Source organism: Dasypus novemcinctus, chromosome 25, assembly GCF_030445035.2.
Source record: "Dasypus novemcinctus isolate mDasNov1 chromosome 25, mDasNov1.1.hap2, whole genome shotgun sequence".
NCBI classification, from domain to species: domain Eukaryota; kingdom Metazoa; phylum Chordata; class Mammalia; order Cingulata; family Dasypodidae; genus Dasypus; species Dasypus novemcinctus.
The window spans coordinates 19,682,335-19,826,513 of record NC_080697.1 but is presented as its reverse complement, the minus strand read 5'-3'; the positions used below and the strand labels follow the sequence as shown (position 1 = coordinate 19,826,513).

At 43.7% G+C, this 144,179-nt stretch overlaps 1 protein-coding gene and 4 non-coding genes across 5 annotated transcripts; all 5 read right to left on the bottom strand.

Moving 5' to 3' along the window:
- Positions 1 to 87,120: 87,120 nt before the first annotated feature.
- Positions 87,121 to 143,203, bottom strand: WDR43 (WD repeat domain 43). Its single transcript, XM_004452348.5, has 18 exons — positions 142,924 to 143,203; positions 134,193 to 134,330; positions 130,328 to 130,449; positions 114,209 to 114,329; positions 113,306 to 113,445; positions 110,006 to 110,108; positions 107,531 to 107,595; positions 105,498 to 105,669; positions 104,151 to 104,237; positions 102,712 to 102,843; positions 101,016 to 101,147; positions 98,286 to 98,372; positions 96,882 to 96,913; positions 96,165 to 96,228; positions 93,879 to 93,992; positions 93,395 to 93,464; positions 88,826 to 88,875; positions 87,121 to 88,721 (listed from the first exon to the last, which is right to left on the bottom strand). Exons 1-18 carry the CDS (start codon positions 143,146 to 143,148, stop codon positions 88,542 to 88,544), a joined length of 2,034 nt encoding a protein of 677 aa, XP_004452405.2. The 5' UTR covers positions 143,149 to 143,203; the 3' UTR covers positions 87,121 to 88,541.
- LOC111762718 (small nucleolar RNA SNORA42/SNORA80 family) lies at positions 92,153 to 92,287 on the bottom strand. Its single transcript, XR_002795761.2, has one exon. It is a non-coding gene; the product is annotated as a small nucleolar RNA SNORA42/SNORA80 family (small nucleolar RNA).
- LOC111762722 (small nucleolar RNA SNORD53/SNORD92) lies at positions 102,343 to 102,420 on the bottom strand. Its single transcript, XR_002795765.1, has one exon. It is a non-coding gene; the product is annotated as a small nucleolar RNA SNORD53/SNORD92 (small nucleolar RNA).
- Positions 103,173 to 103,250, bottom strand: LOC111762721 (small nucleolar RNA SNORD53/SNORD92). The gene has a single exon (XR_002795764.1). It is a non-coding gene; the product is annotated as a small nucleolar RNA SNORD53/SNORD92 (small nucleolar RNA).
- On the bottom strand, positions 113,740 to 113,824 carry LOC111762717 (small nucleolar RNA SNORD53/SNORD92). The gene has a single exon (XR_002795760.1). It is a non-coding gene; the product is annotated as a small nucleolar RNA SNORD53/SNORD92 (small nucleolar RNA).
- Positions 143,204 to 144,179: the final 976 nt, after the last annotated feature.

The window sequence follows — 144,179 nt, the reverse complement described above, 5'->3', positions numbered from 1 at the left end:
GGCACGTCCGCTGGCCCGGGGACCGCACCACGGAGACGGGCAGGGGCCCCCAGTCCAGGCGCGCGCGCGGGCGGTCCCCCTTTCACGGCACCAAGCCCCTCTTCATTTCCTCGCCTCTCAGGGCGGCAGAGGCAGAGTTCACCCCTAGATTGTCGGCATGGGGGCCCCGCCTTTGAGAAACACATATTTCAGCGATCCTAGTTGGCCCGCAGGCTCCAGACCCTGTCACCTGGCCTCGTGTCGCTCTGTCCCAGGTCCGCCCGGTTCTGGCGCCGCAGGGAACTGCGGCCTCCTCCTAGGAGGCAGCGCCCCCTAGCGGCAGCGCCGCGCACTGCAACGAGCGCGCGCGTCCTCCAGGGCCGAGCTACAAAACGAGTGGGATTTTAGAGCCCCCGGAAACGATGAGGGCTCTCGTGGGAGCACCTCGTTTAGGGACCGGGAAGCAGAAGCCCAGAGCTGTGTGTCGGCCAGATCCTCAGTGCGTCAGCAGTCTCTCTGAGATGAGACCCGGGCCCAGGTCTCCTAAGACTCGGAAGAACATAATTTCGTTCATATAGTCTATTTTCTAGGAGGTAAAATCATTCTTTGTCCCACAGTGTGGACTAATCCTCTCCCATCACTCTCTTTTTCCTTTTCATGTTATTATTAGCCATCCTACTAACAGCAGGTTTGAGGGCACAAATCAGTGTATAAACTGGCCCCAGTTTATTTGGGGAGCTCAATGCTTCTCACAGCCTTCTCTAGTGAAGAAATCAAGGTAAGCCAATATTTACCTTCTGCCCGTTAGAAAATGCAGGCGAGGCGGGGGGGGCCCACGCACCGTGGCCGACCTGTCCTTTGTCTGCCTTTGACTGGCAGCTCCGTGGCCCCTCTGGCAACTTCCAGGACTTGGGACCCCTTTCTGTTCCAGTTCAGCCTGATATCACCCAGTGTCCCTCTTGCCTCAAGGTCTGACCAGGGCCAGTACAGGGCCAGCAGCCCAGGAAGGTTCTAACTCCTGCATAAGAGCGTGCCAGCCTCTCTGGGGGATGGCAGTGTCTGAGATCCTGCCATTAAAAGTCAGTCCCTTTGAACAAACTACTGATACATGCGACCGTATGGTTGAGCCTCAAAAACACCATGCTGAGGAAAAGAAGTCAACCGAAGGAGTATCGTACTCTATGACTCCATTCATACGAAATTCTAGAAAAGTGAAAACTAAACTACAGTGACCAAAAGCAGATTAGTGTGGCCTGTGGGTGGGGGGAGGATTGACTGGGAAGAAGCATAAGGAACCTTCTGGGGTGGTGAAATGTTCTGTTTCTTGATTGTGGTGAGGGTCCCCTGGTATCTGTTTGTCCAAGACTCATCAAACTGAGCATTTAAAATGGATAAGTTTTATTTAAATTATTCCATGATAAAGTAGATTTAAAAGTAGTCCTTTTGGTGCCTGTATTAGTTTCCTAGGGCTGCCATGGCAAAGGACCACAAACTCGGTGCCTTAAAATAGCAGAAATTTCTTCTTTCCCAGTTCTGGAGCCTGGAAGCCTGAAGGGAAATCGTCTCAGGGGGGACCAATTCTTTGCCTCCTCCTGCTTTGGTGGCTGCAGCATCCGTTGGCTCATGGCCCCAGCACCCTAATTTCTGGCTTGTGGTCACATCACCTCCTCTTCTGTCTGTCTGATCTCCCCTGTGTAATGCTCAAGACACTCGTCATTGGATTTAGGGCCCATCTGATTAGTGAGGATGATTCCCTCAGCTTCATTCATTAGACCTGCAACGTCCTCTTCCCAGATAAGGTCATGCTCACAGCTCCCAGGGGTTTGACAGGCTATGACTGGTGGGGGGTGGGAGCATTTTTGACCTACCAAAGTTCCCCCCTCCCCATACCTGCTTTTAAAGTGAGAACAACCTGGGGAAGGCAAAACAGTATAACCTGCCATCAAGGGCCCAACAGGCAGAGCCGCCGTGCTGCGGCTGGCGTCCTACCTCCACCACGTACCAGCCCTGAGGACACGTCAAGACCTCTTTGGGCCTCTGTCTCCTCATCTGTAAAATGGGCAGATACCTCCTAGGCTTCTTGTGAGGCTGAAATGAAGTAGCACATGTGAAATGCTTAGAGCAGCCGCCAGCACGCAGCGGACGCCCGCTAGTTTTAAGTCCATGTACACAGGGGTGACATGTCAGATCCAGGCACACTTCAAGTTGAGCATTTCTCACCAAGCCCCTGGCGTGTCAGCATACCTCCCGGGGGGTGTGAGCATGCATGTAAAGTGCATATGACAATGTGTGAGAGTGTGCATGGGTGTGTGTGTGAAGAGTCTGTGTGGGGGAAGCGGATGTGGCTCAACTGATAGTGCATCCACCTACCACATAGGAGGTCCAGGATTCAAACCCTGGGCCTCCTTGACCCGTGTGGAGCTGGCCCATGTGCAGTGCTGATGTGCGCAAGGAGTGCCGTGCCACACAGGGGTGTCCCCCGCATAGGGGAGCCCCATGCGCAAGGAGTGAGCCCCGTAAGGAGAGCCGCCCAGAGTGAAAGAAAGTGCAGCCTGCCCAGGAATGGCACCTCACACATGGAGAGCTGACACAGCAAGAGGACGCAACAAAAAGAAACACAGATTCCCGGTGCCACTGATAAGGATAGAAGCGGTCACAGAAGAACACACAGCGAATGGACACAGAGAGCAGACAACTGGGGCGGGGGGGGGGGGGAGATAGAGAGCAGGGAAGGGGAGAGAAATAAATAAAAAATAATAAAAATCTAAAAAAAAAAAAGAGTGAACCAGGGTATTCAGGGTCCCTGAGGTTTAAAAAAAAGGGTCTGTGTATGTTTGGGGTGGGAAGAATTTGGAAGAGGGGTACTGGAGTGAATAAAACTTGATGCAGTCCTTCATTCTGATTTAGATCATTTAGACATTAAATCACACAGTGGCACGAGCCTCAGCGCAAAGCACCCAACAGCCTGGAGTGAGCGGAGATGAGGGGGGAGGGAGCCCTGGGGGCTGCGAGGAATCTGTGAGGGGGGGTGCGCAAGAGAGTGTGCATGTGGGGGGAGCTGAGAAGGGAGGCCCTGGCCAGGGAGGTAGGGGCATGGTTCCAGCCTGCGCAGGTGGCAATGGCAGGAGAAAGGCTCAGAGCCGGGAAATCTGGGGGCAGGGAGTGGGGAGAGAGTGACCTGGAAATTCAGAAAGGGCACAGAATGTGGCGTGAGGGATCCTGAGGAAGAGCTGTGCCAACGTTACGCTTTTGAGGCTCCCCCACCTTCCCACTTGCCTGGGCGAAGGGGGACACCCTGGGGTAGCACAGCCATGTAGAGAGGAAAAAAGGAAAAACCAAAACCGACCAACACACACACAAATGGCTCACATTTCATTCCCAGACACCGGCTTCTGCCCGCTCTGACCACCTCGCTGAAAGGTGCCGCCAGCAGGGCGAGGGGCGCCAGGCGCGCAGGGTCCTTTCTGCGGAGGGAGCGCGGGCACCGCGCGGGCTCCAGGCCGCAGCCCCGCAGGCCTCGCGGGCCCCAGGAGGAATTCCCGCGTCCCCCCAGGTGACGGGTCGGCTGAGGACACGGCCCGCTCCCGGGCCCCAGGCCCTGGCGTTTAGGAGGCTCCTGTGCGCCCAGGCCCAGCCCAGCACACGGAGAGGCGGGGGCCGTGCCAGTCCTGCCGCGCGCCCCGCTCCTAGGGCAGGAGGACCGGGGCCAGCAGGCAGGGGCACCCGTTTCACTTCCAGCCAGCCGGAAGCTGGAGAGGGCGGGGGTCAGAGGAAGCCACTGCAGAAAGGCCCGTGACCCCGCCAAGGCTGGACGACGGCGGTCACGGTCACGGCCGTCCACGGCTCTGTCCCTTCCCCTCCACGGACACGTTTCTCCCCGCCCCGCGTGGGCTCCTCACCTGCCTTGGGGCCTGCGGACTGACCTCCACTGCCTGACGCCCCGAGATGCCCGACAGGTGGGGTGAGCTTGGAGATGTCTCCCCAGCACGCTTGCCCCTCCCAGCCCCCACGGAGCCCCTAAAATGCTCCAGGTTCCGGGAGCCCTGCGGGCTTCCCAGGCCCTTTAAGGGAGATGCTGTGTCCCTTTCCGGCCTCTCTCTCCAGTGCTGACGCTGGGGACGCCCGAGCTGCTTGTCCAGCCTGCGTGAAGGGCCGTGGGAGTGCCCTGGACTCAGGCGGACACCTCGGGCTCCTGTCCCAGGTTTCCCCCTCACTAAACCAGGGGTTGGTCAGCGGACGCCCCTCGTAGCTGAAAAAATGGCAGGGGTCTATTTTCTCTGAATGTTGTTGTTTTTTTTTATTTTTGTAGATTGAGACATAATTGCATCTTCCCCACCTGGCTTACAGAGCTGTAGAGAAGGCCAAAGAAATGAAATGTGAAAGTGCCCTCAAGAGTGGAAAGTGCCTCAGTTATTAGGTGGTATCTGCTGCCCTTGGGAGCCGTGCGCTGTCTGGTGGCGCCTGGAAACTCACCAGCTTGTCAAGAGCTGTGGGATTTCTTCTTCTTCTTGAAAATCTGCAGGAGGAGTTGTAATAGTACAACTGCACTAGACTCCATATTTTATCTTATTTTTTTTTTAACAACACAGACACACCTTATTTTGTAAAATACATTTTGGACACATAGCAATGGTGTTCCCCTGAAGACAAACTGACTCAGCTCTTGCTTGGAAGGGGGGGAGGCCTAGAGCGAGAAGCCCTGTTCTCGCCTCTTCTCGGGGACCCCCAGCAATGAAAGCATCCTGTGTCAGGGCTTTTCTCTCTGCAAGGTCCATTCTATCCTCGTAATAGGCCTGTGAGGCAGGCAGGACAGTTGTCATTATTCCCATTTTACAGGTTATATGCAATAAGAGGGAGACATTTTTATTCATGAAAATTCCAAGCAGGGGTAGGGGGGTTTGGAAAGGTCAAGTTGCCTGGTGGACTGCCCCACATCTGAGCAGTGGGATATGTGGTTACAGCCCCCGAGGGGCCATCTGAGGCAGGGAGGGTCACACTTCAGAGCACAGGCTTTGGAGGACGTGGAGTGTGAGCGCTAGCATGAAGCTGTCAGCTCTCTCCCTGGGGACAGGTCAACATCTTCAGAAAATGCCAGGGTGATGCCACTGCACACCTACTAGAATGACCAAAGTCCAAACACCAAATGCTGGCCAGGATGTGCAGCCACAGGAACTCTCACGCATTGCTGGTGGGAATGCAAAATGGCACAGCCACTTGGGAAGATGGTTTGGCAGTTTCTTATAAAGCTGAACATAGGATTGCCATATGATCCAGCAATTTCACTCCTAGATCTTCACCCAAAGGGGTTAAAAGGTTATGTCCAGGGAGCAAATGTGGCTCAAGTGGTTGAGCTCATGCCTCCCACATGAGAGATCCTGGGTTCGGTTCCTGATGCCTCCTGAAAAAACAAAAGCAAACAACAAGCAAAACAAATGAAAAAACAAACTCACAGAAGCTGCTGTCACTCAGTGGCTGAGTGCCAGCTACCCACATATGAGGTTCTGGGTTCAATTCCCAGCCCTGGTACCTCAAAAAAAAAAAAAAAAAGCTTATGCCCATGCAAAAATCTACACAGGAATATTTATAGAAGCTTTATTCATAATTGTCCAAAATTGGAAGCAACCAAGATGCCCTGTCGTAGGTAAGTGGATAAACAAACTGAGGCACAACCATACCATGGAACATAATTCATCAATAAAAAGAAATGAGCTTCATGATAAAACATGAAGGAACCTTAAATGCATGTTGCTAAGTGAAAGAAGCCAGTCTGAAAAGGATACATACTGTGTGATTTGAAATATATGCCACTGTGAAAAAGGCAAACCTATAGAGAAAATGAGAAGATCAGAGGCTGTCATGGGTTCAGGGAGGTGGGGGAGGGTGAACTGGTGGAGCACAGGGCATTTGAGGGCAGCGAAACTATTGTTTGATTCTATAATGGTGGATAAATAACATTATGCAATTCTCAAAGTGCATAGTACTGTACACACAATGAGTACCTTAAAGCAATCTTTAGACTTTAGTTACTAATCATGTAGCACTATAGGTTCATCAATTATAACAAATGTACCACCCAAAGCAACATCTTGATAACAGGGAAACTACATCTGTATGTACATGGGGGGATATGGAAACTCTCTGTACTTTCTGTGCAATTTTTTGATCAACCTAAAATTGCTCTAAAAAATAAAGTTTATTATTATTTTTAAATCTAAGGGCATTGGATTTCTTGGCAAAAACTTTGTGAAGGATGGAGCTTTGAAAATGGCTGTGGGTTAAGATTGTGCAGATTTTATACAAAAGAGTATAGGTGAGGCCTCCAGAAAGGCCACGTGTGGGAGATACCCACCTCTGGCATAGAGGAAGCTCTCCTCTGAAACAGAAAAAGGAGAGGCCCAGTGGGTCTGTAGGTTACCACTGTGTTGTTGTTTTTGTACTTTTTATTGTGTGAGCATACAGATTACTCAAAATTTCCCATTTTAACCTTTCATGTGTACAATTCAGTAGTGTTGATTACACTCACAGTGGTGTGCTGTCTTCACCTCCATCTGTTAACAACATTTCTCCATTACCCCAAACAGAAACTTGATACCCATTAAGCCAAAGCTCCCCATTTCCCTTCTCTCCAACCCAGGAATGTGTATATTCTAGTGAAAGCATAAAAATCCTTTTCTTTCTGGCTTATTTCACTGAACATGATGTCTTCAAGATTCATCCTTGTTTGTAGCATATATCAGCACTTCATTCCTTTTAATGGCCAAGTAATATTCTGTTGTGTATATATACTACAATTTATTTATCCAGTCATCTGTTGATGGACATCTGGGTTTCTCCTCCTTTTGGCTGTTGTGACAAACAATGCTGCTATGAACATTGATGTACAAATATTTTTTTGAACTCCTGTTTTCAATTCTTTTGAGTATATACCTACAAGTAAAATTGCTGGGTCATATGGTAATTCTATATTTAATTTTTGAGGAATTGTCAAACTATTTTCCACAGTGGCTGCACCATTTTACACTTCCACCAAAAAGGGACAAGTTTTCCTATTTCTCTGCATCCTTGCCAGGACTTGCGATTTCCTGGTTTATTAATAATATCTATCCTAGTAGGTATGAAGTGGTATCTCACCATGGTTCTGATTTGCATTTCTCTGATGACTAATGATGTTGAGTATTTTTTCATGTGCTTATTGATCAAGTGTTTTATTTTATTAGGAGAAATGTCTATTCAAGTCCTTCGCCCATCCTTAAATTGGGTTGTCTTTCTGTTTTTGAGTTGTAGGAATTCTTTATGTATTTTGGACCTTAAACCCTCACTACATATAGGATTTACATTATTTTCTCCTACTCTGTAGGTTGTCCTTTCATTTTCTTGATAATATCCTTTGATGTATAAAAGTTTTTAATTTTGATGAAGTCCACATCTATTTTTTGTTGTTATTCATGTTTCAACAAGTTTCATATCCAAGTTTATGAAAGTTTACCCCTCTAAGAGTGTAATGTTTTTAGCTCTTTCTATTTTATTTAGATCTTCTTAAATTTCTTTCAGTAGTGGTTTATAGTTTTCAATGTATAATTTTCACCTCCTTGGTTAAATTTATTTCTATATATTTTGTTCTTTTTAGATGCTATTATTAATGGAATTGTTTTCCTAATTTCCATTTCAGGTTGTGTATATTGCTGGTGAATAGAAGCATACCTGATTTTGTTCATTAACCTTGTACCCTGAAACATTGCTGAATTCATATATTAGCTCTTTTATTTTTTGTGTGTGGATTCTTTGGAATTTTCTATATAAAGGATTATGTCATTTGTGAATAAAGACAGTTTTACTTCTACCTTTCCAATTAAGATCTCTTTTTTTTTCCTGCTTTATTGATTTGGCTAGAACTTACAGTTCAAAGTTAGAATAGTGGTGGTTAAAGTGGTCATCATTGTCTTGTTCCTGACCTTAGGGCGAAAGATGTATTCTTTTCACCATGGAATATAATGCTAGCAGTGGGTTTTTCATAAATGCTTTGTCATATTGAGGATGTTCCCTTCTATTCCTAGTTTTCTGAGGGATTTTTTCTTTTGTCATGAAAGAGTGTTGGATTTTGTCACACATCTTTTTTCTGTGTCAATTGAGATGATCATGTGGTTTTATTCCTTCATTTTATTAATGGGGTGTATTATAGTGATTGATTTTCTTTTGTTAAACCACTATTCTTCTATTCCTTAAATAAAACCCACTTGGTCATTTTAATCATTTTGATCTGCTGTTGAATTCAATTTGCTAGAACTTTATTGAGGATTTTGAATGTATATTCACAAGGAAGATCGGTCTGTAATTTTATTTTCTTGTGATGTCTTTATATGACTTTGGTCTCAAAGTAATGCTGTTCTCATGAAATGAGTTAGGAAGAGTCCTCCTCTTCAATTTTTTGGAAGTATCTGAGAAGGTTTGGTTTTAGTTCTTTGAATGTTTTGATTATTGATTCCATGTCTGTACTTGTTATTGGTTTTTTGAGATCCTGTTATTGGTTATTGGCTTTTTGAGATCTTCTTGTGCCAGTTTAGGTAAATAGTGTCTTTCTAGGACTTTGTCCATTTCATCTAGGTTATCTGAGGTATTGGTGTATAATTGTTCATAATATTGTCTTGTACTCTTTTTTTTTTTAAAGATTTATTTATTTATTTCTCTCCCCTTTCCCCACCCTTCACCCCAGTTGTCTGTTCTCTGTGTCTATTGGCTGCGTGTTCTTCTTTGTCTGCTTCTGTTGTTGTCAGTGGCACGGGAATCTGTGTTTCTTTTCTGTTGCATCATCTTGTTGTGTCCAGTTCTCCAAGTGGGCGGCGCCATTCCTGGGCAGGCTGCACTTTCTTTCCCGCTGGGCGGCTGTCCTTATGGGGCTCACTCCTTGTGCGTGGGGCTCCCCTATGCGGGGGACACCCCGGCATGGCACGGCACTCCTTGCACACATCAGCGCTGTGCATGGGCCAGCTCCATACGGGTCAAGGAGGCCCGGGGTTTGAACCACAGACCTCCCATGTGGTAGACGGACGCCCTAACCACTGGGTCGGTCCACTTCCCTCTTGTACTCTTTTAATTTCTATAAGATCAATAGTAATGTCTGCATTTTCATTTCGGATTAAAGTTATTTGCACTTTCTCTTTTTTTTCTTTATCAGTGTATCTAAAGTTTTACAAGGGTTTCTATTTTCACCTTTTCAAAGAGTCAACTTTTGGTTTCATTGACTGTCAAATGGATTTCTATTCTCTATTTCATTTATCTCTGTCTGCTTTTTATATTTCCTTTCTTCTGCTAACAACAGATTTAGTGTGCTCTTGTTTCTCTAGTTCCTAAAGATGTGAAATTATGTTAATTTGAGATCATTCTTCTTTTTAAATGTAGGCATTTAGTGTTATAATTCTCCCCTAAGCACTACCTTTGTGGCATCCCATAAATTTTGGTATATTCTTTCCATTTTTCACTTGTCTCTAAGAGTTTTCTGATTTACCTTGTGATTTCTTTTTTGACCCATTGGTTGTTTGAATATGTTATTTAATTTTCACACATTTGTGGATTTTCCAGTTTTCCTTCTGTTATTAATTTTTAGCTTCATCTCACTGTGACCAAAGAATATACTTTGTATGATTTCAGTCTTTTTAAATGTAATGAGGCTTATTTTGTGACCTAACCTATGGTCTGTCCTGCAGAATGATCCATGTACACTTGAGAAGAAAGTGTGTTTTGCTGCTGTACTCTGCTAGATCCAGTTTGTTTATAATATTGTTCGAGTCCTCTGTTCCTTATTGAGCTTCTGTCTGGATGTGCTTTCCACTGTTGAAAGTGGTATATTTAAGTCTCCAACTATTTTTGTGGAACTGTTTATTTTTCCCTTCAATTTTGTCAGTGTTTGCTTTATGTATTTTGGGGTTCTTTTAAGTGCATAAGGGTTTATAATTGTTATTTCTTCCTGATGGGTTGACCCTTTTATTAATATATAATGCCCTTCTTTGTTTCTTATAACAGTTTTTTACTTTAAGTCCATTTATTCTGATACTAATATAGCCACTCCAGCTCTCTGCTTTACTATTTGCATGGAATAGCTTTTCATCTGTTTATTTTTAACCTTTTGTGTTTTGGGGTCTATAAGGTGAATCTTTCGTAAACATCACATAGAATATAGTGGGATCATTCTTTTTTATCTATTCTACCAATCTCTGTCTTTTGATGACTTTTATGTCCCTCATTTCCTCCATTGTTGCTTTCTTTGTGTGTAGTTTTTTATCTATGAAAGGGAGAGAAACAGTTTGATCTTCAAAGAGATCACCTAATTAAGTTGATTTACCATCAGAAATTGTGGAGGCCAAAAAGCAGTGGGTTGACATCTTTAAAGTGCCTAAAAGAAAAGAATTGCCAACCAAGAATTCCATATCTGGAAAAACTGTCCTTCAGATATGAAGGAGAAATCAAGACATTCCCAGATAAACAAAAGCTGAAGGAGTTCATTTCCACTAGAACTTTCATACTAAATACTAAAGGAAATCCTTCAGGAGGAGAGGTGAGGACACTAGACAGTAACTTGAAGCCATATGAAGATATAAAGATCCATGGTAAAATTATCTACATAGATAAATATAAAAGCAGGTATAATTGTATTATTACTATTATTATTATTAATGGTCTCCCATATGTCCCTAAGGCTCTGCTCACATTTTAAAATTCTTTCTTCCTTATCTTCCTCAGCCTGAATATTTCAGTTGTCCCATCTTCATGTTTACTGATTCTCTCTCTGCCTGTTTTAATCTGCTGTTGAGTCCCTCTAGTGAATTTTTTATTTAGGTTATTGAAGTCTTCATCTCCATTATTTTTGTTTGGTTCCTTCAGAAAATTTCTAATTCCTCCTTTTGTTTGTATATAATTTTCTTTATTTCCTTATTTCTTTGTCCATGTTTTCCTTTCTATCATTGAACCTGTTTAGGGAAGTAGACTTAATGTCTTTGATTAATAATTCTAATGACTGAGTTTCCTCAGAGACAGTTTCTTTCACTTTTGCTGTTCTTGTTGTTGTTGTTCCTTTGCATGGGCCATCTTTTCTTGTTTTTGTGTATGTCTTGTGTGGTAGTTTGAGACTTTTGTGGTCCTCAAAATTACATTCTTAAACTAATCCATTCCTGTGGGTATGAACTTATTGTAAGTGGAATCTTCCTTTTGATTAGATTACTTCCATAGGTTCTGATCCAGGGTGGGCCTTAATTCATTTACTGGAGTCCTTTATAAATGGAATGAATAGAGAGAAAGGAATCCACAGAGACACAAAAAAGGCTACATGAGCAGACAGAAAGCTAGAGGAAGCCAAAAAAGCTGAAAGCAGCGGAGCCCAGAGAAGTCAGAAACCAGCAGACACTGCCCTTGTGCCCTGTCATGTGACAGAAGACCTGGAAAAGTATCACCTGATGATGCCTCGATTTGGGCATTTTCACAGACTCAGAATATAAGCTTTTAGGTAACAAATCCCCATTATAAAAGCCAACCCATTTCTGGTAGATTGCCTTGGCAACCTTTAGCAACTTAAAACACCTTGTGAGTTTTGGAAGTCTGGGCATTTGATTATTTTTATGTGGTAACTTTGGAAGTCAGCTTCTCCCCCTTCCTTAGGGCTTCCTTTCTTCCTTTCTTCCTTAGGGCTTCCTTTCTTCCTTTCTTCCTTAGGGCTTCCTTCCTTCCTTCCTTCCTTCCTTCCTTCCTTCCTTCCTTCCTTCCTTCCTTCCTTCCTTCCTTCCTTCCTTCCTTCCTTCCTTCCTTCCCTCCCTCCCTCCCTTCCTCCCTTCCTCCCTCCCTCCCTTTCATTCTTTCTCCTTCTTCATTTCTGAAGGCTGCCGTGTACACTGGCTCTAGGTTAAGGGTCTCCATCAATGCCTAACCCAGTTTATTCTGAGCTTATAGATCAGGCCATGGTGAAGAGTTATGTTCTTCTCTAGTCTTCCTGTGTATGCGTTTTGCCCTAGGCATGTGCTGTAGCTTTCAAAAATTCCCTGGTATGCACAAATTCTCTTTGACGTCCTAGTTTCCCCTCCAAAAAAGAGTCTCTCCACAACTTCTCTTCCAGGCCCCAGGTACTGTATTTTATTTCTCAGCCTCACTGTTTCGCTCCTGCCAGCTGTGGTTTGCTCTGATCTGTGGGATTTCTCCACACTGGCTCTCTGCCCTGCTTTTCTGCCTCATGTAATTTCCATGTTAGGCCAAACTAAACAATACAAATCTTTAGTCAGTATTTCGGGGATTGGTCTGGGCAGACATATGAACACTAGGGACCTAGATGACTACCCTGGGAACACAGGCCACTGTTGGTGCCACACCACTCTGGGGGAGGCGGGGAAGGGAGGGACCAGGACAAGTGATAGGGTACTGTGGCTTTCCAACTATTTTTTAACTTTCCTTTCTCCTGACTCCCCTTATTAATGTATCATTCAAATATATCAAAACATAAGCGTTATATACTTTTTTACACACAAAAAATATATACCAATTACCCTGCAACTTGTTCATTTTACTTAAAAATACATCAGGGACATCTTTCCAAGGCAACACATTTAAACCTAATGAATTATTTAATAATTGTGTAATATTTTGCAGCATTTCAAATTTATTCAACTATTCCATTGTGAACAACACTCAGAATACTCCCAGTTTTTGTAATTACAAGCAATTCTATGTGGTGCAGTGTGTGAGTGATTGTTCTGGAGCGAGATTGTCTGAGTTTGCACGCCAGCTTTGCCAATTACCAGCAATGCTTGACTTAGGTTTTAGTGCCCTTACCTGAAATATGGGGATAGTAATAATTCTTGCTTCATGGGATTGTTGGGGAGACTAAATGAGATCATACATATCAAAAGGAGTTCAGCGCTATGCATAGCTACATAGCAAAAGTTCATTATGTCGGCCTGCCAGAAACACATTTGTGTTTTCATTTCTACAGGACAGATTTCTAGGAGTGAGATTATCTAACCAAGGGGTATGTGTATTTCTAATTTTAATAAATACTATCAGATCATTGCCCCATAGATTGTAACAATTCATATTCCCATAAATAAGCAGTAAATATGAAAGTATCTGCCTGTTTTGCCATCCTTCACCAGAACTGGATGGTGTTAGTTTTAAATTTTTGTTTATCTGAAGAACAATACCTAAGTAACTAACGATATTTAAATGTTTATCTTAATTTGCCCATCTTGCTAGATGTGTTTGAGTTTGGTGTGTTAACCAGTTGCATTTCAGGTGGATTTACCACCTGTTGTAACAACACTGAACCAGGAGACATCCCACACTGACAACCGGTGGTTATACCTGTAAGAAAATAGAGTAAAAGCAAACCCTGGATAGAATACCAGCACCAAGAGCACACTGTCTTAATTATTATAATGTAATATAATATAATACATGATATCATTACATGATATATAAATAAAATAATATATTTATTATAATAAATAATCTTACCCTGTTTCTTTTCCAAGTGTCTTTGGGCTATTCTTGACCATTTACACATCCATATAAATTTTAGAACCCATGCACATGCAGATGCCATGTCCACATCAGAGGGTCTGGGGAAATACATGTTTTGGTGTTCAATCAAATGCTTTATCAGCCATTATTTCCTCAAATATTCTTTTTGCCTCTTTATACTTCTTCTCTATTTCTGAGACCCCCATACACATATATTGGTACACTTCATGTTGTCTCACAATTTCCTTAGGCTCTGCTCATTTTTTTCATTCTTTTCTCTATCTACTCTTCAGATGGTATGATTCCAACATCCTGTCTTCTAGTTTACTTATTCTTTCTTCTGCCTGTTCACATTTGCTGTTGAACCCTTTTAGTGTATTTTTAATCTCCTTTACTGTGTTTTACATCCTCCAAAGTTCTGTTTGGTTCCTTTGGGAAAACAAATAATTCCTTCTTTTGTTCATGCATCATCTTCTTTGTTTCCTTTAGGTCAAGTTCATGTTTTCCTTTAGTCATTGAACTTATTGAGGAGATATGACTGAATGTCTTTGATTAGTTATTTCAACTTATATACTTCCTCTGCTGTTTTAATTGGTTGCTTTGAAAGAGCCATATTATTTGGGAAAATTTGCATAAGACTAGAATTATCTGTTCTTTGACTATCTTGTAGAACTCTCCTATAAAACTGCCAAGGCCTGGTGAGAAGATTTAAAATTACTAATTCATTCTCTTATGAAGGTAGGGCTATTCAAGCTCTTTATTTCTTCTTTAGTGAGCTTCAGTAAGTTATATTTCATAGGGTCTTGTTCATTTTACCTAAGTTTTCTAACTTTGTGGCTCATAGTTCTCTGTATCTTTTTAATATGTGCTACATCTTTTTATTCCAAAAATTATTTGTCTTCTCTTTTTTTTTTTTTTTTTAAGGTTTACCTGTATATTTCTTTTAAAAGATACTTAGATTACATAAATGTTACATAAAAAACTTAGGGAATTCCCATGTGCCCTACTCCCTACCCCTCCAACAATTTCCCACTTTAACAACATCCTTCATTAGTGTAGTAAATTCATTGCAATTGAGGAACACATTTTGGAGCATTGCCACTAAGCATGGATTAACGTTTACATTGTAGTTCATTCTCTCTCCCACCCAATTCTGTAGGTTAAGAGCAAGATATATAATGGCCTGTATTTGTCATTACAATGTCACTCAGGACAATTCCTAAGTTCTGAAATGGCCCTTTATTACACCTATTTTGCCCTCTCCCTGCCCTCAGAACCTCCAGTGGCTCCTGCCTCCACATTAATTATACAATTTCTTCCATTACTAGACTCACAATAAGTCTCTAGTAGAATACCAGTAAGTCTAGTTTAGTCCATAGTTTACTCCCCAATCCTGAGGCTTCTGGGATGGTGATGTCCACTGCACCTCCAATTGTGAGGGAGCTGCAATCCGTTTGTGCTGATGGATGAGACTCTCTTGCTTGCAGTTGTAGACTCTCTTGGTTCCTTGGTGTGGTTGTTGTCCATCATCACCTCCTTGTTAGTTGTCCTAGGTGAGACTAATGAACTGGAGAGTAGGAATTGCAACTCCACTGAGATTCAGGGCCTAGCTGGCACAAGGACAACCTGAAGATTTAAGTCTCTTAGACATACACCTACCAACTCTAGTACTAATTATAGGTTCAAATAGAAAAATAGAAGAGCCACGTGTAGGGAAACCACAACAGAGTCCAACTCTGTTACCCTGAGGAGCATAAATTCCAAAGTAGGACCCACTGGCAAGGCACCAAACTCCTGAGCTACCTGCCCTGACTATAGTGTTTGGATGTCTCCAGAACCCTCAGGATCTCTGCTATTTGGAGTAGTATCTATTTTGGCAGTCAATGAGATCCTGCTGAGATATGCATAAGTGTAACCTCTGAAATGACCTCCCAACTCACTTTGAAGTCTCTTGGGCATCTAAACACATTTGTTTTTAACTTTTTCTCCTTTTGTTCAAGGTCTTTTTCCAGTTGCAGTGCTAGTTGGTGCTTGGTTGTAATCCCTTGGTGCCATGGAGGCTCATCCCTGGAGGTCATGTCCCACTCTGGGAGGAAGGTAGTATATTTATATACTAAGTTTGGCTTAGAGAGAGGCCATATTTGAGCAACAAGGAGGCCCTCAGGAGGTAATTCAGGCAACCTGTAATACTAGGCTAAGTTTCAATTTCAAAAGAGAAGATTCATAAGGACAATCATCAATATCATGGGCCAGGCACAATGGCCCATACTCCTTAACTAGGCACTGCCCCTGGACTTGGGGGATACTTGCTGTTCCATTAGGGAATGTAGCAGAACTCCCAGGATGGAAATTCTATATTCTTTCAGTTATTGTGTGGATCTTCACGCACCATAACAATGCCCCATGAACACTGGAGCACATTTGTATGCTTGTAGAGAATGCACTAGGTGAACCTCTTTCCATTCATTCCTCCATTACTAACATCCCACACCAATGATCCTCCCCTGCCACAGCCATGACTCTTCTGTGATCCAAAACCTCTCCACAGAAGAAGCCAAGAAAATAACTAAATAAAAGTAATAAGAAAATGAAATAATAATGATAGTTTTAAAAATAACATAGGGAAGCGGACTTGGCCCAGTGGTTAGGGCATCCATCTACCACATGGGAGGAACGCAGTTCAAACCCTGGGCCTCCATGACCCGTATGGAGCTGGTCCATGCGCAGTGCTGATGCGCGCAAGGAGTGTGCCGCCACGCAGGGGTGTCCCCGCGTAGGGGAGCCCCACGCCCAAGGAGTGCGCCCCGTAAGAAGAGCCGCCCAGCGAGAAAGAAAGTGCAGCCTGCCCAAGAATGGCGCCGCATACATGGAGAGCTGACACAGCAAGATGACACAACAAAAAGAAACACAGATTCCCGGTGCCGCTGACAATGACAGAAGCGGACAAATAGAACACACAACAAATGGACACAGAGAACAGACAACTGGGGTGGGGGGGGAGAAATAAATAAAATAAATCTTAAAAAAAAATAACATAAAATACAAAAAAAACACAAAAATTTTAAAATAAAAAAATTTTAGATCTATGTCTTTCATCACTGTAAGATTTGTTGTCTTGAATGTGGAGTGAAATTTTCTTCCATGTATTCCCCCAGTGTCTTATTTTTTCCCTTATTTTATCTTGAAAGAAGTTTTCAGTTACAGAAAAGTCACATAGAGAATATAGGGGGTTCCAATTACCCAATGCCCTTCCCTCTTTCCCTTCTCATCTATTATAACATTTTACATGTGGCTAGTACATTTGTTACACTTGACATACAAATACTGAACATTGCTATTAACCATGGCCAATGCTTTACATTACGATTTACATTTTGGACTGTACACTTTTATAAAAAATTTTTTATCCACCCCCCCTTGCGACTTTTTATTTTTTGCTTGCTGTCTACTCTCTGTGTCCATTCGCTGCGCGCTCTTCTGTGTTTTCGCTTGTTTCCCTTTTTCTGTTGCGTCACCTTGCTGAGCCGTCTCTCCCCGGCGCTTGCGGGCCAACAGCACTCCAGGGCACCCAGGCCCGCAGTTCTCCAGGGCACTTAGGCCGGCAGCTCTCTGCAGTGTGCGGGCAAGCTTACCTTCACAAGGAGGCCGTGGGACACGAACCCATATGGTAGATGGGAGCCCAATTGATGGAGCCACAGTCACTTCCCTCACGTTTATAAATGTTGATGAAATTTAAAATGGGCTGTATCCATTATTGCAAGATCATGCAGAACAATTGCAATGCTGCAAAAAATGCCCTGTGTTCCATCTATTCTTTTCTTCCCTCCACCTCCCCTCAGGACCTATGTAACCACTAAGTGTCACTTTTTGAGGAATAAGATTCATAGTTACTTGCAATAATATTGAGGGCTTGAAATATTGGCCTGTCTTTCATTAGGCACTGTCTGTGTTCTTGAGAAACTCTTGCCCCTCCATCTGAGAACATAACATGACTCTCCAGCATGAGAGTTCAGTATTTTCCTGTTATTGTGTGGGTCTCTGCCCAATGATATAACAGAATATGACAAGCTGAACACTTACATATTCCATAGAAGCCTGCCCCAGGTGCACCCTGTCTTGTATGCCCCCCCACATCCAACACCCTAATCCTCTGCATATTTGCCAAAAGAACATTCCTGAAGCTGTTGTTTTAACCACAGACCTGTGAATCCCCAGATTCACCTGCTGCTTCCCCTGTGTTCAGCTGATGGGATGAGACCCCTCTCATGGGTAAAGGTAATCTCCTCAGTTAATTGTAGATGTAATCAGCCTTAGATGCAATCAATTGATAGCTTAAATCCTCAAAATACTCTAGCAATCAGGCCAGGACTTGCTTGATTGCACAACTGCACAGCGTAAGCTAGTCAAGTCGACACGTAAGCTGAACCACCACAGACACCTATGCACAGAAGGGGAGACTGAGGCCCAGGATGGGAAGGAGGGACTTGTCCAAGATCCACAGTGGCTCCTTTCTTGGGAATGCACTTGTGGCTTCAGAGGGTCTGTCCGGGATTCTGTCTGCTTCCCAGCAGGCTGGTCATGGTTTGACTCTTCCAAGACTTGGGGAATTAGAAAAAAATTCATTTCTGTAAACTGTCAAGAGACCCATGGGGTGGAGCAGGAGTCTAATCCGGATGCTTCTGCTCAACACTGCCCACTTTTCCCTTGGGAGACAAGGTGAGTGCCCATGAGCCTTAGAGCAGCATTCAGTGTCCTCATGGCCTGTTCCTGCACAGCACACATGCCGTCCTCAAGGCATATGTGATTTCCACATTCCTCCTTCCTCCCATTCATCAACAGTCATTCTATTACATCCCCAGCCTGAGCCAGAGAAAACTGGAGATTCAAGTCTGAGACTCACGGAGCATGTGCCCTGGCCCTTTTCCTCTATGTTGTGAGCCTCTGTGTGACCATTTTCTCCCCTAGTCTAGGGATAAATATAGGCTCATGTGTCCTGAACCATCCAAGGATTGCTCCTTCTTGACCTTCATGTTGAGCTCTGTGCTCTCAGCACCTGGCACCACGTCTGGCACAGAGATGGTCTGAGGAATATTTGTTGACTAAACAATTATTGGAAATTCTACTCTCCACCCAGGATGAAGAATAGTTGCCTTTCAACCAACTGACATGCCAATGGCTACAATTCCAAAGGTCCTAAGTATCATAATTTTGAAAATTTACAAGAGAGCAAATCCAGGTTTAAGTGTGTAGTACATTCATCTCCTCAGCCGCTACAGGTTTTATGAGCTGGATAGAAAAGTGTGGCTCACAGCACATGCCCTGAGCATGTAGCCCACATGTGAACATCACCAGAAATGTGTGAGGAGAGAGGAGGGAGGCGTTGTGGCTCTTTATTCACGGCAGCATTTGTAGAGATGGGCATGCAAAAGCAGAGAGTCAGGAGACCTGGGTCTGCTGGTGCCTTGCTGTGCCTCTGGACACATCCCTTCCCCTCTCTGGACTCCCAGGTCTGCACCTGAACCTTGAGGGGTAAGAAAGATGAGGTCTCTTACGGCCCTTCCAGCTCTCCCCTCTGCAATTCTGAGATTGTACCCTGAAAGAGGGCTTGTGAATGACATGTGCACCTGCTTTGGTACAAGCAGGGCCTGTGATCTGGGTGGGATGTACACTGAGGCTGGGAACCAGTCCTCTCAAGAGGGCCAGGGGTGGGGAGGGGAGGTACCTCCCAGCTGGTGGGTTCTCTGCTATTTTCACAGGGGCAGGTACAGGGCTGTGCTCAGAGGGAACCCAGCTGTCCCAAGGCCTGTTTCTTTTCTGCAGGTTTGCTGTCACCATCCTTCATATTGTTGAGTGTCCCTGTGGGCAGGTGTGTCCAGACTTAGCTGTATTTGGGGTGTTCAGGTGCTACCATCATGGCCACCTTGGTATATAACCTTGGAATAGCCTCTGCCCCTCTCTAGGCACCAGCTTCCTCATCTGCTAAAAAAAGGGGGGATGGAGTTGAAGCCGTTCACGATGGCTTAACATTGTTCAATTCCTTTTGTTGATCAAGGTGCTCATTCACAGCAGAGGTTCACTCATTTGATCTTGTCAACAGCCTGCATGGAGAAATGTATTTTACAGGTGAGGAAACAGAGGCCCAAGTATATTAAAGAAATCTTAGGAAGTTCAAGGTTGAGAATCAAGGCCAGGTCTATGTGTCTTCAGAGCACGTTGTTTTCATATTGCCTGAATTTCTCTGTCTATGAACAGGAGACTCCAACTTGACGAATCCCCTGCAGCTTTGTCATGCACTGGCCTTCTCGAGGTAGGGGGAACAAGGCTTACCTCTTTAGTTATTTATCCCAGGAAGATGAATGAGGAGCTTCACACTGCACCTGACATCTTACTAGGTGGGTTGTGGGGCACACAGGGAGACCACCTGGGCGCAGAGCCCACTGGAGACTTTCCAAAGCCTTTCCCAAGCTTTAATACCTGTTGAGAATCAAAGGGCTGTGGTGGAGAGAAGTGTGGTGGAGACTGACGGAAGATAAACTTGGAGCCAGGCCTTCCCTGCACATCCGCACTTGTCTTGGGGGCGTCCTGCAGACCTGGACCCAGGGCAGGTCCCCTTAGCTTGTTCACATGCCTGAGACCCCAGCACTGCCTGTTCATTCTTTGGAGCTTTGGAGCTCTGTCTGCCTTCCAGAGCTCCTTAGAAATTGAAAATATCCGAGCTTAATTGGCGGAGGGTAAAACCTGACTTCTCCATTCAAGTCACCCCATTTACTGAAGGCTGCCACACACCAGGTGTTGTACTGGGCACAGCCCCATCATTAACCTTCAAATCCTCATGACGACTTTTGAAGACGGTGGGTTGGTGCTCTCCCCATTTCACTGATAAGAAACTGAGGCCTGAGGAAAATATGACTTAAGAGCTAAAAATCATGGGGGTGGAATCCAGCCTAGGAAAATTTAAAAGATTTGATCTCGTATGTTCAAAAATTTTTATGTGCTGTTATTATAAAAATGAGACATTGGAAAGAGCTTAAGAGTAAAACCTTAGAGGAAAGATAAAACAAATTTCAGTTCATCCAAACAAAAACAAATTTGCAGCATGATAACTAATGTTTGCAAATAAATTTTAACTTTGTGGGAAAATGTTTATGATACAATGTGAAAAAGACACCGACCTATATATTTGGTACAACCGCTACCGGTATTAGACATAGATGAAGTACACCAAAATATTGATGGAAGCTGTGTTTAAGCCATGAGAATATACTCGGGAGAAATTGGAGGGATGACATAATCCCCTACATTTCACCCCAACATCACAACATTAAACCTGATTTGAATATGCAGAGGCAGTTTGCATCCAGAGCTTCACCAGGTGGCCCTGCCCTGCCTGGAGCCCATGCCCTGTGCTCTGCCTCCTTGCAGTCCCTGGGGAGGTTCTAGGCCATCGTGTTCTACTGGCCCTCCTTGCTGTGCCTTGCCCTCCTGCTGGGCTGCTCCCAGCACATGTTTACAAGTCCCTGAGGGTCCACCTGGCCTGGGAGCTGCAGGCTTTGAGTACTGAGTGCTAAGCACTGTGTGTGCAAGGGCAGGCTCAATCCTCACAACCCCGAGAGCTGGGTACTATTCCTGCTTCCCACCTTCTGGGTTAGGAACCTGGAGCCCAGAGAGGTAAGCTGGGTTGTCCATGGTCACCCTGCTAGAGGGAGGCAGAGGAAATATTGATGCCCAGGCAGTTTGGTTGTGGAGCCTCCCTCTCAACCACTGAGCCACACAGCCTCCCTGGCTTGGGGCAAAGACTCCAGGTTGGAAGGCATGTTGGGGCACGACTGGCCTGTTTCCAGTCCCCACATAACCCTATTGAACCAAAACTTATTGGGGGTAACTGCAGGCCACTGTGCTCAGTTTTCCTGGCCCTTTGGTTTTCTTTCCAGAGAGTGTATGTGATGGTCAGACAGGCTGGGTTATGCTGAAAACTCCGTGCCTTAAAAGCTATTAGGGTTTACTTCTCACTCCTGCTCCATGTCCATCATGGCTGTGCTGTGGGCTCCGTTTCACGTGCTCCTCACCCTGTGAGTCGGGCTCATGGAGGAACGTTGTCAGATGGACGTGGAGGCAGGGAAGACATCATGGGATGTGCACGCTGGCTTAACCCTCCGCCATGATGGCCCTTCCACTCAGATCTCATTGGCCAAAGCAAGTCACTAGGCTGCACCCACCTTGAAGTGGGGGGGAAGTACAATCCCTTATGTGCTCTCTTGTGACTTAATTGCTTAAGATTATGTTTGTGAGAGTCATCCATTCCACTATTTATTAATTGGCATTTGGGTAGTCTTCAGTTTGGGGATATTTCAAATAATGCAACAGTGAAGATTTTTGTATTTATCTATTTTTAGTGAACATTTGACATCCTGTTAATATGCTAATAATAAAAGAAAAGGATAGCACTTCCACTCAGATCTCATTGGCCAAAGCAAGTCCCTTGGCTGCTCCCACCTTGAATTGGGAGGGAAAGTGCAATTCCATTGTCTTAAGGGAAGGAGAACCAGAAGGTGTGTGAATTTCCCAAGGCCCAGAATCTGGAGATTATTTGTCATACAGGTGCTTTAAAAAAATAAGTAACACTTACAAGATATTCAGTTATTACTTGTAACTTCTATTCTTTTCATGTTTGAATGTAGGAATTAGGGCTAAAGAAACTGGTGAGGTATGTGGAATCTGAGCCTCCTCTTGACATAGAGGTGCAATGGACACAACCAATCCAATGTCCACATAGAAGAGGTGGCATTGGATTGGGAAAAGTGGACATGGTGGCTATGGGTATGGGGAAAGGCAGGAAGAGATGAGAGGTGGAGGCATCTTTGGGACATGGAGCTGCCCTGGATGGTGCTTCAGAGGCAATCACTGGACATTGTAAATCCTCACAGGGCCCACTGGATGGAATGGGGGAGAGTATGGGCCATGATGTGGACCATTGACTATGAGGTGCAGAGGTGCCCAAAGATGTACTTACCAAATCCAATGGCTGTGTCATGATGATGGGAGGGAGTGTTGCTGGGGGGGGGGGAGAGGTGGGGTGGGGGGGGGGGGTTGAATGGGACCTCACATATATATTTTTAATGTAATATTATTACAAAGTCAATTAAAAAAAAAAAAAAAGAAACTGGTGAGGAGATTGTCCCAAGATACAAAAGGTTATCTAAATATATATATGTTTGCATTCTTTATGGACAAAAGACCATTTTGATTGCTTTTTCCAGTGATTGAAGATAGCAAAGGGAAATTTATTTCATTTTAATGATATCAGCCCTTACTTATTGAGAGCTTGCCCAGGGCAGACACTGTGTAAAGCCTTTATAGACATGCTTTTATTTAACCCTCACAACAATCTTCAGAAGGTGGTACTCTTGTTTTCTCCATTTACCTATGAGTGTCCTGGAGGAAGACATGTAACTTACCTGAGGCGCATGGTAAGTAGCCAATTAGGAGTCTAATCAGATCTCTTTGCCTCCACCAGAGATCCTTAATATATAAGATATTATTAATAACATGTGAAAGTCACCCATTCAGATCTATGTATCAAGATAGTTGACTTGTGAAGAGATCATTGTACCTGGATAAGACATTTCCAGATGAAGCATACAAGTTTCCTATTTTTTTTTTAATGTTGAAAAAATAAGAAATGAGCAAAGAAACTGCTCTTCATGGGATCGTGGATGCCACCTCAGTTGAAACAATAGCCTGAACCCTAATCCCTAATGGGAAGTCACCGAATCAGAAATGGGAAAAGGAAGACTCCATGAAACAAAGGCGGCACAGCCAGTACATAAGAAGTCAAGGAAGGCCAGACCTCAGACACTCCAGAAAGCAAGTACTTGGTAACCAGGAGGCTGACCCTGCCTCTCACTCTCTCCAAGAAATGGCAGAAGCCTGGAATGGCCAACACCAAGGGCGTCTCTTACCCAAATTCCATTCCTGCCAAGTTTGTGGCTCTAGCCCCTTCCCAGAGAACAAGACCTTCCAGAGATTCCCTGAGTTAAAGCCTTCACCTCTCCCCCTTCCTCACAGGATCCAACACCTTTTCTGGAAGCTGACCAGACCAAGCACATTCAATCAGCTCCTGAGGAAGTGCCCTTTGCTGCAAAGTGCAGCTACCATCACTCACCTCAGTGCTGCAGTGACTGCAGGGATTTGTGGTAGTCGGGAACTTTTATTTGCTCATGGCAGAAACTCAACTCAAATGGCTGAAAGTGAAAAAGGACATGTATGAGCCCAAAAAGGGAAAAGTCTAAAGCTAGTTCTGTTTCAGGCACAGCTGGATCAGGGGCTTGAGTGATGTTGGCAGAACTCTCTTTCTCCCAGTCTCCTCTCAGCTCTGCTTTTTTCTGTGTCACCCTCTATTAGGTATCTTCCTCCACACAGTGGCTTCCAAAATCGCTAATATTATACCCTCCTGGCTTCAGTCACAGGGGAAAGAAAAATTTACCTTCTCAGCTTTTCAAAGAAAAGCCCCAGGAATGCACTCCATTGGGTGGAGTTGGATCACAGGCTAACCTGGAACCAAATACTGCGGCCAGGGCCAGGGCCTGGATTGGCTAAGTCTGGTTCCCTTGTTCACTGCAGGAGCCAGGAAGTGCCGTCGGCCTCAGTGGACCTCGTGGACCAAGGGTGGAGGAATATCTTGGAGGACATGGGTGGTGGCCAGGCCAGAGCCCCAGATCTTCAGAGGCCACACAAGTCACCCCTTCCCCTGACTCTGCCCCTGTGCAGATGGGGCATGCCCCAGAGGAGGGCTCCAGGTGCCCCAAGGTCACAGAGTGGCTCAATGACAAAGCTGGTGTTTTGGTAAGGATTACATTTGACTACAAAATGGCAGAATATCAAAACAAGGACATGGACAAGTAATAAACAGCTCTGGGGTAGGGAGCATGTCCTCACCCCGGACTTCCCGTCATGGCCCTTTGGTGATCATCTGATTTTCTGCACCAGCATCTTAGGTGTTGTTTTCCCATCTAAAAGGCTATCTCATGGTGCAAGGTGGCTGCTGGAGCTTCATCCTGGACCAGCCATCACATTTAAGTGGCACAGAGCAGGCTGGAGGGAAGAAGGAAGGGCAAAAGTGTCCTCACAGCCATGTCACTTTCCAAGCAGCTGACTCCTTTCTCTGTCTATTCCCACTGGTCCTATGTGAGTGTGTGTGCAAACTTTCTTGCATTTGGGTGGTAGTCAGCATATTTCATCCTAACCAATCAGAAAAGACACAAGTCCTAGAGAACACAGGGGGTTGTCAAAATAAACTTGACCCAGGGAAGCAGACTTGGCCCAGTGGTTAGGGCATCCGCCTACCACATGGGAGGTCCACGGTTCAAACCCCGGGCCTACTCGACTCAGTGTGCAGCTGGCCCATACGCAGTGCTGATGCGCACAAGGAGTGCCCTGCCACGCAGGGGTGTCCCCCTCGTAGGGGAGCCCCACGCACAAGGAGTGTGCCCCGTAAGGAGAACCGCCCAGCGTGAAAGCAAGTGCAGCCTGCCCAGGAATGGCGCCACATACATGGAGAGCTGACACAACAAGATGACACAACAAAAAGAAACACAGATTCCCGTGCTGCTGACAACAACAGAAACAGACAAAGAACATGTGGCAAAATGGACACAGAGAACAGACAACCGGGGTGGGGGGGAAAGGGAGAAAAATAAATCTTTTTTAAAAATTAAAAAAAAAATAAACTTGCCACATACAACGTGCAACAGGCAAGGATGACTTTGCTCATTGCCATCCTAGCAGGGGAGAGAGAGAACAAACTCCAGAGAGCACAGGCCAGCCTGTCCTGTGAGGCTGGGGGTGGGTGAGCAGAAATCCCAGGGAGACTGCATGGGGGGTCACACCTGGGGTGAGGGGTTGACTGAGGCTGCTGCCATGAGGACCCCAGTGTGGAGGGATTTCCTCAGCGGTGATGTGGCCTCCTGGGGGTCTGGAGGCTGGAGGAGAGGAAGAGGCAGGGAAGGAACTGCCTGGTCAGGGGCCTCTCAGCCCCAGGGGAGCCTAAAGGCCTGAGTGAGGGGGAGTGGAGAGGGGAAGAACAGGGGCCAGTGTGAGATTTAGAAATGTGAGGGCCTGAGAGCACCTTCTTCCCTTTGTTTTTCTGAATTGTGGGTGGATTTTCTCTGTAATTCCACAGCTACAAATTTATTGAGGTAGTCAGGACAAGGGTGAGAGTGGGCAGAGGCACCTGAGGAGCTAGCCAGGCAGCTTGGTCAAGAGAAAGAAAACCAGTCCTGCTCGGGGTCCTGAGGCCCCTGCCATGAAGCATGAACCCTTTAGGCGCCAGATCACAGAGGGTCCTGGGCTCCCAAAAAAGGGGCAGGGAGTCTAGGCTGGTGCTTGGGGGACTCAAGGCCATGGTAGTTTACCAACCAGTACAGTAGTACCTGACAATTGTCCCCACCTGCTGTTTTACAAGTTCCCTCAAGGACATTTTCTTCCTTGTGGCAGACTCACAGAACCAAACAGCTTGCACAGAAGCTCAGGGTAAGGAGAAGACACTCTCTGAGCTCCACACAAAATACATGAGGGGAGATGCCATTCCCAGGAGGCCAGCTGAGGGGGGGGGGGGGCGGGGTGTGGGGCAGATGTATTTAAAGGGAAAGATGAGAGCCAGGGTTGCAGCCACTCACCAGACTCTGAAAGCCCCTGAGGCTTTCCTAAGACCATCAGTGAATGAGCAGGTGTTTGTCTATTTCACAAACTGTCCAGGCCCAGCTCAAAGCAAACTATATTATGGACTTCCAGTATCAACTTTACCTTTGTTTTACTGAGATATAATTAACATGCCATAACTTTAGCCTTTTTTTAAAAATAGCAAACAAGTATATTTTATTTTTTTATTTCTTTTTTCCTTCTTTATTTTTTTGAAATGTTACGTTAAAAAAATATGAGACCCCCATATACCCTCCACCCCCCTCACCCCACTCCTCCCACATCAACAACCTCTTTTATCATCGTGGCACATTCATTGCATTTGGTGAATGCATTTTGGAGCACTGCTGCACGGCATGGATAGTGGTTTACATAGTAGTTTACACTCTTCCCCAGTCCACACAGTGGGCCATGGCAGAAATACAATATCCAGCATCTGTCCCTGCAGTACCACCCAGGACAACTCCAAGTCCTGAAAATATCCCCACATCATATTTCTTCTTCCCTCTCCCTGCTCTCAGCAGCTACCATGGCCACTTTCTCCTCATCAATGCTACAATTTCTTCCATTACTAATCACAATAGTTCCACAGTAGAATATCAGTAAGTCCACTCTAACCCATGCTCTATTCCTCCAGCCTGTGGACCTTGGGATGGTTATTGTTACTCCCCTTCTATATCAAGAGGGGGCTTAGATTCCACATGGATGATGTGGAATGTGCAATTCTCCTGCTTGCAGTTGCAGGCACTCTTGGCTCCCTGGTGTGGTGGTTGACCTTCTTCACCTCCCTGTTAGCTGGCCAGGGCAAGTCCAATAAACCAGGGGGTAGGAGTTGCAAGTCTGCTGAGGCTCATAGGGAGCAGAAGTGTTTATGAAACGAGGCCCAACTGGAGCCTTAAAAGCTACTTCAGCCCCCCAGTCCCCTCAAAAGGAAAACAATCCTGGTGTCAGGGATAAGGACCACAAGCAGGAAATCTATGGTAAAGATCTGACCGTGGGGTCCTAGAGGGACACTGAGGATGCAAGTCTGCCTGCCCTTGGGCCACGTGCTAATAATCTTCCTGTCCTTTTCCTCTCCACATTGTAATTTTGTTCTAGGTTTTTCCTTACCTAGTGCTGATGTAAATCTAGAGTTTGCCCTTGAAAACCACCTGTTGCTATTTGGTGCTCAAACAAAACCTCAGCTAAGAAGCAGAAAATGTTCCTTCTTCCTCCAAAGCTGTAGGAAGGCAGCCACTGTCTAGTCGGGGTCAGGAAATGGTTCTAGTGAAAGGAAAGAATTTCAACATCTAAATCCTCAGGGGTGGTCCCAGCTCCTTCCAGGTGTACTGATCCCGAAATACACATGTGCTCTCTGAAAGGGGATTTCTGTGTTTACTGCAGTAAACCAGGGAAGGCTGGCTGGTGATTTCCCTTCTCCCTTCTAAAATAAACTGATGTCTCTGCATGATTTCTTATTTGAATGAGCAATGTGAGAGGCTGCTCCACGTTTCAATTAGTGCAGTAAATGAAAGAGCCAAACCTCAACTCCCAGGCTGGAAAAGAACCAGGACTTTAATGATAAAATATTCACATCTAACATTTACTATTTATAGCAGATAAATATTGCCCCTCCCCAACTTATATATATTATTTTTTGCTATTTATTCATAAATTCAATTATGTTCCAAAGTCACCCAAATCCTCCCTCCAACGAACCATGTTTCTGAGAGTCTCATAAAGCCCCAGAGGCAATGGCATGTGGCCCTTTAGAGGCATGAGATTTGCGATAAGTGGGACCCGCTGGGCCTTCCTCTCTCACTGGGGCAGAGTGGGCTCAGTGAAGAGGGGTTCTCTGTCCACTTCTGAGGACTGGGGGGACAGGGGTTGGAGTGAGCAGCGATTATCTGACTCCTGAAATAGCCTAGCATTGGGGAAGGCTGCACTGGGACCCCTAGAATGTCATGATGGCATCTAAGTGCTTGAGGTGAGACCCTCAGTGGTCCCTAAATGAGTGACTGGTCACGGGAACCCAGGGCAGCCTGTTTAAGTGCAGAGTCCTGACAGGCAGGTGGGTAGGTTCAGTGGTTTACGGGGAGTCTGGGGGTGTCCCAGGCTGGCTGGTGGGGATGGAGGTGCCTGCCTGACCTGGCCCACTGAGGTTGGGGTGAGCAAGACTGCTCAGCCAGGCAGACCTGGGAAGGGGGACCCTGAGCTGGCAGGCATCAGGGCCATTTAGAATTTCCCCTTTTGGAACTTGGGTCCCTTCTGCATACTCCCCAGCAGGGCTGAGGCAGCTCTGTTCTTCACCTTGGCATCCACAGGTGTGTTTTGCTTCAGGAGAAGAAAATGGTGATGAGCTGAGGGTCCATAGTGTAGTCAACTTTTGCACTGTGTGGGATCTGCAGCACTGGGGGGTAGGGTAGAAGGGTGGTCAGCTGTGCCCTGGAGGACCCCAGGACACCCCAACCCTTTGTGCCCATATGAGAGAAGGCCTCAGCCAGGGACCTCAATTCCCTATTCCAACTCCAGGACCATAAAGGAGCCCTGGGAGTGACACCTGCCTGAAGGAAAGCCTCTGCAGAGGTGCAGCTAACAATGAAGGACACTTATTGAAAGAGTGGCTCTGACTCCTAACTGCCATCCTCAGAATGGAGCTGCCATGAGGTCATGTACTCTCACCACCATGCCCTGCCGGCTTCACTGCTCAGGATCTAGGGGCTGAAATTGACTTTCTAGAACCCAGTGCACATACACCAAACCCAGCACTACCCAGGACAAGACTACTAAGGCCCAGCAAAGACCACCTGAGCCAGGCCTTCTGAGCAGGATCCTAAAGTATTTACACTTTGACCCTATTTTCCATCTGTCTTCTTGGCCTAGAACAAGCTAGAAAGAAACACAAGGCTGGAGTTCCTGCTCTGGCTTCAGTGACATGGCGAGTCATCTCCTTTCTTAATTGCTCGAGTCGTCAGTCTTCCTGTTCTGTAGGACAGGTCCTTCTGCCCTATTTCCCACCTCACAGCTGCAATTTCTCATTTGAAAGATGGAAGAGGATTTAGAACCCACTTCTAGGAAAGGTGGGAGTCAATTTATTTGCCTGGGTTAATGGCTGGGAGAGGGGGATCAGCTCACTGAGAATACAGTTACCTTTATTGTGCACAGGCATGCTATGTGCAAATTTGATGCTTAATTTTCTCTCCCTTTTGGAGGTGAGAAACAGGCTCAAGAGTTTGACTAACTGATCTAAGGGCTCAGAGCCAACAAGTCTGGCCCTGGGTCTGTGCTGTTCTTCTGGATTCTTTCATGTTCCCACTTTCTACAATACGGATGTGGCTCCCTAGAGCCTCCAGAGGGGATCAAGGAGATTTTATCTAGTTTTCACTACCATAAAGGCATGGCCTGGAGCACTTTGGGTGATTGTGTCCACCAGTCACAGTGCTTTTGGAAGTGCAGTTGTCACAGGAGGCCGTTCAAGTTGAGCCCCTCTTCTTGGCCATCTTGCTCATGGACCAAGGTGAAAAGCCCTTTCTCTGGATACCTCAAGGGTGTTAGCTTTGAACTTGGTTTCCCAATGCCTGGGTCACATCCGGGGAAGGGTACACAAGGGAGAAAGAGCAGGTAGGGAGAAGATGCTGTGAGCCCTGAGGGCTGCCTTGGACAGGGTGCCTTCTCACCCTGCTGTCAGGTACACTGGAAGCAGAGGGCCTTGGATCTTCCTCTCCAACTTGCCTCCTGACTTACATCCATCCTCTGATATGATTTGCACCAGCTTGTAGTCGTAGTCTCCTAGCTTGTCTTTATGCAGGTTGTGTTCTCCAGGGCTTTGCAGGTAACGGCTGGAGCACTTTCTTGGTTGGTCACCTGCAATGGATCAAGGGACAGGCTCTCAGGGCCTGGGTCCTGGAGCCTGCTGCCCCACAGTGCAGCTGCCAGAGACCCTAAGGGCCACCCCTGGTCAGGGTTGGGTCTAAAGGGGCCTCACCTCTTCCCTTGTACCCATGGGGAGACCTCTGTGGAATGAGAGGGTCTTTTCCAATCATTCCTTATCCCATCCCCTACAAGAACCTGCACCTCTGCCTTCATGTCATCTGCCAGTGTGGGTCCACACCCCTGCCCTGGAGGCTAAACCCTGTCCCCTGTGTTCTTGGCTTGAACAACTGTGATGGGTTCCCAGGTCCCTGGGGATAAAGGGTGACCATGCAGTGGATTGTGGGGACTGAGGAGTGAAATCTGGGCCTCTCCCTGTCACTTCCTGCCTCCCAATCATGGGAGATCCCTGCCCTGCCCCTGCCCCTCCAGGACACCTCCAGGTAGCAGTGAACCCCCAGGGCAGAGCACACAATGTCCAGTCCAAGCCCGGATGTCAGAGAGAAGGAGGGATTGGATGATAAACTGCAGGCCAACAGGACTGTCCTGGGCCAACAGGACTGTCCTGGGCCCCAGGATGCAGCTGTGGTCGGAGAGGTCTAGACCATAGTTGCCTTGACCATGAGGGCTAAGATAGAGGCAGGACTCAGGTCAAGGGTCAAACAAGTGACAATGTAGTAAAACCACCCTGATTCCTGGCCACAAGAGAAGTGCAGCCGATGGGGGTGTGTAACATGGCAGCTTGGCCAGCCTCTTTGCTGGGACCTGGTGTGGCCCGTCTGCACGTCCCATGCAGGATCTACCCCTGCTCACACCATCATGGCCACTGTCCTGGGGCAACCTCGTCTTCCCCTCTGGGTTGCAGCAGTGGCCCTTACAGGTCAGTGTCTCTATGATCAGCCCAACTAACGCTTTGAGGCCAAAGGTCACCTGCTGTCCCTTTTCTGCTCTGAACTTCAGTGGCTCCATCTCACCCCATGAGAAAGTTAAGCTCCATCCACCAGCTCACAGGGCCCAATGTGACCCAGATGCCAACACCTATCTGCCCTCACCTGTTCCCCTTGTCCCTGCTTCTTCAGCCCTGGTCTCCTGGGCTCCTCGGGCCAGCCAAGCCCATGTCCTCCTCAGGCCTGGCAGGCTGTCCCCTCCCTCCTCCTTCTTTCTGGGGTCACCTCAGTGAGATCCTCCCAGGCCATGCTCATTCGGTGAGCCTGTCTCAGACCTGACATCCCCTATCCTGAGCCTCGACTGCAATCAAACACATGCTCTTCCTACCTCTGGAGGTGGCTGTCTGTCCTTCCCCACCCACCAGGAAGTCTGTAAAGAATGGCTGGAAGGGAACATGACATTCCTTACATGTCACCTGCCTAAACCACTAGGGGCCCCAGGAGATGGGCACATGCCCAGCTCACCAGGATACTCTTGTTCTTGTCAATGTCCTCATACAGGCTGACACAGATGAGGCAGCAGGGACCTTCATGCCATTTATAGAGCAGCCATGTGTCACTGTGCTTGTGGTTGGTCTGCGTGGCCCTGGGTTTGATGGAGGAGGATGAAGGAGACATTCCTCTGGATGTTGATGCGACAATGGAGGAGTTCTGTGGTGGGGGATACCAAGATAAGTAGAAGGTCTGGAGGCTCAGGGCATACCCAGGCTACTCTAGAAGCTCCAAGTGGTTCTAGAAGTTCTGTAGCAGTCAACAATCCTCAACTCCTTTGTGGACGGGGAGAGGGCCAAGCAGGCACAGGAGAGGGAGGGTGAGGGGAGGGCCACCAGGGGGAAGAGGTGGGCATGCACTTTCATTTCCTGGCCATCTGCAGACCTTGGGACATGGTCCAGGAGGATTTTGACCTTAGAACTTTAGGCACCAGTCACATATATGGGACATGAGTCAGCTGCATCGCTGCTGCTGAAGTCATGGCCAAACTTGAGCTGGACACTGGAGTGGGTGCTGCTGCCACCACTGGACTCAGGGGCCTGGTGGATCAACTTAACTTGGGGGCTTCCCCCGGAATGCAAACAAATCCTGCCCAGTTCGCACTGCACCCTGCTAAGTGCTCGGTTCATCAATAGTAGCCAGTGGGCTCTGACTGCCTTAGAGATCATATAGCATCACCCCATTTCACAGAAGAGGAAACAGGCCCAGAGATGGGGTGACACACCCCAATCACAGGGATGGTCAGGAGTGGATCCGGGATCCCAGGCTAAACAGTCAGGCTCCCCAAGCCCATGCTTAGCCTAAGGGTTCCCTGAGTCCAAAGCCAGCCCACACTTGTCAGCCCTGGAGAGGAATTCAGTTTTCTCTCCAATGCTTCATGCCTTGTAGTAGGTGTTTGACCTTGAATCTCTTACTGGTCAGCTGGGATGGGGGCTCTACTTCCCAAGACAGGTGGTAGCTACAGGACAGAGTGGCAGCTGTGAGGTTCCCAGAGTCACACCTCAGGGATCCCTCTCCATGTCCACACAGGAGTTGGCATTCGGTTGCCCCAGATGTCTTCAGGAAACAGATTCTGTGCTGACCCAGAAGCCACCAGGGCAATCCACCCCTGCCATGGCTAATTCTGTCCTGGCCTCACCTGTCCTTTCACTGAGCTGCTCCATGGCCCCAAACCAGGCCCCAAATTGTTCATTGGACACAAGGGCATCAGAGATTCCTGGGGCCAGAAGGAAAGAAGAGGCACTGTGGGGGCCTGGGTGGGCTTGCTGGGTGGGAAGGGGTCCAGGGACTGGTTTTGCTTCTGTGGATCCCCCCACTCTTCACTGCCTTCCAGGCCCTACCTGCCCCCAGGCTAACTTCACACAGCTCATCTTCCAAGAAATTGTCCTTCATCCCATGTATAACCCCCACCCACTCTTCCCCTCAATTTAAGAGGAAGCCTTGTGCAACCCAGGGGTGTCTTGCCCAGGAAGGTCTCTGTTTTTCATCCCCGACCCCACCCCAGCCCCATCCCACAGTGATGACCGCAGCAGCTCACATTCCTCTTTTTGTCAAAATCGACCTTCCTCACCTGGAAGGCAGAGAGTTTGCTTTCATCATAAAGTGGCCGCATCCATTGCCAAGCCCATTGCCCCCCTGCCCCTGTCATGCTTTGCTACTGCAGGTTCAACATGCACTGGGCAGCCTAGACCATGGATGGACCAGGCAGGCCCCTCGGTTCCTGGAGTGGGGACTAGGAGTGGTGACAGAGAGACCTTCCAGTCCCAGCATGTGATGAACCAATGGAGAGAAAGCCCCTTGGGCCAGCCTCCATCTACTCTTCTGTAAGAAGGCCATGGCACCCCAGCTCCCAGGGTGTCTGGGAGGCTCCCAGGAGATGTGCTGTGCCCACTGCTGAGAGCTCAGGGCTCATGGAGGGGCCATCTGCCCAAGCCTCAGGGTCCCTTCCCCACCCTCCTGGCCCCCAGGCTCACTCGCATCCAGATACTCTGGCATGGCATAGTCCAACAGCAAAAATTGGGTGAGGAAGGTTCTCAGGCATGGGACCACACCCTGGATGTCACCCTGTGGCATTGGATAGGGTGGGGATGAGCACAGGCTCTCAGGTGCCCCCAAGACCCTACTCTGAAAACTCCTGTCTCAGACTCCGGGGACCACCCAGCCTTCCTCTAGGACACTTGGCTGTAACCCTTAAGTTCCCCTTAAAGCCTCCAAAGACCCCAAATTCCTCTGCAGTCACCTCCCAGGACTGACTTTTCTTCAGTAACCATGTGTATCCCTCCCCTCCTCCAGCCACCCTGAGTCAGCTCCTCAAGGTTCTTGCTCTGACTGGCTGCAAGGAGACCCCCAGGATTCCCACAGCTCACCACCCTAAGGTCAGGAGAAGGGACACTGAAGGGAGGCTTTCCAGGCTCCGTGGACTTGAGAGACAGGCTTGAGAAGGGCCCCCATCCTGACTTGGAGGCCACCTCACCCCAACTCCTCTGGCCTCAGGCACACTCACCCTCTCTTGCTGCTGGTGCTGCCTCTGGACTATTTGGGAATTTGGCTCCAGGGTGGAGAACTTAGAGATGGACTTCTGCCAGGGTGGAGAATGAGGTCAGTGAGTCCCCCCCCCCCACCCATGGGCCCGTGGGTCTTGAACACCTGGGCAGAGTGGGCTGTGGGAAATCTGCTGCCACCACATGCCCAATGTCCCCAGCATGACCTTGTGCAAACGGACTGATTTCCTGATGTTGTTTGTTCATCTGTGATGTGAGAACAATGATCTGACCCCCCTCATCAGGAGCCCAGAGGACTCACTTTTGGATGCTAACAGCGTAGATGCTCCAGACTTGGTGCTCTCCAACTCAGAGCTGTGGGAGTGCTCAGCCACGTTCCTTTTCTCCCTTGAACCTCACCACCTCGCTGTGGTGCCTCCATTCCACATGAGAACGTGGAGGCCCCAGAGGGTGTTATATTGTACCTTTTTGTCCAGGGCATTGGAGGACAGGCTGCTCCCTCCCAGATGGAGGTCTGAGCTGATGTCACCCCACCACCCACAACCAGTATATGGTTCTCCCAGCCTTAGAGTGTGTGCGGGGCTTGTGTCATACCAGCCACAGAGCTTGGGGATGGAATTTCTCTGGAGATCTAAGTAAGCAGGTTCTGCCTACTCCAGCCCACTGGAGTGGAGACCCCAAAGTCTGCCTGAAGCCATACTAAAGAGGTCCCACCCCAGGGACCCACTCAGGATATTCTACCTGCAGATGAGTTCCTGCATCCACTCAGGAACAAGTCTCCAAGGTGCCAGGTCTGACTGTCCCGATAGGGTGGGGACTTCCAGGAGAACTGAGCACTGAAGTTTTGCTTCCTCTTTTATGTGGAAGCTTCTAGTTATGGTCAAACCACCATGGTTTCCTGTCTCCCAAATATTTCCCATAGCTCCCTGGCACACATGTCATTTGTAACAAGGCAAAGTCATGAGACCTTTCCATGTGGATGGAGACTTCACGTCCTGCCATTTCATCTCTTCCTGGAACATCCCAGCCACCTCTACTGCATCCAGGAACCACAGCCTACAGCCCTACAACTGCCCCCTCCATCTCCCCAAGAAACAAACATATCCCTCTTCACCTTCTTCCAGAATAGGCCAGGCTGGATGATTTCAAAGAAACTTTCAGTGAAAAACTAACAACTCCCCCTCCTGAGGCCTGACCCCCAGCCTCCTCTTTATCTTGATGAGCAGCTCACTGCCCTGGGAGTAGTTGTGCTCTTTCAAGTAAATCTCAGATGGAGGCAGAAGCTGTCCCTGGGGGAGAGCAAGAAAGAAGGAAAAGGTGGGAGTGGGTGGGAAGGTGTGAGGGCTGATCCACCTTATTTATCCACCTGGGACCTGGACTGGCTGAGTGCGTGGTGCAGGAACTGGTAACTCTGAGCACTGCAGGACAGCATGGACTTGGGAGCTGAGCTCTCATGTGGACACAATGGGGACCCCCACCCCCATTTCATGAGCAGCTGCTTTTTACATGTGTAGATTTCAATTGGATAGTGTGAGATGCTGAGAAGCAAACACTTAACATGCTCCCATTTGCTCAACTCTGTAAGGGACAGAGGAGAGAATCACTGCTGAGGCAGGACAGCTGAGCCCAGATGATATGGAGACCTAGAGCCCCACCCTGCCTGGCCCTGCCCAGGAGCCGCTGCCTCCCATGCTCCCTAAATGGTGATGCTCAGTCCCCCCAGGGCCCCTGGCCCAACCTGGTGTCCCCTAGAGAGAGGCCTGCCCACTGGAAACTTCCTCCCACTTCTTCATCAGACAGAGAATAGAGTAATTTTGGAGACCATAGATGATGAATTGTTCTTGAGGATCTTGAGGATCCTGGGGAGGGAGAAAGATATACCATGAGAGGTGGTCTGAGTGGCCCCCTGCTCCAGCTTCAGCTCCCTTAGCTGATATCCCCCTCTAGGATGAGACAGACACTGAGGGAGACCCTGAGGCTCATCATGGACACAGAGTGACACCCACACCCATCCTGAAGAGGTAGCCTTGTTGGGAAGGGAGGAGAGTGTAGGGCTGTGCTACAGGCCAGGGAGGGCCTGTGGTCCTGAGAGCCAATAAGATCAAAGAGGGGTTTCAGGACTCCAGAGAGAGCCCCCTGAGCATGTCCTGGCCACCTCAATCCAGTGCTCCACCACTCTGGCCCTGTCTGGGGCTTTCATGCTCTGGTTCCCAAGGCAGATGGACATGAAGCAGTTGATCACATGGTTGAACTGGGTGATGGTGGCATGGACGGTGGTTGCCATGTGCTCCTTACACTGTTTGTTGCACTGGGACCAGATGGTTCCCAGACAGTGATAGGACACTATCTTCTTGAACAGATCCTGGGGAGGAGGGGATGTCAGCCAGCCCCGCTGAGCTCAAATCCAAGAGGCCCTCAAGACCCAAGCCAGTGTCCAGTGGTTGCAGCTGTAGCTCATCTTACTGAGGACAGGGTGTACTCTTTGTTCTCTGGTGGGACCTAGCACTCTAGAGACCCCAAGGCTACTGGGTAAGAGATAGCTCCATTTTCAAGTCCATCTCACAGCCCCCAACCCCAGAGGTGCCTCAGGCCTCCACAGGCCCAGACAGCACCATCGCCCCTCCTGTAATGCCTCCTAGGTTTGCGTGTGGTCAGGGGCATGGTCCCTGTGGGGACCCGAGCCTTTGGGTCCCTGCCTAAGGATCCAGTGCACATAAGAGTCTTATTAGTGTGATACAATGTAGACCCCCGGCACTGAGTGGGACACCATGGAGCTGGCTGCACCTCAGTGAGCTCCTCCAAGGTCCCAAGGCCAAGCCCCTTCAGGCTTTCTATTTCTTTGATCTCATGTCATCTTCCCAGTCAGTGCAAGTGGCAGGTACAGTTAGTGTCCTATACCTACTCTCCAGAGGGTGAAGTATGGGCTTGGGGAGTGATAAAATTGCCCAGATTGAAATGCTGGGAGTGGAGCCAGGGCTTGGACCCAGATCCTAAGATTCTGATTCAGGGGATGGTAAGGTGGGCAGCAGATCTTGGGAAGAGCCACCCTGCCCCACCCTGCCATGCCCAGCTACTCACCACATCCATCCGTGTCAACTGCTCTGCTATCAGCTCCAGAGGGAAAGCCAGGAATTTAGCCTTCTCCTCACTCAACCCCTTCACCACGGTCTCAGGCCAGGGGCAGGAAGGCTCTGGTGGTGTGGTCTGCCCTGGTGCTGAGTTGAACCTTGGCAGCGGCTCTGGTGGACTTGCCTCCTCCTTGAGATCCATTACTGCTGAAGGCGAGTTAAGAGGCTGGAGCTCCAGAATGTGCCCTGGTGCAAACTGTGTAGGTGGCACTGGAGGTAGTGGTGGGACTGCCTCCAGCTCAGGAACTGGTGATAGAGGTGGTGATGTGGCTTTTTCCAGCCTGGCAGCAAGTGTGATATCTGGGGATGGAGCTGCCTCTACCATCAGAGTGGGCATTGGTTCTACCTCCATAGGTGTGAGGAGGCAACACCAAAACTTCTTTGAGCTCTATACCCAGTTCTTCTGATGGTGAAGGATCAGGCTCCAGAATGGGCAGCACTGATATGAGTAGAGTTGGCAATGTAGGTGGAGCTGGACTTGCCTTTGGCTCTGGAAATGTTGCATCCGATGGTGACATGGGTGCCTCTGGCTCTGGTGCTATTGATTGTGATGTAGCTGCCTCCAGCTCCTGAGCAGGCCCCAGCTGATGAACTAGGATGTTCTAGCTCCAGAGCAGGCACAGGCCTTAGCTCTGTGGGTGGCAGTTGTGATGGTACTAGAGCCACCTTCAGTTCAGGAGCTGGTGCTACATCAGATAATGTTTCAGGCTCCATTTCCAGTCCAAGCACTGACACAAACTTGGGAGCTGGCAGCAGAGGTGGAGATGGAGCTTCTTCAGGCTCTGGAAGTGCCCCTGTGACTGCCGCAGGTGGTGGAACCAGCAGTGGATGTGGTACTGGAGGCATCTGCAGCTCTGGGGCTGACAAAGGAGCTGCAGAGGCAGATTCCACACCATGAATGGCCCCAAGTGTCTTTAAGTTCCCACTACCTTCTGGGGAAGATCCAGCCCCCAAAACTGTTCCCAGATGCAGTCTCCAGGTGACTTCTCTGGGGCTCCTCTTTGTTCCTGACCTGGTGGCAACCCCTGGTAGTCCCTGCCTATGGGTCCAGTCCTGGTCCTCACCCCACAAGCTTCCATGCTCCCATCCTGAGGCACCCTCACCCTTTGGCTCTGCCCCAAGGGCTCCAGATGGCTCCTCCGTGACAGCAGAGCTGTGGCTCGGCACTCCAGGGCAGAGCCAGGAAGATACACCTGGGTGTAGCCCACCAGCAGCTTGAGGCAGGGCGAGCCTGCAGGTTCTGTGAAATCCTCAGCATACTGGTCCACCCAGGTGCCCAGCAGTGAGGAGACGGTGCTGAGGGCAGGAAGGGGCAGCAGAGTCAAACACGGGCCTTTCCTTCCACGCTGCCCCAGGGACACTCTCACTGGAAAAGCAGGCCCATAAGGACAGGAGAGGTTTTGACTGGTCTCTCCATAGCCGGGCAAGGACACACAGTGGGAGCTTCTTCAATATGTCAGTGATAAGGGGAGAAGATCTGTCCTCCTCCCCCGGGCCCTCGTGGCCCTCCCCCCAAGCAACTTCTGCCCTGCACAGCTGCCTCATCCTCTGCCATGCATCGTGTGTGTCTCTTCTTACCACTGACACTGCCCTCCCAAACGACAGCAGTGCAGCCACCCTGCCATCCATGCAGGCAGACAGGAGTGAGGTCAGGGCAGCTTTGGAGCTGGCTGCTCACCACCTCCTGTTGTGGGTCTGCACAAGGTGGTGTTTGGGCTCCTGGGGTGTGATTGGGCTGTGCTGGGCAAGGGTCCTCTGCAGCAGTGCCCCAGGACCCACCCACAGCTTCCCTGGACACCTCTCCAAGTGGAGGGGGAAGTCCTCTGGACTCAGCTCTCCAGGGAGCTCATAAGATGGGTGGGGCCCTGTGTTCTGCCCAGGCCTTCCCTGCCACCTGTCCCCCAAACTCCAACACCGGTCTCTGGTGAGGGAACCCCTCCCCCTCCCCCCAGGTGCACTCACTTCCTCATTTCCAGGCCTCCTCCTTGCCTGTCTCTGCCACGGAGGCTCCGCCCATATCTAGGGGAGACGTGGGCATGTCACGGCTGACTCTCTGAGAGTACCCCCTGCTTAAGCTGACACCTGTTGCAGCCTGCAGCCCCAACTCCAGTGGAACCCAGAAGGGCAGGGACTTTGGCTGGCTTTGTTCACTGTGTGAAGCTGCCTAAGGAAGTGCCTGTACCTAGTAGACACTTGATGTATACACTTGATGAAGAAGTGCCCTAAGTGGCAGCTTCTCAGGCAGAGGGTGGGCCTGGACCCCTCTGACAGGCTACACTGGTCCCTGCTCTGACCCACCAAGGTCAGAGGCCCAAAAGGGACCTCAAACTCCCTGAGTAGAGAGGAAGCTTGGGGTCAGTTAGGGGGGGAGCCCAGGAGCCTCTTCACTGTGAGGAGGAAAATCCTGCTAAGGAACAACCCTGCCCCTCCCGCCGCCCTGCCCAGGGAGCCAGGCTCAGGGAAGCACTTTCCATGCGTCCCCCCTCTTAGTCCTTACAGTCAACCTTGCAGGTAGGTGCCCTGACCACCCTCCTGCCCAAGGAGGAAACTGAGGCTGGTGGGTGAACTGACATTTCTGAGACACAAGTCAGTTGGTGGCAGAGCAGTCAAGTCAGCAGGGACGGGGCGGGCACTCACCTTCTGAACAACAGGTGCAGGACCTGCTCGGTGGTGGTGAACACACGGTATGTCCCCAGGAAGGTCTTGACATAGACAAGGTCGCCCTCCCGGAAGGCGGGCACCAGGTGCTCGGCCAGGTTCTCCCACGGGCCTGCCTTGACCATGCGCACCATGCGGTGCTCTTCCCTCGAGCGGGCCCAGACGTTCATCCTCTAGGGCGGGAAGAAGAGTCACATGTGCTGAGGGGCAGAGCTGGGGACCCCCAGGAGAGGCTGGGCTCTGGGCAGTCCTGCTGTATCCAAGCCCTCAGCGCCTTGAGGCCCAGGGGCACGTGCGTGCCTCCAGCAGAGAAAGGTCCTCGGCCTCCGTATTGATCTGGAGGTGAGGAGGTAATTGAAAGAGGAGACTCCAGACCTGGCAAAGGACAAGGGCCTGGGTGTCCCTGGGGGGAGGAACCCCACTGCCGGGCCGAGGAGCTGAACTGACAGCGCAGGGACCAGCAGACCCACCTGGTCAGTAAACGACTTCCTCCGCTGCTCTTGGGGACAAAGCCACAACATGATGCCATTTGCCACCCAGAACTAAGACCAGAAAATAAAGGAAAATGCAAAGACACAGTTCCATATGGGCTGCAGGGATGCTGCCACCCACAGAGACAGCATATGGTGATGGACCTGCTCCAGCCTTAGGCAGGTTCTGTCTCTTGCTGGTGAAAGGTTGTGTGTCCTCTGCCCACCCCGCCCATTCCACAGAGCCTCTACTGGGGTGGGGGGAGGGAATATTGCTTAGGACCCATGGTTGGTGCTCAGGACAGCAGTGCTGAGAGGGGAAATGGAAAGGAATGTTCCAGGTCCAGCAGCACTGAAGGCCCAATCGCTGCTCTAAGCCTCCTCGCTTCTGGAATATGGGCAGCCAAGTCAGGCTTCAGCTTCTGACCTGAGAAGGGAAAGAGGATGCTCATGGGAGATGGCAAGAACCCTCCTAAGGAGAGGAGCTGTGTGGCTTGGGGCGGTGTGGGAGGACAGTCATGAAGACTGCTGCCCGGGGACATGGGGCCAAGGAGTGGAAGCAAATACAGCAGCAAAATGCACACAGATCTGACGTGGGCCCACCCTGCACCTCACCCTGAAGGGAAATCCCTGCTAAAGCCTCCTTTCTGAGGTTCTTAAACTTTTGAGGTGACCTCCCCCTGGTCCATGGAATGGCAGTGTGGTGGGGGGTTGTGGAGACTCAGGTTCCTTGGTGTAGCTGAGCGAGAGGGTTTCGTCCTCGCTCAGGCCCAGGAGTCGGGGGGCTGCTCCAGTCGAACCGCCAGCAGAGGGTGCTCCGGGCGGAGCACCGGCTCTCCAGGTGTGGGGGACGCGCGGTTAGGAAAGAACCACGGAGACCGCTTGAGCGCAAGAACAGGTCTGCTTTATTACGGAAGTACACTTAGCTATATCGGGTTGGGTAGAGGGAGGGGTGTGATGAAGGGAGGGTTGGCTAAGGGGCGGCTGTGGATAGGCTGAAGCTGATGGATAGACCTGAGGTAAGCAGTTACTGGGGAAGAGGGCAGATTGTGGGTTGGCAATATGGGCGGGACTGGCGGGAAGGACGGTGGGGGCTGGAAGGGGAGGAGGGGTGGAGAAAGGCGGTAACACCTTGGGAAGTGGGCTATTGGGCACATCATGGGAGAAAGCCCTGGGAGAGAGAGCAGTGAGTGCTAGCATGGGATATAGGCCCTGGGGTGCCACCGCCCCCTCTGCTGTTTAGTACCCCCCATGACCCCTGCTCCCACCTGGACCTAGCGTTAGCCCTGGCTGGTGTCTAGATGGACCAGCACCTTCTCTACATAGATGGTGTAGATAGGCCCCTCCTCCAGCTGTTCCCCCACCACCTGCATGGAGTTCTGCAAGCACAGTGCCCGGCAGGCGGGACAAGAGGGTCAGCGAGTGGCCTGCCCAACTCCACAAGGGAAGCTGCACTTCATCAGGGCCGGGACCCAGATCAAGCCCAGAGGTGTCTGCCTCCCCTCCAGCCCCATTGGAGAGGAGATGACAGTTCAGGGCTCAGGATTAACACTGGTCCACATGGGAGCCACCCCCAAGACACACCTTCCCACCCTTCCAGCCATGGCCTGGCAGGTGACAGGGAAGGACCTACTGGGTTCCCATCCCTGACAGCCTGCTGCTTCCCAGGGTGGGCCCTGCTCATGCCTCCCCCACACTGGGTGGTGGATGGGACATGGGGCTGGCAAGGCAGGAGCTCTGTAGTGGCAGGTGCTCAGTTGTCTGGTCCTAGGTCACCCCATGTTACCTTTGGGGTCCTCCTGGCCAACGGCCTGGAGATTCGTGACTGAGGCCTGAGCCAATGTCAAAAGGCATGGGAAGGGGACTCATTCCTGGTTTGGTTGAGGCCAGAGCCTCGGGATCCATGAACACAGCAGGAGAACATCCTGTTCTCTCGAGTGTCTCCTGCCAAGTGAGCTGGGAAGGGGCTGCCTCTGGAATCTGGGGGCCGGTTACCAGGGTTCCAAGTTCTGTTGGGTCTGTCACCAAGGAAGTGAGGTCACCTCCTTTGGTCCCATTCCCGGGGCCCCTTAGCAGTAAAAACTCCACCAAAGTCCCTCTGCATGTCTGTCTGTCTATCCCCCTCACCCAGATCATCTTGTTAACTGGTCAAAGTTCTGCCACACGTCCCTCCCCACAGCTTCCTGGAAGGCCTGTGTTCAGCTCGGGCCCCGGCTAGGAGGAGATGCACCTGGGTGCAGACCCGGCTCCCTGTTCTTTTCAGTTTTGTGACACCACACTAGTTTCTGAGGCTTCCCAACTCTCCTGCTCAATACACTGGGAATCATTCTAGCATTTGCTTCCTGGGGACAACATCAAGCCAAAGTGGGGCGAACACTGCAAACTCCATAGTCTTGTGTCACACGTACTGAATTCACAGACACAGACATGGAATAAACAGGAAGGTGATGGAGGTAACATCGAATATAACTCAAAACAGCCCCAGGTAGGGCTGTGTGATCTTCGTAGACTCACTTTCACTCCTGGATTGCTGTCTCAGTCTGTATCTTGATGTGGGTGAAATGAGATGAAAGTCAGATATTCCTGCTGGGCCAGAAATCCTTCCAGAGGCTTCCCACTATATTGAGGGTCAGAGGCAAGTGCATCCTCTCAACATCTGTGCTGTTCTGCCTGTGCCCTGCTTCCCTGACATCTTTACTTCCAGGTCAAGCAGCCCCAAGAACCCCTCTTGGAGAGAGCCCTGGCCTCGGGACTCGCTGCTCAACAAAATGGCTAAATGTGGACGCCCCCCTAAGGCGTACACAAAGTGCTCCTCTGTCTCCACCACTCTCCCTTGTGAGTGAAGTCTCCCTCTCTGGACACCATCCCAATGTGAATCCTGCTGATCAACACAGCAGAGCTGGGAAGCACCTGCTCCCCCACCTGAGCCTCAGGTGAGGCTCTGCCCACAGCAGCCGCCTTCCTAGCCTCCTCTCTGGCCAAGGTCCCTCTGCCTCTGCCTCTTCCCCTGCTGTGCCTTCTCCCAGGTGCCCTCTTCCCACACTTGTGCAGGGCTGGCTCCTCTCATCATTCTGATCACAGTGTGTCACCTCATTGTGTCCTTCAGGGCTCCCCCACCTGGCGGTGCCATAGCCCTCCTCCCAGCACCCTGCTTGGCTTCCTCTATACCACTTGCTTGTTTCTTGCCCTGTGTCTCCCCTCATGCTTTTGTCCACCTCCCCTTCCAGATGTAGAGATCCTGATGGGCGGGGGCCACAGAGATGCTTTTCACTCCACACCCAGGACTGAGCACAAAGCTTGGTGCCAGGTGAGTCCTCAGGGCGCAGTCGCTGAATGAATAACCCTGATGATCTTGGCGTCCTTTTACCAGCCTCTGCCCAGCTCAGATTGTGGAGATAGCTGATAGCAGTAGGAGGAGCATGTTGTGTCTGAGGAAAGTGGATAACCAAAAAGGCCTCTGGATGATGCTTCCCAGTTTCCAGAGGCTGCAGCAGGCACAGTGGGCACAGCTGGAGATGTGGCTGCCCGCCCCCTGCTGGCCAGCATCAGGGCTGCAGCTCCTAGCGGGCTACCCACAGGAGTGAGCACACAGTTTGCTTGAATATCCTCAAGGCAGCAGCTCTCCTAGGCCCTTGGAAGAGCACTGGGACATTGAAGGAGGGCCAGGGTGAAAGGACAGCTCCCTGGTCTGTGGATCCCTAGTGGGTCACCCACTGTAAACACCCCAATAGACAGAGGAGGTGACTGAGGCCTCCCTCCTGGAGCCACTTCCTCTCTAGGGAGAGGTTCATCCTGGTTCCAGAAGCCCAGAGCCCCTCTGACCCAGGCCTGCCAGTTCAAGGCTGTCCTGGGGATGGCACCAGTCACGCAGGCCCCTGGATCCTTGTGGATCCCCTTGCCCATCAGCTTGGCATCTCTCCCCGTTCCCATGTATGAGTCCATGGGCAGGGTGAGAAGAGCGGGAGGCACTGCCCAGCAGCAGAACTGCCTCCAGTCTTCCTCTGTTACCCCTGCTCACACCCCTGGGGTCCTCTCCTCCTCCTGATCCCAACCCTGTGGTCCACGCCTGTGATGTCACGTGTGTGTTGGGCCATACAGGGATGGCAAAAGGAAAATTCTCTTACAAGGAAAGGTCTAAACAGTGGACCCAGCCTTCAAGGGACCCTAATTCTGAAAGTAGCAGGGGCAGGGTGGCACACTGGCCTGGAAGGGCGTCACCCTAAGGTACCCTTGGAGCTCTTCATAACTCAGAGGCCCTGGGCCATTCCTTCCTGCCTCTCGGCCTCAGTTTCCACATGGCACCTGTCTGGTTGGAAGTGGAAGTGCCTAAGCGTGTGCTCCTGCAGGACATGGAGAGAGGTGCCTTCAAGGGACAGACCTGGAGGTGGGCACAGCCTTGTGAGTCTCAGCAGGAAAGAAAGCAGGTGAGCCTTGCAAATGCTTCTCCTATTTCCTCCCAAGTGTCCTCACTGAGAGGACCCAGGGCATCTGAACTCCACCCAGTCTCTCACAAATGCCAGCGGGATGTGAGAGGGGCGGGAGGAGCTCAAGGTGGAGGAGGGCAGACCACCAGCGCTGAGAGTTGGGGGCACTCACGCAGATAAGGAGCCCTCCCAGCCCTCCCTGCCTTTGCCCCCCATTGGTGGGTGAGCAGGCAGCCCCGGCATCAAGTCCTCCAGCTCTAGGAGAGAAAGCCCAGCCTCCGATATGGGCTCGTGTGCACTGCTCTCGCCCGATCCTTTTCCTGAGCAGGCCCTTGTCCCTGGCATGCTCAGTGGGGTGCTCCCCACTGAAACTCTTGAGGAGCCTTCAGCTCCCCTTCTTTAACCCCCAATACAACACACACTCCTGAGATGGAATCACTGGCTTCCTTTTGCGTTCAAGAAACCTGAGGTTCAGGGTTACTGACATAGGCTGTGACCTTCTCCTGCTGTGGGTTTCACCTGTCACCGTGACTGCACAATCCGTGCTCTACAGAAGAGCCCGAGGATGTGGGCGGGTTGGAAGAACAGCCTTGCAGGCAGGGGGTCAGAGGTGGACATGGCCTTGGCCAGGTTAAGGCTGAAGGAGGCTCCCGTGAAGCTGGAATGCAGAGTGGGGGAGCACACCAGGGAGGGCTCCTTGACCACAGCACCCAGAATGGCAAGAGCTGGGGAGCTGAGGGGGCACAAGATCTCCCTCCACCCAGGCCTGGGCCACTGAGCACCTGCCACAGATGGGAGGCCTGCCTCAGTGTTGGCATTGAACACTGAGGGTCCTACACTGACCTCCCTGGTTTGACCGTGTTGGCTGCAAGTCTCAGTGCTAAGAGTCAAGCAGCTGCTCAGGAAGGTCAGTCCCCAGAGAGGGCTTCTGGCCTTTGTTATTTAATTCCCCCCAGGAGCTCACCAGCATGCAGCTAACAGCCTGGTCATATACAGCTCAGAGGTGGTTCTGGGAATGCCTTCTAAATCTGTTCTCTTTCTACTGCCTCAGTCATGCGGTCACTCAACAAACCATTATGGAGTGCCTTCTGGGTGTCCAGCACCATGGCACAGGGTGTCAGGCCCTGTCCGTGCTCTGTTTTTGCTGACAGCTGGGGAAGGGTAGAGTTGAGCATAACAATATGGTAAATGCTAACACAGAGACAAGAGGAAGGTGTGACTGGAACAAGGAAAGCCACCCAATCCAGAGGGGACACATCAAGGCAGGCTTCCTGGAGGAGTTGGCAGCTCAGTGACTCCCTGGGCACTGTGCAGGTGATGGGACGGGCATGGGACAATGGGCAGCCTGACTGGTGGGCAGTGTGAACACAGGTGTGCTGGGCCAGGCCCTTTAGGCCACATGTTCTAGTTTGCCAAAGGCCTTCCGATGCCAAGAACCAGAAATGGGTTGGCATTTCTTAGGGGACTTATTTGGGGTAAAAGCTCACAAGACCACAGACAGTCCAACTCGAGGCCCCTGAACAGGTGCTTTCTCACCAAAATCAGCTGCCACGAGGGGGCGCAAGACGTCTCTGCCGACTTCTCTGCCTTTCTGCAGCTGCAGGCAAACTGGGCACAGGGCTTGTCTCTCACTGGACCTCCTCCTCAGTGTCGGCATTGCAGGATCAAATATGGCAGCATAATTTTCCTGTGTCTTTCTGTGTATCTTTTTCTTGTTTCTGTTTATATCAGACCCGGCAAGGGGCAGAGGTTCAACCTGAGTCAGGCCTCACTGACATAGTCTAACAGAAAGACTGAAGCAATCTTGTCAAGTAATCTAATCAGAGGACCCTCGACTGCATTTAATGCAATCAAAGGGTACCACACCTACAGGAATAGATTAGTTTAAAAATACAATCTTTCTCCTTTTGGGATTCATAAAATAATTTCAAACTGCCATAACATGGGTGTGGTTGGACTGTAATGTGTGGGAAGGGAGGCCTTGACCATTGAGGATGGAGCTGAAGATTAAGATGCAGTGGCCCATGGCACGTGGAGCTGCGAACATCTCTACCTGGCATTCATTAAGGTGGTACTTCCCAAATGTTAAAGCTTCAGTGCCCACAAAACTTTGATCTCTTTTGACACCTGTCTTTATAGAACGTTCAGACATGATATTCTTGGGGCAGGCCTGAGGTGTCCCGGCTGGGATTCTGCCCCAAGAGCACTTGTTGTTTTAAATTATGGAACTTTATTGGCTCAAAGGTTTGGAGACTAGAGGCCCAAAACCAAGGTTTTGGCAGTGCTTGTTTCCTCCCAGAGGTTGTAATATTCTGCTGTGGTTTGCAGATGTATTTCTATCTCCATGACATGACAATCTCTCTCTAACACACACTCTCTCTCTTTTTCTCCCTCTCTCTCCCTCTCTCTCTCTGGTTTCTCCTGGTTTCTCACTTCTGGCTCCATGTCCAAGTTCCTTTGTCTATAAGGACTTCAGCCATATGGAGTAAGGCCCACCCGTATTCAAGTTGAACTCCTCTAAATAGGATTTTTAAAGATCCTACTCACAAATGAGTCCACACCTTAACTAATATTAGGACCTTCAAAATGTCCTATTAGTAAATGGGGCCACACCATGGGAATGCTGATACTTTTGTGGAGTAAATGATTCAATCCCCAACAGATGGTTGCACCAGGAAAATGCAGTCATACCAAATGCCAGGTACTCTCTTCAGGTGCCCATGAAGCATGCCCAAGGCTTTTTGGGTAAATGGATTTCAAACCTGTCTATTATGAATTGTGGCCCTGTATTAAAACCACAGATTCCCAAGTTCCACCCTGTACTTCTCAGAGCAGCTTCTCAAGGGCGTGAGCCCTGACACCTGTCATTTTAATCAGGCTCCCCAGGCCAGCTGGGGGCATGTTCTAGGGGACCAGGGGACTGATCAGGAAACCCTCCCTGAGGACATGCAAGGCCTTGTGTCCTTCTGGCCCCAGCTCTCTTCTCCAGCCCTGCCAAGGCAGATGGTGGGAAAGGGCAGCTGATGCGTAATTGTGGGGAAGATGAGGAGGAGGATGAAGAGGAGGGAGAGACTCTCAAGCCCTTGGACAGGAGTGAGAAAGGGACAGACATGGAGACTCCAGATTAGGGGTGACAGGTCCCAGGGCTCAAAGCTGGTCTCTCCCCTACCAGATGAGTCTCATGCCCAGATCTAATGAATGACTCAGCTCAAGCCATGCCCCCCACCCCTGTGTCAGCACAGTAGCCCCAGTGGCCCTGGGAGGGCCTTCCCTGAATAGCAGGGATCCCAGCCATGGGTGCAGCTGGGTCCGGCACTGGCTGTGACATAATGCTTGAGGCTGCCCACCAGCCCTGGGTGGATGGAGCATTCCTTGAAGGAAGGTTGTCCTGAATTAGGCTATCCATAAACCAGGCCACTGTTCTGCAGGCAGAGCCAGTTCCCATCATCACTCTCTGGCTGAGACCAGGGAAAGTTCCAGTTGAAGTTAGTGAAGGTTGGGAAGGGGCTGGTCTTGGTTTGGGTCCCTGCCTCATGTGACAGGGATGGTTTGAGTAGACTGGTCCATGGTCATAGAAGGTCAAAGACTGACTTGGTTTGGATACCATCTATTTGGGGTAGCTTTGGCAAAGAGCAGTGCTCAACAGTAATTATCCTCCTTTAGTCAATTTTCCCAAATATCCTTGATGTCTCAGTGGCAATGTTGGTGCGAGAGGAGAGTTTTCTGTTGCCTGGGGCACAGGGCTCTTGTGGTCCTGTCATTTCAGTGTCCATTCACTAATTCAGTGCTCATAATGGAAATGCTTTCACAAATATGGGTGATATTGCATATATAAGATTTTTTATACAAAATACAAACACAAATAAGCTAGACAGATGGAAACAGAGCAGCTATTGTATGGCAAGGGAAGAATAGAGAGATTGAGAAGTGATGAGCTTTTGTTTGTCTGTCTGATTTTTTGTTTTTATTATTATTATTATTGGAATAATGAAAATACCCTAATAATGATTGAAGTCATGAATGCACAACTATGTGATCATACCAAATACTGATTGTATTCTTTGGGTGGATTTATGCTTTTTAATATGCATCAATAAAATTGATTTGTTTTAAAAAAAACATTATCCTTCTCTTTTTGGAATTCAGAAAATAATCTCAAACTGCCATAAATAATAACAACATTTTGGGGGGATTCTGTTTTCTCTAATGTAACTTCAATCTCTAGAATGGTGCTCCCATAGATGCCAGAATGTTCATCAGCCCAATTGCAGCTACAAGTTGAGGGGCTGTGTACCCACAATGCCTGTAGAGACTTACACTCATGAAGGGACTGGGTCCCTTCTGCCCAGGCAGCGTGGCCAGTGGGGCTTATTCTTTGCAAACTAAGTAGCTGTTTGCAGAGGTTTTGCCAAGGTGGGCTAGGTCTTGGAAAACAACTAGGCAAGTAGTTTTCACAACACTAAACATAGGCTACAATGGCAATGGGGGCCCTGGGGTCAGGCAAAGTGGTGGTCCTAGCCCCAGGGTCATGGGGAAGGCTGAGTGGGTGCACAGCAGTGCCCTGCTCTGTTAGCCTTGTGGGATCACAGAGTCAATCAAGTCTGTCTGACTCCAAATCTAATTTTCACTCCACGGCCTAGCAAATTCATCCATGTGTTCAGGGTGAAACTAAACCAAGTTGACTGTAGGTAAAGGAATCCCAGGAAGGAAGAAATTAGTGCTAAGGGCTTGTTTCAGCAGGGGCTTGAGGGAAAGTGCAGTTCCTTCTGGGGAGACCCTAGTGAAGGGGGGTGGAAAGGACCACCCCATGGGTAAAGACAGTGAGAAGCACAGTGGCCTGTAGAGAAAGGAGTGGTGGGGGCTGGAGAGGCTAACTGGGTGAAGAATGGGATCATCTCCTGAAGAGCTTCCCTCGCAGTTTACATACCCAGAGACCACACCAGTGGATTCAATTGCCTCTTGATAATCCAGCAGACTGACATTACACAGAGGACACTGGAGAGGGGATGTCACTTCTAGTCTATTCTGCACTGGTGGACTGAGGGACAAAACCACATCCTCTCATGACTTCTCCTGGGGCCTGGGCTGGACCTGTAAGAGTAGTTCAGCTCAGCTATAATTTGCATATTTGATTGTACTAATTTCTCTCTTTAGCTGAATTTAGATATCTTTTACAAAATCGCTTTGCCTCCATGGGATGGATTTGGAGTTTGGGATATTTTTTCAAGGTGAACTAATGGATGCCCCTTCCAGAAAAGAATCTGGAATCATTTACTTTCTCTTGGAATGTTTTCCCTATGCCTCGCCAGTGAGGAAATGGTTCACAATTTTCCAGAAAAGGGACTTGTCGCCACCTGGTGGTCATTCTGATTATACATCCCAGGGCCATAACCACACCCCTAGGAAAAGTTAAATAAGCGACACCGACCAGTGGGACCTTGGCTGTAGGAATCTCATAAGTTCACAAAGTCCAACCAGCTTAAACAAAATCACTCAGCTCAAAAGAAGTGGAGAACTGAAAAGCACTATTTTAATTGCAAGCCAAGATACAATTCAGAGCTCCGTGGAATTTCATTCATTTAAACCTTTATTCATTCATTCATTTCTCCATGACCCTTGCTGAGAGCTGGGAATGCCAGCATGACCAAGACATGCTCCTCGTCCTCCAGTCGCTCTCGGTGTATTGGAAGACATGGACTCAGACAAATCCTTCTGTGCATGTGGTAAGAAGTCAGGGCAGGGCACACTTGCCAGGCTGCACTTGCAGGAGGAACAGCCCCACAGCCTCTCTGCGGTCAGAGGGAAAACTTCCTCCAAGAGATAATCCATGACCTTAGTCCTGAGGGAATAAACCAGGAGAAGATGGGGACAAGCATTCTAGGCAGAGGCAGCTAAGAGAGCAAAATCTTTGTGCAGGATCCTTGCAGCACGTCAGGGTGGCTGGAGGACCAGAGGGTGAGGCCAGGGGAGGCTGGTGAGGAAGGCTGGGCAGGGCCAAGACCCTTGAACTTCACAAGGCAGCCGCCAGGGGCCACGGAAATCTGACTCGTGCCATTACACATGGCCTGAAGGGCCGTTTGACCAGCTTCTTTCTAAAGGAATCCACACGGGGACTTTTGAGGTTATCTCTAAATGAGAGTAAGCGGTTAGCCACAAGGCTGTACTGACAGGACAGAAAGAATGTGATATTCAGGAATCTACTGCCGATTTTTTGTCATATTACCAGGTCATACCACTTGTACTACATAAACCTTTAAAAAAAAGTCAGTTCCTAGTGAATAGTGTTACTTTTTATTTCAAGCATTAATAGTGGATGGGTCACGATGATGGAAGAGGTTGTTGATGTGGGAGGCGCGGGGTGGGTGGGGGGTATATGGGGACCTCATATTTTTTGAATGTAACATTTAAAAGAAAATAAAGATAAGTCATACAATCACACACAAAAAATGTATATATGTAAACTACGTCAAACCTTGTAACTGCTTTGACGTGCCGTGGTTTTTTAGTATGTCAAAAACTAAAATGTGGAAGGGTCCTGGGCCCCTCTGACCTCTGGAGAACTCTGGGTAAGGATGAAAGAGGAGAGGACCAGAAAGAAGGTGAAGGAAGGAGGCCATTGCCAGAATCAGGCCAGACATAATGAAACCTGACCCTGGGCAGGGGATAGGTGGGGGGAGGAGAAAAGGATATTAAGGTTTCAAATTTGGCAGGTTTCAGTGATTAATTCTGTGAAAGGGAAAAAGAAACTTCATCATCCCCCTCTGCCCCTCACAAAGGCAGATCCTGTAAGCACAGGCTCTTCGGTTTGGAGAGCACAGGCAGCACCTTACTATGGCTTTTGGCACAGGCACAGGGGATAGGAGGTGGTGAGGGGTGTGAGCGTGTGAGCTTGGAGAAGCGGGACAGAGCCAAACCCCTGGTGATGGTCTGAAGCTGGACGGACCCCAGAAAAGCATGTTCTTAGAGTTAATCCATTCCTGTAGTGTGGCCCCATTTTAAGTAGGGTCTTTTGGCAACTAGGATCTTAACTTAAGGTGTGTCTCACCTCACGCAGGGAGGTCTTAATCATTTACTGGAGTCCTTGATAAACTGAGGAGTAAAAAGCCATTGACACACAGAAGCCATGGACCGAGCAGCCAGAAGCAGAACTATCCACAGGCTGGGAAAGAGGGGAGAGAAGCGTGGGCTGCTATTATGCGCTGCCATGTGCTTCATCACCCACCGCTGAGCTCGGAGAGAAAGTATCCTTTTTTTTTTTTTTTTTTTTTTTTTTTTAATTTATTTGGGAAGCAGACTTGGCGCAGTGGTTAGGGCATCCGTCTACCACATAGGAGGTCCGTGGTTCAAACCCCGGGCCTTCTTGACCTGTGTGGAGCTGGCCATGCGCAGTGCTGATGCTCGCAAGGAGTGCCCTGCCACGCAGGGGTGTCCCCCGCGAAGGGGAGCCCCACGCGCAAGGAGTGCGCCCCGTAAGGAGAGCCGCCCAGTGCAAAAGAAAGTGCAGCCTGCCCAGGAATGGTGCCGCACACACCGAGAGCTGACACACAAGATGACGCAGCAAAAAGAAACAGATTCCCGTGCCGCTGACAACAGAAGTGGACAAAAAAGACGCAGCGAACAGACACAAAAAACAGACAACCGGGGATGATGGGAGAGAAATAAAAAATAAAATAAAATAAAATAAAAATTTATTTTTTTTATCCCCACCCCCACCCCCCAGTTGTCTGCTCTCTGTGTCCATTTGCTGTGTTCTTCTGTGACCACTTCTATCCTTAACAGCGGTACCAGGAATCTGTGGTTTTTTTCTTTCTAGGAGGTAAGCTTATGGAAGATGTTTACTTTCTTTTTTATACATTTCTACCATGACAGTTATGACTTCTAGAATCAGGAAGGGAAGCAGAGATTTCACTGGATTGTAGACAATAGAGGCTAAAATTTTCTATGTGCCAAACACTGTTCTAAGGTTCATAGACAGAATGGTAAGGAAAGTGAGGCACTTACATCCAGCACAAAACTTAAGGGGGCACCAAAAAACTTGATAATTGAGATAAATAATACTTAAATGCACTATTTAAAAAATAGAAATTAATAACAAAAATCCATGATAAAATATCAAAAATTTAAATAAAGATAGGTTCAGTATTACTGATTCTGTTTCTTTTGCCTCAGATTCTAATATGGCTTGGTAGGTTACATGCTAAGAATTTCATATGCATTAATTTCTTTTTTTTTAAGATTTATTTTTTATTTATTTCTCTCCCCTCCCCCTGTTGTCTGCTCTCTGTGGCCATTCGCTGTGTGTTCTTCTGTGTCCGCTTGCATTCTTGTTCATGGCACCAGGAATCTGTGTCTCTTTTTTGTTGCATCATCTTGCTGCATCAGCTCTCTCTGTGTGTGCAGCACCATTCCTGGGCAGGCTGCGCTTTTTCCCCACGGGGCAGCTCTCCTTGCGGGGGCGCACTCCTTGTGTGTGGGGCGCCCCGATGCAGGGGACACCCCCGCGTGGTACAGCATTCCTTGCGTGCATCAGCACTGCGCATGGGCCAGCTGCACAGGGGTCAAGGAGGCCCGGGGTTTGAAGCCTAGACTTCCATAAGGGAGGCAGACACTTTATCAGTTGAGCCAAATCTGCTTCCCTGTGCATTAATTTCTTGAAGCTTTTCAACAACCTTGAGAGATAGGGTACTATTATTACTATGTCTTTTTTTTTTAAGATTTATTTTTAATTTATTTACTCCCCCTCTCGTTGTTTGCACTCACTGTCAGCTCTGTGCCCATTGGCTGTGTGCTTTCTGTGCCTGCCCGTCTTCTCTTTAGGAGACACCAGGAACCAAACTCAGGCTCTCCCAAGTGGGAGAGAGGTGCCCAATTGCCTGAGCCACCTCAGCTCCTTGCTTTGTTGTGTGTCTCATTATCTTTCCTCTTTGGGTCTCTTTGTCACACCACCCCATCATGCCTGTTTGCTGTCCTGCTCATTGTATTAGTGCATTAGTCAGGGTTCTCTAGGGAAACAGAATCAACAGGAGATAGCTGTTAATAATATGTGATTTTATAAGAGTCTTTCATGAGACTGTGGGGATGCACAAGTCCAGGTTCCACAGGCAGGCTGCAAACCAGGGCCTCCAACGAAAGTCCATTGAAGGTCCTTGATGAGTTTGCAGGAGACATTGGCTGTTGGAGATTTGGACCTGAAGGGTATCGGGAATGAAAGAAAGAGAAAAGGGTAAGGAAACCAAGAGAAAGAAAGAGCGAGGGAGCTGGGATCAGGGGGTCTGCGAGTAATAACTCCTCAGACAACTTTATTTTCTACATGTGGCATTATATATACTCAAACTATTGAAATAACAAGCAGTGTAACTACACATTCACAATGCTCATAAATTAAAGAACTTATCTCAGAGTACAAAGATTCAGTATTCCTTTCAAACTACAAAGTGTGTTTGCTTGTATTTCTCCCTGCCCTGGTCAGCTCTATCCTGTTGACTGGAAAGGCTTAATTGCTGCATTCCTATGTTAAAAGCGTAGTCGTGGAAACAGCACGTCTACCTTTGTAAGACCACCATGCCTCAGTTTCCAACAATTGGCTGTCCAAAGACGAACTGGGAAATTCTCTCTGAATGCCAGAATCACTTCCCCTTTAAGGCACTCAACTGGCAGAACAAACTGTCACTCATTGCTGACAGCAAGCTCCCTGATGTAGATGTAATCAGTTCTCTTTGCAGTAAAGTCCCTCGTGACTGAAGTCCACAAATGTCCTTGTATTACAATTAGCCCTGTGCTTGCTTGACCACACACCTGGGCACAATTACCTGGCTGAGTTGAAACATTAGCCTAACAGTCAGCCAAAGAAGTGCTGATGCAAAATACCAGAAATCTGTTGGCTTTTATAAAAGGGTATTTATATGGGGTAGACACTTACAGTTACAGGCCATAAAGCATAAGGTACTTCCCTCACCAAAGTCTGATGCCACGTGTTGGAGCAAGCTGGCTGCTGACATCAGCAAGGGTCCAGCCTTCCTCTCCTTCTTACGGCTCTGTGGTCCCAGCTTCTTCCACTACCAGCTGTAGGCTGGGATAAGTCTCATCGCTCTTCCTGCGCTCATTCCTCTGTGGGCTCAGCTGCTCTGCTCTCACCACAAGGTCAGATGTAAACTATCAGCTCTCCCTCTTCCTGGGGTCTCTGCTGTGTATATGGAGCCGTCTCTAGTCCTCTGTGTTCTTCTCCTGCACATTTACTTCCCAGGGCTCCAGGTCAAAACCCCACCTAACTCTCTTCCTACGGTTTTCCTGTCTGTCCTAGTGATGTGCTCAATCAAAGCCTTAATCATAATTTAATCAAGTAAGAGTGAAACCTCTGAATCCAATACAATCTAAATGACCCAGGGGAACAGACCACTTTACAAACATAATCCAGTACCTATGTTTGGAATTCATAAATAATACCAAACTGCTACACTCGTCTTCTCTAGGAGGCACCGGGAACTGAACCTCAGACCTCCCATGTGGAAGGCAGGAGCTCAATCACCTGAGACACATCCACTTCCCATTACTATGTCCTTTTGACAGATATGGAAATTAAGGCCCAGAGATGCTAGTTGCCCACGGTCACGCAGCCTAAGTGACTGAGCCAGGATTTGAACTCAGATAGTCCAGACATTTAGCTATTTCCTTTACTGCCTTGGTTAGAACTTGGTCATTTCCAAAAAGACAGGATGAAGTTTCTTCTGGTTCCTGAGTCCTGAAGGCAGGTCTCTAGTGCCCACAAAGGGTCAAAGGGTTGATCATCAGCTCTGAAGTCCAGGGCCCAGTAAGAATGAAGACAATAGGAGAGGAAACTCCCTGTCTCTAGAGATAGAATGGAAGAAAACCAAGAGCACATAAAAGGAGAAGGCTCCCAGGGCATCCCCTGTGTGTCTCCAGGGGATAGCGGACTCACCCGCCACAGATGCACTGGCACCCCCCTCTCTGGGGGATCCCTCCTGCTGCAGGAGCTGCTGTTAGGCCTTGCAGACTCAGTGAATGAAGGAGGGAAGTCCCCAGGGAGGACCAGTGACATTGAGGTCCCCTGAAGTCACAAGGCCTAAGCCATAAGCCACATGCCAGGTCTCAGCTTTCCTGAGTCAGGAATTCTTAGCTCTGATACCCCAGACAGCTATCACTTACTAAATTACAGTGAGGTCTTTTCCCTGTGGGCTTACAAAACCATTCTTTTCCTTTCCCTGTGTTTCAACGTATTCTAAGTCTTTAACGTTTCCAGTGTAGGTTATCAAAATAGGGCCAGAGATCCTAACGCCGCGCAGATCAGATGCAAGGGTTCTGGGACATGAGAGACTTCGAAAAGCAGGTTTTCCTCCTGCAGTTTCTGGGCTGTCCAGCAGATGGAGCTCGAGGTGTCTCCTTCAACCTCCACGTCCTGGTGATTCTTGTCTGGCCAGAACAAGGATCCAAAGCAGGCTCTGCTGGCCAAACTCACTGAAGAGAAACTATTCTCCACTCGACGCTGCACATTCCCTCTTCCCAGGGAGAAGATATCTGTTCCCCTCTCAGTTGGCTGCAGTGAGCCACCGGCTTTATGCAACCTGCTCTCCTTGAGGGTTGGAGATGGGTGCCGTTTTGGCCACAGGGGAGAATAACTCACCATTACTCACAGCCACTAGCCCCAGGATGTTCACAGCCAGCAAAGAGGCTAACAGGGAGGTGGTCAACCACCACGCCAGGGCACCGAGAGTGCCAACAACTGCAAGCAGGAGAATCGCATCCATCGGCCTTGTGGGATCTAAGCCCCCTCTCGTTATAGAGGTGGAGTGGACATCACCATCCCAGGGTCCACAGGATGGGGGAATAAAATATGGATTAGAGTGGCCTTACTAGTACTCTACTATAGAACAATTGTGACCTGTAATGGAAGAAATCGATGTGGAAAAAGTGGTCATGGTAGTTGCTGAGGGCAGGGAGAGGGAAGAAGAGATGAGATGTGGGGGAATTTTTGGGACTTGGAGTTACCCTAAATGATATTGCAGGGACAGATGCTGGACATTATATGTCCTGCCATAGCCCACTGAATGTACTGGCAGAGAGTGTAGACTACAATGTGAACCACTATCCATGTGGTGCAGCACTGCTCCAACATGTATTCACCAAATGCAATGAATGTGCCACAACAATGAAAGAGGTAGTTGATGTGGGGGGGGGGGGTGGATGAGGAGTGGGGTATATGGGAATCTCATGTATTTTTTAATGTAACACTTTTTGTGATCTATGTTTCTTCAAAAAAATACAATAAAAGTATAAATTTAAAAAATTTTTGAAAGCAACCAGTTACCCTGCAGTATGCTTAGGCATCTGATAAAGAGAAACCCTCAGTACAAAGAGAGCCCAGTGAGGTCCGCTGTTCAAACCCCGGGCCTCCTTGACCCGTGTGGAGCTGGCCATGCGCAGTGCTGATGCACGCAAGGAGTGCCCTGCCACGCAGGGGTGTCCCCCACGTAGGGGAGCCCCACGCGCAAGGAGTGCGCCTGTGAGGAAAGCCGCCCAGCGTGAAAAGAAAGTGCAGCCTGCCCAGGAATGGCGCCGCCCACACTTCCCGTGCCGCTGACGACAACAGAAGTGGACAAAGAAACAAGATGCAGCAAATAGACACCAAGAACAGACAACCAGGGGAGGGGGGGAAATTAAATAAATAAATGAATCTTTAAAAAAAAAAAAAAAAAAAAAGAGAGCCCAGAAAAAATCTGAGCTGAATCTGGAAGAATTCATAGATCTAGCCAAGCATAGACTGGGGAGAGAGGGATGGTCCCTGGAGAGACAGCAGTTTATCAACCGCAGGGAGGTGGGGGAAAGAGTGGCTGGTTCTGGCAGGTGCGTGAAGCTCGGAGAGGCAGAGAGGAAGGCTGGGTGCTAGGGTGAAACCAGACAGGGGGAGCATGGAGGGTGCGCTGGGCAGTTAAACTACTCCTGAGCCCAGCAGGGCGCCCCAGGAGATAAAGGCAGCTCAGCATGGAGGCCTGGGGTTGGGGCCTGGGGCAGGCGAGCTCGGGGAAGAAGCCCCCACTCCCCTGACCGGCTCTGTGCACTTAGGCGAGTTCCTTGACCTCCTGAAGCCTCAGTCTCCTCACTTCTAAGCAGGGCGGCTACTGCATCATCACAGGAGGGCTGCCAAGTCTTACAGAGACAGTTCATGTAAAACACCCTGCGCAGGATCTAACCCCGCAGCAGGCTCCCGGGATGTTCGCCATCATGAAGGGCTGCAGGCCAGGGAGTGGGTGTGCGGGACGGTGAGGATCACAGCAAGCTCTTTGGCTGTCATGTGTAGGAGTGAATGGAGGGGGACAAGAACGGAAGTGAGGAGAGCAGTTTGGAAATTGTTCTTTGCAATCCAGGCAAAAGAAGGCGAGATGTGACTTAGGGCAGAGCGGACTGAATGGGAAGAGGAGGTGGATTCCAGAGATATTTAGGAGACAGGGCAGCCCGTCAGCCTTGGTGACTGCCTGGTGATGTGAACAGGGAAGAGGGTGCTTCCTGTTGGCTGTTGTCACCCCTCCCCTCCCCCTGGGCCTGGGAATTACTTTCTGAGGGGGTCCTATTCTGAGAGCAAGTTCAAAAGGAGGGAGGGGTGAGCCAAGCACCTCAGTCCTGAGAAAGGGAAGGCGCAGAGGAGGCATTCTTTGGTCAGAGAGAGAAGAAAGAGGCCCCAGGGAGAGGCAGAGGCGGCAGCTTCTCCATCTCGCTGTAGAACCTCAGGCCCCAAACCAGAGCTGCAGAGGCAGAATCTGCATTTTCACAAGCCCTCCAGGTGATTCGAGTGTGTATTTAAGCTTCAGACACACGGGCATAGAGGACTGTTTAAACTTCCTAGGCTGCCCCAAACCAACAACATGAAATGGGTTGGCTTAAATAAAGGTAATTTATGAGCTTACAGTCTTGATGATGGGAAAATGTCAAATCAAGGAATCATCAAGTTAATGCTTTCTTCCTGAAGACTGGCTGCTGGCAAGCCTTGCCTCCTCTGTCACATGGCAAGTACAGGGCAGCATCTGCTGGTCTCTCCCTTCTTGTCTGTGCTTCATTGATTACAGGTTCTTGCTTCAGTGGTTCTTTTTCTCTTTTTCTGTATTCATTTGGTTCATAAGGGACTCCAGTAAGTGAATTAAGACCTATCCTAGGAAAGTGGACTTGGCCCAGTGGTTAGGGCATCCATCTACCACATGGGAGGTCCCGGTTCAAACCCCAGGCCTCCTTGACCCGTGTGGAGCTGGCCCGTGTGCAGTGCTGATGTGCGCAAGGAGTGCCCTGCCACGCAGGGGTGCCCCCCATGTAGGGGAGCCCCACGTGCAAGGAGTGCGCCCCATAAAGAGAGCCGCCCAGCGCAAAAGGAAGTGCAGCCTGCCCAGGAATGGCGCCACACACACGGATAGCTGACACAAGAGGACACAACAAAAAGAAACACAGATTCCTGGTGCTGCTGCTAAGATAGAAGTGGTCACAGAAGAACATACAGCAAATGGACACAGAGAGCAGACAACAGGGCGGGGGGAGAAATAAATAATTAATAAATAAATAAAAAAGACCCATCCTAAATGAGGCAGGACACAGCTTAACTAAAGTAGCCACATCAAAATGTCCTACTTACAATGGGTTTACACCCACAACAATGGATTAACTTCAAGAACACATTTTTCTGGGGTACACACAACTTCAAAGCACCACAAGGAGAGTCTCACCATATTCCTCACCTAGATTGAGCTTAGGTCCATCTCTACCCAGAATATTGGGGCACTGACCAGGGCTTCTTGTCTCAACATAGACATTGAATTTTATTTTATTTTTTTTATTTTTATTTTTTAAGATTTATTTATTTATTTATTTCTCTCCCCTTCCCTTCCCCACACCGGTTGTCTGTTCTCTGTGTCTATTTGCTGCGTCTTCTTTGTCTGCTTCTGTTGTCATCAGCGGCATGGGAATCTGTGTTTCTTTTCGTTGTGTCATCTTGTTGTGTCAGCTCTCTGTGTGGGTGGCACCATTCCTGGGCAGGCTGCACTTTCTTTCATGCTGGGCGGCTCTCCTTACGGGGCTCACTCCTTACGCGTGGGGCTCCCCTATGTGGGGGACACCCCTGCGTGGCAGGGCACTCCTTGCGCGCATCAGCACTGCACATGGGCCAGCTCCACACGGGTCAAGGAGGCCCGGGGTTTGAACTGAGGACCTCCCATGTGGTAGACGGACGCCCTAACCACTGGGCCAAGTCCGCTGCCCAATATTGAATTTTAGAGTCCAGCAACAGTCCGTCTTTTGCTAACAAGGTTATGGAAAATCTGATGTGGAAGAAACAAAAGAGAAAACAAATAAACAAAAACACCAGCAAGGTTGTCACAAGAAAGAAAAAGGGAAAAGAATCACTTATAGATTTCGTTCACTCCCTAATAACAAAAGGACAATAAGGAAAACTATTTTCTTGCTAATGACCCTCAGTTGGGAATATGCATTGATCATTAAAAGATTGCCAGGATTCAGGCTGTGGTGACCATTTTAAAGAGCCCCAAGGAGAGATCCATGTACTACTGTGCCTGACAGTTTTTCTATTTTCTTTCCCACTGATATTTAGTTACCTCAATTTTAATCATTTTACAATATCCCAACTCTCAGGGGGTCAGGTGCTTATATAATAGCTCAGCAGTTATCTGAATTTTTTCTTCCTTGGCTTATGGGAGGGATAATATCATAATAATAAAACAACCACAGCACACTCTTTTAAGGAAGATTTACTGAGCAGGATAATGTGCCTGCCACTGTCTAGACAATATGGAGATACCGAGATGAACAAAACCAGGTTTCCCCTCAGTGAGGTCACAATCCATTGCAGGAGGTCCCTGAGCAAGGAAGCAGACACTACATTGGACTTTGGAGACAGAAGCAGAGTTAGAATCAGGGGTAGATTATATGTATCTTGTGCCAAATGTCCCTTCCTGCAATGTCTTTTGCTGTGGGAGGATGACACATCCAACCAGGCGAATTCATATGTCTTCCTTGGTACAATAAACTCTTGGAAGTGTGATGCACGTGTCACTACCAAGCAGAAGATTTAAGAGCCTGTGCAGGAGAGTGCCATGGGCTCCCTTCCCCTCTGCCATGAAAACAGCCACATTCCTGATAGAGCCTGCTCCATTACCTGGGTCCCAGTGAAGACAAAGTACAGAAGGGTCATGGCCATCCACAATTGACACCGAGCATGAGTGGAAAATAAGCCTTTATCATTCCAGGCGATTGAGATTTCAGAGTAGTTTTTGTCACAGCAAAACCCAGCCTATCTTGATTGTTATAGAATCTAAGGCATACGCTCTATGACCTTGAGTAAGTTTTTTCACCTCTCTGAATTTCAGTTTTCTTGTATATAAAAAGGACATGACAGTAACTAGTAAACTAACCTCAGAACTGGAGAAACTAGAAACAGAAGACAAAATTGAACTCAAAGTGAGAAGGAAGGAAATATTAAGGATTAGAGTGGATTTACATGAAATAGAGAACAGAGAAACAATAGAGACAATCAACAAATCAAAAGCTGATCTTTATAAAGATCAATTAAATTGACAAAATTTTAGCTAACTTACAAAGAAAACGAGAGAGGGCAGAAATAACTAAAATCAGAAATGAAAAATGGGATATTACTACCCTCCTTATGGAAATAAAAAGTATTATAAGAGGATACTATGAACAATTGGACATTAACAAATCAGATAACTTAGATGAAATGGACAGATTCCTAGAAGCACTGTATTAATTAGCCAAAGGGGTGCTGATGCAAAATACCAGAAGTCTATTAGCTTTTATAAAGGTTATTTATTTGGGGTAGGAGCTTACAATTATCAGACCATAAATCATAAGTTACTTCCCTCACGAAAGTATTTTGCCACATGTTGGAGCAAGATGGCTGCCGACATCTGCCAGGGTTCAGGCTTCCTGGGTTCTCTCTTCCCGGGGTTCGTTTCTCTCTGTGCTCAGCCCCTCTGGTTTCTCCACAAGGTCAGCTGTAGATGATAAGGCTCTCTAGGCTTTTCCTCTCACCACAAGGTCAGCTGTAGACTATCAGGCAAACAGCTCTCTCTCTCTCTCCCCAGGGCTTCCTCCATGCCTAAGGAGCTGTCTCTATTCCTCTGTGTTCTTCTCCTGTGTGTTCACCTCCTGAGCTTCAACTCAAAACTCCAGTATTAACATTCCAACTTTGAAACTCCAACATCAAAATCTCCAACTCTGTCCTTTGCCACGTCATTTATCTGTGAGTCCCCACCCACCAAGGGGCAGGGACTCAACACCCTACTGACGTGACCCAATGAAAGCCCTAACCACAATTTAATCATGCCCAGGTACAGAACAGTTTATGAATATAATATAATATATATTTTTGTAATTCATAACTATATCAAACTGCTACACACACAAACAACCTACACTGACTCAATAAGAAACAGAAGATGTCAACAGACCAATAAATAACAAGAGGTTGGCTCAGTAATCAGAAACACACAATAGGAGCAAATGTAGCACAAGTAGTTGAATGTCTGCTTCCCATGTATGATGTCCTGGGTTCAATCCCCAGTACCTCCTTAAAAAAAACCTCCCAACAAAGAAAACTCTAGGAGCTGATGTCTTCACAGGAGTTCAAGGAGAATCATCACCAATCCTTCTAACACTCTACCCAAAAAATGAAAAAGAAGAGAACACTTACTAACTTGTTCTATGAGGCCATCATCCTAATACCAAAGCCAGAAAAAAAGATATCACAAGATAAGAAAATTATGAATATAGAGGCAAATCCTTAAGAAAATGCTAGCAACCTGAATGCAACAGCACATTAAAAGGATTATACCATCAAGTGGGATTTATCCAAGAAACACAAGGTGGTACAGCATAAAGAAAATCAATTAATGTAATACATCACATTGATAGAATGAAGGAGAAAAAAACACATGATCATTTCAATCAATATGCAAAAGTCATCTGAGAAAATCCAGAACCCCTTCTGATAAAAACACTTACAAAACTAGGAATAGAAGGGAACTTCCTCAACATGATAAAGGGCATATGTGAAAATTCCACAACAAATATGAAACTCAATTGAGAAAGATTGAAAACTACAGTCTAAGATCAGGAGTGGCTCCTGCAGGCTTCATTCCAGCACCTTTCTCCACTGCAGAGTCCACAGCCTCGTGACCAGTGGGGATCCCTCATGTGCGCACTGCAGAGGCAGCAGGGGGTGAGGGGTGGGGGAATAGCCAGACTATAGGCTCCACCCTGCAGCCCCCTCACCCACAGTCAGATGTTTTCCTCCTTGGGAGACCTTGAGTGTCTAGAACCATCAGACCCATCACTTCCAAATCACCCCGTGACCCTGCTGACCTGTCCCAGCCAGTCCAGGGCCACTTGGCCCAAGCAACGCTGGGCCCTGGAGGCGTCAGGAGCTGGTGCTCTCATCCTGGCCCCCTTCTCATATCTGGGCTGCTGGTTTGGACATGCTCCGATTGTATGATTCTGTCTACAGCTCTTTTGTTTCTTTCCTCTTAGTGTTTTTTTAACCTTTTGCTATAGGAGGCATTCTGGTGGGGAATGGCGCAATCTGCCTTTTGCAAATGCCCCTTGCCAGTCCCCCTTCCCAGGAGCCAATGGGTTGGGAAGAAAGTGATGGGGGTGTCTCCAAATGAGGCAACCACAAAGAGCCAGGACCTGATGATGGAGGGGGCCTGGAGGGGAGGGAAGATGGAGAGGAAGGGATAGGAGTGTGAGAGGGACAGGAGGGGGAAGTCTGCTGGTGGAAGGACAGGGCAGCCAGCTGGACCCCAATAAGTCGCATGAGAAAATCTAACCCACTAAATAAATAAATAATTTTAATTTAAAAAAAAAAAAAAATCTAACCCACTAAATTAGATTTAGATTCAGGGAAGGGGGGGTCATGAGCCAGCTCAGAGTGGGGGCCTTTTGGGGAGACCTTCTATTCCCCCCAGCTCTGGCCAGCCAGGAGCGATCAGCAGCTAGGGTGGCCCCACCTTCAGGACACCATGGCAACCTGGGCCCTTCTGAGGCCTCCCACTAAGCATACTGCACCCACCCCTTCCCACCACTGCTCACTCCCCCAGATCCCTGAGCCAGGATGAATGCATAGGGATTAATTTTTCTCATGTTGCTTCCGTACCCTTACATTTTTTTTTTTTAAATGAAAGAAGTAATTTTCTTCTAAAAAAAAGAAAAAAAAAGTGTTTCCCTAAACACCAATGAAGAATCTGAAAAGGAAATCATTAGAAAACAATTCCATTTATAAAAACAACTGAAAGAATAAAATATATAATAATAAATTTAACCAATGATGTAAAGAAATTGTTGTGGCAGTTTGAAATTATTTTATGAATCCCAAGAGAGAAAAATTATGTTTGTGACCTAATCCATTCCAGTGGGTGTGAGACCTTTTCAACTGGACTACATCAGGGAGGCGTGACACAGGTTGAGTCTCCACTGTCTTGCCGGGTATGGTATAAATGGAGACGTAGACACTGGAAAAGGCAGCTGCCATATTTGAACCAGCCCATGAGAGAAGGACTCCAGTTTTGCCCACGGCAGAGGTGCAAGGAGAGAAGCCCCTCAGGAGGCTAAAAGAACTGAGGCCCACGGAGAGATGAGCCATATCCCTAACAGCTTGCAGCTGCAGCAGAGCTGGCAAGATTGAAAGGGGAGACATGGAAAGAGACAAATCCTATGCCTGGGTGCCCACAGCTGAGCTCCAGGAGACAGTAGATTCTGGAGGTGAAGTTAGAGACCTTGCAGAAATGACAGCCCTCTTGCTTCAACTCCTGGCAAGTGACTTTGGTGAGAAAGCAGCTCTGCTGATGCTTTAATTTGGGCATTTGATGGCCTTAGAATTTTACCCCAAATAAATCCCCCTTATAAAAGTCAACACATTTCTGGTACTTTGCACTGGCAGCCCTGGGGCAGACTAAAACACTTGTATATGAGAAACAACAAAATATTGCTTAAAGAAATTTAAGAAGACCTAAATAAATGGAAAGAAATCCCATGTTCATGATTCAGAAGACCTACTATTGTTAATATATTAATACTATCCAAAGTGATTTATAGATTTAACACAATCCTAGTGAGAATCCAACAGCCTTCTTTGCAGAAACGGAAAAGCCAATTTTAAAATTCATATGGAAGGGTAAGAGGCTCTAAGTAGCCAAAACCATCTTGAAAAAGAACAAAGTTGAAGGACTCACATTTCTTAATTTCAAAATTTATTACAAAACTAAGCAATCAAAAAGTGTGATACTGGCCCATAGGCAGATACATAGACCAATGGAATAGAATTGAGGTTTCAGAAATAAACCCATACATTTAGAGTCAATTGACTTTTGACTAGGGTGCCAAGTCTACAAAACAGGGAAAGAATAGCCTCTTCAACAGAAAGAACTGGGAAAACGGGATATCCACATACAAAAGAATGAAAGTGTACCCCTAACTCACAATATATACAAAAATTAACTCAAAATGTATCAGCAACCTAAATATAAGAACTGAAATTATAGAAGATCTCTTAAAAGAAGGTAAAGACCTTCTGTTTGGCAAAGCGTTCTTTACACCAAATGCATGAGAAAAAAAAAGAAAAATTAGATAAATTGGACTTTGTCAAAATTTAATACTTTGTGCATCAAACGACATCATCAAGAAAGTAAAAGCAACCTACAGAATGGGAGAAAATATTTAGAAATCATATATCAGATACGGGTTTAATATCTAAGATCTATAAAAAACTCCTACAATTCATTGGCAAAAAGACAACTCAGTTAAAAAGTGGGCCAAGAACTTGAATCAAAATATCTCCAAAGAAGATATACAATGGCCAATAAGCACACAAAAAGATGCTCAACGTCATTAGACACTGAGGAAATGCAAATCAAAACCAATAGATACCATTTCACACTTACATGAATGGCTATTATTTTCAAAATAGAAATAGACAAGAATTGGCAAGAATGCCGAGAAATAGCAACTCTTATACGTTGCTGGTGTGGATGTAAAATGGTGTTGCCATGTGGAAAACAATTTAGCAGATTCTCAGAAAGTTAAATATAGAATTACAATGAAACCTGACAATCCCACTTCTGGGTATATATCCTAAAGAACTGAAAACAGGAATTCAAACAGATATCAGTATGCCAATGTTCATACCAACATTATTCACACAAGCCAAAAAGTGGAAGCAACCCAAGTGCCCATCAATAGAAGAATGCATAATCAAAATGTGGTTTATCTATATAGGGGAATATTATTCAGCAATAAAAAGGAGGAAGGTCTGATATATGTGACAATATGGATTAATCATTGTATTAGTCAGCCAAAGGGGTGCTGATGCAAAATACCAGAAATTGGTTAGTTTTTATAAAGGGAATTTATTTGGGGTAGGAGCTTACAGATACCAGGCCATAAAGCATAAGTTACTTCCCTCACCAAAGTCTGTTTCCACGTGTTGGAGCAGGATGGCTGCTGATATCTGCCAGGGTTCAGGCTTCCTGGGTTCCTACGTTCCTGGGGCTTGCTTTACTCTGGCTTCACGGTTCCTTCCTTTCTGGGGCTGGCTTCCCTTTCCACTGCATGCTGACTTCCCAGGGCTCCAGTTTAAGTCTTTAGCATCAAACTCCAACATCAAAACTCCAACATTAAAAGCCCCAACTCTGTCCTTTGCCATGCCTTTTATCTGTGAGTCCCCACCCCCCAAGGGGTGGGAGTCAATGCCCTAATCATAACTCAATCATCGCCAGGTACAGATCAGATTACAAACATAATCCAATATTTCTTTTTGGAATTCATCAATTATATCAAACTGCTACAACCATGAAGAGATCATGTTGAGAGAAATCAGCCAAACACAAAGGGACAAATATTGTATGATTCCACTTACATGAAAGAAGTACAATATGCCAATTTATGGAGACAGAAAATATATTAGGTATTACCTGGAGCAGGGGTGGGGTGTTCAGGCTTAAAGGGTACAGATTTTCTGTTTGGGGAGCTGAAAGTTTTGGTAATGGATGGTGGTGATGGTAGCACAACATTGTGAATGTAATTAACAACACTGAATTGTGTACCTGAAAATAAAGTGGGAAATTTTATGTTGTATAGAGGTTATCAGAATTTTTAAAAAATATATTTTTTAAAGGGCAAGATAACTCCTACCTCACAGGGTTGTTCATTCCTTCCCTCAGCACATACCCACCTAGTGCCTGCTGTGTGTCAGTGCTGTGCTGCCTCTGGTCCAGCAGGAGCAGCACGGCCATGTCTCCTGCCCTCACAGTCCTCAGAAATAAGGAAAAAAAGGAATGAACACGTAAATAATTGCAAATTGTGATCATTGCTATAATAGGCAGAATAACAGGGGCCCAAAGATGTTCATATCCTACTCCCTGGAACCTGTGAGTATGTCCCATTATATGGCAAAGGGAAATTGAGGTTGCAGATGGAATTAAGAGTGCTAATCAATTGACCTTCACAAAGGGAGATTATCCTGCATTAATCAACAGACCCAATGTCATCAGAAAGATCCTTAAAGTGGTAGAGGGTGGTAGAAGAATAGGTTAGAGTGACACAAAGAATGTGACCCACTCTTGTTGGCTTTGAAGACAGAGGAAGGGGACCATGAGTCAGGTGATGTGGGTGCCTCCCAAAAGGAATGCCGCCCTACTGACCTATGGATTTTAGCCCAGCAAGATGTATTCTCAATTTCTTACCTCCAGAACAGTAAGATCATACATTGGTGCCTTTTTTTTTTTTTGGAGGTACCAAGGATTGATCCCATGACCTTGTACATGGAAAGCAGGCATCAACCACTGCCTACTCTGCACATTTGGGTCTTAAGCCACTGTACTTGTGGTCATTTGTTACAGCAGCCACAATTGCTAAGAAGGAAAAAAGCAAGGGACTTCAACAAAAAATAATGGGGACCAGGGAAAGAGCGACAATAGAAAGGACTTTTTTCAGAGGAAGTCCTCTGAAAGTTGACAATTTAAATGGACACATTTGAAATGAAAGGATGGGTAAAGTAGCTTTTGTGGAGATTTAAGGAGTTAAAAGGTAATGAAGTTAGCATCACGCTTGGCGCTTTGGAAGCACTCGTGAGTAGTAGCCATGATTATAAGATATGTATTCTGTTTTAAGGAAAACAAGACAGGGAAGCAGATTTGGCTCAACTGATAGAGCATCCGCCTACCACATGGGAGGTCCAGGGTTCAAACCCAGGGCCTCCTGACCCATGTGGTGAGCTGGCCCACACGCAGTGCTGATGCACGCAAGGAGTGCTGTGCCACGCAGGGGTGTTCCCCACATAGGGGAGCCCCACGCGCAAGGAGCACGCCCTGCAAGGAGAGCTGCCCCATGTGAAAAAAGTGCTGCCTGCCCAGGAGTGGCACCACACACACAAAGAGCTGACACAGCAAGATGATGCAATGAAAACAGATTCCCAGTGCTGCTGACAAGAATGCAAGCGGACACAGAAGAACACGCAGCAAATGGACAGAGAGAGCAGACAATTGGGGGGTGGGGTGGGGCAAAAGGTCTGGATCTTTCCTCAAAGGCTTTAATTTCATTCACCTCTGAGGAAATGTTCTGAATTTCATCAGACATTGAGACTGACTCCAGGGGATTTTATTCTAGTCCAGTCCCACCTGGCCTCTCCTCTAGAGGTTGAAGGGGGCATGACAGGAAGCTGGTGAGGGATAAGGGAAGACAAGCTGCAATCACAATGACCCACCTTGATGGGCTGGAAATCATAAGAAAACAGAAGGAAAAAAAACCTTCTGGTTTATTCCTCAAACCCACCACCACCGCTGCCACCACCATTTAAAAGTTCTTGTTTTGCGCAATCTATGTATCTTTAAAAAAGAAGAAGACAATAAAAGAAAAAAAAATTTTTTAATTAAAAAAAATGTTCTGGGAGGGAGCAGATGTGGCTCAAGCAGTTGGGCACTCATCTCCCACATGGGAGGTCCCAGGTTCAGTTTCCAGTGCCTCCTAAAGAAGACAAGCAGACAGCGCAATAAGCAGATGCCACAATGAGCAGATGCTACAACGAGCAGACAACAAAACCAGCTGAAGACACAACCAGAAGGGAACGGAATTGGCTCAAGTAGTTGGGCCCTTGCCTCCCACATGGGAGGTTGCAGTTCGGTCTGGTGCCTCCCAAACAAGACAAGCAGACAACAAGCAGACAGATGAGGGAACCATCTCAGGGGGTGGGGGGTGGGGGGTAGTGTGGGGGGATAAAAATAAAACAAATTTAAAATTTTTTTAAAGTTCTGGGAGAAGAATATACGAATTCACAGCATATTATTTAGTACTGTTATTACTACCATACGAAGCAAGGCAAGAATTTGAGGCACCAACTCGGTTCATTGTCCTAAAAAAAAAAAATCAAAGTTTCAGGACCGTCAGAGACAGTCAAAGTAGATACAACCCCAGGGAGTGGTGCCCCTGAGGGCTACAAAGACACTCAGTTCCTATGGTCATGGCAGATGGCTCTGGAGTTCAGTGCCATGTCAGAGGGCCCTACTTCGGAATTTGTGCTCCTGAGTGTGATGGAGTTGGACTCAGATGTGACCTCTCTACACATGCCTCTTCTGTCACTTTTACTGAGCCCGTGGTTGGCACTGGGGTTGGTGTATGCTCAGGAGACTCGAATCTCTGGACTGGCCATGTGCCAGCGGGCACTAAGCCTCAGCTGAGTTGCAACACCTACTCTCCGATTTGTTGGATTTCCCCAGGTCAGCTAACAGGGATGTGAAGATGGTCAACCACCATACCAGGGAACCGAGAAGAGTCTACAACTGCAAGCAGGAGAATCCCATCCATCAGTCATGTGGGATCTAAGATCCCTCTCGATTTACAGGTGGAGTGTACATGGCCATCCCAGGGTCCGCAGGATGGAGAAATAAAATATGGATTAGAGTGGACTTACTGGTATTCTACTATAGAACAATTATGACTCTAGCAATGGAAGAAGTTGTATCATTGATGTGGAGACAGTGGCCACAAGAATTGCTGAGGGCAGGGAGAGGGAAGAAGAGGTGTGAAATGGGGGCATTTTGGGGACTTGGAGTTGTCCTGAATGATATTGCAGGGGCAGATGAAGGCCATTACATATCCTACCATAACTCAATGAATGGACTGGGAGAGAGTGTAAATATGATGTAAACTATAATCCATGTGGTGCAGCAGTGCTCCAAAATGTATTCATCCAATGCAATGAATGTGTCACCCTGATGAAAGAGGTTGTTGATATGGAGGAATGTGAGGGGTGGGGAGTGGGATATATGGGAACCTCTTATATTTTTAAATATAACATTTTGTGTGATCTATGTATCTTTTTTAAAAAGACAAAAAAATTTCCTTTTCAAAAAAAAAAACTGTCCTTATTCATAGGTGATATAACAATGTATATAGAATATACTATGGAATCTACTTAAAAGCTACTAGAATTAATAAGTGAGTTTAGCAAAGTCACAGTACACTTCGGTCAATACATTAAAATTCATTGTATTTATATATAATAACAGAGTTTAAAACAAAATTTTAAAAACATTATCATTTACAATAACATTTAAAAACCATGAAATACTTGGGCATAAATTTAACAAAATATGTGCAAAATGTATACATTAAAAACTATAAAACTTTGCTGAGAGAACTTAATGAAGACATAGATTATCATGTTTTATCAATTGGAACAGTCAAAATTATTAACATGTCAATTCACCCTAAGTTGCTCTATAGATTCACTGCAAACCCAATCAAAATCCAAGCACTCTCTTTGCAGAAAGTGACAAGCTGATTTCTAAAATTTACATGGAAACACAAAGGACCTTGAATAGTCAAAATGATTTTGAAAAAGAACAATTTTGGAGAACTTAGACTACCTGATTTCAAGGTTTAGTACGTGGCTACATGTGGATAGTAGCTACTATTTTGAACAACACAGGGTGTTTTTCTACCATCACAGAAAGTTCTATTGGGTATTGCTGAGATATAACTTTCAGATTAAAGAAAATACAGTAGATAGAGGAACAAGTTAAACACACAATAAGGAAGCAATCAAATTCAGTTTGTGGCTCATCCTACAAGACAACTGGCCTGGTCTTTTCCATGTGCCAATGTCATAGGAAAAAACTAAGGGGGAGGGAGGGAAGACTGCTTTAGAGCAAAAGTAACTAAAGATGACTTAACAATCAAATTCAATGACTGAAAGTTGACTAGACCCTGATTTGTAAAAAATCAGTTGTTAGACATTTTGGGGGCAATTAGGGAAAACTGAATGTGAACTAGATATTAGATAATAATAGGAAATTACTGTGATTTTTTTAGTGTGATAATGGTTATGCAATTATGTAGGAAATCATAATTTTTAGGAACTTCACACTGAAATACTTAGCCGTAAAGTGTCATTACATCATCAACTTACTTTCAAATAGATCAGCAAAAATATACACACACAAACATAGATGAAGCCAAAATATACCACTATATTAACAATTGTTTAATGTAACTGGTGTGCACATAAAACCTGTACTTTCGTTTTCCTGAATATTTGAATTCTTCATAAATTGAGAAAAGAAGTGAAAAACAAAATTCTGCCATAATGTAAAATCATGGTTTTTATGAGCAAAGCCTACAGGGATAATGAATTCAGTTGATGTCTGCTTGGATGATTTTTCTATTTTGGCTTTATTATTATTATTATTTCATTGATTAGGGCAATGAGGAGGCAGAAAATGTCTATCAAAGCTTCCTATGCTCAATAAAAGTAACTGCTTTTTTAAATGTTTTTTTTTTTTCTGTCAGGTGGGCATTTTATAGGTTATTTCTGTCATCCAGTGGGGACTGTGGCTGGGTACAGGATGGGTTGGGATGAACGAGCTGCCTGCTCAAGGGAGAGTGTCCAAATCAGTGAGCTGGAAGCACCAGCTCATCACCTGGAGGCTACATCTCCTCTAAATCAGAATTCCCTTCTGGGTCTCATTGATGAGGCATGTTGCTAATCCAGAGACATTCAGGTTTTGCTTCAGGACCTGAACACCAGTAAAGAAAAAAAGCTGGAAGCCTTAGATTTTCTCTGGGCCAACCTCTAAGTCCAGCATAATGAAAACTCATGAGGAGGGTGATGTCATAAGAAACCCCCTGAAAAAGCCTCCCCAGAGATACAGCAAATAAAGAACAAATGATACCTGCTTAGAACTCTGGAAAAGGACTTTACAAGTGCTGAAATGAAGAAAAAGAAAAACATCAGTGGGAAATTTCTGCCCTGGATCTGCCAGCCCATTCCCATCCTCTTCCTCCTCCCTGGGCCCCACGCAGCTTGGGAGCTGCACAGAAGCAGCGGCCTGGGTCCCTCCCCCCGAGGGCAGAGACTACAGAGCTATTTGCAGTAGTCCGTTAGAAGCCCACAAATATCCAGGTACAGGGATCAGAGTCTGCAGAGAAACAGGACAGAAGACAAGCTACTGAGGAGTGCTGCATACAAAAGGGACCCCAGGATGGAAAAAGAACGAGAGAGTGTTCTGCTGGCAAGAACTGTTGTGTTCTCGCTCAAGCTAGTTTCTGTTGGCTGGACCACCAAAACCCAAAATGGACTTTTCTCGAGTGCTCCACCTTTCTGGATAGAATCCATCTGGCCCCCAGGGTGAGAAGAAAGCAGAGGCAGGCAGGCATGCAGGAAGTTAAACTGAACTACTAGAACGGAAAAGGGGGCACGGAGTGAGAAAGAGAATTTAAACAAATCATAGGCGCTGGGAAGAAAACACTACACAAAAACAAATCAAACAGATCAAGAGTCCCAGAGAAGGAAGAGAGGAAGGGAAGTTTTCCCTTGGAGGTGGAACAACTGAACAGAAAGTGCAATCTTAAAAATCACTCTGGGGGGGCAGGTGTAGCTCAGTGGTTGTACACCTGCTTCCCATGAACAAGGTCCTGTGTTCAAACCCCAGTACTTCCTAAAAATAAAAAAAAAAAATTAAATTAAAAAATCTCTCTGTATATCCAGGGCAAGAATAATATGAAGAAGAACTGAGAAAATCTTAACACTTAAATACAGGCTATTCCAAAGGTTCAGTAGAAGTTGGACCAAGCATCAAAGAGGAGCCTTAACATAAAACCATTCAATAATAAAATCTAGGCAAGAGGGAGAAACAGATCTTCGGAGGTAATTCATCAAGATAATCAGATATTAGATATCAGTGAAAAAATTACAAACCCATACTAAGAAACAGGAAGATATGGTTCAGTCAAGAAAACAAATTAAAGTTTTAGAGGATATTCAGAAGGTGGAACCAATCAAAGATGTTCAAACAAATCTAAAATCAATTCAAAGAGATGAAGGAAAATATGGATAAAAAGCTAAAGAATATTAAGAAGACAGTGTGTAAGCATTAAAAATAATTTGAAAATATAAAAGGAAACAACAGAAATTATGGGGATGAAAGGCACAACAGTAGAGGTTAAAAATACACTAGAGGGGAAGCGGATGTGGCTCGAGCAATTGGGCTCCCATCTACCATATGAGGTCCAGGGTTCAATGCCCAGGGCCTCCTGGTGAGGGCAAACTGGCCCATGTGGCGAGTTGGCCCATGCAGAGTGCTGCCCTGCACAGGAGAGCTGCCCCATGAGGAGAGCTGGTGCAGCAAGACGACACAACAAAAAGAGACACAGAGGAGAGACCATAAGAGATCAGGGAGATGAGGAGAAGCAGGAGAATGACCACCTCTCCCCCACTCCAGAAGGTCCCAGGATCAGTTCCTAGAGCCACCTAATGAGAATACAAGCAGACACAGAAGAGCACACAGAGAATTGACACAGAAAGCAGATAAGGGGGTGGAGGGTAGGGGTGCCACAGGGGGTAGAAATGAATAAATCTTTTTTAAAAATTATTTTTAAAAAATACACTAGAGGGAAGTGGATGTAGCTCAAGCAATTGGGCTCCCATCTACCATATGGAGGTCCAGGGTTCGATACCCAGGGCCTCCTGGTGAAGGCACACTGGTCCATGCAGTGAGCTGGACCACGCAGAGTCCTGACCTGTGCAGGAGTGCTGGCCCATGCGGAGAGTTGGCACAGCAAGATGATGCAACGAAAAGAGACACAGAGAGACAATAAGAGATGCAACAGATCAGGGAACTAATGTGGCACAAGAGAATGATCACCTCTCTCCCACTCCAGGAGGTCCCAGGATTGGTTCCCAGAGCTGCCTAATGAGAATACAAGCATACACCAAAGAACACACAGCGAATGGACAGAGAGAAGACAATGGAGGGAGGGGGAGAAATAAATAAATAAATCTTTTAGAAAAATACACTAGAGGCATACAAGAGCAGATTTAAACAGGCAGAAGACAGTCAGCAAACTAGAAGACATTGCAATCAAAATTATACAGTCAGAAGAATAGACAGAGAAAAGAATAGAAAATATTGAGCAGTGTCTTGGGGATTTGACTAATAGCATGAAGCACACATATGCTTCATGGGTGCCCCAAAAGGAGAAGAGAAGGAAAAGGGGGAACAAAAAGTACTTGAGGAAATAATGGCCAAAAATATCCCAACTCCTATGAAAGAGATGAATATACATGACCAAGAAATGTAATGTGCTCCAAAATGAATAAATCCTAGCAGACATACTCTGAGATTCATACTAATCAGAATTAGTATGAATCTAAAGAAAAAGACAGAATTCTGAAAGCAGCAAGAGAAAAGTGATTTGTCACATGTAAGGGATCCTCAGTAAGATTAAGTGCCTATTTCTCATCAGAAACCTAGATGTGAGAAGGTGAGGAGGCAGTGGTATGATATACTTAAACTACTGAAAGGAAGCAGATGTAGCTCAAGCAGTTGGGTGCCCACCTTCCACATGGGAGGTCCCAGGTTCAGTTTCTGGTGCCTCCTAAAGAAACAAACAAGATAGCGAGCTGATGCAATGGGCTGGCACGGTGAGCTGGCACAACAGGATGACACAACAATGAGACACAACGAGAAACACAAGCAGGTAGTAGATGTGGTTCTAGCGATTGGGCACCTCCCTCCCACATGGGAGGTCCTGGGTTCGGTTCCCAGTGCCTCCTAAAAGAAGACAAGCAGACACAGAAAGCATACAACGAGCAGACAGCAAGAACAAACCATGAAGGGTGCCTGGGGAAATAGATGAATCAATAAATAAAGTCTTTGCGGGGAGAGACTGCCAGCCCCAAATTCTTTATCCAGCAATACTGTCCTTTACAACTGAGGGAGAGTTTAAAATATTCACAAACAGAAACAAAGAATTCATCAACGAGACCTGTCCTATAAGAATAACTAAAGGGAGCTCTGCAGGTTGAAAGACAGGAGAGAGGGGCTTGGACTAGGACGAAGAAATGAAGATCATCAGGAAGGGTAACCAAAAGGCTAAATGCAGGGAAGCAGACTTGGCCCAATGGATAGGGCGTCTACCTACCACATGGGAGGTCTGCAGGTCAAACCCCGGGGCCTCCTTGTCCTGTGTGGAGCTGGCCCATGCACAGTGCTGATGCGCTTAAGGAGTGTCCTGCCACACAGGGGTGTCCCCGCGTAGGGGAGCCCCACATGCAAGGAGTGCGCCCTGTAAGGAGAGCTGCCCAGGGCAAAAGAAAGTGCAGCCTGCCCAGGAATGGCGCCGGACACAAGGAGAGCTGACACAACAAGATGACACAACAAAAAGAAACACAGATTCCCAATGCTGCTGATAAGGATAGAAGTGGTCACAGAAGAACACATAGCAAATGGACACAGAGAGCAGACAACTGGGGAGGGGGGAGAAATAAACAAAAATAAATAAATAAAAACCCAATAGTACTATATCCTCAATATACAAGCCTACTCTTGAATTACTATAAGAATCAGAATATAATTGAACAAAGAAAAAGGCATATTTAACAGACATGTAAATTATAAAGTGGTAAAATGACACAAAAACAACATAAAGAGGGGAAATAAAGGGATATGGGAGCACAGAACATGTACACTATTGAAGCTAAGTTGGTAGCTTCAAATTAGTAGGTCAAAGATGTAGATTTTGTAATAGAAACTCTAGGATAACCACAAAAAGTATTTTAAAAATATATAGAAACAGAAATGAGAAAAGGATTAGTCAGATATATCACAAAAGATCAACTATACAGAAAAGGAAATTGCAATAAAGGAAAAAGAGGCACACACACATATAAAAAAAAGACATCACATAAAAACCCAATGACTAATGGATGAAGTAAATTCTGCCTTAACAGTAATAATAACGAAAGTTAATGGATTAAACTCCACAATCAAAAGACACAGGTTGGCAGAATGGATAAAAAAGTATGATCCAACTATAATATATGTTGTTTACAAGAGACTCACCTTAGACCCGAAGACACAAATAAGTTGAAAGTGAAAGGATGGAAAAAGATATTCCATGCAAATAGTAACCAAAAAAGAGCTGAGGTAGCTATATAAACATCAGACAAAATAGACCTTAGGTCAAAGGCTGTTATAAGAGACAAGGACACTATACATTAATACAAGGGATAATTCAAAAAGAAAGAATAGCAATCATAAATATTTGTGCACCTAACCACAGTGCCCCAAAATACATGAAGCAAACACTGGCAAAACTGAAGAGAAAAAGACACTGGTACAATAATAGGTGGAGACTTCAATAATCCACTCTCATCAGTAGATAGAACATCTAGGCAGAGGATCAATAAGGCAAGAGGACTTAAATAATATGATAAATTAACTAGGTCTAACAGACATACACAGAACATTTCACCCCCAAACAGCAGGACACACATTCTTCTCAAGTACACATGGATCATTCTCCAGAATAGAACACAAGTTGGGTCACAAAACAAGTCTCTCTAAATTTAGAAAGAATGAAATTTATGCAAAGTACTTTCCCTAAACATAAAGGAATAAAACTGGAATCAATAAATAGCAGAGGACTGGAAAATCCATAAATAATATGGAAGTTAAATAACACTCTATTAATCAGTGGATCAAAAAAGAAATTGTAAGAGAACTTGGTAAACATCTTGAGACAAATAAAAAGGAGAACACAATATGTCAAAACTTATGAATGCACCAATGGCAATGCTGAGAAGGAAATTTATAGTCCTAAATACTTACAATAAAAAAAGAAGAAAGAACTAAAATCAAAGACTTAACTGCACATCTGGAGGAACTAGAAAAAGAAAAACTAATCCCAATGCAGGGAGAAGAACAAAATAATAAAGATATACTGACCATTGGAATCAAATACAGATTTCAGCAAGACTCTTACACCTATGGCCAATCGATTTTTGATAAGATTACCAAGTCCATTCAATAGGGAAAGAATAGTCTCTTTACCAAATGGTGCTGGGAGAACTGGATATCCATAACCAAAAGAATGAAAGAGGACCCCTATCTCAAACCATATACAAAAATGAACTTAAAATGGATCAAAGACCTAAATATAAGAGTCAGGACTGTAAAACTCCTAGAAGAAAATGTAGGGAAGCATCTCTGAGATCTTGTGTTAAGCAATGATTTCTTAGACTTTACACCCAAAGCACAAGCAACAAAAGAAAAAACAGATAAATGGGACCACCTCAAAATTAAAAACTTTTGCACATCAAAGGACTTTGTCACAAAAGTGAAAAGACAACCACTCAATGGGAGAAAATATTTGGAAACCATATTCCTGAAAAGGGTTTAATCTTCAGAACATACAAAAATTTCCTACAACTCAATAAAAAAAAGACAAGCAGCTCAATTAAAAAATGGACAAAAGACATTTTCCATAGAGGACAAATGGATAAAAAGTACATGAAAAGATGCTCACCATCACTAACTCTTAGGGACATGCATATCAAAGCCACAATGAGATATCGTTTCACACCCACTACAATGGCTATTACTAAAAACAAAAACAAAATTACAAGTGTTGGAGAAGATGTGAAGAAATAAGAACACTCATTGCTGGTGGGAATGTAAAACAGTGCAGCCACTGTGGAAGAGTTTAGCCATTCCTCAGGAAATGAAGTATAGAATGACCATATGACTTGCCACTCCTGCTACCAGGTATATACCCAGAAGAATTGAAAGCAGGGACTTGAAAAGATATTTGCACATTAATATTAATAACAGCATTATTCATAATTTACAAAAGGTGGAAGCAACCCAAATGTCCCATCAACTGAAGAATGGATAAAATGTGGTATACACATACGATGGAATACTATTCAGCTGTAAAAAGGAAGGCAGGCCTTATGCATGAAACAACATGGATGACCCTTGATGACATTACACCATGTGAAAAAAGACACGAAAAGTCAAATATTGCATGATCTCACGGATATAAGCTAATTACAATAAGCAAACTCAAGAGATAGAATCTAGAATATAGGTTACCAGGGGATAGGTGGGTAAAGAATGTGGAGCTGTTGCTTAATTTGTGCAGAATTTCTATTTAGGTCGATTGTAAACATTAGGAAATGAAAGGTGATGATGGGTAGCACATTTTGTGAGTGTAATTAAAGCAGTGAATTAGGTAGGTGAATGTGGTTGAAAGGGGAAGTTTTGGGTCAGTTATGTTACTAGAATGAAAGTTAGATAAAACATGGGACTGTGTAACACAGTGAACCCTGTTGTGGACCATGCACTAGGGTTAATAGAACAAGTATAAGAATGTTCTTTCATTAGTATAACAAATGTACGACGCTAGTACAAGATGTTAATAATAAGAGAAAAATACACCTACCATAAACTATGGACTAAAGTTAATAGTACTTTGTTTAATATTCTTTCATCATTTGTAACAAAGGTACCACACTAACACATAGTGTCAACATAGGGCGGTATATGGGAACATTGTATTTTTTACATGATTTTTTCTGGAAACCTGTAAATTCTCTATTTAATAATTAGACCTATTTCAAAGGCCTGTGTAATAGGTATTTAAAATGAGGTAATCCATGTAAATTACTTCACTCAGTGCCTGGAATACATTCTGACTACTATTGATTAAAAAAATATGTAGGGAAGCGGACTTGGCCCAGTGGTTAGGACGTCCGTCTACCACATGGGAGCTCCGCGGTTCAAACCCCGGGCCTCCTTGACCTGTGTGGAGCTGGCCCACGTGCAGTGCTGATGCGCGCAAGGAGTGCCGTGCCACGCAGGGGTGTCCCCCGCGTGGGGGAGCCCCACGCACAAGGAGTGCGCCCCGTAAGGAGAGCCACCCAGTGAGAAAGAAAGTGCAGCCTGCCCAGGAATGGCACCGCCCACAAAAGGAGAGCTGACACAACAAGATGACACAACAAAGAGAAACACAGATTCCCATGCCGCTGACAACAGAAGGGGACAAAGAAGAACACGCAGCAAATAGACACAGAGAACAGACAACTGGGGGGGAGAGGAGGGAAGAGAAATTTTTAAAAAATAAAATAAAATAAAAATTATAAAAAATAATATGTAGTACAATTATAAAAACGTGTACCATCAGTTGTAACAAATGTACCACACCAAAGCAAGGGGTTGGTGGTGGGATGGTATTTGGGGATCCTGTATTTTATGCATAATTGTTCTGTAAACCCACAACTTCTCTAATAAAAAAAAAATTAAAACAAAAACAACCTCCAGAGGAGAGGTGAGAACCAGCTCCTTTTCTCAAGGGTTGGGATTCCATAAGGAATTTGCGTAAAGCAAGGCTGGCATCTAGTGGTTATATTTTATGTTGATGCCGTACTTCTAATCCGAAAATGTCAGGACGACAATCTGGATCGGCCTGGTGGTGGTGAGAACAAACAAAATTCTGGTGCCCCAGTCCTAGGGTCAACTCGTAACCAAGTCCCCTAAATTCACCAAATTCAAGGACCGGCATTATGCATACGTACATATTCACACTCTCACACAAACTGAAATCCAAAGCAGAATGTCTAGTGCAGGAGAAAGGACCATTTGGGGACACCTGAGAAAAATTTGCCATATGCTTTCCCCTCAACTTTTTATTTTTTTGAGGTACCAGAGCTGGGGATGGAACCCTGGACTTTGTGTGTGAGAAGCCAGCGCTCAACCACTGAGCCACATCAGTGCCCTCATTTTGATTTCTTAAAACTAGACAATCTCCCCAAGTTATCTGGATCAAGGACCTTAGTTCTAAGTGAGTAGCTAAAATATACCAGTTAAATATCTATTTGGGGAAGTGGACTTGGCCCAATGGATAGGGCATCTGCCTACCACATGGGAGGTCCACGGTTCAAACCCCAGGCCTCCTCGACCCGTGTGCAGCTGGCCCATGCGCAGTGCTGATGCGCGCAAGGAGTGCCGTGCCACGCAGGGGTGTCCCCCGCGGAGGGGAGCCCCACGCGCAAGGAGTGCGCCCATAAGGAGAGCCGCCCAGCGCAAAAGAAAGTGCAGCCTGCCCAGGAATGACGCCACACACACGGAGAGCTGATGCAGCAAGATGACGCAACAAAAAGAAACACAGACTCCTGGGGCCGCTGATAAGGATAGAAGCGGTCACAGAACACACAGCGAATGGAGAGAGAGAGCAGACAACTAGGGAGGGGGGGAAAGGGGAGAGAAATGAAAAATTAAATCTTTTTTTAAAAAGTGTCTATTTGCCACTCACTTTCATCACTCTTCATTCTTGTTTCCTAGGAGGCCCTCCCTCAAGCACCTAGGTCAAATGTAAAACCTTCCTGATCCGTGGTGGGGAGAGGATGAATCCCTCCTTTCTCCCGGCTTCCATAGTACGTCGATTGTGAAAGTAAATCACACAAACTTCATTCTCTCTCTCTCTCTCTCACACACATATATAATATATATATATCATATATATATATATGATATATATACATATATATATATTTTTTTTGAGGTGCCAGGGGCCAGGAATTGAGCCCGGGACCTCATATTTGGGAAGGTAGCACTCAACCACTGAGCCACATCAGCTTCCCTAAGTTGGTTTTTTCATTTGTTTTGTTATTTTTGTTTGTTTGTTTGTTTTTTGAGGAGGCAGGCACTGGGAACCAAACCCAGGACCTCCCAAGTGGAAGGCAGGAACTCAAATCACTTGAGCCACATCCATGCCCATTATATTCTAATTAGTTGTTTAACTGTATCATCCTACTCTTCCCCATCCCTAAATTGTAACAGCCATAGCCCCACTCGCAAGGAAATTCAAACGCTGCATGTCAAATGCCATCATTGTACAAAGCACTGAGCAGCCAGTTGGGAGAGAAGAGTTGGGAGCGGGGGTTGGGGAGCATTCTATCTCTGCAGACCCCTGGTCCTGCCTCTAGCCTATTGACCTGAAGTTCTAAATAAACACAAAATCAATTGTTCACGGGTAGGAGCTTGGAAGATACTATACGGAAGACTTTCCTACTTTGCCTAATATGGGACATAAAGGAGCAGCTGGGTAATTTCTTCCAATGGCCGGGTCATGGGTGACTGCACCAAGGAGGAGCATTTGAGCCAGGCAGCATCTCCCAGGAATTGGAATTGGGACTGGCTTAGGCTCCCAGCAGGAAACAAATGACCCACCCACAGAGCATAACTGAAGTGTTTTATAAAAGGGACTATTTACAAAGGGGTGGGTGGGCAGATTGAAGGGAACAGGGGAGGCGTTCTGGGTCAGGCAAGAAAGGAAAGCCACCTTTAGACTTCTAGGCAGGAGAGGGCAAAGGGAGGTCCCTGCTACTGCTCCCAGCAAGTCAGGGCACAGGGAGAACCACCCAGCAGCCACCGCCAAACTCCGCCTGGCGGAGCCACCACTAGAGGAAGACACTGAGCTCAAAGCCTCCACCCATCGGCTGATTCCAAGTAGATGCGAATCAGGGAGCTGGGCTGAGGCGGTTCCTAGAAGTTAACCCCTGAAGGCAAAGAGCAGGTGGAGAAGGATGGAGAGTGGGCAGCAAAAATGCCCTCTCGGGAATCAGCAAGTAGCTGCATGACAACAGTTTAACCTCAGGGGCTGTATGGCAGCCACAAGACAGAGAGAGAACGGAGAGGCAGCCGAGGGTGGCAGATAAGGGACCAAGCACAGGCCCTAGCGGTTCTGCCCCTCCAGCTGCAATCCCTCCGAGGCCCGGCTGTTTCCACCCGTGTACTGACTCGGAAATTTGTTTGGTTTAAGCTGCCTCTAGTTAGTTTTGTTTCTTGCAACCGAAGAATCTTTACAATAATGTGAAAGAATGAAAAGGTGAAAAACATTAAAGAAAATATTTCCAAGAGATACAAATATACCAACAATAAAAATGAACCTATAAAGCTGTAATAGTTAAAACCATGTTCTGGTACAATGATAGAGAGCAGGGGGGCACAAGCATAGTGCTGAAACACAATACATAGAACCTACCACATGACAGAGCAAGCACAAGCCTATGGGATAAAAACTATTCCACGAGATGGAGAACACTGGTTACTGGGGGTGAAGAAGGGAGCCCAAGTTAGAACCTCACCTTACAGGTACACCGAGAAGCCTATGGGGATTAGAGCAGAGGCTGTCCAGTGTCTTACCACAGAAAGGCATTTACACTGCAACCTAGTATGCATGCCTCTCTAAATCAAGCTAATCTTCACTACACACAACACAGATACTGTCTATAGCAATTACTTTTCCTGCTTTAAAAATTGGTCGTTGCAACCCACTTGATTTCACAATGCACCAATAATTCACAACCAGTTAAAAGTTCATGAAAAAACATATAAAAAGATATAAAAATACTAGTACAAAATACAAGTCCAGTTTCAGAAAGGGCAAAATTTTTAAGCTTAAAAGTAAGGAAACTCTGGGGAAGGGCTGCTAAGTCGTGTGGAGTTTTTCTTTTTGGAGTAATGAAATTGTTCTAAAAATTTTTGTGGTGATGAACGCACAACATTATGATTATACTAATAGCCACTGATTACACACTTTGGATACATCATATGGTATGTGACTATATCTCAATAAAACTGCTTAATAAGAAAGGGGGGGAACTGTAAAGGTTAACAGTATTTTAAAAATGAAAAGGCAAGCTGAAGAAAATATTTGCATCATATGATTGGCAAATGATGTGCATCTTTAATATGTAAAGAACATTTACTGGTAAATAAGCCTTTTAAACAAAGCCATTAATTGAAACTGCAATACACCTAAGAAAAACAAATGGCAACATGCATGAAAAAGCAGCTCAATCTTACCAATGATATGTGGATGAGGATATGATGAAAAAGGAAAACAAATACTGTTGGTGGGACTGAAAATTGATGCAACCTTTCTTGAAAAGGATTTTGGCAATATTTCCTAGAAGTCTTAAGAGAATATGCATGTCGTTTTACTTGGTAGTACTACTAGAAAGGTTTTATAAGAATAACTTTTTTTTTTTTTACTTAAAATAAATTATAGTAAGACATGGTATAACATCAAATACTAACAACCACAATCATTATTCCAGAGGGTAACAATGATCTGTGAAAAGGGGATACGGTGAATATATATTATGATGCCAATTTCAAACCTGTGTGCATTTAGGCAAAGATTGGAAGGAGATACACCAAAACATTATAAATAGTTGTATCTGTTACATGATTTTCTTTTCCTTCTTTCTACTTTTGGCATTTCGCAAAATTCCTTCCATGATCGTGTCACTACTTTTAAAACAAGATAAAACGAAAACATTTAAAGGAAAAAGATTTTTATTGAATTCACATTCTCACCTTTGGAGGACTGTGTTTACCCAAAAGGCTAAATGGACTTCTTAAAAATGCCAGACAAAAAGGAGCTTTCTTTAGAATTTATGCTCCTTTCTCCCTTCTCATATTTGAGAAGTACCTAACATTTAGAACTGAAAATAATCCCTTAGACAGGGGCGTCACTCTGTCCAAGTGTCCCCATGGCACTTGCTAGCTTTGGTTCCTGCCCCTTCCTTAAAACAGGACTGTAGTCATTCTCCTGCCACAGAAAGGAGTAAAGGATGAAAATAAGTCAATGTGTCATTGTCCCACGTGGTCATGCTTCTGACCCTAAACTGAGTGCTCTTCCCACAGGAATGAACTGTCATCATGTCTGCCCTCCTGCTGACATTACCACTTTCATTCCGGTACCCAGTCCTCTCACCAAAAAATCACCAATTCAAAGACTTTGGCAGGCTGACAACAGCAACTTTGTGTCTGAGATTTAGCCATATTGTGGTGCCACCTCTGGCCACCAATGCCAGCCAAGTGGTTACCCTCACCAGCAAACTTAAGGGGGTGCCTGAGGAGACCTGAAGCATCCAAGTTTCGATTGGACAAATTGTCCTGTTGGCACAAAATGAGTGAAAGGGCCTCGGGGAGCCCACGGGGAATAGGGAATTCCAACCACAGGCTGCAGACGGACTGTGTTGTCCACTACCCCAGCTACTAAGACCATCCAATTCGTTTCTCTTACTCCAATTCCACGTTCTGGTTGAAAAACCATCTTCCACCTGTAAAACTGGTTTCCTGTGTGACTTTCCTGTGTAGAGAGAAGACATGTCACCACCCAACCATGAACATTCTGCTCCACCCGAGAAGTGTATTTCTCATCGTAAAATAGAAACACCATTCGCATTCCAATTTCTCTCGCAAGCCTGGTTACTGATTTGGCTATGTGACATCACATGACCTCTAGGGACGAAGAACTGGCCAAGCTTTAGACCAGCTTTGGAACATCATGACCACACCAGAGTTCAGGGCCCATGAGGCAAGAAGTCCTGCTGCCTCTGACTTCAGTGACCACATGTGCCAGGCAACTAGCTGCTTTGTCCACTGTCCCCTGCCCACCTGGTGTCCTGAAACAATGTAACCAGAACCTATTAAACCACACCAGGGCCAAGGGCAAACCTATAACAAAGGGTTTTCATATCTTTTTATTTCCACTAGAAAATCCTTTTTAAACTTTATCATACAAATAGGGCAGTACTTACTTTCTCCCCTGGTGAGCCATTATTACCTAGAAAAGAATATACAGGCCATTTCCAAAATGGTGATTTTTCAACTTCTGCATTTTTCACTTGACATTCCTCACTACATCCCAACAAACTTCATTTTGTACTTCCCTGTACTCACTGTTTATTATTGCTCTATTCTCAGAAATAGCTTCAATTTAAAAATTATCCGCATATATATGAAACTCCACTATGGTCCTAGCAGTATCTAGGCCATCTAGTTCCTAACATCCAGTCAGCCAGAACTGCACCTTGAGAGATGCCCACTCATCTGCTCACACCGCGCTGGCTTCTCATTCTGCCCGTCTTGTGTTCGGGTGTACAAGTCTGACCCATCACGTGTCAGCATGAGGGACAATGCTGAGGGGGCCACAAAAGTCAAGACTGTGACACTAGATGAAAAGCAACCTCTACGCCTGAGGAAGATTCAACAAATGGTTAATTTGCTCACCATTAGTTACACCTGAAACAAACCCCAGTTCAGCGATGTCAGGACCTCAGGGGAGAAGAAACTGGAGAGCAAATACCAATTCTCTACCTCAAGGCTGCAGGGGCTCTTCTTTAGGTATACTCAGTCCCTGGGGAAGCTCGTCCAGAGCCCTCTCCCCAGGTCCACTGTATGCGTGGTTGCAGGTCTGATGCGTATCTGGGACTCACACATAGAGAACTCAATTCCTCATCTCTCAATTCCTCATCTCTCCGGACCAGGGGGTCTGGCGCAAACCGCACACCTGACTTGTTTCCCACACCTCCTACCCAGTCTGGCAGGAAATCCTTCTGGCTCTAATTTCTGAACAATCCTGGAAACCAACCAACTCTGTTACTACCAACCTGGTCTAAATTTCTTTCATCATCCCACCCGCTTCAGCCCACAAGCTACAGGGCCTTCAGTCTACTCTCTACACAGCAGCTGGGGGGCCATTTCAAAGCCGACCTTGTCCCAAGCCTCTCCCTACTTCACTCAGTCCGTGGCTGTCCCTATAATGGCCTACAAGGCTCTGTGCAACCTGGTGCCCGTGACCTCTGTGATATCTCATGACGCTCTCCTGCCGTCACTCAGTTCCAAGTCACAACGACCTCGTGGTTTCTAGAAGCAGGACCATGCTCCAGTTTCCTCTGCCCAGAACACTCTTCCCAAGGCACCACTCAGCTGACTCCCTCACTCTTCCTCGCCTACATTCAACCTCTCAGTAAGGCCTACCCAGATCATACATTTACTCCTGCAACTTCTACTTCCCCTACGCTGACTCCCTGACTTTGCCTTTAACAATGACCAACTTCTATACAGATTTTACTTATTCATGATATATTTTATTGCTTATATTCCCCTAGTAGAATGCTTTTGTTTGTTTTGGGTTTTTTGGTTTTTTTTTTTTTTGCTGTTATTCTGTGAGTGATGTACACCAAGAATCTAAAATAATCCCTGGCGCTTAGGAGGTAAACAATAAATATTTGTTAAATGAATGAATGTAGAATGTTGAGAAGTAACCGCCACAGGCATTATGCTAGAACAAACTTAAATAGCACAAAAGCACCTAACGCTGCCACCAAGATCCCATTTCTGACCCTCAAATATCCCTCTGCACTAAGGCTCCAAAAGTCCCAGACCTAAAGCTTTGACATATACTTACATCAAAACAGATTCATACTCATTAGTCATCTATACGCAAATAATTTTTTACAAATAAAGCACAACCGCCACCATCTATTTAGTATTATTGCTAAAGATGTTTAACCTGAATCTATTCAAAAGGAAACAGTAAAATTCCAGATTGTAGGACATACTATAAGACAACTTATATGGACTCATGAAATTTCAAAATCATAAAAGATACACACCACAAAAAGACAAATGGGAATGTTCTAGATTAATGGAGAACAAAGCAATGTGACACCCAAAATACCATCTGCAATTCTGGACTTGACCATAAATGAAGGCTGAAATTTTTCCAAGATAAAGAGTTGGGAGGAAAAAGTAATCTTCAAACACACATGCACAAAACTATGTTGCCTGTGTAACAATACAGAGAAATACCTAAAACCAGAAAATTCTTTTTGGAACAAGTTTAACATTTAACTCTGGATTTTCCTAAACCAAAAAAAATACTTATTAAGCAATTACTATACAGTTGTCACCATTTGCTTCAAGATGTTATGGCTGACTCATAAGTCAGTGTTAGTTGACCACAAAACCTAATATATTAGCACCTACCTCTTTACTATCACTACACCCTTGGGCTGTGGAGTCACAACCCAGCCAAGTAGAACTTCATCAAGAAAACAACCAGCTACAACCTGACACTGATGACAACATTTTTGGCTCATCTACCTCATTACAAATTCTAGATTATCCTAAAGTTATCAAGAAGCCTTGAAAGCATTTTCCTATTAATTCTAGGGGAGTAAAACTGCTTGATTAAAAACCCTCACTACACAAGCCCAAACGTGGCTGTATTCCTCTATATATACATACCACAAGACAAGCACTGGGTAAAGATGAATATTTATTCACTTTACAAAGAGAATGGTATTAAATTGCCATAAACAGCTCCATTTATAGACAAATATATCTGTACATTATTCCAGTAGCTGGTTCAAACTTCCTTCCCCACAAGATGCTTATATGGATGGCTCCAGCTCCATTAGCTGAGCACAGAAATATCTGTTCTGCACTGATGTTAAAAAGTCCCTAAGAAAGAATGGTTTTGGGTTTTACATATTCACAAGTGGGGGAAAAAAATCCATCAGCCCAGCCCATCCTTAAATTTTTGCTTCTATCTGTACATCCCCCCAATGAGCACTAAACAAACATTGGCTCCTTCTTAAATTAAAAAAAAAAAAAGTATTACTGATTAACTTGAAAAGGCTTTATAGCACACTAAAATACTTGTTTATACATATGTAAAAAAATCGAGTCAGTTATTATTTTAAAGGTAAACAGATAACCTTAACACTGCCAAGATTGGGTAATGAAAAGGAAGGAAAACATTAAATTACTGAATTATAAAAATATTTTCTTTGGAGAAAAATTCCAACAAGGTTATCATTAATATCTAAAACCAAAGAGAAAAAATAAAGAATTGTTCTTTGATCCATTAGTAATTTAAATAAAAATGAAAACCTCTTCCAAAGCAGCTCTCACAGAATTTTTTTAAGTTGCAGGTAATGTGCACTTATAAATCTATACAATGATAATTCTTTATTGGCAATTTACGGTCAGGAAAAACCCCTAATATGGCTAACTCTTTAGAATATTTAATTACCATAATTTTTTTGTTGTTTTAAAAAAATATTCACATGACAGCTTAAAAAATATGTGGTTCTTTTTTGGAAGCACTTCAAACATACAATCTGACTCAAGTCAGATCACCAGTTAATAGACAAGCTAGAGATATTGGTGATTTTTTGTTGAAACGCAGTTTTTATTCATTCCCTCATATTTTATGAAAATGGACCAAATTATATTTGGACTAGTGTTGCTTCACATCTGGATTTGACGAAAGATACCAACCTGAGATAAGAGCTGATGCCTTCCCAACAGTTCAGTTCTTGAACCCCTACAGGAAGTCTCTTTCTCTTCACTTCAGTCAATCCTTGATACAACCAATTGTACTAGGCTATATTATAAAAATATACCATATATCAAGACACTCATGTCAGTACATTGCAGAAAATGTGTCTATTTACTGTGTAAAGTTTTATTAACATTTGAATGAAACACTCTTATTTACACAGTTATGTCTGGGATGGTCAGGACAGCAAGGTGGCCCAGGAACCACCACCATGAATTTGGAAATGAGCATCGGTCCTTGGCCTCCTGGCACAGAGCCAACAACTCTCCCCAGGAGAACTCGGCAGTATCGGGCAAGGTGAGCCAGAGTTCAGACAGTTCAACTGGCTATTTTTCTGTCTTCATTCTTCTTCGCTTTCATTTTCAGGATCTAAATCAGAATCTCCATTTAATTCTTTTTCACTTGCCACATCTCTGTCCTCACCATTGTCATCTTTTTCTTCACCATCCTCCTCTTCCTCTTCATCAACATCCTCATCTTTTTCACTTTCTTTCTCTTCCTCGTCTTCATCCCAGTTATCCTGGTAGAAATATTAGGCAAGGAAAGTATTTGTAAAGGTCTCTTTTCTAATAGATAAGAGAGGTTATGAAGGCAGATTCATGTACTAGGAAACAAATTACTTACATCAGAATCCTTATCTGCTATTTCATCATCAGACTCCTCTTCAGAAGATTCTGTTGAGAAAAAACCCACAGCTTTAATTCTGTGAACAAGGAAGAGGGCCTGGCCCTGAAAAATCAAACAAAATCAGATTCCTGAATTTATTTTTAGAAATACTACCATATTCAGCTGTTATCCAAATAAGAAGTATTAAGTAAATATTCTTATCTGCATAAAAGCACATTTATTATGATATTCCTTCAAACTGTCCTTAAAAGGGACTAAATAACAAAACCTTAAAAAAACCTCATTTTTAAAAACCAAGCCATTTCTGGGTCACTGAACAGGCCCAGCTGATGAGGGAAAATCCTACCAAAAATTAGTAGCCTATAAATGTAGAAGAAATAGAAGAACTAAGAATCCATAATTGGGAAACAGATGTGGCTCAAACAATTGGGCTCCTGTCTACCATATGGGGGGTCCAGGGTTCAATTCCCAGGGCCTACTGGTGAAGGCAAGCTGGCCCACGCAGGAGTGCTGGCCCACATGGCAAGCAGGCCTGAGTGGAGTGCTGGTGCGACAAGATGATGCAACAAAAAGAGACACAGAGGAGAGAAAGTAAGAGACACAGCAAACCAGGGAGCTGAGGTGGTGCAAGAGATTAAGCACTGTTCTCCCACTCCAGAAGGTCCCAGGATCGGTTCCTGGTGCCACCTAAAGTGAAGGCAAGCAGACACAGAAGAACACACAGCGAATGGACACAGAGAGCAGACGGGGAGGGTGGGGGTTGTGTGGAATAAATAAATCTTAAAAAAAATAATCCATAATGAATGCACTGGTTGTAGAGAAACTATCAATTGGTATTAAAATCATTAGCTGAATAGTGGGAAACAAAATATTCACATGCTGAAGTAGCACGGCTAGATTGTTTACAACAAATGATGGTGAGAAAAAGGCTGGCACCATCTTAGTACTACTAATGGAGGAACAAGAAGCACGGGGTTCTTGGTGTGATGCACTTTGCAAACACACCAGCACCGATGCAGTCTATGACATAAAATCCAATTGCAGCTTTAGACCGGATTTCCTGTTTATAGAGGAACAAACTAAATGACACCAACAGGGAGCCACTGGGAAAATCCATAAGGCAGGGGGGCACTCCATGGAACAGCCTCTGCAGCAAGTCTGTCATGAAAAACAAGAGGCTCTTAAGGTCTAGGAGACTTTACAGATACAGCAACAGACTCAACATCATGGGCCAAGACTGGATACTAGGATTGGGGAAAAAACAGCTTTAAGGGGCATCTTAGGGAAAACTAGGAAAAGTGGAAGGTGGACTGGATATGGGATGAAATTAAGAAACTAATTTTGTTAGGTGTGCTAATGTTATCTGTTCAGGGTGTATCACTGGTACTAATTTCTTTAAGAGATAGATGTAGAAAATAGAAAATGATAATGTCTTTAAAAATGAAACAAGCACCTGTGCACACATTACCCACGTTAGCAATTCCTAACATTCTTCCTCTACTTACTGAAGAAAATAAGTCATTACACACAGATGAAGCCCTCTAGATGCCCATCACCCTCAGTTTAGTTCCCAAAAGAAACCACTCTCCTCAATTTATTGTTTTCCCAAGTAGGGCTGTTATACAACAAATATAATGCACGTGCATGAATACATGTGTACATTCATTAAAAATATCCGTCATTGTTTTGCATGTTTTCAAACTTTATGTGTATTCACACACACGCACATTTCATACTACTATATAGAAAACAGCATTTCATGACCTGATTTCTTTTTACCAATTAAACATGCCCATGAAGACAACTTATAGCTCTAGTGCATGCACTTTCATTATAATATATAGTGTGGCACTGAGGAAAAAAACATTTCTTAATAGTCCTACTAATGAAGACTTATGTTGTTTACAAGGTTTTTTTGTTTTTGTTTTTTAAAGACGGCACCAGGGATTGAACCCAGGAACTTACACATGGGAAGGAGGTGCTTAACAACTGAGTTACACCCACTCCCCTACAAGTTTTTTAAATTACAAACAAGACTGCAATTAGTATGTAATTCATCTTACATTCTTACATTTACGGCTTTTCACCTCCCATCAACGAAGGCATGAACACTGCCCCTGCTGGTCTAAAAGGCTCCCTGGAGAACCCCCCACAGAACCCCCAGGCTCCACTGCAGAGGGGTCCCTGAGCTGGGCGGCTACTGGTTCTATGCCCATGCCTTCCCTATACTTACTGTTGAAAACAATTCTCAAATTTTCTGGTCTCACCACCCCTTTATATTCTTAAAATACTGAGGACTCCAAAGAGCTTTATGTAGGTTGTCTTCTAATACTGATCACATTAAAAATTAAAATATATTTTCCAAAAATTTTAAATATTTATTCATTTACAAATAGTACTTTCCAAAACAAATTTACTGAGAAGAGTTTTATCTTTTGCAGACTTCTTTAATGTCTGACTTTATATGTCAGACTTCTTTAAAGTCTGACAAGTGTCAGTCATAAGAGGACACTCTTAGATGGACTGCTGCTGAATGGAGGGACATGCAAATTTTCAACTTTATTTAAGTTGACAAAATTGCTCTCTAAAAAGAATGAACAGACTCGCAGCAGCAAGCAACATACAGGTGGTTCCCATTTCCCCAAATCCTTGCCAACCCAAATATTTTTAATCTTTTTCTCAGGAGGCACCAGTGATCAAAGCCAGGACTCGTACATGGGAAGCAGGTGCTCAACCACGTGAGCTACATCCGCTCCCTGCCCCTCCACCAACTCTTTTCTATTTAGGAACTTTACCAGAGTATGAAGCATTATCTCACTGAGGTTTCAATTTGCATTTCTCTAGAGGGCTTATCTTTGTAAATATTTATTAGGTGTTTGTCCCAAGAAATCATCTATGTATCCTAGGCTCATGTGACTGTTATCCTCCAATACTAAGTTTCTTTTAACACATTCAGTGCAAGAAAAGGCTATCTTTATTTGCTGATATAAAACATGCCCTAATGTCACTGCACCATGATTCCACAGGTAATGGGTTTTCAGAGTAATTATTCTAATATTGGCCCATTGGTCTATTCTTGCGCTCCAGCTTTGAGTCTTCATACCTAAATCATAATTTTTCTGGGTCCTTTGTTCCCCCAACTAAACAAAATACTCACCTTACAGAAATTTAAAATATGGAATCCTCTCTTTTGTGGTTATTGGCCTATCTTTAAATTTATTCAGGTATACCTTTATAGCCTTCAGTTATGGTTTCCTATTTCTCTATAAAGGCTTTCATTTTTTAGATATATTCCTAGGTATGTCACAATTTGTTCTTTTATTACACTGTACAGCCCGCTTCAGTGCCAAGGCCCATAGACAAGGAGGCCAGGCAATGGTTCGGGGCCACGGATTGCTCTAGCATGGGACACTATGACAGGCTCAGGGGGACGGGCCTGCCATAAATCCAAACTCATGCATTATTTCATAGCTTTGACTGCAAAATGTGAATGACATCTTTTTCTTAATACATTTTCTGACTAGTTAATACTCCTATTTTTGTTGATCTTGGTATCCAAAAAATTTGCTTACTTACATAGTTGTTATTAACAATGGTACGACTAAATTCTTTGTCTATGTAGAAACCATATTATCTGTAAAACCCAACGTTCTAAAATGTATTCCTTTCATATGGTACTAGGAAGGACATCCAGTTCAATAAGGGATAAAAGCAAGAAAAAGTAAATTATTGTTTTGCAAACGTTTCTCAAGTATAATCATTACGTATGTTTGAAGTAGGTTTAAAGTATGGAAATTCCCTTTAATTCCTAGGTTGCTGAAATTATCTCTGATGCACAAAGACTGAATTTTATGGATTTTTTTCTATATTAAGATATTTTAGTCTTCTCCTGTTAATGTGTTAATGTCCTAACTACATTTGTAGCTTTCCTAATGTTAAATCATCTTACAATCTGTAAATATATTCTACTTGCTAACAAACATATTATTTCACTTACAAAGCAAAATTCAATTTACTACTAAGGATGTCTGAGCTTGGTCTAAAGTTTTCTTACCATCTTTATCTGGTTTGGTTAACAAGATTAGTGCACCTGAGGCATAAAACTTCTAAACAGTATATGAAAGGATAACATGATAAAATAAACCTGTGAAACCTCTGGGCATGGTATTTTTGAGATGAGAGGTTCTGATGAAATAATTTAAAAAGCTATTATTTAACCAACTTTTCTATTTTTTTAAAGTTGATTTTGGTAATTAAAGTTTCATAAGAAATTCCCTATCATCTAGGAGTTTAAACATATTGGCATAAAGTGTATTCATCATGGTAGTCTAGTTGAAGCTCTTCCGTACCTAAAGCCTTTTTTGTTACTGTATTGTATTTGTGCCTTGTCTTTTTTATGAGAGCACAGGTTTTGCCTATTTTGGCTACTTGCTTGCCTGTTTCATTAGAGGAGGTGAGCCAAACTATGATTGAAGTTTTTATAAAATAAAGAAAAGAGAACTGAGTCAATACAAAAATCAAAATACTCCTTCCAATTCTAGACTCCTCCCCAGCCTCATTCTTTACCTTCTTCGTACACCAATTTTGCCTTCTGCTCTGGACATGCCAGTCCCTTTGGTCTTTCTGATGCTGTAACCTGCAAGAGGAAGAATTACTCTTATGAAGGGCAGGATGAGCTGATCCCAGTATCACGCCCTCTCCAAAGTCAAGTAAGAAAGAATTACTCTGTAAAAGTTGGGAACTCCTCTAAGGCAATTAGGTTTCCTTTCTATGATACAACTTCAACTGCATAAATACCTTGTAACTTGTTTTGCACTGTAACTCAGCCATCCTGACTGTTGAGATACAATGGTGAGAAGCTTGGAGTAAATGCTGGAATCGGTATGAAGTTTTCTAACTGCATAGCGTTCCAGGGTTAACGACGGGATTCTGATATACCAGTTTCTCACTGAAACAGCGAGCTCTCAATGTTCAAGTAAACAGTCCTTCCTCCTCTCGCCATTCTTTCACTTCCAAAGTTGTAGCACAAAACGTTTGATCATTTACTCACTTGTGTAATGAGAAGGATGAGCTTTCCATGAAGGTGGGAGAGTTTCTGAAAAGTTTTGACTCTGCTTTCCATTAACTGGTAAAGTGTCCCCAGCTGGGGTACCAGGTCAGGCAACTATGAAGAAATGACAGTTTGATACCATTACTACATTGTAGCGATGGCGAACACAGGCATGCTCAGCCACACAGCACCACCAGCATCTGCTCAATAACACTTCCAGGCCAGTAGCTGGCCGGCAGCACAGGCTGGCAACAGCTACAATTTTCACAGAGGCCTCAATGTCCACACAGCAAAAAGTAACATATTTTTAAAAATAATACAAGATCAGGAGGGACAAAATGCAGGGTAGGACTTCTTTGTATTGATCAAAATTATTTCAGATAGGGTCGATAGAAAATAGATAAAATGTATCACACCACGTATCTGTGAACTAAAGAGGGGTTCCTCTAAATCTAACCTGCCACAAGATCCCAACAAGCTAAGGGAAGCTCTCTACCAGGTATCATGAAAAGGACCCGGAAAGATGGAGTACAAAGCTGACATTGTAGTATTTTAAACACACTCTTGATTAATGAAACCTGTGAACCATTAGAGGGTAAAGATATTAAAGGAGGAAATCTTTTCATTTGCCCCTCCAGAGCTACCACAAAGGGACTCTATTCAGTCTTTTAATTACCTTTTACTTGACTTTCTGACACCTCAGCATAAATTACTTCGTTTAAATGTTAATAAACTTTACACAGTAAATAGACACAAATAAGAATAAAACAAGGTTTAGTGTTATCACATGGCAGTTTACCATCATCTTCCTTTGATTTTTCCACTCAGACTGTAAGTTCCAGGAAGACAAGGATGAGAGTGCCGTGTATACTATTAAGTGCCTACAACAGCATGTGGGTTGGAGGAGGGACTCAAGATTTGTGTGTAAGGAAAGAAGAACTGAAGGAGAAAAGGAAGGGTAAGTGCTGCTCTCTGAAGCAAAAGAAACTGTTATGGGCAGCAGAGTCCTTCCCTATACCACATTTTCTTTGATCTGTTCACCAGACCTTGAATGTTCCAAAACTACTCTCTGGCAGCTTTCCCCTAGGAGCCGATTCCGGAGGGTCTCATCACAAGGCCTCATGGGCCTCTTTTCCTTTCCAAGCAAGTAACTGAGGCCATAAAATGAGTGTCTGCCTGTTCCCCAGGAAGAGTCCCAAGCCTTGACGCTTGCTGGGACCTTCCCCTACCCTATGCCACCAGTCACTCCACCCACCAGTGCCTCCAATCTCCATCTCCCAAGAAAGATTCCTACAAACTGCAAGAAGCAACGTTCATCTTCAGTTTCCTGGCTCATCCTCATTCTAACATCTCAGCAGAGAGCTCATTCCCCAGACACACAAAAAACAAACTGCTGACCTCAAAGCAGGTTATCCAGTAGTTTCCCCTATTTGCTATTACTGAAGACAAAAAGAGTCCGAGGCATAAAACAAAGGAAAGTGGCCAGGCAAGGGCTGGGTGGGACTGTGTTGAAGAAGGAAGAACTACAGGTTAAACAGCAATGAAGGATTCTTTTCAACTATCCCCTACAACCTTTTAAGAAATCTGTTATAGGTGCTAGATGATTAAATCAAAGATATACACACACATATATACATACACACATACACTTATGGATTGTATAATTTTATTTCTAGCTTAATATATAACTGACACAATGATGTGGGGACAAAGAACCCAACTCACATTGTGACTCGTAAATTAGCTTTTACTGGTGTTTTAAGATTTTATGCCTCCTCCCTCCATTTGCATAGTTCACTGACAGCTAATAGCCGCCCCAGCAAAACGTGAGCTGTCGTTTCATATATCCTCACAAGCTACCTTTTATGCTCCTGGAACAAGGTAGGGCACACACGTTAGTGTGTATGTAAATGTTTAAAATCTGGGAAGTTTTTAAAAATGGACAAGAGGGACACATACAATGTAAAAGCAATTTTGCTGAAAAGGTAGTAGACACAGAAAACCATTAGAAGGCTAAGGTAGCAATATTTAACTTTTCTCCTTTCTGTGTTCTCTGTGGAATATACATTCCTTTAAAATCTAAAGGGTGAGGTGGGAGCAGGCAATTTATGGTGACAATATAAAAGGGTTCATGTCAGTGCACCAGGAGCACAACAAAATCTCTAAAGGAAGCATCTATGGTTTAAAGGACAGATGGAGAGGGGATGGTGTTGCTAAGTCACAAGTTTATAATTCTTATCCAGGTCAAAGCATTCCTACTACGTAACCAGAGCTGAAAAGACTTACTGTGGATAAGTATGATGCATGGACCGTCAACACACATTTCAGCCACTGAACCATTAACACAGCACTGAAAAAAAAAAATTCCAAGTAAACTAGTGCTTGCTAATTCAAAATGAAACATCTCAGTTGTAAAGTTCTGAAAAGTCCAGTAAGGTCAAGTGATGCTCTATCAATTGTGTTCTGTGAAGATGCCTACAGGAATAATACTACTGTGAATGTAACAGTTCTTTCCTTCAGAGTCCATTTGATATCTATGTTATGTACTAACCTCTTCATGGGTGAGAGGAGAGACAATAAAAAACAGCAAAAACCTTCCCTCTAAAGCAATTTAAGCAGCTACCAAAAGTCACACAAGTTCTATAAATGACAATTTTACATATCATAAAGCTTAGTTATTAAATGCACTTAAGTAGCCTGATAATAAATTGGGGAAAACTATATAGGAGTTTCCTACAAGGGAGGGGGGGAAAAAAAAAAAAAAAAAAAAAATATATATATATATATATATATATATATATATATATATATATATAAAAGAATATCTTGCCAATACGAATCAATCAACTTAAAAAGGGGGGAGGAGGGAGTAATACTTGACACTCAGACTTCTGCTAAAATTTAGTGCTACTTAATATTTAATGTCAGAAAGTGCCATTTTTAATAAGGGCATCTAATATATATTTACAGAAACAAGTAAGTGAAATCGCTTACATAGCTTACCTATTAGGATGTCCTTGCAATCTTTTTGTGAGCTGAGGGGGAGAAAAGCACATTAGCAATAGCATTTCAGAGGCAACCCATCTCCACAAATTCCCAGAACACACAGGGCCAAAAGAACAAAGGAAAACAATGAGTGTATAAGGGAATAATTTTTTTATTTAGTGGTCTGCTACGTACCAACATAATATATTTTAGGGATATATTTCAATCCAGGAGTAATTGTGTCATATAAATCCAGGCTAGGATTATTTATATGAAATGTCCAGAGCAGGTAAATTCCGAGACAGAAAACAGATTAGTAGTTGTCAGAAACTGGGAAGGGGGCAGAATGGAGGTAGGGGATGTTTCTTTTGGGATGATGATTGTGCAACCTTATGAAAATACTAAAAAACACAGTACGGTACACTTTTATAATTTCAGTGTACAAAGAATCCACTTTATCTTCAAGCCTAATTTTAACAACCTGTACCCAGTTTTGAGTCAAGCTTTAAATTATATATATGTTTAAGAAAGACCAAGGAAAAATTTTCCTTAAGGCAACTGGGTGGCACCTCAGGACACAGTACTGTCCTTGGTTCCCAGGATGTCCCCAGACCCTGGGGTGGGGTTAGTTTGAGTTATCCTTTGTTGCCAGCCACTCACAGGCTGTCATGGACTGTGCACCGGCTTCCTGTGTCCAGTGCCCCCACTACCCTTTTCTTGTCTAACTCTTACCTACCCCATTCCTAACACTGCTAAAACAGAATGACTTCAGCAGAGGCAGGACCATCACTTTTCAGATAGTGAGAGCTGCTTACATACAGGCCAGAGGCTGCACTACTACCAGGTAAACTTGAGGCCCTCTCCAATGCCAGGCTGCCCTGCACAGAGACAAACAGCCCTCCTGGGAGCAAGAAAATCAAATCGTATAAAAGAGGTTTACATGTTAGGCTAAGGTACCTCACAGGACAAAATGTGAAACCCAAATCCTCTCAGGGCTAGCAGTTGGAACTGCGTAGATGTCGGCCTGCGTGTAAACAGTAGTCCTGATTCACTTTAAACTTCCAAGTGCCTCCCAGGTAAAGAGAATGCTCACATTGTAGAATAAAGGGGGAAATGCCAATGGCATTTCCTTTCGTTGCCTCAGGAATTCATCAATATCACCAGTCTCTCTAAAGTACTTAGGAGTTCTTCCCTGGCATCTAGCATCGACTCTAAATGCCATACATTCCAAATCCAATTCTCTAATGCTGGACTCGCATTCATCAATATCACCAGTGTCTCTAAAGTACTTAGGAGTTCTTCCCTGGCATCTAGCATCGACTCTAAATGCCATACATTCCAAATCCAATTCTCTAATGCTGGACTCTATCTTTAATCCTTAGTATTCCAGCAGGACCTTAAAATAAAAGAGCACGTGGTTACCTCTTGCAACAGTGGAATAACTGCATGCAGGGGCATCCTTAAGACAGTCTTCTTTATGAGATTTAAATTCTTAGTTTGAAGTACTTTCTGTGAAAAAATAAAAGGAATATTATGATAAGTATATTCAGAAGCTAAGGATACTACAAGAAAAGCTGTAAAGATGGTTAAAAAGACCAAGACAATAAATAAAACTACCAACTGAATTTTAGCAAACAGAAGTTGGAGGGACTGATTGGAGGATGTTATATCTTATTATCGAGAAATTTCCTTCAATAAACAGGTTATTTCTCCACAAATTCTAGTCTCTTAGAACCAATATTTTATATAAAATGCCAAGAACTTTTCCAGGCATATAAATACAGATATACCACTTAAAAGACTAGAAATCTCCAAATTTTCATTTTGTAAAATTGAATAAGTGTCCACCTAAGAGTGGGCAAAACACAAAGTGAAGTCACACTTGGAAAGCAATGATCTATTAAATAGTCAACTTTTGGATAAAATTTTAAACTATCATGAATGTTTGGATAAAACCACGCTGCATTTAGGGTGAAGCTACGGGAGAAACCCCACCTGAAGCTCAGGCCTGGCCCTGAGAAGCTGCGTGCATCCTCTCAGGCAGCCCATTCCATGCCTCTAAATCCAGGGTTCTAAACCTTTTTTGTTCCCCAGACACCTCTGCCAGTCAGGTGAAAAACCCAGACCCCTTACTAAGTCCACACTATATTGTTTATTATTTAATAAATCTATCACACCCGCTCCTTGAGGGTCTCCCTAAGGGTGTGTGCTGCCTTGGAGGTGGCTGTTGCTAGAAAAGACATGCATGGACAGCACTGAAGGGCAGAGGTGTAGAAAACTAGTTTCCAACCTCTCTTTACAGTTCCTAATGCAGCCTTTCAGAATGGCCTATGGCTTTTATTTGCTTGTAAACTATCTTTACGTCATCAAGGTTCTTCCAAAAGCATCAAGTACTATTGAATTATCACTTCCAGATAAAAAAAATATATATATAGTCTTGCTATTTAGAAGTCACCCCAAACTATGGGGCAGGAGATTTTTTAACAAACCCCAGGGTAATCTGGATATCCACTGAAGACTCAGGTACTATAATAATTTTCAAACTTAAGATTAAAAAGCATAAGTTATCCCAAACCAAACAAAATGTTGACAGAGGGAGGAGTCACCATCACTGCTAGACTGACTCCAAGGATCTAAGAAACAACCCTATCAACCACAGTCACAACTACCAAGGGGAGGACGCGGAAGGCAGAGGTGTTTTTCTTTTACATGTATATGAAGCCTAGACTAAGCAGCCCGGCATACACACCCAGGGACAAACACCACGCTAAATCGTTCCCTCACCCTCAAAGTCTCCTCGGACCGCAGCCCTCCTTCTGCCTCCTCCCCACCCTCTGAAGCAGAGCCTGGGCCACAGGGCACGGCACTTTTACTCAAGTGGAATTGTACAGTTGGTTAAGTCCTCTTTTGAGGTCTGGCTTCTTTCTCATAGCATAGTATTTCTGAGATTCATCCATGTTGCTGGTATCAAAAATCCAGTCCTTATACTGCCATCTGTTTATCCAGTCACCTGCTGAGGGACATGAGCTCTTTCCAGCTTTGGGCTATTACAAAGAAAGTCACTATTTTCCACTCTACTAATCTACTCTTGTAAATGTTTTGAAATTTTTCTTGGTAACATTCACTTGTACCTACTGAGGAAGAAGGTTTCAAAGTATAGTTAAGTTAGCAATGATAACAGGTAAGTTATATTACAGTTCAAAATTGTTTTCTGTAGCTTATTTTTCACCAAATCATTATCTACAGTTTTTAGTGCCATGGTAAACTAAATTCCACCTTCCAAAATACATTCATTTATGAATTATTTTTAAAGTAATTTTAAGTTTTTTAAATCTGCTGCTTTCCTGTCTCATTTTGCAAAATGACCCAAATTCTCATTTAGACCAAAATGTAAATCAGAGAGACACTACTCACACGTTACATATAAGTTACATCCATATTAAGTGGCACCATAATATTGCTGAAACACTAGAATAAATACCCTTAACAAATGAAAATTGTTTTAATCTAATCAGGCAGTACTTAATCCAATTATTTTTTACACTTAAATTTCATGATCAGATGACTATCAAATTCTGTAATTTAAAAAAACAGAATTAAGAAACTTCATACAAGCAGTCACCAACTTACAAAATCAGAATCATAAATGTCTCTCCTTATATAAAGTGTCTAGCACTTTCACCTCTAAGGACTATGCAATATTACCCCCAACCCTCTTGAACCTTTTCCCCAAACCTCCTACCCATTGCCAAGGTTCCACCTCACTGCCCCCTCTCACGGCCAGGGGGAAATAAGTTTCTGGAATCCAGAGTTAAAACTCAGGAACGCATTTTCCTACAGAAAAAAATATAAATTGTGATCTAGAATGCTGAGTATTATAGTTCAGCTACACTCTATTCATAAAGGCTTTTTTGGACTAAGCCCAAGAACCTAATAACCATTCAAAACAATATTTCTATGAGAAAATGCATTCCGGGTTCAAAATAACACGATCCCTTTGTAGGTTGGTAACTGTCTGCACAGTGCCACCAAGTGACATATATTTTACTAAGTTCTTAAAATATTAAATTCAAAACTATGCAACATGATTTGATGAATGGTACATAAAAAATTAACTATCTTAATTCATTAAAAAATTACTATAACACTTACATTTAATATTTCGAAATCATTACTTTCTAAACCTTGTGTGAGAAGAACTGAAAAGCTATTCGTCTGTGGACAGTCAGCCTTTTCTTTTTTTGTATCTATATCCATTGCTCCCAGGCGTTCTTCGATGCTAACCTACAAAACAGAAATGATCTGGTTAATGTTCATTGTAGCCTATTATTCAGAGAATGGTTTTGTTCACATTACTTTGTGCCTTTATCTGAGAGGAGACAAAAAGCCAGGGCTTCAAGAATCTGGCATCTGATTGCTAAAGCACAAGAAAAGACTTACCATCACAGAATCTTCCCCCACTATAACTATTCCTACCACCAACCACAGATCTGCCAAAGGATACAAATTATCATCACCAAAACCACCTGTAAAATACTGTCCTATTTTTATCCTTACCACTTAGCTCCAAATAATGTTTTATTAGCTAGATAGGCTACAAAACCAAATTTTCCTTAAAAAAAAAAAAAAAACAAATTTTCCTAAAAACATTTGAAATTTAAGATAAAGCATATAGTTAATATGATGCAATATGCTATCCCAAATTTTTTTCAATTATATAGAACTCTTCCCTAGTTAAAGCAAGCCTGACAAACCACGCTCTACACCAAGGCCCAGTGCAAATATTCCACAAACAAAAAACCAAACAGATGTGTTTCAGAAAAGCCCCATGTTTGGATTCTCATAACTTCTAAAACATTAAAAAGGCAGGAAGAAATTAAAGGGTTGGATCTAGAACAAACTAATGAAAGTTGGCACTTCTATACACATACCCCCACTCCCGAGATGGCTCCTTCATCTGTTTGCTCCTTGTTTTCTGTTTGCTTGCTGTTTTTACCCATTGTCTGTTGGTTGTTGTTGATTTGCTCACTGTTTTTTGGTAGTATGTGCTTTTTCTTTAGAAGGCATAGGGTACCTAACCTAGGACCTCCCATGTGGGAGGTGGGCCCTCAACTGCTTAAGCCACATCCACTCCCAGGACTTCATTTTCAAACTCAGGTTTGAAAATCTACAACATCATTAAAGAATTAATTTTGTGAACAGCAAGATTATACCTTTCAAAAAAAGTCTAACATGTAAAATCAGCTAAAGAACAAGTGATCCACTAAAAAACTTAAAAGCTTTTGAAATAATCTTCTTCTCATTATAGAACAGCTAGAATTCTACATTTCTTAGACCAGAAGAATATGAATGAAAGACGAAAAAGAGGGCTGTGAATGGCAAGTAAAGAAATACTTGGAAGTTTAGAGGGAAAAAAAATGCTTTACGAAGTTATGACAACAATCACTTTAAAGACCAATAAGCACTTACCCCGCCAGGACTGCTCAGACAGCCAAGAGAAAAGAGGCATCACTGGAACTCAGCAAGATGCGAAACCAAACTCAAGTCATCATGGCAAGTCCTGGCTGAACTTATTCGATCATGTTATCAGCTATCAACAAATGGCCAAAACAATACCCTCTTTAGTTAATAAAAGTTCTATCTTCTCCATTAAACAATGGGCCAAAATCTTACAAAGGTCACGATCAAGAAATCTGGGACCCACACTCCAGGGATAAAAGAGAAGATAGCAGCAACAATTTCATTAAGTTTCTGAAGTTTCACCTTTAGCTCTATCCAATATTTACTAGACTCTCCAAAGCAATCTTAAACCTTAAACTCAAACATTCGGCCAAAGTGGCTGTATTACCTCATTCTCCCCTAATTTCCTCTTGTTCTCTAATTCCTCGGTTTGTGGAAGAGCAGGCTTGATAGCTGCACGATGACCAGGAAGTCCAGGCACCAGAATCTTTGCTTCAGAATTCATCACTGGCGTTCTCACCTGTTAAACAGGAATGGGAAGAGCGGAAAAGGAAATTACGCTTACTCCTTACAAGATTTAACCTTAATGAGCAAACTAAGAGCTTATGAAAGGTTTTACTATCAGAAAACTCAAAATAATTATCATGTGAACAAAAACTAAGTATTAACTGAATGTTAGCAAATAAATTTTTAAATAACGTATAATTTAACAATTTTAAAGCTTACAATACCACTCAAAAGTAAAAACCAAGAAAAATAAAATGCACTGATTATACAAGGGCACTTTGATTTTAAAATGTTATAGCTACACATTTTTAAACTACCTCCAGTAATCCGTCTGTGCCAGAAATGCTCAGACAGCCAAGAGAAAGGTGTCATCACTGAAACTCAGCCAGAAGCGAAACCACATGGATGTCATCATAGCATGACTTGGCTTTCCTTTTCTCAAACTACCAACATAGGATATCTACAGGTAGATGTAAAAATGATATTCCAAACAGAGAACCAACATGGTTTATTTCACCTTGAAATACAGGACTCCTCATCATCAATAAAATATTCCTCTAAGTACTGAGACAGATGAAATAATTTCTTGATAAAGGTATCTGATTAAGTCCAAAGCACATTACTTGCGTGAGTAACCTGGTATGTAAATGTTGCTTAACTCAAATATGAACCAGAGAAAAGAGAAGGACTTAATTCCTACATACTTCCTTTTTACATGACTCAAACTATGCCAATTTCATTTAGAAAAGTCATGCAAATAAACGTGAAGAGTGCAAATTATTCAATTTCAAAAAACCTAGGGCTTCAAATCAATTAATTACAATGTTACCAGTAAGGCAGTCTTACAAAGGTAAGCCCTCAAATGCTCAGAACTATGTGTTCAGAACTAACAGTTACTTAAGTTTTGTTGCTACATATCAGGAGAGCTGTGCGTGAAGCCCCGATTAGCAACCATGCGGTGCAGGGAAGATCTAGAGCCCAGGGTCTTCAACTCCCAGTCACCTAACCTATTCTGTCATTCATTCAAGAAGGCAAGAAGACAGAAATGCACAGCTATGTGATTATACCAAATACAATCAATTGTACACTTTGGGTGAATTGTATGCTTTATTAATATTTATCAATAAAATAAATTTTTAAAAAAGAATACAGAAATCTTTACAATCTTGGTATCGAAAACACCATAATCCGACAAGATCTTGATGAAGATAATAAAGTAAAAGAATATGAAAGATAAATGAAGTCAGTCTAAATATTATACTCCATTAACAATTCCATTCACCCTCATTTTTCTCCACTTCCAGTCTGTAAGGCACTCACCTTGGTTATAGCAGTTTCTACTTTTGGGGCCCAGCAATTTGAAGTATCTCTTACTAAACACATATGAGGTTCTTTGGAGTTTAAAGCCTGGGAAAATATTTTTAAAAGGGAAGAGTGCAGAAAAAAGAGACAGTGTCAAACAAAACTGGGAATAAGAACAAAATGAAAAACTGTGCATTTTTTACAAAAATACAAGAAAGGATGGAATGCTTCAGAACAAAACTACTGGCCACAGACTGTCAGTCTGATGGTGGCTGAGAAGAAAGGGAAAATGGATACAATGAGGCATGTCCTTTGCTTTCCTCAGTTCTGAACAGCTTGGATTTTTCACATTTACAGCTTTAAAATATCAATTTTTTTAATGTAACAGATTTTTGAAGAAATCATTATAAAGAATGCTCTATACTCAAACAAGAACAGTCCTACACTAAAACTTGCCGCTGCTACCCTTTGCACAAGCCAAGTCAAAGACAGTACAGTAATAGGGATGGCCTTTGAGACTTATTAAATGGGGGAAAAAGCCAGATGCAGCAAAGTATGGATGTACCCATTCAGGGTTTAAGGCTATGTGCAATCCTATATGCTCATAAAATCTACAGCTTTGAAAAAAACACACAAACCCAGGTGACACTGGCTGCATCTGGAGAGGGGGCTGGGGGATCACAGGTGGCATGGAGGTATTTCACAGCTTACACGTATCCCCCTTTTGTATTAAGCCATATCCACACATGAATTAACTTCCTTAAGTATTTTTCAAAAAAACTCAACCAGTGTTTCTTTGGACATGTGATATTCCACTCATGGTCTCCATCAAGTCCCTACTGAATAAATGTATAATAAATGCAATTTCAAGAAATCACCAGCTATTGGACATGCTTGTAGTAACGAATCTTCAAAGAAACTTCTATAATCAAACATGTAAAATCATTGTACTTGTCTCTTACAGCAGCACTTAGAAGTGCTACGACTAAGGACTCGTCTATTGAAAGAGTTAACTTTTGTGTAACTGGGCAAAATTCACACAGAAATTATATCTGCACTAAGACAGTTGCTGCTAGGCACATGTAGCTACTGAGCACTTAAAACCTGGCTTGCATGTGCTGCAAGTGTTTCCAAGATTTCAAAGACCCCCCCCCCCCAAAAAAATACTGGATATACTGAGTTAAATAAAATATATACAAGTCTCACAAACTAAAAAAACCACCCAGTGATGAAAAGTCCTTTCATTAGAGAAAAATATATTCTTTAAGTGTTCCATTAAGCAAATCAATAGTTCGTTTTAAACATATTCTCTTCCAGAGACATTTTGATGCTCTACTGTCTTACTTCAGAGCTGCTGCTACGTACCACTCGCTCAATGGCGGGCTGAAACCAACTGCCATACACAAGCAACAAGGACATTTTGTCTGAGCAAAACCCAGCTGCTAGAATAGGGATGGGCTTTGGTGTAGATTTCTTGCCTTTCCCAGGTGTTGCTATCTGAATTGTGCAGTTTGAAGTCAAAGGTTTTTTACAGTATCTAGAAATGGGGAAAAAGGAAAACAGATTAGAGAATTTGAAATCAGAATATCTCACACTAATTCTGCAAAGTTCACATCAAATTCTCCGGCCCTACAGCGTCATCAGGGGTGGACCGGGGTACCCAGCACACAGTGCCCCCTCTCTTGCCTTTTCCCTGACCCCAATGGCACTCACAACCTCACCACCAAATTCTGCCCTTCTCTCCCACTCTGTCAGTTCCCTTGCACCTCTCCCGAATCCAACTATGCCCCTCTGGAACGCAGTCATCCGCAAAACTGCTTCTGCGATGCCATCTCTAAAGTGCCCTTCACCTTCCTGCTCTATCCTAGCCCACCCCAGCAGCCCTCCCAAGCTGTAGCTGTTTTTTCTCCCACACCACTGTGTCAGGGGCCTAGACAGAGTGAGGTGGAAAGCTGGGAGGGACAATTGACTGCAGGATTCAAGAGTTCTCCTGGTTTTTCATTGGCACTTCAAGACAAAGACCTCTTCCTCCTTTATCTCTAAAACCTTAGAAATTCTTGTCACCAGATACCACCTACCCATCCTCCTTCCTGCCATCACCCAATGAGCTCCAGCTCACTGTCATTCTTTCCCACACCACTCTAGGGAATTCCTTTCTAGTGATTTCCGTATCTGGTATTAAGGCTGATGACCCTCCTAGCATCCTGGCCTCTCAGGTCTTGACTTTCCCATCTCCAGTGACCACATGCATCCTAACCTCAGGCAGCCAGTCCTCATGCTCTCAACACCCTCCCACCACTTACCACCTGTAAGCGCACATCCTCCTACGCTGCCATTTTAAGCAGTCAATTGTCCCTCCCAACTTTCCACCTCACTCTGTCTAGGATCCTGACTCCATAACCAGCCCTAGCAATGATTTTTGGTCTCTCTGCTTCAGCCTTTACTCCTCTGTAGTCCATTCTCAACAGAGATGAGGACTGTATTAAAACACAGGGCAAATCCCATCATCCCTGTGCTTCTCCTTCAGTAGCTTACCACTGCTTAGGAAGAAATCTTCGTATTACAGATGACTTTGTAAACAAAGACTCCCAGCAATACCAGCCAAAATACTATTGATTATCTCTAGGGATACTCAAACTTCACAATCAATTCTTCTATGCATCCCAAATGTTTAAAAATGAATATATATATTACTTTCATAATTTGTTTCTACTTAAATTCCTATACTAAGATTTTAAAAGGATATCAAATGACAATGAAAAGTTGAAATCATGTTAAACTCTAACATAATAGTGCACGTAACTAAATCTCAGAATTTGTTTCTAACACACTGCAAGGGTTGGCAAACTTTTTCATTACTGGACTTGGTAGTAACCATTTTAGGTTCTGCAAGCTACACAGGTCTCTTTTGGATACAGCCTGCAGGTCACAGTTCCTCAACTCCTACTCTAGTACTACTACTACTCAACCTTTTAACAACACTTCCTGTCTGTCCACCAAAGCACTTGCATTGCAATGCTTCACTGATATGCATACTTGTAGCAAGGGGAATTAAAGCACAACCAAGGAGAGAAATTAAGACTTCACCAAAGTCCACAAGCAAGTCTCCAACTGAGCCACCTTCTTTTAAATTCCATCACTAGAACTACCAACACTAATAAAAACATAGCATAAGTAGCCACTCTTCTAACCAAAACCAGGTTGAGAAATGGTGCACAGCTCCAGGAACTTGACATTTAACTGGGAATGTACATAGTTAAATAAACTAGGAATTTTCAGAATGCTTTCAAAACCACCTTACTTAAAAATAATACAATGCAAAAAGTATTGCAATAGAATAATGAACAAAGTAGTAAGTCAGGGGAAGAAATTTCCAACTTGAAAAACTTCCTACTTACCCATTTAGTATGTGTTCAAAAAGATGAACTTGACCATCTCTGCAAACAACAGCTAACTTAACAGGCTAAAAGAAAAAATGTAACTGATTACTTTACAGCAAACACAGATGATAGCTTCCTTCCCCAATCTAACTTAACAACCCTCACCTCTCCTCCATACCCCTTGAAATAACCGGAGAAAAGGTTACAACAGCAAGAAAGCACAACTCTTGCAATTAAAGATAATTACTGCCATCAAAATAACGATGAATACTGTTGTTATAGTCAAGTTTTAAATCAGTTGTTAGACCCAGATAGCACAGTCATGGAGAAGGCAGCCTCAGAAGGTGGATGAACACAGCCACACAAGGCAGAGGCTGGCAGCATGGAGTGACACTGCCGGCCTCTGTGCTCAGCCCTGTGTCATGTCCGAGCAGCCAGGGCTGTTGGGAAGGCCATTCTGTTCTGAAGGCTGGGAAAAGGGGCTGGGGGGAGGGGTCACCTCTTCTCTCTGGTCCTTTCGAGTAACCCAGCTGCCTGGATACCCCACACTGCACTGTAGGTCTTGCATCTCAAGGGTCTACCACCCAAAACTGAAAGTTTTGAGTTTTCTTAAGAAAGCTTAAACGAAAGCCTTAGAACATTCAAAGCACCACTTCCAAAAAGGTGCTGTCTCTAGTCTAGGTCTGAAAGTAATGGAAGAATTCAGACAGCAGCAAATATCCTGGGAGAAAGAAATACATAAAACATTTTAAGGCTCCCTTTGTATGTCAAAGCACTTTGAGAATTATAACAGGTAATTGCTGTTTTATTTAAAGATAAGAAATATCAGAAATGGGAAAAGTATTAAGGAAAATTTTGTTTGCTTCTGACATTTAGCAGCATATGCAAGTTGTGAGATAAGATTACTTTTCCCCATCAAATTTTCTAGTCCCCTCTTCCACCACAACCCCTACTGACAGATATCTTTCAGTCCCATCAAAATGTCTACATAGGTTGATAACTTTTTAGGGAAACACAGGCAGAATATATTGCAACATCAGAATCAAGGTTTTATCTGGAATTTCTATTTTAAATTATCACTATAACTACAATTTTATATAAAATGACAAAATTAGAACTTGGCTTCCTTCTTGATAATCAGGATTCATCACTCCCACTAAGTTTAAAAAGTCTTGACAAAAAACAGAAAGCCTACCTCTTTCATTTTATTATTGATAATTTTTAAGTATATATCAATTTATTCTGAGATAAACTCTAAATTAAATTTAAAACAAAAGAATTCACAGTCAGTAATAGAAAACAAAGACTCAGTCTTTGAGCAAGTTTTCATATTCCAATAGAGGATATTTTTCTTATATAAATCACTTGCTTTTGGGATTTAAGGAACCTCTGGGAAAAAAACATACAATTTTTTTAAAAAGTCATTTCAAGTTAAATCAACTTCTTTCTTTAATAGTTACAGGGACAAATACTCAATTGTTTCTGATTTTACAACAGAAATTTCCAATGATCAATATGTCTAGCCATCATGAGATAACTGGTGCATTACCTACACTGAATGTACAGACATAATAAGTGTACTGAAAACAATTAAATTGTATATGTACCATGGTTATGTGTTGGATTTCTATTAGATTTTTCTAAAATACTGAAAATAGCTAACGGATGCTATTACTATCTGACCTGGACTACTTAAGTGAGAAAGGTCCTTCCGTGAGATAATCCACACTGACACACCAGCCATTCACATTAGAAAGCCAAGATTCTTCCATCTGTTTACTTGCCCTTGATTACATTAGCAATAGAATTGATCTTTTAAGCCAATGCTCTTTCCACTACAACACTTTTCAGAACTACTAAAACACAATAAAAAACTACTGTTAGAGATTTATGCAACATGTCTTTCAAAACCTAGGTTGTACTTAAAGTGAAATGCCTTCACTTTCATTGAAAGACTAAGATTCTGTCCAAATCAAAATCCTAAGTACCTTTAGGGTAACAGAAACACAAATATGAAAGCACTGCAGTGATGTCAGGTATGCTAAATGCTGAAAATGTTACAAACATAGAATCTACTATTTTTGTGCAAAATTCTGAAATAAAAAAGCATCAAACATTAGGATGCTGCTCGTACAGCAAAATGTACCTTAGGTCCTACAAGTGACAAGGTTTTGTAACAAAAATGAAGCACCTAACAGAAAAATCATATATATGTTGCTATTAAAACCCACCCTCATTAATTTTTATTAGTCCACATAATGAATTCCAAAATGTACTACCTTTGCATATAAAAATTTCCCTTCCCCTCATTAGAGCTTTTTTTTACAGATTTAATGGTCACTCTGACATCTAAGAAGACTTTTATTCTATGTCATTGGTCTTCCCAAATGCCCCCTCCTTCTTTCCCAATGAGTCATTAAATCATCAAACCTTACTTTGAAAAAAATAACCTTTGTGAAATACAAAAACATTCCCAAAAATTGAGCCATTTACCTCTTCTTTGTTTTCTGACAAAATCAGGTCAATATAGACAGGTTCATCTGTGACTGTGAAAGACATCACCGCATTCTTTTCTTTATTTTCTGACCGGACCTGCCTAGATAACAAAACCTGGGATTAGCTAAAGAGGCAGGAAGGGGGGGCGTGGGGAAGACAGCACCTAAAAGGGATGATGACAGCATTAGAATCCCAATGCTGAAAACTAAATAAGGTGACCAAAGATCAAAATAAGTGAAGCATTCACTACCATATACCATGACCACTTGGGAAAAGAAAAAGCATTCATGGGAAACGGACTTTGGCCAGTGGTTAGGGCGTCCGTCTACCACATGGGAGGTCCGCGGTTCAAGCCCAGGGCCTCCTTGACCCGTGTGGAGCTGGCCCATGCGCAGTGCTGATGCGCGCAAGGAGTGCCGTGCCACGCAAGGGTGTCCCCTGCGTAGGGGAGCCCCATGCGCAAGGAGTGCACCCATAAGGAGAGCCGCCCAGCGCGAAGGAGGGAGCAGCCTGCCCAGGAATGGCGCCGCCCACACTTCCTGCACCGCTGACGACAACAGAAGCGGACAAAGAAACAAGACGCAGCAAATAGACACAGAAAACAGACAACCGGGGGAGGGGAGAGGAATTAAATAAATAAAAATAAATCTTAAAAAAAAAAAGAAAAGAAAAAGAAAAAGCATTCATGAGTCTATATCAGTATAAAGAATGAACCACACTCTATATTCTCTTCCATTCATTTATGTGTCTATCATGCTGCCAAGACCAACTAACTGCCTGGATGACTATGATTCCTAAGTCTTGGAATCAGGCAATGTTAGTGCTCAACATTCACCTTTATTGAAGTTGTTCTGGCTATTCTGTCCTTTGCATTTCCATTTGAATTTTAGAATCACTTTATGAAGTTCTACAAAAAGGCCTGCTGGGAAATTTTGCCCAGCAACAATATCATAGTCCATGAGGTTTATCCAAGGCACAATTATTGCTAATTGAAAAGGCCTGCTGGGACTTAAACTGGGATTACATTGCATCTACAGATCAAAATTTGAGGAGAATTAACTTAATAGCAATTATGAAACAGAGACCAGAAAAAGGTACACACATGCAAACACAGCAACAACTAATTTCAACAAATGTGCATAGGCAATTCAGTGGAGAAAGGACAGTCTTTAAAAAATGGTAGTGGAAAAATTTAACATCGATAAAAGTAAAAACATGAACTTTAATCCATTCCTCATACCACATACAAAAATTAACTCAAAGGTGATCATAGAATTAAATGCAAACCTAAAACTATAAAACTTCCAGGAAAATCCTGTGATTTTGGGTTATGCAAAGATTTCTAAACATGTAATAGACCACATCAAAATTAAGTTTCTGCTCTTCAAAAGAGACTAAGAGAATGAAATACAAATCACAGACTAGGAGAAAATGTTTGCAAAGTATATACCTGAAAGCAGACTTGTATCTGGAACTATTAAAATTCAACAAGAATCCAATTTAAAAATGGGCAAAAAAATATTTGAATGGACATTTCATCAAAGAAAATATTCATACTGCAGGTAAGCACATAAAAGCCTCAACATCATTAGCCATTAGTGAAATGTAAATTCGAAACCACAATGAGATACCACTACACATCTACTGGAATGAAAAAAATGACCACACCAAGAGTTGGTGAGAATGGGAAAGAATTAATACTTTCCTATACCGCTAGTGGGAATGCAAAACGGTATACTGAAAACAAGTTTGACAATTTCCTAAGAACAGAAAATGAGAACCTACATCCCATAGAGAGCTGTACAGAAGAGCCCATGGTAACTTTAATTGTCCTGCCCCAAAACTGTAAACAAGCCTGGAAACAGGTAGGGAAGGGGAATCCAAAGGGGCATGAGGAAACTCTTGAGAGCAATGAATAGATTCATCACCTTGACTGTGGTGGTTTCACAGGTGTACATGTGTCAAAACTTATCAAACTGTATACTTTAAGCATGCAATTTATTACATATGTCAGTAATACCTCAATAAAGCTGTTATACATCTAGGTAGCAAAAAATTTTAAATTGAGTAACAACGTAGTTTACAAACATGATTCAAAGTCAGTTCATTTTATCAACTAGTGAACTTTATATGTTTACCAGTAAACAATCTCAATTAACTTAGGTCTAGAAGAAACTTAAGAAAGTTGATTTGACAAACCCTCCCTAAATGCCTTCATGTACAATACACTCCTAACAAAACATCATTCATCGACATGAAGTCATATGTACTATGCATATACAAATCATTACCCTCAGACCACCATGTACAGAAGAAACTTATCTTAGCCTACCAAGGGGAGGGAGTACAGACTCCTTGTTGTAATATGAAAGGTCTTTGTGGTTTTTTTTCTTCATTCAATAGCAAGAAACCTTCACATGTTTCTTCCTTACAGGAATGTGTATTTCAAAGGTAACTATCTGGGAACTTTAGATTTTTCTACCCACCAACATACAAAGTTTGTAGAGCTTCACAAATGGTCTTGTTGAACTGTCTTTCAACACGGGTTTTAAATTTGTCTTTTTAAATTTAGTTTACTGTTACGAAGAGAAGTCACGAGACATGATAAAATGCTATTTTGAAGCCATAAGACATGATAAAATACTATTTTCAGGATCTTTACAATATAACAGAAATCAAACATTTCTAGTATAGAAACTTTGTAGCTGGAGACCTCTTGGTATGAAGAACTAAGAGGCAAAGGGGTAAAGCATTTTGACTGAAGTACCTGGGTCATGTCAGGGAACCTAATGGTATACTGTAACTTTCTGACATTATTAATTTCTTAAGTGTTAAAGCCTCTAGAACTAAATTTAATTAAATTTGATCAAAGAGGCATAACTAGGAAATATGATTAAGCCAGTGGTTTTAAAGGTGATCAGAAGAATTTTGTCTTATGAATCATCACCATCAATTTTTTTAAAGAGATACACATTTGACGATTATCGATGCTATTATGTTATAAATACTCATATATATCAAAATCAAATATTTGCCTAAAATCAAAAAGGAAAAAGAGAACTTTTACAATTACCCAGCCATAAAATAGTAAATCCATGTACCTCTAAACACAGAGGAGACGCAATATAATACCCTTATATTATTCCCAAAAAGGTGGATTCTTTATTACAAGTCTAAGGAAATCCAAGCTTAAACACAATATAGAGAGTCTCAGACTCATCATTTATATTATATCATGTAAGCTTTATCAGATTCTTTCGAGGCAAAGTTGCCTCCCAAATCCAGAAGACTACATACCAGACATTAAGTAACCGGTCATGTACTGCTCCAGACAAGAAATAAAGACCTGTGATCCCATCAAAGGGTTGGCTCTCGTTAGGAGGTCTGATGGTTGTGAACATCAGTGATGAGACTGGCGTCGCGTGTCCTGTGAAGTGCTAGAGAAAGTTAAATCTCATTTAGGAGGGGATGGATTCAAAGTAGTAACAAGAGTATCACAAGAAAGATACAGATGCTACATATTTGAAGGCAGAGCTACAGATTGAAAAGAACCATTAAATTTGAAGCAACTGAGGTTATCTATGCTCTATTTCCCCGTTTAAAAAGTCCATCAGAAAACACTGAAAATTAACATGCTCCTTCTAACTCCCACAACCCTACTGCACAACCTTTATTCCATTTTTGAGTTAAAGATTCACTTAATTGTATCCATTTTTTAAAGGAGTATTTGGGTGCTCAGACACAGCCAAGGAATTGTAGGTCCTCATTTTGCTCTCGGTGAGTCGAAACCACAATTTTAAGGCATCATCACAGCACCAAAACCTCAGTAACTCCTCAGGAAAACATTTTTTAACTCTTCAGAAAACATATTACTAAGTCTTCATAGTGCAATATTATAAGTAGACCAAATAATGGATGCAAGCAATCAAACCACAGGAAAGTAAAAGATTTTTAATTTCACATTTCTTTTATTTGTTCTATTTTTTTCCCCAGTGCATGTGAAGTTGGCTTGTTTAACCTATTTAACAGCAACAAATTAGACATGAAAGCTAACTTTAGCCTGTTAGTTCTATTATTTGATACTGAAAATAAAGAATCTGTATTAGGAAACTTATGCAATGGCTCATAGTTCTGTCTTTCCCTATACTTAATCTATACGACTGAGACTTTACCATGTTTGCAACTAATTTGATCACTCACTCTGTAGACTTCTTTGGTCTCCAAAGCCCAAAGCTTGATTGTTCGACCAGCTGAAAGCAACATCTTTCCATTTGGGCTGATACACAGGGAACTGACACTGCTATTGTCACCTTTCCATTTGCTGTATGGTGAAAAGAAACAAAAACATCTCAGTGGTGAGAAAACGTGCCTCAAAACAAAAACACAGAACAAAACAAAAAAACATACCAGGTATTAAAAATAAGGCTCTAGATCAAACTTCATTCTCTAAAAGTTTGTGTCAGCAAGCAGCCCTGGACATAAAAACGTTCCAGTAAAGCCTTCCTAATGGGGCCCTTTTGACTAAGAGGGGCGTCAGGGAATGGGTGGTAAGAGTTTTGGGAACATCAAGTTGGTAGACGGTGTATCCTTTGAACCACGGCTTGGGTTCTGTTAATGCCCAGTGTCCTGCGGCACACAAAGACTTGTTCAAGTCCTACCCCCTGTCATGTGAATATAGACCCACTGGTGACTAGGGCCTTTGACGATGTCATTAGTAAAGGTAAGGCCAAACTGAATGAGGTGGACCTTGTTGTTTGAGCTATTTTTTCATCTTTCTAAATAACAGTCCTAGTTTCATAAGTTACCAGGAGATGCCAGGGATCAAACCTGGGACCTCGTGCATGCAAAGCAGGCGCTCTACCATTGAGCTACAGCACCCACGAGGGTGGGCCTTAATGTAGTCTGAATGGAGTCCTTTCAAACAGAGGAAATATGGACATTATAGGAAGAGACAGAGGGGGAGCAAGACGGCCATTAGACAGAAACAGAGATGGAGCTGCGGATTGCCAGCAACCATCCCCACACCCCTACAGTCTTCAAAAGGCTTGATCCTGCTGACACCTTGACTTTAGACTTCTAGTCTCCAAAGTTGTAGACAACAAATCCTGTTGTTTAAGCCAACTAGCCTGTGGTATTTCTTCTACAGCCACGGCAGACGAAGGCACCCAAGAAAACTCAAAAGCATCAGACCTCCACAAGTCCATCCTACCACCACCACGGTTCCCACATTCCCTAAAAGGTGAGGGCCTTTAATTCACTTAGCAACACATATGAGTTCTCAAACTACAGCCCAAAAAGGTTAGTGGTTCTAGCCTAAATCCATGAATGCAACCCCAATGGAAAGGGGCAAAAGAACTAGACAGAGATGATTCCTTTAATAACACCTCAAAGATGGAAGTGTCTTTGCAGTTTGCAGCACATATTAATGTGGCCACAGGGAGCTCAGCCACGCATGGGAAAAAAATCAAGAAATAACTGTATCTTATTACCAAAGTAGAATAATTCAAAAGTGGGAGGAAAAAAAACCTTATTCCATCAGTCAAGTGGAATTGGATCAAAATTAGTCATTTGGAAAAACAAAATTACTACCTTACACACACACAAATTACCAATTGATTAAAAATAAGTAGCAAATTTGGAGTAATAGGAAGTTTTGGAAAAAGATGGTAGTGGTAACAGCACAACACTGTGAATGTAATTAACACCATGAACTATACACTTGAAAGTGGTTAAAATGGGAAATTTTAGATTGTACATGTTACCAGAAAATAATTCTTAGAAGTCATAAATGTACAACGAATAGTCGTCCCTAATGTAAACTATGGGCTATAATTAATAATATAAAATTTAATTATATGAAACTTCCGTATAATATAAATCACAGCATTAAAATACAAGTAACCCCAGGTCCCCACCCCATTCCACATGAGGTGCCTCAGGATCATGCAACCCTTGGTCAGCTGAGCAAACAGTGTTCACAGGCATGTATCAAGCCCTGCACTTGAGTGTGTGCAGTATAGAAAGTGTTGTGGGTATCGGTGCTTGTTGACCACAGTGCCCCTGTGTGCACTGAAACTACTGTTTTTCAGTTATAAAAGTAAGATTAGGCCCCCAAACCACCATAAAAATAAAGAAAAATGTGCTTTGATTCATCTTTTCCATCTTGGTTTATACAAAGTGCCTCTTTTTACATTAGCCCCAAGCCCTGTGGTTTTTGCCCAAGCAGCCCTGAACTAAATAGTCAAATAGGTGAGGTTTCTTCCTTAGGCCCATCTAAAGTTGGTATAAATGCACCTCCCTCAGCATCTATGTTAGAAAGTGATGCATACAGCAGCATGGCTTAGGTGCTGTGTACTGTAAAGTTGAATATATTCTTGATTTTAAATGTTGGTTTTGAAATACTTCTCTTGTCAAAGTTGTGTTTCCCATATTTTGTGCTGGTAGGAATACTGCCATGTTAGTTGTGAGGGTCTTTTTAAATGGAAAAACCAGTGGGCCATAAATGTCAAAGTTATTGGAAACCAATTTTAACCAGTACTCATCCATGGGAAGAATCTTGGCAGGCTCTAGAATTTCTACCAAGGACATAGGAACTGTGATCTTATTTAGCCATAAGGGTGGGAGAAGAGCTGTATGAAGCTTAAAAAATATTTGGACTATATTTCAATGAAAACATGACTTTTAAAAAAATAGATGCTCTCATCATATTTTAAGAAATATTGGTAAGCTGCAAATTGAAGGAAAAAAAATAAAAGACCAGGAGAAAATATCAAAAATATATATATTATAGACAATGGATTAATACCCAGAACATATAAACAACCCCTTCACATCAAGAAGGAAAATTTCAAAATAAAAATAAAGGAAATAAACAGGCAATTAATTCACAGAATACAAATTGTTGATCAACATATGAAAATGTCCAACCTCACTAGTATCAAATGCTGCATACATACAGGTGCACAAATGTTCAGAGCACTATTATTCTCAAGAAACAAAAGGTGGAAACCACTCATATGTCCAGGAATGGATGAATGGACAAAAAAACATGATATACATATACAGCATGATGTTGCTCAGCCATAAAAAGGGATGAAGTACTGATAAATGCAACAACAAGGACAATCCTTAAAAACATTATGTTGAGGGACTTCCAGAAATATGGAGGATTAGGAAGATAAGAGACACAGAGGGATTGCTTCCCTCCAGAAAAAAATAGCTAGAGGAGAGGCAGAGTCTGTCTACAAGGGAAGGCAAGATGCCACCCTGGAGAGAGAGGTGCAAAGGAAAGGAGTCTTGGCTAGATGGAAAAATTCCTTGAGTAAAGCTGCAGCAGAAGCTGCTGGCACCCATCCCCCAACCCTTGGAGCAAACAGCAGTCTAAGGACTACAGGGGCTACAGACTGAAGTAGCTGCAGGGGTCCTCTTCCCCCAAGAGGGGGGGATAGGGAAGGACAAAGCCTACAGTAAATGCAGATTTTGGCCAGCAAACTTAGTCTACTGAACTGGAAGAGTCACACACTTCCAGGTCCCATAGGACCATGGCATTATTTGCCCTGAGAGAGGGCTAAAGATAATTTGCCTTCTCAAACACCATCCCTACTATCCAGGGTTGGTTGCTGAGGAGGCAGAGGGAGGGAAAGTGGCAGAGGCCAAGGGAGAATAGCTTCTGAGAAAGTTTCTTTGTGAAGTTTGGCCTGCCCTGAGGACATTGCTTCTGCACAGCCTACCCTCCTGAGGAATTACTCTGAAGCACTCCCCTCTAGCACCTGGGGTCTGAGCCCAGAGGTCTGCCAGAGAGCGTCATCTGCTGGCAGAACAGAAAAGTGCACGAAAGGAAGCAGGAAATAATAATAAACAAACAAGAGGCAAAAGGGTGCCTTTACTGTCCCCCTCTCCAAGGTCCTTGGAAACTGGCCTGCACTCCATTACTGGCTCATTAGCCCTGATTTTAGAGGTTAAACAGGGGCAATCCTAAAATATCTAGAAAAAGCTGAACGAAGAATCAAAGAACAGTGGTAGCACACAGTTACTTAACAGTAAATCTCTAGAAAAGAGGAAGAAACTGAACACCAGAGTAAACTCAGCATCAGAATCAGATGCCTAGACATCAGCAAAAAATTACATAAGAAAACGGAATATATGAGTCAGGCAAAGGAACAAATCAAAGCCCCAGATAAGAAATAGGACTTGAAACAACTAATCAATAAGATTTACACAAATCTCCTAAATCAAATCATGGAACTGAAGGACACCGTAATTAAAGAAATAAAAGACATCAAGAAGACACTGGGTGAGCACAAAGAAAATCATGAAACCTTGGATAGAAAAATAACAGCGCTTATGGAAATAAAAAGACATAATAAGTGATATTTAAAAGACAACAGAATCACACAACAGCAGATTTGAAATCATGGAAGAAAGAATCAACAACATAGAGGACAGAAGAGCTGAAATGAAAATAGAGGTAAGACAAAGAAAAGAATGGGGGAAAAATGAGCAGGGGCTCAGGGAATTAAATGAGAGCACAAAGCACACCAACATACGTGTTATGGGAGTTTCAGAAGAAGAGATGGGAAAAAGGGCAGAAAGAGTATTTGAGGCAATGTCCGAAAATTTCCCAACTCTCATGAAAAGACATACATGGCCAGGAAATACAGCATACTCTAATTAGAATTAAGTCCAAAGAGACTTATCCCAAGAAACAATATTTAGAGAGTCTGGAGGCTGGCAGAAGGATTGCCCTCATGCACAACTGAGCAGAGTCAGAGAGACAGATAAAGCAGATACAACCCCCAGATATTGGTTCCTATGAAGGCTAAAGAGACCCATGAGAGTTATGGTCATGGCCGATGGGGTTTACTACCAGGGCAGATGGCCCCTCTCTGGAAATGGTGTTTATGTGTGATGAATCTGGACTCAGATGGGATCTCCCTTCATAAGACTATCATACTAATCTGCTGGAGGTGCAGTTAACGTTGGGGTTTAAGATACAGTTAGGGGATTTGAATCTCTGGACTGATAATGTGATAGCCAGGTCCTGAGCCTCAACAGACTCCAGCACCTACAATCTGATTTATTGGACTTACCACACTCAGCTAAGATGGAGTTGAAGAAGGACAATCACCACACCATGGAGCCTAGAGTGATTATAACTGAAAATGGGAGGATGGCAGCCAGCATCCATGTGGAATCTGAGCCTCCTCTTGACATAGAGGTGCAATGGACACAACCAATCCAATGTCCACATAGAAGAGATGGCATTGGATTGGGAAAAGTGGACATGGTGGACGATGGGTATGGGGAAGGGCAGGAAGAGATGAGAGGTGGGGGCGTATTTGGGACGTGGAGCTGCCCTGGATGGCGCCTCGGGGGTGATCACCGGACATCGTGGATCCTCACAGGGCCCACTGGATGGAATGGAGGAGAGTATGGGCCATGATGTGGACCATTGTCTATGAGGTGCAGAGGTGCCCAAAGATGTACTTACCAAATCCAAGGGATGTGTCATGATGATGGGAACGAGTGTTGTTGGGGGGGGAGAGGGGGGGTGGGGGGGTGGGGTTGAATGGGACCTCACATATATATTTTTAATGTAATATTATTACAAAGTCAATAAAAAAATAAAATAAAAAATAAAAAAAAAAAAAGAAACTATTTAGAATGCCAAATGCTAAAGATAAAGGGAAAATTCTGAAAGCAGCAGGGAAGAAGAGAAACATCACATAAAAGGAATGTCCAGTAAGATTTAATGCAGATTTCTCTCCAGAAACTATGGAGGGGGAAGCAAATGTGGCTCAAGCAACTGAGTGCCCATCTACCACATGAGAGGTACAAGTTCAGTTCCCAGTGCCGCCTAGAAAAGACAAGCAAGACAGAGAGCTGACAAAACGGGCTGGTGCTGCAAGCTGACGAAACAAGATGACACAACAAAACATAATGGACCAAGCAATCAGGCACCTCCCTCCCACAATGGAGGTCTGTCCCAGGTTTGGTTCCCTGTGCTTCCAAAAACAAGAAGACCAGCACACAACAAATGACAGCAAATGCAAAGAATGAGGGGATAGGGATAAATAAAAAAATAAATCTTAAAAAAAAAAAAAAGCCATGGAGGCAAAAGTGCAGTAGTATATTATAATCAAGGCACTGAAAGAGAAAAACTGTCAGCCAAGAATTCTTTACCTAGCAAAATTGTCCTTCAAATATGAAGGTGAGTTTAAAATATTCACATATAATTACCGAAAAACTAAGACAGTTCATAAGCAAGAATCCAGCGCTACAGGAAACACAACAGGGAGTTCTATAGCTAGAAAAGACAAGAGACGGAAGTCTGGAGGAGTGTAGAAGTGAATACTATCAGAAAGGGTAACCAAAAGGGTAAAAAGATGGACAAAAATAAAATATGATATATGAAAGCCAAATGATAAAATGGTTGAAGTAATGCCCCTTTACAATAATGACATTGAACGTTAATGGATTATACTCCCCAGTCAAAAAACACAGGTTGACAATGGATAAGAGAACACAAGCCATCATAAGATATTATGAGAAACTATATGCCAAGAAATTAGACAACCTAGATCAAATGGACAAATTCCTAGAAATGCGCATACAACCTACACTGACTCTACGAGAAATAAAGGAACTCAACAAACCAATCACAAGTAGATGTTCCAACAAAGAAAACTCCAGGATAGCTTACCAGATGAATTCTACCAAACATTTCAAGAAGAATTACACCAATCTTGTTTAAAATCTTCCAAAAAACTGAAAAGGACGGAAAATTACCCAACACATTTTATAAGGCCAAAATCACCCTAATATCAAACTACATAAAGACACTACAAGAAAAGAAAATTAGGAAACCGGATGTGGCTCAACCAACTGGGCTCTCGTCTACCATTAGGAGGTCCAGAGTTCTATGCCCAGGGCCTCCTGGGGAAGGCACATTGGCCCATATGGCAAGATGGCCCATGCAGAATGCTGGCCCACGCAGAGTGCTGGCCTGCGAAGAGTACTGCCCCGTGCAGGAGTGCTGGCCCACACGGAGAGCTGGTGCAGCAAGATGACGCAACACAAAGAGACAGAGGAGACAGGGAAGCGGACTTGGCCCAGTGGATAGGGCGTCCGTCTACCACACAGGAGGTCCGTGGTTCAAACCCCGGGCCTCCTTGATCCGTGTTCAGCTGGCCCATGCGCAGTGCTGATGTGCACAAGGAGTGCCGTGCCATGCAGAGGTGTCCCTGCGTAGGGGAGCCCCACGTGCAAGGAGTGCGCCCCGTAAGGAGAGCCGCCCAGCGCAAAAGAAAGCGCAGCCTGCCCAGGAATGGCGTCGCATACACAGAGAGCTGACACACAAGATGACACAACAAAAAGAAACAGATTCCTGTGCCGCTGACAACAACATAAGCGGACAAAGAAGAACACACAGCAAATGGACACAGAGAGCAGACAACAGGGGAGTTGGGGGGGGGGGGGGGAAGGGGAAAGAAATAAACAAACAAATAAATAAAATCTTAAAAAAAAAAAAAAGAGGCAGAGGAGAGGCAATAAGAAACGCATCAGATCAGGAAGCTAAGGTGGCGCAAGAGAATGATCACCTCTCTCCCATTCCAGAAGCTCCCAGGATTGGTTCCTGGAGCTGCCTAATAAGAATACAAGCAAGGAAGCAGATTTGACTCAACTGATAGAGCGTCCACCTACCATATAGGAGGTCCAGGGTTCAAACCCAGGGCTCCTGGCCCACGTGGTGAGCTGGCCCACGCACAGTGCTGATGTGTGCAAGGAGTGCCACACAGGGGTGCTCCCCACATAGGGAAACCCCACACACAAGGAATGTGCCCCTCAAGGAGAGCTGCCCTGAGTGAAAAAAGCAGCCTACGCAGGAGTGGCGCCACATACACAGAGAGCTGACGCAGCAAAATGATGCAACAAAAAGAGACATTCCTGGTGCCACTGACAAGAATGCAAGCGGACAAAGAAGAACACATGGCAAATTGACACAGAAAGCAGGTAACAGGGGCAGGGGAAGGGGAGAGAAATTAAAAAAAAAAAAGAATACAAACAAACACAGAAGAACACACAGTGAATGGACACACAGAGCAGACAATGGGGGGAAGGGAAATAAAGAAGACTTTTTTTTTAAAGGAAAGATTTCCTACTTATTTCTTTTCTTTGACAAAACCCAACATTCTGTCTTGATAAAAACACTTCAAAAAATAGGTATAGAAGGAAAGTTCCTCAATATAATAAAGAGGGATATATGAAAATTCCACAGCCAACATCAAACTCAATGGGGAGAGATTGAAAGCTTTCCTTCTAAGATCAGGAAACAAGACAAGGATGCCTAACTGTCACCACTGTTATTCAATATTGTGCTAGAAGTTCTAGCTACAGCAACTGGGCAAGAAAAAAGAAATAAAAGGCATCCAAACTGGAAAAGATTAAGTAAAATTCTCACTCTTCGCAGAGGACATGACCCCATATTTAGAAAATTCTGAAATATCTACAACAAAGCTATTAGAGCTAATAAATGAGTTCAGCAAAGTGGCAGGACACAAGATCAACACACAAAAATCTGTGTTGTTTCTATACATGAGCAATGAGCAAGTGGAGGAGAAAAATCAAGAAAAAAATTCCATTAACAATAGCAACAAAAAGTCTCAAATATCTAGGAATTAATTTAACCAGGAATGTAAAGAATCTATATTCAGAAAACTTCAAAACACTAAAAGAAATTAAAGAAGAATTAAACAAATGGAAGGACATTCCATGTTGATGGACTGGAAGAGTAAACATTATGAAGTCAATTCTACCTCAATTGATTTATAGATTCAATGCACTACCAATTAAAATTCTAACAGCCTACTTTCCAGAAATAGAAAAGCCAATTAGCAAATTTATTTGGAAGGGACAGGGGTACCAAATAGCCCAAAACATCTTTAATTATTAGAGCAAAGTAAAAAAACTCATGCTTCCTAATCTTGAAATGTATTATAAGACTGCAGTGGTCAAAACAGTGTGGTACTGGTATAAAGCCAGACACACTGATCAATGGAATCAAACTGAGAATTCAGAAATAAACCCTCATCTCTATGGTCAACTGATTTTTTTTTTAAGATTTAAAATTTTTTTAATTTATTTCTCTCCCCTTCCCCCTCTATTCCTCCCCACCCTGCCGGCCGTTGTCTGCTCTGTGTCCATTCGCTGTGTGTTCTTTTCTGTCCGCTTGCATTCTTTGTCAGCAGCACTGGGAATCTGTGTCTCTTTCTGTTGCGTCAGCTTGCTGCGTCAGAAATTCATGTGTGCGGCGCCACTCCTGGACAGGCTGCATTTTTCACGCTGAGCGGCTCTCCTTACGGGATGCACTCCTTGTGTGTGGGGCTCCCCTACGCGGGGGACACCCCTGCATGGCACGGCACTCCTTGCATGCATCAGCACTGTGCATGGGCCAGCTCACCACACAGGCCAAGAGACCCTGGGTTTGAACCCTGGATCTCCTATGTGGTAGGCGAACGCTGTATCAGTTGAGCCAAATCTGCTTCCCTGATTTTGATAAGCCTACCAAGTCTATTTTCCTGGGACAGAACAGTCTCTTCAACAAATGGTATTGGGAGAAATGGATATCCATAACCAAAAGAATGAAAGAGGACAATTATTCTCACTCCCTATTTAAGAATCAACTCAAAATAGATCAAAGACCTAAACATAAAAGCCAGGACCATAAAACTCCTAGAAGATAATGTAGGGAAATATCTACAAGACCTTGTAGTAGGTGGGGGTCTCTTAAATCTTACACCCAAAACACAAGTAACAAAGAAAAAACAGATAAATGGGACCTCTTCAAAAGTAAACACTTCTGTATCTCAAAGGACTTTGTTAAAAGGGTAAAAAGACAGCCTATTTAAAGAGAGAATATATTTGGAAATCACACATCTGACAGGGTTCTAATATCCATGATCTGTAAAGAGAACCTACAACTCAATAAAAGGGCAAATAACCCAATTAACACATGGGGAAAATACCTGAATAGACATTTTTCTAAAGAAGAAATACAAAAGGGGGCGGGGGGGGGGGAACCATGGAAAAATGTTTAACATCACTGGCTATTAGGGAAATGCAAATCAAAGCTACAATGATATCATTTCACACCTACTAGAAATGCCACTATTTAAAAAACAGAAAACTAAAAGTGTTGGAGAGGAAGTGGAGAGACAGGAACTCTTATTCACTGTTGGTGGGAATGCAGAATGGTACAGCCTCTGTGGAAGTCTATTTGGCAGTTCCTAAGGAAGTTAAAGATCTACCATGTGTCCCAGCAATACCACTACTAGATATATATATCCAGAAGACCTGAGAGCAGTGACACAGACATCTGCACACCGAAGTTCACAGCAGCATTATTCACAACTGCCAAAAGATGGAAATAACCCAGGTGCCCATCAACTGACGAATGAATAAACTGTGGAATACACACAAGATGGAGTATTATTCAGGTGTAAGAAGAAATTAAGTTGTGAAGCATATGACAAGATGGATGAACCTGGAGGATATTATATTGAGCGAAGCAAGTCAGAAACAAAAGGATAAATATTCTATGATTTAGCTATTATGAACTAAATATAATGCGCAAACTCATGGAGTTAATAGTTAGAAAAGAAGTCATCAGAGAATAGAATGTGGTTAAAGAATGGAAAGCTGAGGTTTAATCTGTGTATAATTAGTAAAAAGCTGTTGGACATGAATAGAAATAGAGAATGCACATTGAAAGATTTGGAATTAGTGGCACTAACATACGGATATGATAGTGTTTTTGTTTTTTTGAAGTTATGAAAATGCTCTGATATTGACTGAAGTGATGAATGCACAACTCTGATCATACCAAATGCCACTGACTGTACACTTTAGATAAATTATAGGGTTTATGAACAAAAAAATAATAGGGTGGGCTGGAGGAAAAATACACGAATATAAGTTACAGACTATAGTTAGTAGTAATACTTTAATGATGCTCTTTCATAATTAGTTACAAAAGTTTCACAGTAATACAAGGTACTGGTGATGGGGTGATGTAAGAGAACCCTGTATGTTGGTATGCATGTTTGTTTTATAGTATCCTAATTTTTACTGTACTTACTGTTTATGTATTTTTATGTATGAATAATAAACTTCAATAAATTTTTTAAATAAAAAACTATACATATATATTGCTGACTGAAAGAAGCCAGGCACATATTATATGATACCATTTGTAGGAAATTTCCAGAACAGGTAATTCCATACAGAGGAAGCAGACTGGCAGTTCTCAGGGACTGGAGGAAGCAGAGAAAAGTGAGTGCTGCTTAATGGTCAGGTTTTCTTTTGAGTTGATGAAAATATTTTGGAACTAGCTAAGAGGTAGTGGTTGCTCAAGGTTGTGAATGCCACTTAACTGCATGCTTTACAATGGTTATTGCTGTGACTGTTTCACCCCAATTAACAAACAAGCCTAGCACAGTCCAAGGCTCAGGGTAACAGTATTTAAGGACTCGTAATATAAACACCAAATACTGTTTAACCAAAAATTGTGATGTAACAATACAAGGAAAACAGAAGGGGAGAGAGAGAGAATAAGAGCTAAATCCTCATCTTCCACAGTAGGAAATCAGTAGATAGTACCTAAACTGGAAAACAAAATCAGTTAATAGCAGTATAAGAATGCTAATCAGAAACATGGAAATAAATACCTCAAGAAAAGTGACAGAACTTGGAGTTGTCCTGGGTGGTACTGCAGGGACAGATGCTGGACATTTTATGTCCTGCCATGGCCCACTGGGTAGAATGGGGGAGAGTGTAAACTACAGTGTAGACCATTATCCATGCGGTGCAGCAGTGCTCCAAGATGTATTCACCAAATGCAATGAATGTCCCATGATAATGAAAGAGGTTGTTGATGTGGGAGGAGTGGGGTGAGGGGGGTGGGGAATATATGGGGACCTCATATTTTTTTAATGTAACATTTAAATAAATAAATAAAACCATTGGAGGGAAAAAAAAGAAAAGTTAAAGAATTACCAGTGGTTGCCCCTAAGAATAAGCTGTTGGAGTCAGAGTAAGGTATGATGGAAACCTCTGTAGAGCTATGTGACTTTTGAAATTACAGCTACTCTGTGATTTAAAAAGAAAAAATTGTCACAGGAAGAAAGATACTTAAGGCCAAAGGAATATAATGGAAAAAATGGAGCCATAGACTAGTGTGTTTTCAGAACAGTAAAGTCTGTGTGCTCTGGAAAGAGAGGCCAAGAATAAAACTGGAAAGTCATTTTATGAGGCAGGACAGTTGAGTGGATGAGAGCTCAGGCTCTTATTTAACCTATGTGTCAACAGTAAAACAAAGAGTGAGTCCACTTCACAGTTATGATTAGATACAAGGCGTGTACGTGCTGAACTGTGCCTCAAACAGCATTCAACTCTATGTGCAGGACTTATCTTTGTAAACTCTCATCTAGACAGCTTTTTAAAAATACAGTTAATCTGTGGGAAAATAATTACCTGCTCCTTAATGGAAATGTCACACCTGTTCTACTGTAGATGTTGCAGTTGTTCCCTATTATTGCAGATGATGTTGATGTTGCAGTTGTTCCCTATTATTTTAGATGATGTTGCATTTCAGATAGCAAACAGCTGCTTGGTAGTTTCCAATAAATACAAGGAGGAAACTAGGGTCAAGCCTCTCTGTTCCAGAAGCTGTGTGTGAGTCCCCTGGTGCCATCTCTATCTCCTCTCTTGTGTTTCTCTCTCTGTTCCTTGATTTTGTAAAGTTTTGTGTCACCTTCCCTTCGAGCCAACCTATCGCTGAGCTGATCTCAGCAATTGGAGACCAACATGGGGCCTGAAAGGAAGAAGGATCACTTAGACCAAAACTAAAGTGGTTGTGATGGCGCAGAGCCCCTAGGGTTTGGAAAGCCTTCAAAGTCCTCGAGGGTTTGCTTCTATTTCCCCAGGAGATGGAGAACGTCCTGTGTGAGTACCAGCATGTGGGTACCAACTTGTGGGATAAAGCCATACCATGAACGCCAAGAGACGATGAAAGTTCCTGTGGAACCTAGAACCTCCAGTAGTGCAGATGGAGAGACAGATGCTGGAAACTGCATGGCTGGGTCTCATTCCGAAGACTAGAATGGCTTTACATCAAAGTATCTAAACTACAGAACTTGTTCAAGCATGGCATCATAAAGCAAGTATGACTTGGGGACAGAAAGAGATTAAGAAGGAAACTGAGAGCAGGAAAACTGGAAAAGAAATGTTGAATTATAAAAGGAAGCAATGAAGAAATTCTAGATTAATAGATTTGGAACTGCTTTTGTGTTTGCCTGTTTGTTCAATGTCAGTGTGTGTGTTGTAATGGTTTCAGTGTGTGTGAAAAAGAGAAAAAGGGAGGAAAAACAAAAAAGGAAGAAAGGAGGATAAAAAGGAAGGAAAGAAGAGAAAGAAAGGAAAAAGAAAGGAAAAAAGTAGAAAAGAGAAAGGAAAAAAATAGAAAAAAGGAAAAAAGAAAAAAGAGGAAGGAAAAAGAAAAAGGGAAAAAAGAGAAAGAAAAGAGAGAAAGGAAGAAATAGAAAAAAGGAAGAAGATGAAAAAAGAAAGGAAGGATGAAATGAAAGATGTAAAAGTTAAGCAAATATTGAAAAAGGTAAAAAGTTTGTGGGAATGCTAACTGAAAGGTTATAAGGTGTATTTTGTCCTAAAATAAAATGGTTAATATGACGATATGCGGGACAGACCTAGTATGCATATAGCAGGTTGTAAACGTATTGTGGAAGCATTCAGTGAGATTTTGTAAAAGTAAAACAAGCCTGAATGAATACAAAAAAGTATAAAAACTGTGTGGAAAGGTCAACAATGGACTTTGCAGTTCTTCAAGGGTTTCTGGCCTGGCCTTATGGCAATGAATCTGGCTGCATAGAAGAAACCTGTGGCAGTGACCCTACTAAGAAACATCAGAGAAAATGGTATTTTAAGGGTCTGGAAAAGGCAAACAGTTGGGACAAGCTGTAAGGTCCCTACTGCTCAATCAAATTCTTAAATGTTTGGGTAAGACAAAACTATATATTCTCTGCTGTAACTGAAAAATACAATATTTACTCATGTTAATGGAGTTTGTAATGACAGCGTGTGACTTGGATGTGGCCAGCATTAATATCGAGTACTGGCCTATATAGCCTTGCCAGTTGGGAATATTAAGCCCATGAGAAATGAAAGTCTATTCATTAAATGTCTGCTAGTTGGAAGTCCTATTGTTTGTTGATGTATAATCTATGGTAGTTATGGATTATGTATAAAATGCTTGAGCACTAATCAGAACTTTAATAATGAAACATATTGTGTACTTAAGTGATTTGATGAACTGTTAAGTGAAATATAAATGTACCCTGTTGAATGTATTGAGAAAAAATTCAATGAGTATTGTTCAAACCTAAAAATGAAAATACCATGCAGGAAGCTTTGTTAATCAGTGAAAACAACTTTTGCGTAGACTTAGCAAAAACAAAAAGGGAGGAATGTGGGAAAATAATTACCTGTTCCTTATTGCAAATGTCACACCTGTTCTACTGTAGATGTTGCAGTTCTTCCCTATTATTGCAGATGATGTTGCATTTCAGAGAGCAAACAGCTGCTTGGTAGCTTCCAATAAATACGAGGTGGAAACTATGGTCGAGCCTCTCAGTTCCAGAAGCTGTGAGTCCCCTGGTGTCATCTGTATCTCCTCTCATGTGTCTCTCTCTGTCCCTTTATTTTGTAAAGTTCTGCGTTGCCTTCCCTTCGAGCCAACCTATCACTGAGCTGATCTCAGCACTGCATGGACCCTGCCCCTGACATACTACTTCAGAATCTTGAGGTGTTTCTGATAGCACTGTTGAAACTATTGCAGCAGATAAATGGAGCGCCAGTGCCTTTACGCAGAAGGACTCAGAAAGGTTCACTAGCAACCTGGGAGACACACTAAAGGAGCGGGAGTAACCCCAGGAGGCAACTGTGATTTATAAACACTGAAACTCCAGGCAGAGGATTTATTCATCTGCACCTCTAGCCCCAGTTCCTCCCTTAAACTTCAAGCCTATGTCACCACCCTGTCTGCTAGGTCTTGCCTCCTACAAACCATCATTTCAAACCCAACTTGTCTAAAAACTCCAAAGCCATTTCCCTCTGACTGGAGTTTCGATGAATTGCATTATTCCTTGCCTAACAAGTCAACAAAGCGGAAAACTTATTTTACCTTTAACTTCTTTCTATCACCCAATTCCCTCCCCTGCCCCACCCAGGCCTTACTGATTCCCCTTGTTTGCTACTTTTCCAATCTTACTCCATTCCTACCATCCTACAAATGGACTATTACAAGAACAGCCATCTACCTGGCCTCTCTGCTTTTAATCTATCGCCTTTCCCTAAATTCTACACATTGCTGACAGATTACTTTTTCCTGAAGTATAACTTTGGTTACTTTATTCCCAAGACACTAATCACCTCTGGCTTCCACCTGCTTACCAAATAGGATCCCAAAACTCCAACAGAGTACTTTTAGTATAAGAGAAAAAACACTGTACCAGGATTCAAGAGAGCAGATTAGAGTCCCTTCTCTGCCACCTATTAGCTACAGGACCATGGGCACCATAATCCTCTTTAGGGTCCTATATTCCATAATGAGTTGACCTATATCCCATAGTCCATGTTTACTGAGCATCTACTATACCAGTAATACAGGATTAAGTGCATAAACCATAAGAGCTGTTGAAGATTTTTATCTATGACACTTAAAGCCAAACTCTTAAGCTACTCTGGCCCATCTTCCCTCTACCAACCATTATCTCCTACTATGCTCCTTCTCTAAATTAGTTTTCTCACAGTTCCAAGTAAATCTCTCACTTCCCTGTCTCCTAGTGTTTGCTACTGCCACCTCCCCACCCTTGAAAGCGTTTTTCTACCCTTTCTCTCTATATCATACCTATGCCAGAAGGCCCAGGTGAAAGCCCATGTTCTCCCACCAGGTCTCCCCAGCATACACTGCTCATTTGACAACTACCACATGTGACCTATGACATCTCTCGTACATTTCTTTTACTCTTGAACCACTCTTTCACTTCTGTGTGTTAATATCCTGAAATGCTCAATTTGAAAAGTTCCCACGGAAGAGCCTATAACCTTATTCAACTCTACACTCCGCCATCTAACAAAGTTTTATATACAGCAAGTCTACAGTCTAGATCTGTCAAACTCTAACACATTCTCAAGCAGTACCTGAGGAACTCCTGCAGTACCACAGAACCATCGACATTTACTCACCACTTTACTTTGCAAGTCTGTGTACTCCATTCCACAATATGTTTATCATCTGAACAACTATACAAACAGCCATTTTCTTGATGCCACTGTATGCAATTAACTTTGTTATCATGTCCGCCACTCTGCAGATTTAAAAAAGAAAATTAAAAATAAAACTTATCCTACATAACATGAATCAATTAACTAAAATGGCCTTCAACTACATCTACCTTTTTTTTAAAAGATTTAATTATTTCTCCCCCCCCCACCCCCCACCCCCCACTGTCTACTCTCTGTGTCCATTCACTGTGTATTCTTCCGTCTGCTTGTCTTCTCTTTAGGCGGCACTGAGAACCGATTTCGGGACCTTCCAGAGTAGCAGAGAGGTGCTCAATCTCTTGCACCACCTCAGCTCCCTGGTCTGCTACATCTCTTATTGTCTCTCCTCTGTGTCTCTTTTTGTTGTGTCATCTGGCTGCGCCAGCTCTCTGCACAGGCCAGCTTGCCTTCACCAGGAGGCTCTGGAAATTAAACCCTGGACCTCCCATATGGTAGAGGGGAGCCCAATAGCTCGAGCCACATCCACTTTCCTACATCTTTCTGTTTTATTTTAATTTTCCAGCAACATCAAATATAAGATAAATCAGACAGAACTTCATCAAAATGTTAACTTTCCCTTCTCCCTACTGGAAAAACCAACATCCACATCCTAAATCAAAGTATACTAGTCCTAAATGCTATTTGCTTTTGACAGGAATGCCAGCCCTAAGCATGACAATGGCAAAAAGTTTGTGATGCTTGAGTGAGCTAATAGCAAAGAGTCGAAAGTCAGTATGTATAGTAAAAATCAAGTCTAGTGAAAATTACTCTTGAAAATTCCTTTTAAAAAGCACCAAAACCATCTTTCAATAAAGAAATCAATTTCTTTAGGTAAACACTACTTTAAACACACTCAGCACAGCAAAATGCTTGCCTATTAAGAGGCATACAAGAATGGACTGTACTGGGAGGGAAGGTACTGGGAGGGTTTCCCATCTCAAACTCATTCAAGGACAAACTCACTAAGTAGAGTGAGGTGCTAGATAATCTACACTGTAAGCAAGTGTTATTTTACCTCTTTTCTCCTGAATTCCCATAAATTACATACATATACAACAAATTATCATTGTACGCACATCTAAGCTAAGGATAAAAGTAAACTTGTAACTAAAAAATCACTGAAGCTACTTTCAAATATCACTTCCACTTCAGAAGAAAAATATTGTAAAATGTTCTTAAATTCAATTACTTTTCCCCTCCTATCAGCTTACATAAAGAACTTAGTCCTACATTACACATATGCACAAAGGACTGAAAAAAGAATATGAATAAATTCCATAAAAAGACTTCAGTAAGAAAATATACCAAAATATTCAACTGTGTTAGTAATCAAAGAAATACAAAACAAAGTAGCATTTTCAGTCCGCTCCTCTAGCAACTTGCTTAGCATTGTAACACCTCTGCTGGTTAGGTTATAGTAAAAATGATACTCTTATACCTTGTTAGGGGCAGTGAAATTAGAATATTCTTTTAGAAAGCATTTGAGCAACATGTTCATTCATTCACTTATTCATTCAACAATTTCTAAAGATCAATTATATGCCAGGCACTTCAGACTTTCTATTAATACTTCACACCATCTCAACACCCCTCACCTCACCTCACCTCAGAGTGTCTTTTTGATAAATTCATACCTTTCATTGCTGATAGAAGTACAAATAGGGAAAACTCTTTTGGAAATGTTTCTGTAATATGCATAGAATAGTCTTAACTATTAAACCCTCTTTGAGGTTAGTAGGTACAGGTTAGTAATCTGGGAATCAAGGTGAGAGCAAAAAAAAAAAAAAACATTCCTTACTGTATCTGCCCCCGCCCCAAAAAAACTTAAACTACCTAAATGATGAATAATAAAGTAATCAAAGGACTACACAGTTAGAATTTTAGGCAGTCATTCAAAATGTTTATAACTAATTTTTTGACAAACACAAAAATCACTTGTTATAATTTAATGAAAAAATCAGCATATGAAATCCATAAGCAGACAGAACCCAACTATATTTTTTAATCATATGCATAAAAACAAAGAAGTACACAAACTATTAACAAGGGATCTTTCGCTGATGAGGTATAAAGAATTTTTCACTTTTCAACTTTATGTAGCTCCAAATTTTCTACAGGCACATACTAACTAAAATGGAAAAATTATGTTTTATTCATTCACATATAAAACCATTCCCACATACAGGACCTCTGGTGAACAAAAATATGCTATAACAGATATTATTTAAAACAAATTATGCCCATCAAGTTACTGTATCTCAGTGCCAAACCTTTCTTTACCCTGCTCTGTAAAGCTAGGGCTTTACTCTACAAACTACATTTTCGCCTTGCCAGCTAGATCCCTAGGAGGCTCTACCAACAAGGGGTACTAGAGAGAGAAGAAAAGGCTTTCTCGTTTGCATCACTCCAAAAATGCTTCTTGGCTCCAGCAGTGGCAATTCTCTCCAGCAGCAGCTGAGCCCAATGTCCAATTTCTGACACTTGGAGAACCAGTCTCATCATTCCCCTTCACAGACACTAGAACTAGCCAGCTGGAGCCCCTCGTCAGAGAGCTGCACCCAAGTCCATGGGGCGACATGGGGCGACAGCCACACCAACAGAGCAGCATCTCCTCCCAAGCAGTCTGGCTTTCAGTCCCTCAGGGTTCCTCCTGTTAAGCGTTTAAATTTTAATAACACTGACCTCTTTCCTTGTTCCCCTAGCCCTACAGGGAGTGAGCTACCTCCTGGAGTTGTTACCTTTGTGATACCTGAGAGTTCTTTTTTACCTTTTCTCAACTGAAACCTAGTTAACAGTTCTTGATATTAAACTTTCTCTTTTCAAAGTAATTAAGGTGGTTCCTGTGACTGACTGGGCCCTAAATAACTGGCATACTCAGGCTATAAAATCTGACTTAACAGGGGAAATTTAAACCCAAGAATGAATGAGAAGGGAAGGTATATGGCCACAAACTGCTTTCAGTACTTTCTTTTCTTAGACTCTACTTCTGTTGTTTGGTTTTAGTGATTTGGGGGAAGAGTTTAACACGGTTAACTGAGAAGAGGTGGGGAAGATTTAAGGGTGACCAATAATTGTTAGAAGACACAATCTAGTACTCTTCTTTCCCAAACTAGTAACAACTTAAATTTCTACAAGATTCCTAACTTACAGAGCACTTTTAGTTCATCCTCAAAACAAGCCAGGTGAGGTAGATGTTACACTAACTTTCTGATGACGGAATGTGAGCATCACATGAGGCTGCCCGAGAAGTCATAGTGCTGTGCTGTCCAATACAGCAGCCACTTGCTACAGGTGGCTATTCAGATTTAAATAACATTAAAACCCAGTTCCTTGGACACACGGGCCATGTTTCAAGTGCCCAAGAGCCACTTTGGTTAGTGACTACCCTCTGGACAGCACAGATTCACAACATCTCCATCAGTACCAAGAGTTTTACTGGGCAGGGCTGTGATGGAAAGAAGTGGTGATTATTTAACTCCTCTATGCCTTAAGCACCTTGTGTGCAAACTGGGAAGCAGAGCAGTATCTCCTTTGAGGACTGCTCTGAAGATTAAAGCCCAACACACCTCAAGAACTCAGGACAGTGACCCATAGCAAGGCCTGTGTTACCTGATAGAGCTATTATCAAACATTACTCTTCAGTACTTTGAACGGAGGTGGGCAGAGGGCTGCCCCAGTCACAAAGATGCTACAGCACACCTTGTGGTGTTTTGTTTTTAATAAGCCTCTAATAATGAAATTCCCTCCTCTATGTTTATATAAAATACACATACATAGATGCACTTACTATTAATTTACTGTGCAACTCTCCTTTTACGGTACTGTACAATAAAATGCTTCCAACTGCTGTACCAAGAGCCAACAAGTCAATCTGGTCACCTGTTCCTATAGCTTCTGATTTCCTTTTCTTCCTCTGGGGACTTTCCTGAAAAAAAAAAAAAAAAAAAGCAAGAAAGAAAAGAAAAAACAATTTTTATTTAGTATTTATTATTATTTATTTAGTATTTTAAGTATCATTAAGGTATAAATGGAAATGTCCATTAGCCCACAAAGGAAATGTGATCACTACCAGGAGACACTTTAAAAAAACCAACAGAAGGGGATACTCATGTGATTTCTTTCTCACTACTTAAAAAAATAACTCTTGAATGGGAAGAGAAGCTCACCATTCTCAGTCTCTCCCTCGCCTATCCCTCTACAAGGAAGGAAGGTAAGAAAGACAGCTTGGTATACCATTTCTCTCAACAGGTCCAGATGGCCTCACTGCTGCTGCCACTTCTCAGGCACCGACCACTCTTCCTGACCGTCCCCACACAAATGGATTATCTATCCATACCCAGTCATTGCTTCCCTCTCTTTGTCCCCTAAAACGTTCTCACATTCTAGTTTAGAAACTCAGGAAGAGAAATTCAAACATTTTTACACTCAATTCACCCACTTTTACTTTAATTTGAGTGAACCAGTAGTTGGAACTGATACAGCGGCTCAGAGCAAGCCTTGAGGAACTGCTCTAGCGACTGATCAAGGGCCACTTTGGTACATCCATACTGGCTTAGTGATTCCAACTGACTTCAATCAGGTGGCAAATGCTACATAACCTTGACTTATTTCAAAAGTGATGTTGGGGGAAGTAGACTTGGCCCACGTGCAGTGCTGATGCGTACAAAGGAGTGCCGTGCCATGCAGGGGTGTCCCTGCGTAGGGGAGCCCCATGCGCAAGGAGTGCGCCCCGTAAGGAGAGCCGCCCAGCGCAAAAGGAAGTGCAGCCTGCCCAAGAATGGCACCACACACACGGAGAGCTGACACAACAAGATGACGCAACAAAAAAAGCAACACAGATTCTCGTGCCGCTGACAACAACAGAAACGGACAAAGAACACATAGCGAATAGACACAGAGAACAGACAACAGGGGGAGGGGAGAGAAATAAATAAATCTTTTAAAAAATATATTTATAAAAAAAAAGTGATGCTGGATCACATGGTATGTAAATATATCTCAGTAAAACTGCTTAATAAATAAATTAATAATTGTGCAAGAATAACCAGAAACAGCAGCTATGTACAGCAGGGAAAGCACAGAGACACTGAGAGGTGAAGAATTTTCTTGTCTGTTTATTATTATTATTATTATTATTGAAATAATGAAACTGCTTTAATAATGACTGAAGTGATGAAAACACAACTATATGATAACACAAAATACCTCTGACTGTACACTTTGGATGAATTGTATATGTTAATATGTATCAGAAAGTTGATTTGTTTAAAAAAAAAAGTGATGCTGAGAGTTCAGTATGTCCATCAAAAAGACAATTGATCACAACCTAAGAAGTACTGCTTTAGAGTTTACAACACTAAGAAATTATTTACAGTTTTTAGAGTTTCTCTTCCTTATGCTTTTGAATTTTTTTAAATGAAAGGAGACCAGCCTATACATGTTAGCATAAAGCTCTGAAAAACGCATTCTTTTAGGGTAAAATAGACCAATGTTGTAGAAAAGAGAACATTTTCTTGATAGTGCAAGATCTATGCTCTACAGTGCAAAAAAAGAAGCCCAAGACACAAAAATTTGCCCAACCCAAGAACCACCAATGAAAACTATGACGTTATCAGTACACAATGTCAGGGAGTGAATATTACAAATCATTTCCCATCTTATTCATTTAGACATTTTATGGGGAGGTTACTATTTGTGAAATTTGATTCATTGGACACTTGAACAAAAACTACAATGATTTAACAAGAAATAAGTTAACTTTTTACATACAAGAGAAAACATGCACATTTTACAAGTCCTGAGAAATATAACTACATTAATAAACCCAAATAGATGTTGCAAAGCTCATAACATTGAAACTCAGTACAAGGACCTAGCACCCACTGTCAGGTGAATTTCTAAAAGCCACCTAAGAATAACTCTGGGGGGTAAATGTGATTTCCACATAAGATTGAGAACACAAACTCCAATTTCAAGGAAAGGACAGTAAGGGGGATGGATAGCATGTTAACCTAAGACTACCTCAATCAGAAATCTTCTCTGGAAGAGTCCAGTAAATATTTCTTCTACTCTTGGTTTTCCACAACAAATCAAAATTATTTACATTAAGGTTTCTCAATGTGTGAAATACAAGCTGGTCCAAATATGAATATACTTTGCTGCAGATCTAGATTTGCATTAAAAAGCACAAAGAATTTTAGAAATTAAGCATTATCGTAGTCAAAACCGTAATGTCCGCATCAGTGAAATGTCTGTATTTTCTGCTAACAGCAAGCTGAAGCAGGGAGGAGTATCCTTTCGATCTACGTCCAACGCTAAGGCTCACTGGTCTAAACCTAAGAAATAACCCACTTGATCAATTTAATGCTAAAGAACAACTGACTCATGCATGTTTTCTCAGGGTTGTACGATCTTTTTTAACCTACCTTCCCATTTAGCAAGATGAGCATGTTCAAACAGGTAACACATCAAGCCAGGACAGAAATTATAACCAATGTGCACTAGTAAAATCTAGTATTTTAAATATTACCCCAGACTAAATATTTCTGAAAACAAGAGTTTAGTGCTACAGATGAAAAATAAGAAAAATGCAAAAATAATCTTACTATTTGAATTTGTATTTCTGTGATGAAAAAACTTCAATGGCTTTGATGAGAAGCCAAAGCCAGAAAAGAGTAAGCCAATATGAAGTCCTATGTGGCATTCAAAAGCATCCAGAATTTGCCTACAAGTCACCTTTTACCAACTTTATCTCCAATTCCATACTTACATTACACTCCTCAAACACTCCAACATTTTCCCCGTTTGTACTCTCCTACCTGTAGAGTCCTTTTCCTACTCACCTCTATTTTAACAGGTTAACAATTCTAATTCTGATACATGTTGCTACATGGATGAACCCTGAAGACACCATGTTGAGTAAAGTAAGTCACACACAAAAGGAAAGATATTGAATGAGTCCACTTATATGAAACAACTCAAACATAAAAATTCAGAGACTAAAGGTAGAGTACAGGTTTGAGGGGGTACTGTATTATGGGTGCAGGGTTTCTGTTGGGACTGACGGAAAAGTTTAGTAATGGATGGTGGTGATGATAGCACAACACTGTAAGTGTGATTAATCCCACTGAATCATAAAACTTGGGAGTGGCTGAGATGGGAAAGTTTATGAGACTACATATATTAAGTATATTTATATATGCATTTCCACAATATAAAAAGAGAGAGAGACCAAAGAGACAATGGCAAATATAATACATGACCCTGACTCGATTTCCTAATGGTGAAAAGGCCCAACAGGACATTATTGGGACAACTGAAAAAAGTTGCATTGATGTTTGCTCTCTTATCAATGTTAAATTTCTTGAACTTGATAATGCCGGTACCTAAAGTGGTACCTAAAGTGGTTCTTAGGAAATAAGGCACTGAAGTATTAAGTCTTCAAGGAGCATAAGTATACAACCTACTCTCAAATGTTTACAAGACAGAAAAAAAGAAGAGGAAAAGAGAAGAAATAACAAATGTAGCAAAATGTTTAAAAATTGGGAAATCTGGGTATCTTGGTAGAGAGTATACTGGGGTTCTCTGTATTGGTTTTTTATTTCCTTTGCAACTGTCCTGTGAGTTTGAAATTATTTCAAAACAGAAAGTTAAAAAAAAAGTCATATCCATGCCTCAAGATCCACCTCAAATACCATTTCATCCACAAAAGCCTCTTCTTTTCCTTTTTTCTCTTCTTTTTCTTAAGACACAAGTCATATTCTGATTTGCACTAGAGACGCAGTGAGTCTGAATAGCCTTTTCTCCTGTCTTAATCACACTCATATGTCTTAGTCACACTCATTTTTGCTTCCCCTAAAGGGGCCTCACACTATGCCATCAGCACACTAATTATGCAAGTACATAAGTGAAAAAGGCAGGCTAAAACTTTGGTTCATACTTTTATGATTGAAGGTACCAGGGCTGAAGAGCAAACAGGTATGATCTGTTAGACTGAGGAATCTTATTCAACATGAAGAGCAAACTGGCCTAAGTAAAAATGTTGTCTGATGAAACTTACCAGCAATTTTTTTCGGCAGTAGCAGGAATTGAACCCAGGACCTCACACATGGGAAGCAGACACTCAACCAATGAGCTACATCCATTCCCCCTTATCAGCATTTGATCCAGAAAACAATCAGAGAGCTAAGTGTGAATGCACATGTTGCATGATTTATCAAAGCAAGCAGCAACACAGATGAGGTGAAGACAAAGATGAAAAAAGCACACCCAGGTGATGAGAAGTATGAATATGATCAATAATTATGTCTAGAGTAATGACTTTTTAGACTAGGGCTTCTTAATCAGGGGTCCGCAGACCAAGATTTCAGGGGGTCCATGAGCCTGAATTGAAAATTAAAAAAAAAAAAACATTCTTGCGGGGATGTGTTGGTGTGCGTGTGATATGTTTATTAAATAATACACAGTATAGTGGGGACTTAGTAAGGGTTTTCACCTGACTGGCCAAGTGGGTGCGTAGAACAAAAAAGGTTAAGAACCCCTGTTTTAGACTGAGAACCCAGAGTAAGAGTTTATACAGAGAACCAGTACATACATGCCAACGTTATGTATATACAACTGAAACATGGCTCAGAAAAATACTTAACTTTACTATGCACAATACTGCTATTTTAAATTATTCTATTTTTAATGCTATCACAACCCATGACATCAGTATTACAACCCACTAATTAAAACCTACTTTTGAAAAATACTGACCTCTAGACACTGAAAATTATGCCCAGTTTTAAGTTTCATTCTGCAACTAGACTCATATTCCATTCCTTGGTCTCTCTTACTGCCACTTACTCTGGCTTTTAAGTTTTACAGATAAAAGTAGGGAAAAAATGTGCATTTTACGAATTATTACTTAAGATATTTATATCTGAGCTATTATATTCCAATACACAGAAACTCCTATTTCTGCCTACAGAATCTTTACTTACAACCTTTACCTTCTACTGAAGTTTAAAAACTGGAAAGACCACAAACAGAATATGTACAGGAAACACATCAGGATTATACTACATCTCTAAGGGTGGGAATGGCAATACTCATATCAGGTTATTCCTAGAATCATCCATAATGCGACCGTGCCTGTCCTGTCCAATGTCTGAAAAGCTATGTGCTTCATTCAACAAGCACTGAGCTGTGTGGGGTCATGGGAATGCAGTGAGGCAAAGCAGCCTCAACACATTCACTGTGGTAGCCAATACGGAGACAGGGGCTGCTCCCCGAGGTCCCTAATACACCCAGGAAAAGAAAATTAGAAGTTTTCAGGGTCAGTTCCTAGATGGTTCAGTCAGCTGTGTGGCTCTGGCATATCACTTCACATCCCAGCCTCAGTTTACACAAATAAACCGTGGAGTTCTAAAAACAGGAACCATCTCCAGGCCATCAATCTGTCTCCTTGCACTATTCTCAAATATTTTCTGGCCCTCGTTGAAGAACCCCCTCTCTCCTAGACACCATTAACCAAATGGTATGCTCAGTTAGATACGTAAACAATCGCTCTAAAAACTATTGTAGCATAAATACAAAGTATTACAATCATTCTGTGACCAAGAACAAGAAGCAGAAATCTAATTTTTCTAAACATTTACGAACCATGCCTTAAGCCCTCTTACCCAAGAACCCAGCACCACCAACCCCCTTTTCTCTATTAATAAGAGTCTCCTTACCAAACTTTGTACATGGGCAGGAATTTGTCAATTACTGAACCACACTTTGTAGAATCCTTTTACAAATTGATTTCTATTATAAATGTAGCATTAAACGATAAAAACAAGCCCAGACAGAACTCATTGATTCATTCAGAAATAACTACTTTTATTAAAGTTACTATGTGCCACACCACACTACACCATTCATATACACTGCCTCTTCCAAGGACCCTGAAAGGTGGCTGGTACCCCCATTTCACATCTGAGAGAATGCTATATGCCAGGACCTTATTAACAAGGTGCTGAGAACATGGGCTTCAGAAGAACAACCCCTTTCATGCCTCATACTCTGAGCTTCAAGGATGCAAAATAAAAGGAAGGGTTTAAACGAAACAGGGGTATCTTAAAACTTAAGTGGTGAAGAATGGAACCCAAAGACCCCAGGGCAGAGCTTGAAGCACTTGCTTAAAGTGACTCTTCATTTTCTATCTTTAAAATCATGTAACTCTTTAACTTTACTCCATAATACATGTGCAAGTTTGTCTCTCCCTAATTTTCAAACAAAACTGGTGTTCCTAAAAGATGTATCCCCAGGATGGGAACTGGATTTCCCTACATTCCTTCCAGCTCTCAGTTCTGTGCCTCTAGGGTAAGGACACTGGACCAAGAATCAGAATACCCTGACTTTAGCTATCATTTTAACTACTTGGCTATTATTAATACTTTGGTTAAGTCACTTTACTAGCTTAGTTCTGATCCTCAACCAGTTTTTTATACGCAATAATTTCAGGGCATTTCACAGAGTTGCTGTGTGATTAAAATGAGAAAGCGCAGGCAAATAAAAGGTACTGAAACCTAAAAAACATATTTCATATGTAGCCTAACTCTCATTCTTCAAAATTAAAGTGACGGGCTCAATGTGACTAAAACAAGATTGAGTCAAGAGTCCTGGTTGTGATACCAAATACAGTTTTTTTTTCCCCTACTATATCGGAGTATAGTATATAATCCAAAAGTAAGATTTTTAACAAGAAATTTAAGACGAGGCAAGGTTTCACCTCTGGGGCATGCAACATGATTTTAAGTCAAAAGAAAAGCAAAGTAAGCAACAAGTTTTGTCAACATTATATTATTTGTTGTAGATAACCGAAAACAGAGCTCTAAAGACCCAAGTGTCTAGTCCCAGTTTGTTTTCACTTTATCCAAGTTGCTTAGTTTTCCAAAACCTGTTTCCTCTTCCCAAAAAAAGGCAAATAATAATAATAATGTTCCCCCCGTTCTACCCTGCAGAGCTCACCAAATATATAAAAGACATTAGTAACAATGATAATTAATACTGATAGTACTTATGCACCAAGAACTATCTTAAATGCTTTATGCATTTTACATGTTAACTTTCATAACCACCCCATGAAGTATCATTATCCCCATTTTACAAATGGGAAATAGAGATACAATTACTACTATCAAGTAGAGCGTGAACTCAAAATTGTGCAATCTAGCTTGGGCCATCCACCTAACCATTACTCCATATTTCCCTTCAGTGTTATTATAGACAATTTAAAAAATTGTTAAAGCACAATGACAGCGAACAACTTTGAGGAGAAAAAAAATGTAGTGCTGTCATTTTAATAATGGCAATTAAATTTTTTAAAGTCAGAATTTTGCGCTTGACTTAAGAGCCCTGATAGGTTTCTTTCATTAGCCGAGAGGAGTCACTTCATCTGAAAACAATAAATATCTGGCTTAAATCTGAAAACTATCTAAGCATACCCACCCAAAGTGTGGCAAGATATATGTCTCCTTACTTCCAACCCAAAAATTCTGCAAGTTTCCCGGAGTAGTCAGGTAGCGTAGGATCTTTCCTGAACACCAGTTTTTGAACTTTTACACAGTTGGTGCTAAACGCCAGAAACCTCACATCACAATCACAACAGCGATCTGGTGTGGCTACTCAATAACTCGAGTTACCACGTGCATGTGAGTTAAAACAGATGTACTCGAGCAACGCAACTCTTACCTGAAATGGGTTCCTAACAGTGAAAAGCCTTCCCTAACTAGGCAGTTTCCCATCTAGGGGAAACTTCATCTGGAGTATTTTCATCATCTGGAGTGTTTTCAATCAGTCAAACTACTTCATTTTACCTCCGTAACTTCAGACTTGGGGCGGCAAGGTGAGGGTGGGATGTAGAAAGGGGGAGCCTAGCAAAAATTCGAATGCAGAGAGTGGAAAGGAGCCTGGAAAAGTTTGGAGTTTCAGAGTGAGAGGAACAGAACACGTGGTGAGCCAGCACCCAAAGCCGGGTTGCGCGGGGGATTGGGGGGGGGGGGGGGGGTGGGTACTGTCCAGAAGGATACAGACTTCTTCATCCTGACTGACCACAGCAAACCCGATGAGCTGGGCAGAGGTCGGAGAAGGGTAGCCCAGCCCAAGAAGCAGCTCTGTCAACAGCCAAGACTGAGGAGCGCATGCTGATAAGCGAGGACCAGCTGGAGGAAGCTGGCCCCGAGGGGCAAGGGCCCTGGGCGAACATGGCGGCCCCACCGACAGAGGGGCAGCAGACCGCATGGACCCCGCGGGCAAGGCTTGGGTCCACAGCCCACCGGATCGCGCCGCGCACTCTCCCGCTGCTCTCCCGCAGGCCGCGCACGGGACTGACAGCGTGGGCCCAGTCCGCGCTGCCGCGGCGCGCCCTGTCTCCTCGCCCCGGGCCGCCGAGAATCACACGCGACACCAGGCCATGCGCCGCCGAGCCCGGGGACTCCGAGGCCGAGCCCCGGCGAGCGCCCGCCCCTCAGCCGACTCGTTCGCTTTACCTTGGCCTGCGGCCGCGCTGGCGCCCAGGCCAGGCAGGTGCAGGTACCGCTGAGGTGCGCGGAAGGCACATACTCCTGGTGCAGCCGGTTGTTGGCTGTCTCCCATACTCGCAGGTTTCCATCTGGAGAGGCTAGAGCGAAGTAGGCCTGACTCTGCGGGGAGAAGGCGCAGGGAACCCCCGCCGGGGCCAGGGGGTCGCCACTACCTCCACCACCCGCCGCCATTGCTGCTCTGGCTCCGCGGCAGCCACGTGTTCGGCTGTGCGCAGGCGCATCCGCGCGAGGCGGGCCCTGCAGGGAGGAAGTGGGGCGGAGGGAGCGCAGGGAGCCGGGGGCGTGGCTCTTCGCGAAGCCTTGCGAGCGCTGGGCGATTCCGCCCCGCGGACGGTGGCCGGGTGGGGCTTGTAGCTAACCTGTGCTCTGAGGAGAAGCGGTGTGTGGGGAATGTGACTGTAGAAGCAAGGCCGGGCCCGTTCCTTTCGGGAAAAAAGTCGACTTTAAAAAAATATGTGTATATATTATGGTTAAAGGAAATATTAACTTAAAATTCCAGGATTTTAACAACTTCCCGTTTTTCCCTACTCCCAGGCTATAATCATGTAACACACAATTTATTCACACATCTAGTGTAAAAATAAAAGGAGCAGCTATTCCCTCTGATTTGTCTTAATATTTCTAGTTTGCTCCTTCAAATAGACGATTTTTCATGTTTCCATAATTGTTCACCAAATCTATGCTTTTTTTTTTTTTTCAGGGTATCAGGGATTGAACCTGGGACCTTGTAAGTGGGAAGCCTGTTCTCAGCCATATCAGCTTCCCTGAGTTGGTTTTTTTTTTTTTCATTCGTTTGCTTGTTGTTTGTTTTTGTTTTTTAGGAGGCACTAGGGACCAAACCAGGACCTCCCATGTGAGAAGCAGGCACTCAACTGCTTGAGCCACTTCTGCTCGCAAATCTATGCATTGTAAGCCTAGAAATGCCAGGGATAATTCTACCCACGCAGAGCTGGTTGCTTGCCAGGAAAGGTAAAAACATTACCTTGAGGGTTATGCAACTTTGACAGCTAGGAGGTGGCATAGTATTTGCAGTTTGGAGAGAGCCCTTGGAGGTAGCATGATGAATGAATTAGAAGAGTCCGGAAGACCCAGGCAGAGATGATGGTGATTGGAAGTGTGGCAGCAGGATGAACCCTTTCAAAACATTTTTTCAACAATACAATGACAGGGAAGCAGCTGTGGCTCCATCAGTTGGGCTCCCG

Coding starts and splice junctions, on each gene's coding strand:
- WDR43 (XM_004452348.5), bottom strand. CDS start 143,148: ATGGCGGCGGGTGGTGGAGGTAGTGGCGACCCCCTGGCCCCGGCGGGG. Junction 98,373..101,015: donor ATGATTTCGAAATATTAAAT/GTAAGTGTTATA, acceptor ATTTTTTCACAG/AAAGTACTTCAAACTAAGAA. Junction 88,722..88,825: donor TAGCAGATAAGGATTCTGAT/GTAAGTAATTTG, acceptor TATTTCTACCAG/GATAACTGGGATGAAGACGA.